General features: G+C 41.0%; 3 protein-coding genes across 6 annotated transcripts; 2 read left to right on the top strand and 1 right to left on the bottom strand.

Moving 5' to 3' along the window:
- Positions 1–19,386: 19,386 nt before the first annotated feature.
- LOC140905925 (transthyretin) lies at positions 19,387–31,200 on the top strand. Its single transcript, XM_073329420.1, has 4 exons — positions 19,387–19,499; positions 20,449–20,588; positions 29,486–29,621; positions 30,927–31,200. The coding sequence occupies exons 1-4, from the start codon at positions 19,431–19,433 to the stop codon at positions 31,032–31,034; spliced, it is 453 nt and encodes a 150-aa protein (XP_073185521.1). The 5' UTR covers positions 19,387–19,430; the 3' UTR covers positions 31,035–31,200.
- Positions 31,201–36,463: 5,263 nt separating this feature from the next.
- On the top strand, positions 36,464–46,170 carry LOC140906752 (transthyretin-like). Its single transcript, XM_073331327.1, has 4 exons — positions 36,464–36,660; positions 38,705–38,835; positions 41,362–41,497; positions 45,849–46,170. The coding sequence occupies exons 1-4, from the start codon at positions 36,592–36,594 to the stop codon at positions 45,969–45,971; spliced, it is 459 nt and encodes a 152-aa protein (XP_073187428.1). The 5' UTR covers positions 36,464–36,591; the 3' UTR covers positions 45,972–46,170.
- A 1,460-nt stretch (positions 46,171–47,630) lies between these two features.
- On the bottom strand, positions 47,631–99,130 carry B4GALT6 (beta-1,4-galactosyltransferase 6). 4 transcript variants are annotated; one of them, XM_073331323.1, is made up of 9 exons: positions 98,182–99,124; positions 67,497–67,613; positions 66,927–67,040; positions 62,386–62,510; positions 61,263–61,379; positions 59,537–59,724; positions 57,011–57,133; positions 53,161–53,262; positions 47,631–51,233 (listed from the first exon to the last, which is right to left on the bottom strand). In XM_073331323.1, exons 1-9 carry the CDS (start codon positions 98,294–98,296, stop codon positions 51,086–51,088), a joined length of 1,149 nt encoding a protein of 382 aa, XP_073187424.1. In that variant the 5' UTR covers positions 98,297–99,124; the 3' UTR covers positions 47,631–51,085. The 4 variants fall into 4 exon arrangements, with proteins under 4 accessions (XP_073187424.1, XP_073187426.1, XP_073187425.1 ...); XM_073331325.1 differs by lacking the exon at positions 98,182–99,124 and adding an exon at positions 83,387–83,439; XM_073331324.1 differs by lacking the exon at positions 53,161–53,262 and having other exon boundaries at positions 98,182–99,130.
- Between the last annotated feature and the right edge of the window lie 19,455 nt (positions 99,131–118,585).

Genomic DNA, 118,585 nt, shown 5'->3' with positions numbered 1-118,585 from the left:
TAATCAGTATTAAAAGACTGGTGGCTCACAAATTAAATCAAAGTTCTGTATAATCAAATAATTAAGATATTTGCCACTTCTATATTGCATTTCATCCAAGGATCTCTCATTCACAAATAAGTTCAAAGAGTTTTTCCAGTAATTACCTTTGGTACAGAGTATGTGATTTGCCTACCACTTCTGCTACTCTTTGAAAGAGACATTTTAACCAATGTTTTATATAATTTCTGCAAACTAAAGCAAGCAGAACATCTAGATTTGATATTTTGATTTTGATAGATCTTTGTGTATCTGATTATACTATGGGAAGAATTTACAGGTCTAGATTAATAGAAACATATGGTCAGTGTTCAGCCACTTGTTAACTCTGTATCTGGGACCACATATACACGTATCTTCATTCAAGATGCCGCATTCTGTCTTTAAAAGATAATACAAGATGTCTAGTTTCATTATCTAAAACTAACCAGATAGTATTCAGAACACATTTATGTCGATGAAATATCAGTGGCAGGAGCTATAATCCAAATTACTGTTCAATGATTTAGTTTTCTGGCCAGTATTGACCAAGCACATATTATTTCACAAATGTAACAGGAAATCTACTCTAATACTGCAAATTAGCAGTGTGTGCTTAGCAACACAAGAAGCTTGAATACACTGTGTTCAGCTGGCAGACATCTTTAAGTAAATACTTTGTGTATTTACTACCACATGTTCGAAGAGAGCTCACACTTAACATGTCAGGAACTGACATCTTTCCTCCTCAGTTGTCCTTTATTTATCAATAGGGGGATGTCTATTCTCCTCCTTGTTTTTTAGATTCACAACTTTGGTGTCATCCTCAATAGCTCTCTTATCCATGCTGCTGTCTTTTTCTTCCACAGTACTGACAGTGTCACTAAATCCTGCTGGTTATCCCTGTCCAACATCTCCACAATCTATCCCTCTTTCTGTTTCCATTGCAAAAACCCAGATCCAGGCCCTGTTTATTTCTCTTGTTGGCTACTACAACCTACTCACTCTGACCTTATTGCCTTCCTTCTTCAAGCCATTCAAAATACAGCTGCAAAAATCAACTGCTTCACCTGCTTCTATGACTGGAAGATCATCATATCCTGCGCCTCTTCAAGTACCTTCTCTGACTGTGTTACCCTCATTAAATTTGGACTCCTTCAGTGAAATCTGGGCCCCACTGAAGTCAATGGCAAAACTGCCATTGCCTTGAATACGGCTGGGATTTGATCCCTTGTCCTCACCATTAAAGTGCTACACACATCTTGACAGTAAGGTACTCTAGTGATGGCAGAGGGTGAGGGGGTGTATAAGTATACTTATTTGCTAACTGTGTTGGTGTTCAATATATGTGATGCAGGATTTTTGAACGGTTATCTCTTGATCTACAGTCCAGTTAGTGAAGCTCAGCAAGATGGCATTTTGCTTTGTGTATACATATAGTCCTAGTTGTTTTAGCATTTTTCCTTTAATTATTGGAACAAATTGATAGTATAATTTTATTACCCTTAAAATCAATGATTTCATTTTAAAATATATATGTTGCTTGAAACTTACAAGAGACAGCTTATTCATACAACTGATAGGATGACAATAGACAGTGTATGATTTGGAAAAAGTAGCTGAGAAATAGATATATTCTTGTGCAGTGTGCTCTCTTGGCCTTTTATAATCCCCATAATTTACCTGTGACATAGTATTTAATCAGTACCTCTCTTTATTTTTTATTTTTTTAAGAATCTATTATCTTGAGTAAACAAAGCCCAAAGTGAAGCTATGAAATATCCTGGTTGTGAAGCAATTGAAATAACTGATTCCTTGGTTAATTATTCATAGAAGGTGTTTGGACCACAGATGAAGTTTAAACTCTCTGGGAGTAATGGAATGTTAGAGGACAGTATCTATATCTACTTAAAGGGCCCTTATCACCTGAGCACCTCACCAACATTAAATGAATTCATCCTTACTCCCCTCGTTTGAAGTAGGAAAGTATTATTAACCCCCATTGACCAATATTTTACATTGGTACTGCTCAGCAAGTATTGCCAACTAAATTTTAATCATTTAAGCCAAAGTTTTAATGAAAAGTAAAATTAGATCTACAAACCATACAGAGCTACATTGTCAGGGCTTTATCTTTCAGACGAAGCCAAATTATGCCTCCCAGATAACACTTTATGTCAGATTGAAATTTGAAAGGAAAGTTTTCTACCTTTAAACTTGTGGATTGCAATGATTATTGGCAGGTGGGAGAGTTTTTCTCTGTGTGCCCTGGCACTCAGAAGGGGTCTGCTCAATAGTTTTCCTAGTGTTGCCATTTATCACCAGAGAAACGCTCAACGTTTTGTCCTGCAGCCAAGAAGCTTGACTTTCTACTAAAAGAAAGATGCACCGAAATATTGATGCAAAAGGTCAAAAAGTATCTCATAGAATCATAGAATACCAGGGTTGGAAGGGACCTCAGGAGGTCATCTAGTCCAGCCACCTGTGCTCAAAGCAGGGCCAACCCCCAATTTTTGCCCCAGATCCGCAAATGGCCTCTCAACCGCCTCCTTAAGACAGTATCCCTGACAGATCCTGCCAAGACCATAGAAGCGTGACATGTGCTTATCTGCTGCCTGTAGTGCCTTTTCTTGGGGTCCTGTAAGAACGCTAAGGGAGCGTTCCTAGAGCCCTCTGAAGACCGGTCGAAAAGAAGGTAAAGGAAATGTACTCTTATTGCATGCATAGCTAGAAGAGGGGCAACATACCACCCATAGTTCTATCAGTTGAGAGAACAATGTCAGGAAAATAATCCACTCAAGCTAGCCCAGGTCAGTAGAGAAGTGCATAGCTATTCAGAGATTAGGACGATCTTTCAAATGAGAGGGCTACCATACAAACATGGAAGTTCTGTGGACTGAAGCATTATGATGTGCTAAATGCCACCGATAAACCAGGTTAAGACAGGCCTTCAATGCATAAACCATCAAAAAGTTTGCCCTTTTAACACTATTTCTAGCCTGAAAATCTCACTGGCCAACTCTGCTCCATTGTGACATCCCTAGCAGAAAACTGCTGGAGCATAGGATTAGGGCCTCACGCAATTGGGATTTTTTTATTAACTAGATGGTTTCCTTTGAAAGTTTCGCTTTTAAACATTATTATTTTATATGCCTTTGAGAAAGCTCAGTGCTCTAGCAGAGTTTTCTGGCAGGCGAGATAGGGCAAAATATTATGATTTGAGATGACATGGCCAAATGAAGTGGAGTTTGCAAAAAGTTGTTTCCACTGGTGTATGTGCTGAATGTCCCTCTTTGCCTGAGTTTCTATAGTTTTATTTTGTAATTAATGTGGAAAACCCAGGTGCTGGGAAGGTTCCCAGCACTTCCAGTTCAGTTTATGAAAATGGAATTAGGCCTTATCACAAATGAAGCACTATCCAGTGCCATGATGATCCAATTCCTCTCTTTACAATACCTGCAGTATCTCAGTATTGTAACCAGTGGTAAAGGCTGACATAAGAAAAATAAAGCTTGACTGATTCTCATCTCAGTCCTGCACCATGGTAGCCAATGGAAGTTTTGCTATTGATTTCAATGGGAGCAGGCCACCTATACGCCTGCTGGTTTAAGCCAGAACATCTCAAAAGCAGAATCCTGCCGTGCTGGTTTTGTAACATGAGCAAACTGTCAACCTTTGCTTGGACTGGTTCAAGGAATGCTGCCAAATCTGCAGCCCCCTGACCACAGGGATACCTGTCTCACACAGGCAGCAGTTTGAAATGTTCACATTGTGTCCTACTCATGCTCTAGGGGTACATAGTGTGGCATTCAGACTTCTTTGCGCTGAATGAGAGCTTTGGGGTTTTAGTAATCTGAGTCATCTGTGGAAATCAGGACGTCTCATCTTCTGTCTCAACCCTGCCTAGGCCACATGGCTCTCTGCTCCCCACAGGAATACACTCCCCTCAGCAAGCATGGCAGAGCAGTTTGGGGCAGATGGCTCATCGCTGAATCTTGGGCACTGTAACTGAGTGCCCCCATTGAATGGCTTTGCAGATGGCCCTAGATCTGTTAGAACCAGCCCTGCCCACTGGAGATTCTGTATTTTCAGATTCTGATTTACATCACCCCTACTTATGGAAATCAAAATTTAAACTCAAGTCATCTCCTGAAGTGAGGAGCAAATATTTGCAATAAGTGCATAGTGACTTAACACCACTAGATGGCACCCAGTTACTGCACTGACAGAAGACAGACATCCTGTAATTGCAAATAATTGACAACAGAGGTAAATCAGGTACAGTCTTGTGCATATTACTGAAGAGAACAAGCCTGTAGCTGTTTGTATCACATGCAGCTACATGTACATAAAGTCCCTGAAAAATACCAGCAAAGGATAGTAACAGAAAGCAACTGAAAAAATCCACCCTGAACCAACACTACAGTATTAGGAGGTAAACACTAGCAAAGCCAATCTACCAATTTCCCTCCACTGTGATTACACCAGCAGAGATTTTTTTTGACCCAATTTCTTAGACTTTCCTTATTGATACTAAAACACACACTTTACATAAACGTGACAAACTCCGGCCACGCAACACCCACACCCAAAGTAAAGTCTGGGCCTGCTTTGCCACCTCCCAATGAGCTCATGTACCTCTCACCTGCAGAGCTCGTGTCATTCATGTACGTGATAAACGCCTCCCACATCACACTACATTTTCCAGTGTGGTCATTAACGCTGTAAATAAGATGCCCTCTGCAATAACTTCTGCCACTGTGAAAGGACGAGTCCCTTGGCATAACCTAGGGCATTGCTGAACCTTTCTATAGAAGACTTTGTGGCTCCCCCGCCCATATAATGAAGAAAAATCATATATAATTCCAGCTTGGCCGGTTATTGAAGAACGTGCACTTTGGTAAGGGAATGATTTTAATATTGTGCCTGCTGGCTAGTCATGCAGGTGATAATGCCACTACTAGTTACCAAAACGCTACTACGCTCATGTTTTTTTTCATCTCTCATACCTTTAGTCTTCTTTCTACTTTATGTTCTCTTATTATCTGGGTAGCACCCTCAGCACATGCTGCAATGTACAGAGGTGAAATGAGCCAAACAAACAAGTCCCAGCTGCAAAGTGCTTCCAAGCCAGCACAAAACGACACCAGAAGTTCTTTAACTCTTTTGCTTGCTCGCTCCCCTTCCCACTCTGGGAAATGCTATTTCTCCTCTCACCACTTCCATCTCCTGTTGTCTTTGCAGCCCAGCTTCCTTTGCCTTTCCATTAGCACTGGACAGGTAATGGGCCATATAGTTGTATATGTCCAGTGCAAGCAACGCTTTCCTCCATTACATGTTGTACAGGCTCAAGCAAGTGTTCACTTTCCAGACCAGCTATCTGGCACCCATTCCTGGTGTTCTGCTAACACGCCATTTTCACTCCATGAGCTGAGCATATGGGAAGCGAGCGCATGTCAGTTGTAATCAGAATTATTTACACATCTCTAAACGTGGTAAACATATGTGATTATGCAGCCAGGGTCAAATTAGTTACCCAGGTGCAACTGTGATAGTTTGGCAATAGCCATAGTGCAATAGTCCTGTCATGTGTAGGGTGACCAGATGTCCCCTTTTAAAAGGGACAGTCCTGTATTTAAGCCCTCTGCAGTTGTCCCAACTTTTTCTTAAAACCGGGCAAATTGTCCTGTATTTTCTGTGTCCCCCCACCCTGCATCATGAGTGGCAGGTCCTGACTCTGGCTGGATCCCTGCTCCCCAGCTGCCTGCCCACCAGTGGTGAGTGGGGGAGTCCAGTGACCAACAATGGGGATGGGTGTGCAAGGCTGGTGGCAGAGCGAAGTTGCAGTGTGGGGTGTCCATCAGCCCAGCCCCCACTGCGTGCCAGCTCTCGATCAGCAGGGCCCTGCCCCCGCATCCCACTTCCAGCCGGCCCTGGCTGTGCACGGCTAGTTGCGGAGGTTGGTATGTGCCGGCAGATGCCAGGCAGCGGCCAGTTACTTGTTGCCTCTGCTGCCCACCTATTGGCCCTTTACCTGTGCCCCCTCTCGTTGTCCTCTCCCTGCTCTGCCCCTTCACCCACCCACCTGCCAGCCCAGCTGCTCCTCCATATTCTCCTTGGCGGGGCGTGTCCCACTCCCAGTGCTGTGCGGAGACCCAGCCCCTGATCAGCGAGCTCAGCTCACCAGCAGCCTGGCCAGCAGGCTCCTTCCTTCCCCCACTGCCTCTGGAAAGCCCAAGACCTTCTGGAGCAAGCCCTACGTGTGCCAAAACCCCACACAGCACTGGAACGGGGAAGCCTATCTGCCCCTCAGCTAAGCTTTGGAGTGGAGGGGTTGGGGGTGGGGAGAAGCGATTTCCAACCTGTTCCCACCCTGAACCTGCAGGCCCCACAAATGCCCCTCCAGCCCCAGACAGGGGCTTAGCACCCTCTTCACCTGTTTTCCCCCTCTGTGCCCTGGGACCTTCCCCCAGGGAGCGCAGGTCTGCTAAGCCACCTCTCTGGCCAGGTTTGCTGAAGCCCCTGCAGTCAGGTTCCCTGGGCCATGATGCATAAGACATCCTTAAGACTTAACTCCTTCCTGTCTGCGCTGGAACCGGGAAACAGGAGGTGGCTGGGTTTTGTCGGTGGCCAGCAGCAGCCTGGAAGTTTTAGCTGCCTTTTGACACTGTGCAGGCAGGAAGGGACAAGCTGCTTTGAGCCACAGTGGGAGAGGGTGGGAGAGAGGGTCTAGACTGTTCACAGTGGTAGCAGATGACAGAACAAGGAGTAATGGTCTCAAGTTGCAGGGGGGAGGTTTAGGTTGGATAGTAGGAAAAACATTTTCACTGTGAGGGTGGTGAAACACTGGAATGCGTTACCTAGGGAGGTGATGGAATCTCCTTCCTTAGAAGTTTTTAAGGTCAGGCTTGACAAAGCCCTGGCTGGGATGATTTAGTTGGGGATCGGTCCTGCTTTGAGCAGGGGGTTGGACTAGATGACCTTCTGAGGTCCCTTCCAACCCTGATATTCTATGATCCTATGATTGCCATTGAACTCACTTGAATACGAGCAATTTTACCAGGTGTCCCATATTCAGCATAGGGAAATACAGTTAAGGTGACCAGACAGCAAGTGTGAAAAATCGGGATGGGGGTGAGGAGGTAATAGGCACCTATATAAGAAAAGGCCCTGAATATCAGGACGGTCCCTATAAAATTGGGACATCTAGTCACCTTAAATACGGACACCCTAGTCATGCGGTTTTAATGGGTGTCATTGCTCTTGAGTTCTGACTGGCCTTGCAGCAGATGAAGCTTAGGCCTCTAGTGACTAATCAGCAACAACAACTTCCTATCTATGACTAAGACTCCATTCCTTCTCCAGTGTCTACCACTACATCAGTGCACCAGAAATAGTTCTTTGTCTTAGGCAGGTGCCTTTCCAAAAGCAAGGTTTCCCTTGGAGGCAGCCTCTAAAGGGCAGCGGCTGTGAATATAACCAGATAGAGACACAGACTGGACCCTGCACCCCCTGCTCTTCACAGCCCTCTGTCCTCTATACAGTCTGTGGTCCCCCAGATCTTTGCAGTACATGGATTTTGTGATTTTCACACTGCCTCAGCATGCCCTGGGACATTGTCGTGCTGTCACAACCCCTGTTCAGGCTAAAGGTCCAGAAAGCTGGCTATTTTATGCAAGCCATGTAAGCCCTTCATTTGTATGTGCACTGAGGTTATACATTCTCATCATTAGCTTGTCATTAGCAAAATCAGTTGCTTTTATTTTCCACTTCTACTTTCAGTTCTCACCCCAGGAAGAGCAAACGTGATTGGCTTGCTCTTACAGCCAGTGGAAAATGTTACTGGACAGGTCCTAAAACAACTGAAGCATAAATACAAATTGACGCTAAATACCTGAGCCCAGACTCCATCGTGAAAAATGCACTGTCTTAGCCACGCCAATTCACCCATTTAATGTTACACACACCTCGCCAGCTCCAGGCAGCAGAAGCCCCGGCACTCCTGCTTCCTTTGGGACAGGATGCTGTTTCACTCCTCCTTAGAAGTAAATGCATTTATACAACACCCTCCATGCATTCCCTTTCCCCTCCCGCCCCACCCACACAACACACACACACATATTCCTGTAACTAGTGCCTCCCACAACTTAGAGCGACTGTGTTTTCTCTTTCCCCAACATTTGGGGTATTTCTACACCTTCCCTCATTTGGGGGGAAATATTCCTCTCTCCCTTCCTCCTTGAGGAAATTCCTTCCTGCCTCCCATTTTAGTGCATTTCCCTTCTGGAAGGATGCCACAGAGAAAGACACACTCCATTTAGCCCAAGGGCAGGGGAAGAGCGGGAATCAGAAGTAGAAACGGAAGACGGAAAGAGAAGGAGCCACGATCCTTATCTCAGGGTGGTTGGCAGAGGCAGGAAAGTGGCTGGAATAGTCACTTGGACACCCTCTGAGCCTGGTGCTGGGGAAGGCGTGAAAGGAACCTCCTCTTCAGGCTCCAGTGTGGGCATGGTGGAGGTGGTGGCGGAAGAAAGCGGTTACACGGTAGGAGGAGCAGAGTGCTCATTTGCCTGTGTATAATTAGGCATGTGCTACCCTCTTTAGCTCCTAGTCTCTATGGTCTCAACTAAGTGGCTGTAGTCAAGGGCTGTGGCAATTTAGCTGAAACCGCAGAGACTAGGAAGATAGATAGTCCCAATCCTACTTCTTGTTGAGTCTCCCTGGGAGATCCAGGCACCTGCTTAGGAGCCAAGAAGAAGACCCCTGAAATCATGAGTCTCCAAGCAAAACAGCAGATGAACCAAGTTCTGAGTGCTGACAGCCACAGCTCTGCTCACTGACTAGCCTGCTGTTGCCTTTTAGCCCGTTTTCATATCCTGGATGCCACATTTTCCCTGTTCCCCTTCCTGCCTCATCCTATTGCTTTGATGAACCCATGTCCTACATATTCCCTGCTGCTGCTTCTGCTGCCTTCACTCGCTTATCCCCACTTTGCCTGCAGCTCGTCTTCTCCCAGCTCCATGTCCTGGTCCATTCACACTCACACTATCTGTTCTGCTCACTTCAGCCAACTTCCTCTCCTCCCTGCTTCTCTGCCCTTAGTAAGTCAGCTGCTCACATTCGCCTCGTTCCCCTGGCTCCTAGTGACATGTCCTAAGGCAGCCCTGCCCTTTAGTCTCATTGTCTATTCTTCTAGTGATTCTCCCCAACACTGCCTTTCTGCTCTGCTCATCTCATTTCTGACTGCTGTTCTGTCCCTTCCTTCCTTCCCTTCAGCTCCCTGCGGAGCTTTAAACACCCTCTCCCACAACACTTTTCATGATCCCTTTTCATTTCGCTTCATTGACATGCTTGCCATGCCTAATCCTCTGCCCTCTCTCTCCACATTTACCTACTCTCACCCCCCTGCTCCATAGGCCACTGAGCTGCAATGCTGTTTCTCCTCTACTGTTCATGCTGCCCATCACTTCCTGCTTCCTCATCCAGCGTGATCTCCTCTCCACTCTATCCAATATTTCTTTATGAGTTTGTCTGCTCTTTGGAATAGCTGATGGTTTCCTTGAGCGGAAGAGTTGGTTTCTCCATTCATCTCCAAGTCCTTGCCCTGTTGAGTGAGTCTGTTGGCTTGCTCCTCTAGCTTATTGGGAAAACCGAGGAGGGGAATTTGCTGATGGAGAGAGCACCGCAGAAGAGCTGAACGGTCCATAACATTTTCCCAGGGGACTATCATCCTCATGAAATAAACAATTCAACAAACCTAAAGTTGATCATGTATTGAGGCCCTAAAAGCATAAACACGCTATGTACTTCTATCAGAGAAGTTTGTAATTGGAGTCTAGAGGTGACAGTGAACAGTAAAGGCAGGGTGAGTGCCAGGTGACTGGGGTAACTAATCAATCCCAATGGATAATGGCGGGATTTAGCCCAGGAGGGAAAATAACTGAAAGTATTAATCATTTTCCAAATAAAATAAACAAAATGTAAAATTATACAAAAGTTCTGAATAGAGATTGTGATCCATTAATCTTCTTTAGCTGTCACTTAGCAACAGAATCACAAATTAAGGTCAGCAAACCAGGAATTCTTTCTGGTGGGGTGGAGGGTGATTGGTCCTTCAAGTGATTGCTGAATGCCCTTTGCTGCTAAGGCTGACTTGAAAAATACTGGAGTGTATGCGCAAATTCATGATAAAATTCGCTGTACAGCTAATACAGTATTACACAGTGCAGCTCCCGATATAGAAAGCGAGTTCAAAAATTGATGCTGATTTACACAATTACAGTGCTCTTACTTATACCGTGCTGCTATAATTTCCAATTATGTGCCACACTGTGCTTTTTAGCACAGACCCAACAAGCGGCAGTGCAAAGCTGCATTACCCCAGCAGGAGCACTGGAAGGCCAAGGCCTCTCTGAGCAACTTGGTTACAGTACATCGTGGTAGCATGCCAACTCACAGCCTGTCCTTAGGAAGCTGTCCTGTACGCACCCTGCATGGTGCTGACTAGTGTGAAGGGGGTGTACACAGACCATGGCCCTGCCTCCTCACCACTACTTTTGGGGTGTCTTGTGCCTGAAAAGAAGTTAGCAAAAAGCAGACCCTGGTTTCAGGGTCTGCAATGGTGGGCAGCCCATGCATGGTGAGGAAAAAGGGGTCTAAAGCTCCTTGTGACACTGCCATTTATTCACAACAAATGCACCACCCACAACCAACCTTATATTCATAGAATCACAGGACTGGAAGGGACCTCAAGAGGTCATCTAGTCCAGTCCCCTGCACTCATGGCAGGACTAAGTATTATCTAAACCATCTCTGACAGGTGTTTGTCGAACCTCCTCTTAAAAATCTCCAATGACAAAAATTCCACACCCACCCTAGGCAATTTATTCCAGTGTTTAACTACCCTGACAGGAAGTTTTTCCTAATGTCCAGCTTAAACCACCCTTGCTGCAATTTAAACCCATTGCTTCTTGTCCTATCCTCAGATGTTAAGGAGATCAATTTTTCTCCTTCCTCCTTGTAACAACATTTTATGTACTTGAAAACTGTTATCATGTCCACTCTCCGTCTTCTCTTCTCCCTACTAAACAAACCCAATTTTTTCAATCTTCCCTCATTGGTCATGTTTTCTGGATCTTTAATAATTTTTGTTGCTCTTCTCTGGATTTTCTCCAATTTGTCCACATCTTTCCTGAAATGTGGCACCCAGAACTGGAGACAATACTCCAGTTGAGGCCTAATCAGTGCAGAGTAGACTGGAAGAATTACTTCTTGTGTCTTGCTCACAACACTCCTCCTAATACATCCCAGAATGATGTTTGCTTTTTTTGCAACATTGTTGCACTGTTGACTCATATTTAGCTTGTGATCCACTAAGATCCCCAGATCCCTTTCCACAGTACTCCTTCCTAGGCAGTCATTTCCCAAGTGGAGTACATTGCATTTGTCTAGATTGAATTTCATCCTATTTACTTCAGACCATTTCTCCAGTTTGTCCAGATCATTTTGAATTTTAACCCTATCCTCCAAAGCACTTACAACCCCTCCCAGCTTGGTATTGTCTGCAAACGTTATAAGTGTGCTCTCTATGCCATTATCTAAATCACTGATGAAGATATTGAACAGAACTGGACCCCGAAGCAATCCCTTTGGGACCCCACTCGTTATGCCCTTCTAGCTTGACAGTGAACCACTAATATCTACTGTCTGGGAACTGTTTTCAACCAGTTATACACCCACCTTATAGTAGCTCCATCTAGGTTGTATTTCCCTAGTCTGCTTATGAGAAGGTCATATGAGACAGTATAAAAAGCCTTACTAAAGTCAGGATACACCATATCAGCCGCTTCTCCCCCATCCCCCAAGGCTTGTTACTCAAAAAAGAAGGACAGAGGGGTTATGTGGCCCTGTGGCCTGCCAGAAGGCCACTATTTCAATTCCCAGCTGTGATAGCTGTGTCCCTTCAGTAGTCAGGTGGAGGTGGTAGAGACTTGGACGTCTCTGCCATTGACTGAAAATAGGGTAACCTATGAGCTCCTCCATCTTTGTTATGGTGGGAAGGGGGAATCCAATGATATAGCACAGACCGAATGTGTGGCAGTTGTTATTGATCACATCGCCTGCAATTGTGGTCTTTACTCAGGAGCAAAGTGTCATATGAGTGTGACTCTGTCCTTCAGCCCATGCTGTTGAATGCAAAGTCAGTGACCAGTGAAGTGATCACCATGATGTGAATAAGGATGAAGGTCCTCACTTTGCATGCATAACAGAGAACTGACTGGATGCTGCTGTAGGCCAATTATTTGCCCAGCTCATACCAGCTGGAGTACGCTGTTCAGCATGATCTAAGAGAGGGCCAAGGAGGTAGGGTGGCTGTGCTGTTTGCGTCTGTCTTAAAAATAACAGGAGGCCTGCTGCTTCAGTACTGAATCTGAGAATGCGTACCCACATGGCAGGAGAGTTCCAATATTTATTTTGCAAAACTACTCAGCCAACCCAATCAGGAATGGCACCTTTCTGTGCTAGGTGCTGTACAAACACACAAAGATATGGTATATTCTTCCTGAAAAACTAAAAGCAGCAGTAAGCACTCTGTACATGCAAGTGTTTTTATGTCTATATCATGTAGAACTATTATGGAAGCACACGGTTCTATAGTTAGGGCTGCGTTGAATTATGCACTTAAAGCAGGGTATATATTTTTGCTGTGGCGTCGAATGAATTTTTCCCCCCTAGAAAACACCACACTGAACTATTCAGGAAATCTCCACTCCTATAACCCTTGAGCATGTTTCTGATACATGCAGTAGAATCCAGTCTTCCAACAGTTGAGAAGCTGGGTAATGGGTTGATGAGCACAGAAGGTTTATTAAAATATAGCTCTTTCGCTGCCAATTAAAGTGGCAATTTGTGATTGCAATTATGTGCCCAGCTCCAGGCAGGCAGCCCTTTGCCCAGAATGCATGGAGGTGGAGGGTTTGTCTGTAGGTGGAAAAAATATTGTTGGCCTCATTTTCACAGTCACAACACTATCCTAAGCCACAATTACCAGTTAAGCTCCTGCTAGTTCTGTTCATTTTGCTCAGGGCTTTTCAAAAAATGATATTTGTCCCAGTTAGCACAAAACTAGCTTGCTTTCCCTCATTTGCAGGGAACAACATGAGTTGCGAAGTCTAGGAGTCCTAAGCAGGGGGCTTGGCCCCTGCATTTTCTACCTGTACGGAAAGAGTTTGGGATGTTGCTGCTGAAATGTTTCACTGCTGGGAGTCAATTATTGACCGAGTAAGCCCCTGGCTTTCGCCGCCTCTGTTTTGTCAAAGCCTGATGGCATTTCAGTGGAAGCTTTTGGTTCAGTTGCTCTAGACTAAGAATTGTGGCTGCTCAACCATATACTTTGCAACTACTCACTTTGTCATCTCCTGCTACGTGCTGTGTCTCTGCAGGGTCTGAGGTCTTGTTCCAAGCTTCTCTACCACACTGAACACTGGGCAGACACCAGAAACAGAAAGAGAAAAATCCTGAAGATTTTATTGACTTCTAAATCAAGATACATTCAAACACGTGCAGACCCCTTTGCTTTGCATGCGTGAGCAAGGTTTTTCTCAAGCTGACATTTATGTGCATGTACAAATACACGTATCTGTGTGGACCCAGCAAATTCAGTTAATGAATTTGGGGCCTGATCCAAAATCCACTGAAGTCAATGGTCAGGTCCTTGTATCTATTGGAAATGGTGTATATGAGACAGAATGCTTAGCACAGCATTTCCTAAAAATCCTTGGCCAGAAGCTGGCATTGGGGCAATTAATAAAAAGAGAAAGACAAAGATGTGTGACCACATTCTTCACAAGTGCGTATATACACATGACCCATAATTACTAAACTGTATGACAGTAACTGTATTGATTGGGGATGGGTGACAGAAAATGGAAACCAGTTAATTCAAACAATGTTCTTGATAGCTGAAATCTTACTGTATAGGAGTTGAGACACGGTACTTACAAATGCAGAGGTGAGACAGAGTTCCAGAAACCTGTGGCCAGGAGTAATGAGGCAATTATTGAAACAAGACAGACAATGGTCTGTGATGTATCATCACAGCTCAAAGTGAGCAGTGAGCAAACACAGATATAGCTTTACTAAATGACTGATATTCATTTATAAACGTCCGACATGATACTCCACTAAAACATACCCCTGGTGTGCAGCTCCTGAGCAAGATGATACCTCAGACACATGGAAGCCATCTCAATGCAGCAGCCTCTTAGGGAGGATGACCATTCAAACAGGTTCTCTACCTTGACAAGAGTGGGGATGGGCCCTACCTCATCTTGCAGGAAGTGATAATCTCCCCAAGTGTAAGGCCTCATCTTCATTTACCCAATCTGGATTCCCTCCCAGAAGACAAGATCCAAGGTAAGCTCACCTGAATGTGTTGAGCCCAAAATACCTGCAGTACATTAATTCCATGATTATGACAGGCCACACTATCCAAGAATACATGCAAGAATTGTCACGGACATGCACAAGGAAGTCACCTAGAATACTGAGGACTCCAGTGCTACTCCCAACAAAAATAAGTTGAGACAGGAATCTAGAGGAATAGCAGGTTTGGGGCAGGGGGCATCTGTAGACTAATAACTCCCAAATGTCTTTTATTGCCCGGACTCTCAGGCCAAGACGACACACTGAGATGACTCCAAATAGTAACATATAATGTACCGAACCCACTCAAATGAGAGGTATAAATTTCATTTCATAGATTCATAGATTCTAAGGCCAGGAGGGACCATTCTGATCATCGAGTCTGACGTCTTGTATAACACGGACACAGAATTTTCTCAAAATCATTCCTTTCTAACTAGGACATATAGATCATCTTTTTTTAAAATAATCCAATCTTGATTTAAAAATTACAATTTTTCGACAGCATGTTTTATGCAAGGTAGAAGAAACTTCCAGGCAAATTACAATGCTGGAACTGAGTGATAGGGAGGAAAAAGGTATTTCCACATGTCTATTTGTATTAGGTACCTGGGATCATTTGACTAAGCATTTAACAATCTTAAACAGCAAGATACTGAGCAAAGTGCACATCTGTGATAGCTGACACAGGATTCACAGCAAACATATGCACAGCCTAAAAAGGTCATAATCTGGCCCTATAGACTTGAGTTAATGATAATAGTGGCTAGGGATAGGTTATTCAGTGACAACACCACCAATAGAAGTAAAGGTCATATTAGATAATATAATTAGATCAAAATCAAACCAATTAAACATATCTCAATGAAAATATGCTACCTTTTCTGCAGTTTCTGAAACATTTTGTTCTTTTTATAAAGCAGTGTCCCACAGTGTCCCTTTCAAGTTTCTATCTTGCACCCGGTGAAATCTGTGAGTTCTGGTTTTTCTTCCCTGAAGAAAAACTTTCCATCATGTTGAAGGATTTTATATCACCCACTACTACAGCAAGTAGCACAAAATAACTTCATAACTCAAACCCTCTATTCATCATGCTAAGAAAATTTGATCTTTAAAAATACTGATCTTCTTGACAGCACCAGCTGATTCTCAGTAATATGGAGAGGTTAAGAGAGATATCATCTCTGGCTCTGTGTGATTCAATTCACATTGTGTATCAAATGATTTGGAGGTTGTTGTTTTTTTGGCAATCATTTGTCTAGGCTGATGGATTAGCCTCTTGGCTTGAATCTGTATTAAAGTAAAAGAAGAGAAGTTTTGTTCTAGTGGGATTGCAGGAACTGTGCAGGCAGCTAACGAAATAACATCTTTCAGAAACTATTGTGCTCGTTTGCCCAGTGACCTCGGAGTTTAAACTCTTCAAAGTGAGAGCTTATGCAGATGAATTGGTACCAAGTGAATTCATAAATTACAAAAGCATTACAGCAAAAATTCACTATTTGGATGTTCCTTTTATAGGGTTTGGGTTCCATCCCAGAAACTTATAGACATGAGTAAATAATTTGACTTTGACTTTGTGCTTGTTAAAGAAAATACAACTTAAATGTTTTAATTAGTTCTCAGAGTAGCAGCTGTGTTAGTCTGTATTTGCAAAAAGAAATTAATTAGTTTTCTTAATTAGTTCTAAATCCTTCTGGTAGCACTTTTAACCTTCTGTCTTTTACAAGCTCACTTAATACACAAGATAAATATGTCTTTATTAACTACATGCAAGCCACAAGTAGTATTTCCCTCCCCCTCTCTCAATCAAAATATTAACTTAAGAAAAATGTCTGAATGATAATTAAAATTGTAAGTACATTTATGCTCATTAACCCAGAGCTAAGTGTCCCATAGCCAATTAGCAGTTACATATTTAAAGCACTGTGCAAATATTAATCCTCGACACCCCTCAAAGGAAGGAAAGTAATATCCCCAGTTATACAGATGTGGTAACTGTGGCACAGATGTTAAAAGCCAATCCAACAACCACTGAAGTCAATGGAAACACTCTCATTAACTCCACTGGACACTGGATCAGGTTCTCACTGATTTGCCAAAGGCCACATAGCAAGTCAGTGTCAAAGCTGTATTGAGAACACAAGAGCTCTTGACACCCAGTGCCAATGTTCATTCTTCCAGATTTCAAGGGAACTAAAGTGTCCATCTTCCCCACCCTCCCTTAAAGGTGTAGGCATACTAGTTTGAGAACCTACGGTTTACTTATCTCCCAAATACACTTCACTGTGATGTTATTCCATGGTAACAAAATAGAATCCAGCCATGCCTTTCAGAATAGATAAATGATTAAAATTTTTATAAAGCCTACAAATTCATGACCTCTTTGGGAAACTCATTGTGGAAAGTTATTCAGATTTCCGCATCAGAAATTCTAATGTCTGTTTTCCATCAAATATTAGATAATCAAGCATACCATCAGAAGGTTACAGTTTTGTAGTTGCCAAAGTCACATGTTCAAATACAGTAATTGTAGTGGTCAGTCCTATCAATTATTCATGTAACAGTACTTGGTTTCCTAATTAAATACAAAATAGATATAAATACAACAGAAAACAAGGTTACTAGTGAAAGATAAGAGTGTGCATATGTGTGTGTGTGTGTATGTGAGAGAGTGAGAGAGAGAGGTGTATAGTATAGCGTCTGGAAAAGAGCTTTGAAGTAAACAAGAGAATTAACAGGACATGTTTATTCTTGACCTGAATTCTGTAATGCTTCCAAATAGGTAGCATGCTTTCTTTAAAAATATGTATTAATTGTAACTAGCAGCTGGTGAACTTCAAACAATCTGGCATTCAGCTAAGCCCTAAAGGGTTGGCATATTTGAGGATTATCCACGTTTCCATAACCACCTCCTTCTGTGCCCAACCTAGTCTCTTGCTGAGCCAGCCAGAACCCCCTACCTTTACCTAAGTCTCCTGATTCCAAACAGACCTCTTTTGTCCAGTGCTCCAGTTCCAACAGGCCCCTAGCCACTTATTTTCTGTTCCCTGATCCTTTCTATACCTTTTACCTTCAGTGGAGGGACAGCCCTTGTCTGGCAATGCCTGCAGTGGGCTATGGTCATTCTATTTAAATTTCATATGCTCCAAGGTTCCCCAGGAGAGAAGAGCCCCAGAGTTCATTACCTTCCTACTGATTCCCAAGATGCCCTAGGACTCACAGAATTGAAGACATAATTCAGACCATCTTAAAAAAATCGAAAGGAAAGAGGAGAGATTGGTTTGATATTTCAGCTGAGAGGCAGAGTATTTCCCTATCTCTGTATCCATCCCTACTGACAGCCCTGCCAAAAGGACAATGTTATTTTGAATGCAAATAAAGTATGTAATACTAGATGCTGAAATATGCTATTCCTATAGATAATTTTGTGAAGCTGAAATCTTGCAAAGAAGTCAAGAAAGTCTGCTTCTTCCAAATTCAGTGTCCAACCACAGAGAAATGTCACGTGAAGCTAAAAGAAATACTCCAGAGGTTGCCAATATTATGGCCACGGTGACATTTTGCTGAAAATGGGATCATTTCCTATTTTATCCATTAACATTCCTTTGGAGAGTCTTAAGAGATAATGGCAAAACGCTGCTTGCAGATCCACAGGACAGATTTCTGATTCCCTTCCATGCGCAGAAAATCCACTGCTGGATGTGAAGGAAAGATTTGCCACGTCAATCTGGCAGCAGAAGTTTTGATTGCAAGATGTGAGTAACTCCCACTGGCATGCAAGGAAACTGAGTCTGAGTCTCAACTGCTGTACACCTTGTGTGGTCATTTCTAAATGTGCAAAGTGGGTGTAGAATGCTGCCCATTGCAATTTTTATGGGTGGGGATTGTGTCTGCTTCAATGTCTGCACAGCATTCAGCACCCAGGGGCCCTTCTAGGTCTCTGTAATATGTTTTTTTAAGTCAACAATAACTTTGCACATGTGTAAATGACTACACAAGAGAGTGGAAAAATTAGACCAGTGGTATCACTTTGTCCTTTAAAACTTCTCTCTAAAGGCTTGATCATGATACAGTTCAAGTCAATGGCAAAACTCCCACCACCCTAATGATGCAGGATCAAGTCCTAAAAGCTAAATGTACTTCCTCCTCGAAATTTATGCCTCCTTTTTAGAGAGATTTTGAGAATGATGAAGAACTATACTACTTGCTTTTTCAGTTAAGATAGAAACCGCTCGGCCATGCCAAGACAAAAAGCAAACAGTGACAGGTGCACAGATAAAACGAAAATCATTTGTTATTATCATTGTTGTTTGCCATGTCTTGTATGAGTTAAGTTCACAAAGATATGCCATTAAATAACTAGGGGTGAAATCCTGGTCCCATTAAAGTCAATGGGAACTTTGCCATTGCCTTCAATGGGACCAAGATTTCACCATAGTATTTTTTGTGTATTGTGCAGCGTTTTATCATATTCCACCGATACTGTGTCATGAAAGGAAATATCACTCTGATTGGACAGCTGGTCCCCAAAAACTTTACATGAAAAAGGAAACATGCATGGGAGTAGACAAGGAATAAGACTGAACATATGAGGAATTCTCCCGCTATAAGTCAGCAAGGGAACTAGGGCCTGCTATAACCAGTTACACAGCCAGAGAAAAACAAATGACTTGCATTATTTTACATGGGGTATTCTAACAGCCTCATCTCCCCAGGCAAGGTTCATGTTTGTGTGGGTTACTTAACCTCTTAGCTCCAATGATCCTGCAGTCCTTCCACATGCAAAAATCCCATTGACTTCAGTGGCAGTTCCATGTATGGAATGACTGCAGGATTGGATTGTTTACTAAGTAAATAATCAGAATCAGCAGGTTTGAAGTCATATGGGCATCAGATAAGCAGCCTGTTCTGTGGTAGGCTTGGGTATAAAATCCCAAATCCCATCAGCTTCTAGCTGCTGGCAAAGAGGCTCACTACCAGCAAACAGAATGGCCTTTCATTCTGTGCTTCTCGTTTTCTTCGCTGGACTGGTATTTCTGTCTGAAGCTGCACCATTGGTAAGTATTTTGGTATTGAAGGGGGAATTTAAATGATTGCAAATAGTGTAACCTCTCTGAATACAGGCACACACATCTATTTTATATTGTGTGCATTACTAGCCTAAAACCAATGCCTGCAGCCATTGCCATGCTACAATGGTCTGGTACTGCCATTTTTCTCATGCATTTCCTTCAAAATTTACAGCAATTAAAATAAAGTCAATTTTTCAATTCAGCCAGCTATTATTTCAATGGTCTTGGGACTCATTTGCTTCAGTGAGGTCCTGTGGTTAAGGTAAGGAGCTGGGATCTAGAAGATTTGGGCTCTATTCCTGGTTCTGACAGTGAAGTTAGGCAAGTCCCTTTGATTCAATTTCTATATCTGTAAAATGGGGATAATTTTACTTTCCTCACAAGGATGTTGTGAGGCTTAATTGTTTACTCCTTATAAAACACTGCAAGATCCTCAGATGGGAGATTCTATTGAAGTATTACTGAGAATTAAACACAGTATAGCAAAGTTGGAGGAGCCAATTTCCTCCCAGCCTAAGGGATATTTCTAAGGCAATGATGCTGTTTATCAGAAGCAGAGGCTGAAGTGACTGGCCTGAACAGATACTCATTCATTATTTTCTTGTCCTTTTCTGACTGCATTTAAAGATACATCCTTAATTAGCATGTGGTTTTCCAGAGCTATTTATTGCCTTAAACTATATCTACATATTAATTCTGCAGGCTTTCCCTGACGTAGTACAATGTACCCAATCTAAGATTATTCTGGCAAGAGAAATACCTGTTTGTGAACTATACTGTGTTTAAAATACTACTTTGCTTGGAATGTGCCCTCATGTGGATGTTAAACGCTGCAAGTGTGGCTTTTCTGCTCTTTTGAAGAAGATTTCTAATGGGCATGTTCAAAATCACTATATAATTTGCTGCACTACAAAACCTTTTCTGCTTTCTCAAGGTTTCCCATGGGTCTGTTGATTCCAAGTGCCCTCTGATGGTGAAAGTTCTGGATGCAGTTAGAGGAAGTCCAGCTGCCAATGTAGCAGTTAAAGTGTTTAAAAAGGCTGTGGGTGGAAACTGGCAGGACTTCGCTACCGGGTAAGTTCTGTTGTGCTATGAAACTTTCAAGATGTCTTGAAGAACAAAGCGAGATATAAAGGTGATTCTGACTGGAAGATCAACTTATTTAGTAGTTTGTCCCTCTTACTTTGTAAAAAAGCATAGGGGGCCTGATCCGAAGCCCATTGAGTTCAGTGGGATTAGGCCCATGGTGAGAATATATATTAGTATGGAGAATTGCTTCAAGTTGTTCATCTTACCCTAGCAAGGGAATATTTTAAAATTTTCTCTAGTTTTCCAAAAGGTGCTGCTGTACCTATGGTTAAAAAAACCCAGCAACCTGTGCACCCAACTTTCTATATAATTCAGGGTAGCCATCTTGATATGTAGTAGGTCCAGAGCTTTATTTGTAGAGAGGAATCCAGGCTCTAAACTTTGTTAGAAAGCCCTAAACATGCGCACAAGAAATGCCCTTTCCTACTGCTTTCACTTACACCAGTGTAAGTCAGGAGAAACTCCTTGGACAACATTACACTGGAGTAACCAAGAGCAGAAGAGGGTCCACAATATTTGTTTGTGGTTCTATTTATGGCACTTACATTGCACATATTAGTGTGGAATCTGAGCAGCTCACAACTTTTAATGTATTTATCCTCAAAACACCCGTCTGAAGTTGGGAAGCATTATTATTCCAATTTTACAGATAGGGAACTGAGACACAGAGAGATTAAGTGACTAGCCCAAGGGCAGACAAGAAGCGGGGAACTGAAGCCAGGTCTCCCAAATGAGCACCCTAGCCAACAGATCTTCTTTAATATCTTTTACTAAAGATTTTGAGACACTATTTACTTCTGTCTGCAGCACTGAGACCTTTGTTTGCCTCTGTCTCTAGGTATTTCACAAACAAACCCTGTCTGTATTATACAACATAGCTGAACAGAACTGAAGAAACTTCCTAGAGCTAATCTAGGAACATTCAGAAGGACTTTATGGATTTAAAGAGCGAAATCCTGTATAAAACTTAACATTTTTGCCAAGCTTCTTATGCAGGATGATGGGATAAGTCTACAGTACACTTTTCTGCCATCATTAGGAAAACTATATTATTTTAAAAATATGTGAGAGGAGTTTTTAATGCATACATAATGTGATTATATGCAACCCACAGAGGAACAAGATAAATACTACATTCCCTTAACTGTGTGATATAACAGTTTAGACTGCAACATTGCTCTTAATTGCCATTTGGGGATATATCCTGCAGCTTTTATGAGCCAGTAGCTTCCACTGAAGTCAAGGGAAACTACAGGTGTTCAGTACCTCTGAAAATCAAGTCACTCTTTTTTAGGCATCTAAATATGAATTTAGGAGACTGACTTTAGACACACCAAATTTGGAAAATTTTGCCTGGGAGATCAAGAGGAAGAATTATACTCTAGTGTTTTTGTAGACAGTTCACTACACTGTATTCCTTCCTGAATGCCATGGTGTTAATTCTTCCCTGGATGTGTGGCTAAGGCCGTGCTACTTTCAAACACACCACTTGTTTGTTCAGCTGACAAATTTTGAGACATAGGATTTTATAACCGGTGGGCTTGCAGTACTGCTAGGTTATTTTGTACTTTAAACAAATCTATGTTTACAAGGTTTACAATACCTAACCTGAGCCACAAGACCTGGTTAATAGTGATTCTAGACCAGGGGTTGTCAGACTTACTGAGCCTCTGAGCCGCATCCGACAATCTTCAGAAGTTCAAGAGCTGGAGCACGCTTGCCAGGAGCTGGGGCTTCAGCCCCCCCAGGAGGTGCCTGGCAGGGTTCGATGCTTCAGCCCCACTCCTGCTGAAGCCCCAAGCCCCAATAGGTGCACCCCACAGGGCTGAAGCCCCAAGATGCTCCTCCGTGCTGAGCAGAAGCCCCTACCCCACCACCCCACTGAAAGGCAGAGATCCTGAGCTCCCCGCAAGTCTGGTAGGTGGAGAATGGGAGTGGGGTGGGGGTGGGGTTCCACGAGCTGCACTTAAATGGTAAAAGAGACACATGTGGCTTGCGAGTCATAGTTTGGCCACCCCGTTGTAGACCTTAAGTATAAAATCTACTTAAAAACAAGTGTGCCAAAGTTGCAAATATTTTGCGTAATTCAGAAAGTAAAAGAGTAATTTGACCAATGCCAAGAAGTGGAGAATTTGGAACTTGGTGTTGCTCAACATTGTTAGGTTGGCCCCTGCTCTGCTATTACATTGATTCAGAATGGGGTTTTTAACTGTTGTCCCAAGAATACAGGACTTTAGCAGACAGTAACAACAAAATTACTAATAGGTTGCCTGTCATATTTATTTCGATAGAGGAATTAGGAGAACCTGGAGAGCCTCTGACAGTGAGAGACTCACAGGAATGGATTTTTTCTATATTAGTGTCCCATTTACTCCGGCTTTCCCTGGGACAAACTTTCATCTTGTTTGCCTGCCGAGTAACTTAAAATCAAACTAATGCCTGTGTCCTTGTTCCTCTACTTTAGAGTAGATGAACGAAATGTAACTGTCAGTTCAATTTAGGGTACCATTACAGTGAGATGAAAAGGAAACTGGTGGCTAGAGAACTTGTTAGACAGCACCAGTCACAAGCAAACGATGCATTTCTCCTCTACTTTGTGTTAAGGATGCATAGCTGTGTGGCTGCCTCGGCTTGTGATTTAGTGAACGCACCAATAAATGTGCCTGCCCAAACCGTTGTCAGTCAAGAAACAGAAGCAGAGTCAATGTTTATATCTCCTTCAACGCAATAGAGGTACTTTTGCTATTAGTGTCACCTAATTGGCAAACCTCCCATTGAGAACTTGTTTATGACGACTGCCATGTCACTGTGGTCTGCAGGATATAGAGGTCTCCAGATCTATATCTTTCTGCTTACAGAACACCATCAGAGCTCTGCAAGACCTAACATAACCTACACAAGCTGTTTCCCTCATGCTGCTGGGAGTTTCCAGTTTGCAACACTCTAAAACCTACCCCCAAGTACCCTGGTGAATTAATTACCACAAAAACCACTAGGGGCTAAATTCACAAAAGGGACGTAGGCATTGCAATGCCGAGCATTACAGATCCTAACTTTAGGTGCACAGGCTCTCTATACAATACATGGGGAGAGTTAGGCAGCTAAGGATGGGATTCACAGAAGCCAGCACCCTGATCTGATCTGTATACTCTAGCTAACAGGTAATGCCAAGAAAAGTGGCATGGCCTAAATCCTGCCCCACCTAAGCTCAGGTCAGAGGGAGGCCCTAGCTATGCCTGGGATTCATAGCTGTGAACCCCTCTCCTGGAATTAGGAGCCTAAGCCAAGTCAATGGTTTTTAAAGAAAAAAAATGAGGATGACAAGATAGCCCCTAATAATCGTTTTGGACCAGGGACAAGAGCACTCACCTAAGATGTGGTTCCCCACTCATTGTGATACGGAGCAGGGATTTGAACTTGCCTTAACCACTGGGCTATAGAATATTCTGGCATGGAGCTCTCTCAGTCTCTCCTATTGAAGCTGTTCCACTGTGTATAACTAATTCAATAGTCATTGGAGCCAGGGCACTGGAATCTGGCTCTCCCGCATCCTGAGTGCCCTAACAAGTGGGTCTAGTCAGCCATTCTCACTCTCTCTAGCCTAACGACTATTTAATTATTCCCTATTAAGACACATTTCTTTGTTTAACATTAAGACACCTGCTGTAAAAGTAGTCTTCCTCTCCAGGGTGAAAGTTTTAATGCCGTATCTCTCAGGTCATTCTTTAAAGTCAGCATGACCCTAAATGGCCAATCATTTAGTTTATCCAAAGTTAAAATTTAGATTTTCTAACAAAGATCTTTAATAACCATAATTCATTTTATTGATCATTTTGAATTTACTGCAGCTTTTAAAACTAAAGTTAAAAAAACCTCTTTGGATTATTTGACCAATTTTGATCATCTTAATAATTGTAAAGCATTCTACAGCATCCCTGTGGAAGATCCTACCATATAAATGCATGTTGCTGCTGAAATTTGTGTGAAAATTTTTAATAAACTCTAATGATTTCCTCTCAAAAATATGAGTGAGTCAAAATCAAAAGTTTCCCCAGAAAATATTGATTAATTTTTTCAATTATCCGGTTGGAAGAATCGAGCCCAAGAGTGTCATTTTGAATCACCATTTCCAGATGAAAATGTCATTGATCAGGTCACATTGTTTCAGTCAAAAATGTCAATTTTTGTTTGTTTTGACATTTGGGGAATTTTGCAAGTCACACAAATTTTCAAGATTTTTGGCTTTACATTCCAACACTCCAATTAGGAATAGAAATTAACTTTGAAATGTCAAAATTTCCCCTGGGATGAAAATTTTGTTTTCTGAACTGCTCTAGTTGTAATGTCCTGAAAAGATTCCCTCTTGTATTCATGACCAAAACTTTGGACTATTAGAGAGAAACTCTACAAATATTCAAGACTATGTTTTAAACAAGACCCAGTGCATGATGGCAGGCAAATTTGGGAATATGTTATTACCTCACAGACCTTCTGAATATCTGGATACAATCAATAGATACCTCTATTAGGAAGTATTGTTTTTATTGGTGTATTATGCTCTGGCCATGGCACTTACAGTGTATATAGGGGGAGGTGCCCTTCTCAGGATATGTCCCTATAATACTACATTCTGTTTCTTAATACCACATCTTAGTGTATTAAAAAAAGCATCTTGAATTTGGATTAGCAGTATTTAAAAGGCAGGAGGAGAATTAGAATACAACAAGTGACTTCATTAAGAAGCTTAATTCAAACTGAGTTTAACTGAAAGTATGCAAGGAAAACTAATTCCAGCTGAGTTCTGAGGAAGAAGTATGGTCTAGTTATTCAGGGGATTAGGAGTTAGGTAACTATTTTAACCCTTCACTCGAGTGTCTTTGACTGAGTCACTTGTACTCTCTGTGCCCTCATGCTTCTGCAAATATAGCGCCTTTGCCAAAATTAGTTCTTTTGTGGGTTAGGGTTTGAATTTTGAAAATGAGCTATTGCATATGCATAGTTTATGTCACAAATTTTAGTCCAAAGCACTATTTCATTCTGTGGAATACGGTTCAAAACAATAGGATGCCTGTAAACATTTGAGGGCAAAGTTTAATTTCAGTACAGCACACATCCCATGAAGAGGATAAATTACATTGATTTCGAAGGTACTTTACACCGAGCAAATTACATAAACCCCAAGACAGCAGGAGCATAGGCAATAAAAAACTTTCAGTCACCATGCACAGCTTTATAATGAAATTAACAATGTAATTGGAACAGGATTTTGAGCTCTACTACCTACTGTTTTACCTTCATCCATAAAAGAGAGTAACGCCCTTGAAACAACTCCCTGCATTCCTTATGTGCTAAGTGCAAATGCCTCCTTTTCACTCTCCTTCCTTCCATACCTAATACACACAATTAAAACATTTTTCTAAAGAAATTCAGACACATCTGTTCTTCATTAAGGAGATTTCTGGAACAACATGGGGAACAAGAAGTTACAAAGTACCCTAAAGGAATCTTAATCTTCAGAAACTCAATGTGAATATACAATTAAGACAAAAATTGTTTAATATTCAGTTATGCTTAATCAGGTAGCCAAGCTGGAGGTCCAGCCCTTGTGTTTCTGCACTGTCAAGCATGCAAGTGAATAATATGTCCCAATGAAGATGGTGGACATATCATTTGAGATAGTCAAACTAAATGCAAAACCTGTCCATGGGTTTTTCTCTGTTAGGCAGAACCTGTTGAACTAAAAATATACGTCCGTTTCACACTCACAGAGGTTTTGTTTACAATCTGTTAATTGAGGCCTTGAGGAATTATACCACTACAATGATTATTGTTAATAAATAATAATAATAATAAATGCTGCTATGTCAGGGAACCTGGCTACAGCTCAGCAGTCTCCTAATCTGGTTTCAAAATTGCTCCGGTTTGTTGCACAGACTGGTCTAGCTCTAGTCTGGTAATGAAATATGGTTCTGGTCCAGACCACAATGAACACTGGAACCAGACTTGTAACCAGACCAGCGGACAACCAGGTTGTAACCAGACTTCCTCTTTGATTATATTTGTGTTATAAACATTGCAATCATGGGGTGTGATTGCAACTCATGTGGTCATACCCTTAGACAAAGAATTGCTGTTTTCTATTGGTGCAACAGAAACATTTTTTTTTTAATTCAATCCTTAATTTGAAAGTGTTGTCTCCTCTATCACATGGCTGAGGAAGGCCCACATGCCATGTTTTTGCCTCTTCAGCAGATGGAGAGCCAAGAGTGGAAGGAGAGGCTTATTATAAACACAATCTACACTCAGACTTATTACAACTCTCCTTTTGCAGGGCCTAATTTAGGGCAAACTTCTGCATCATTGAAATCCCCTGGGAGTTTTGCTATTGACTCTTACGAGCATAACATCAAGCCCCTAAGGATTTTTTTCTGGTACTACTAACATACACTTGGCTGTAGGACTAGGAGCAGCTTGCTTGCTGCAAAATTCCCTGAAGTTCTAGAATGGTGGAAATGCCACTAGATGTATACTCAAGGTGGGATTTTCAAAAGAAACTCAGCATTGGTCTAATTCTGCTCCCACTGAAGGTGAGGGCTTTTGAAAATCCCACCCTCAGAAAACTACATTATTTGTAAGTAAACACTATACTCAGCTGCTCTTCCCAAAGATTGTAATAATCATAATTTTAATGATTTAAGTAAGACATTAGCAACCAAACCAGTATAGCAAAAGGCACTGAACTTTGAGAGGTAAAATACCTGTGATTTCATCTAGCTTATCTCTGGTCAGCGCTGGCTTGTTCGCTATTTTCATGGATATTCTAGACAATTTATTGGCAATATGTTAATTTTGCTTTTGAGTTCATGACTGTCATGTGTCATTAACTCTTTGGTATCTGCAACACACACTTGAACCATAGTATTCAAGCTCATATAACATACTTCCGAAAGCTACTGTTGCCTTGCCTTCTCTTTCCCTTCGATTAGCTGCATTAGCCTCTTGTACTGTATCCTCCTTCTGTTGCTACTACGCCAGTGATCTTTGTATCCAACACCCCTGGAATGTTTTAGTCCCAAATCCAGCTTCTGCTGGATCGGGCCTAAACTAGAAATAGAGTCACATTGAAAAGCCTAAATGGGGATTTCATCTTCTCTCAAGTTCTGGGTTGTTTACATCTGACATATTGATTCTGTATGTTATAAAAATACGGCCTAACTGCAAAATTCAATTTGGATTGAACTTTTCAGTGGTTGTTCTGATGAGAGATTTTGGCTTATGCTCAATTGTTAGCTTAAACTGAAACATGGCTAGAATACATAGGATAGCATGATTAAATAATTTGCACGCTCAAAACTCATAGTTGCCTACAACAGACTTCTTCAGAATCTGATCCTCTCCCTTTTGCAAGTGAAAATACCAATGAGCATTCACCAATTACTCTTTGTTTTTTAGTTCACTGAATTTTAACCAACAAGGTGCAATTTATAAAAAATTAATAAATGAAATAAATTAACCTTTTCGAGTCAGTTTATTCTAGATACAGTTTATTCCCACTGGACCAAATTGTGGCCCCCCGAGGGAGGTTCTACATCAACTTCAAAGGAACTAGACTTTTCTCTTTACTTTGTAATTAGAGTAAATCCTCCTTCACTGAGACTATTTTGCATTATTGCAATTCATTTTGGTACAAAAACTTACAAGTAAAATGAAGGGTGTGTGTGGAAAGAAGAAGAAAGTGGAAACAATACAACTGATTTCTTCTCTGGTCATCATTAAGGTCCTTCTTTGTCTATCCCTCTCTTCCACCTCCCACTCTGTGTTATCAGTCTAGATATCCCTTCTCACAGGTGGCTATAAAACTGGTGAGTCCTATTAGCTTTTCAGACTTCAGGCCCATTCTTTCCTCAAACAACATCAGGCAATTATACAAGATTGTGAAGTTATTTCATTCATAAATATTTCAAGAGGAAAAGGCAAAAAAACCCCAAAAACCCTCATGTAGAAAATGGAAAGTAGTTTTGGAAATAAAAACAGGGAAGAGGAGCAGGGAGCTAGAAACCAGCTACGTTACCATTTGAACAACAATTTTAGTTCAAAAAGATCTAATTGTTTATACTGGCTAGATCCCATCACAACTACCCATTCTTTTCCACTTTTCTGTTTTAGCCACCTGTTGTATTTTATCACAAAGCTAGCTGGTGAACTCTTTGAGCCAGGGATTCTCTTCATTACTCATTTATACAGCATCTAGCATAATGGGTCTCTGATCCTCAGTTGTCCCTGTACAAACTGTAATTCAAATTAACAATACTCAAATAGAGATTTTATTATCATGCGACCATAAGAAAATACTTTCAGGGTCATGTAAAAATGCTTCAGTAGGCACATTTAAAATGTTTAGCCTCGTATGCTTACAACAATTAGTCAACAGATCTTTTCCCCCCAAAAGTCTTCCTCCTTCTATACCTTTATCGTGGCAACCAGCATGCCTCCTGTCATCATGACTGTCCTTTTTCTAGGCTTCTAATTTTCAGTTCCAGGGCACTGAATTTTCAGTTCCAGGGCATTTAATGCAAGTTAAACACCAGATTAAAATCGGCCTTAGCCATTGTCATGTTGTAACAGCAGCAGTGGCAAGCTTTCTGCAGCCCAGGCTTGATTTGTGATGTAGATGGCTGAGCTGGTAGCAAGGATAGGCTCTGTGATGCTGGGAAGTATACGCTGCACAGAAGATAGGGAATTATTTCAGATGAAGAGAACCATTCAGTGGGGTCCGAAGAACATGGCTTCACATCTGTGCTACTTAACATTCCACACTGTCTACTGCCGTTATACACCTGACTGTCAAGATAAAGTATTTATGTGGCTATTTATCATCACAGGAAAACCACAGAATTTGGGGAGATCCATGAGCTCACAACAGATGAACAATTTGTAGAAGGCGTATACAGGATTGAGTTTGACACCAGCTCTTACTGGAAGGGACTTGGCCTTTCTCCATTCCATGAATATGCTGATGTGAGTATTCATGAATATACCTTGTATCTTACATATTGAGCAGAGGAGCTACTTAACCAAAAAAAGTACATATTCCTGTAATGCACAAAGAGTAGCATTATGCATTGCAGTGTTTCACCATATCATACAGCATCACATGAACAAAAACTGCAATACATACAACTGGAACCAAAGAGTTCCTCTGTAAGTTAATGGGCCAAATTCCCTGCTAGTGTAAATGGGCAAAATTCCACTGAAGTTAATGGAGTTGTGCCCATTCAGCCTAATAGAGAATGTGACCCAAATTGGTGCTTTATTCAAAAACATTAAAGATTTTAAATGTTCTGCAATATGGAAATGCAAAATGGAAATCTTTGCTGGGATGGATGCAAGGCTTTGGAGCCCCGTAATGAATGGCATCAACAGAACATAAATTGGAAAAGGTCTCTATTTACAGCAGAGGCATTTCCTTGGTTTGAACAGCAACTCCAGTTTCAGTAATCTGGAAATCACTGAAATCTCTTCAATTTGATGCGTAGCCACAGAAAGTCAGACATATTATCCAGTATTTTTTGCCTTCACATCATTTGCTAGTAAAGTTCACAGTGCATTTTCCCCCAGATCACTTCTAAAATATGTGACAGAGAAAACTGCAGCAAACAACATCTAGGAATAAATAAGAGAAAGGAAAAAATAGACAAGGCTTTTTGATGCTATTCTATCCAACTTTCCAGAAGAATTGAGGTGTAATTGTGACTTATGTTTTCCTTTTGGTTGACTGCTCAGCACTTCTATTTATTTTTTAAATATTCTAGAATGTTTATATAATGCTTCCAGGGAATTTGTGGCTTGCCATTGAGTTCTATTCAAATTTCCTAAAAGATTGACTCAGCTATTCTGAGAACATCTACAATACATTTTAGATTGCATTTTAAATCACAAATTTGTTTTATGTTGCTAAGGTCTGAGCCTGCAAGGTACCGAGCACACTTCCATTGTCTTCTGAGAGCACCACCCAGGATTGAGGGGTAAGGGCCTAATCCAAAGCCCAGTGAAGTCAATGAGATTTTTTCCACTGACTTCAATGAGCTTTGGATTAGGCCTTGAATCCACTAGTAGAGATTTAGATTTGTCTAAAGGCATTAGTCTGTTAGAATATCTTGCATCTACTTTATTAGATTTGTATAATTAATGAAAGATAAAACCTATAACTGAAAGAAATCAGCCAAATACTACTCCAGGGAAGACTATATGCTAAATCTAACACTGAGATAGTTTTAGAGCATATCTGTTGTGCTTCAAGCTTACAAGTATTTTCTTTTCCAGGTGGTTTTTACTGCTAATGATTCCGGTCATCGTCATTACACCATTGCTGCTCTCCTCAGTCCCTTCTCTTATTCAACTACTGCTGTAGTCAGTAACCCACAGGAATAAGTATACACTGAAATCATCCCAAAATATCCTCCATTGATAGAATTATCATAGGTTTTTAGGAGGAGGTTATTTCCTATAACTAATGGCATGCCTTTTTGCTACAGTAGTCATCATTTTGTAACCTGGCTAAAAACTCAGGCAAGTCAATAAACGTTTAAAGAAGAAACCGTTGTGATTTTCTCAGTGATGTTTTACTTTGTTCAGAAGGGAGATGTCTGTGCTAAAATGCAAAAGAAACTATGTAAAAAAAAACAACCCCAACACTGGCCACTCAGAACACATCACCCTTGACTTAGTACAGTAATCAGTAACTGGGCCCTGCCCTACACTATTAGAAAATAGATCAATTCATTGTCTTATTCTGTGTTTGAAAGAAGTTAAATTTTGCATGGTATGCAGTGACTATCAAGAGCTATAGTCGCCTGTCAGCATACATGCTTAAATCCCAGAGATAGCTGAACTAATTCTAATGAAATAATAGTCATATTTATTTATTATTTGTATCATGGCAATGACATGGGACCAACTGACAATGGGGCCCCACTGTGCTAAGTGTTATACAAACACAGAAAAGACAATCACAGCATTAAAGCACTTATAATCTCAACAAAAAAGAGATGATGACACGTAAGGGGATACAGCATGCAAGCAAATTGAACAGAGTGATGGTTTTTAGAAGAACATAAGAACGGCCATACTGGGTCAGATCAAAGGTCCATCTAGCCCAGTATCCTGTTTTCTGGCAGTGGCCAATGCCAGGTGCCCCAAGGGAATGAACAGAACAGGTAATCATCAAGTGATCCATTCCCTGTCACCCATTCCCAGCTTCTGACAAACAGAGGCTAGGGACACCATCCCTGCCCATTCTGGCTAATAGCCATTGATGGAACTCTTAGGCAAAAAGATTCTTTTCTCCAAGAATCAGGCAAGCACAGACAATACTGAAGGGGGTTTATTCACGCTACCAGGAAGACTGACAAGCAGCTTCAAAAATATGGTGCCATAGTGGCCAGTTATATACATTCTCTTATCAATTCATTTACATTTATCTGTACATATAGAGACAGACATTGTTACAACCCTGAACAAAAATAAAAATAAGAACAGTATGTGCATATAGAGGTCATCCTACTTGCATCAAACATTTATGGCTACCTTGCAGGGGAAGGAGACGGGCTGCAGGTTGGGGGAGGGATGAGTGCTTACAGACATCCAGTGGGTTGTGAAGGGAGGGTTAGCATTATTCTTTCTTACTGATAAGCTGAACTAAGTTATCAGGTATTGACAGAAACTATGTCCTTGCTTTTAAGCAGTTTCTGTCTTTTCTGCTGGCTACATTTTAACTTCTTCCTGACAGACCTATCCTCCATGAATTTATCTAGTTCTTTTTTGAACCTTGTTATAGTCTTAGCCTTCACAACATCCTCTGGCAAGGAGTTCCACAGGTTGATTGTGCGTTTTGTAAGAAAAAACACTTCCTTTTGTTTGTTTTAAACCTGCTGCCTATTAATTTCATTTGGTGACCCCTAGTTCCTGTGTTATGAAGAGTAAATAACACATCCTTATTTACTTTCTCCACACAAGTCACGATTTTATAGACCTCTATCATATCCCACCTTAGTCATCTCTTTTCCAAGCTGAAAAGTCCCAGTCTTATTGATCTCTCCTCATGCGGAACCCATTGCATACCCCTAGTAATTTTTGTTGCCCTTTTCTGAACCTTTTCCAATTCCAATATATATATTTTTGAGATGGGGCGACCATATCTGCATGCAGTATTCAGGATGTGGACTTACCATGGATTTATATAGAAGCAATATGATAATATCTATCCCTTTCTTAATGATTCCCAGCATTCTGTTCACTTTTTTGACTGCCACTGCGCCTTGAGTGGATGTTTTCAGAGAACTATGCACAATGACTAATATCTCTTTCTTGAGTGGTAACGGCTAATTTAGACCCCCATCATTTTATATGTATAGTTGGGATTATGTTTTCCAATGTGCATTACTTTGCATTTATCAACATTGTACTGCATCTGCCATTTTGTTACCCAGCCACCCAGTTTTGTGAGATTCCCCTTGTAGCTCTGTGCATTCTGCTTGGGATTTTACTATCTTGAGTAGTTTTCTAACATCTGCAAATTTTGCCACTTCACTGTTTACCCCTTTTTCAAGATAATGTGTGAATATATTGAATAGGACTGGTCCCAGTTCAGACCCCTGGGGGACACCACTATTTACCGCTCTCCATTCTGAAAACTGACCATTTATTCTTACCCTTTGTTTCCTATCCTTTAACCAGTTACCAATTCATGAGAGGACCTTCCCTCTCATCCCATGACAGCTTACTTTGCTTAAGAGCCTTTGATGAGGGACCTTGTCAAAGACTTTCTGAAAAGCAAAGTACACAATATCCACTGGATCCCCCAGTCCACATGCTTGTTGAACATCTCAAAGAATTCTTGTAGATTGGTGAGGCATGATTTCCCATTACAAAAACCATGTTGACTCTACTTCAACAAATTATGTTCATCTATGTGTCTGACAATTTTGTTCTTTACTATAGTTTCAACCAGATTGCCCGGTACTGAGGTCAGGCTTACTGGCCTGTAACTGCCACGATCACCTCTGGTGCCCTTTTTAAAAATTGGCGTCACATAGCTATCCTCCAGTCATTTGGTACGGAAGCGGATTTAAATGATAGGTTACAAACTACAGTTCGTAGTTCTGCCATTTCACATTTGAGTTCCTTCAGAACTCTTGGGTGAATACCATCTGGTCCTGGTGACTTATTTCTGTTTAAGTTTATCAATTTGCTCCAAAACCTCCTCTAATGACACCTCAATTTTGGACAGTTCCTCAGATTTGTCACCTAAAAAGAATGGCTCAGGTTTGGGAATCTTCCTCACATCCTCAGCTGTGAAGACCGATGCAAAGAATTCATTTAGTTTCTCCGCAATGGCCTTATCGTCTTTGAGTGCTCCTTTAGCATCTCGATCGTCCAGTGGCCTCACTGGTTGTTTAGCAGGCTTCCTGCTTCTGATGTACATAAAAATATTTGCTATTACTTTTTGAGTCTTTGGCTAGCTGTTCTTCAAATTCTTTTTTGGCCTTATTATATTTTAACATTTCATTTGCCAGAGTTTATGCTCCTTTGTATTTTCCTCACTAGGATTTAACTTCACTTTTTAAGGGATACTTTTTGTCTCTCACTGTTTCTTTTACTTTGTTGTCAAGTTCATTATCATGAACTTTTGTTCAAAATGCTAAACGCATACAAACATTTGACAGAATTCAGTTAACGTATGCCATTTGTAAATCTTCTCAAACATCTCTGCACTTGCCAAATTCAGGTGGAAGTAGATACAGTGAAAGAAGGGTTGTCCCTATTTGAAACAAGAAAGTACTCCAGTTGGTCCCTTTTAATGGCACAGTGATCTTATGTCCAAACTTGATCTTCTGAAGATTTCTAGCTGGAGTTCTATGAAACTTCATGTTAGTTCAATCCAGACCTCATATGGAAAAAGACTGCAGAATTTCACTATCAGTCACAACACCAAATCCCTATATAGATCAAGTACTATCTGTTTTCCCCCTGAGCTTTAAGGGGAAGTGCTAAGACAGAAGCATGACCTTTTAACAAAGTTATCTGCATAACAACTCACAAGAAATCTTCTAAAGTCAGCATTGGTTAAGATGCAGACTGATTGTGTGTGATTCAGTTGAAGTCATGGAGAAATTGTGGGTTTTTTTGGGGGGGGAGGAGGAGAAAGGAGGGCAATCATTTGTCTAGACTGGTGGATTAGTCTGTTGGACTGAATATGTTTTGTTCTAGTGGGATTGCAGTGACTCTATGGGCAGCTAATACAATTGTACCTCTCAAAAATAAATCAGTGCTCATTTGTTAGTGAGCTTGTAATTTAAATTCTTTAAATTGGGAGCTTGTTCAGAAGAATGGATACCAAGTGAATTAATAAATTACATAAGTACTGCAGCAACAATTAACTGTTTGGATTTCCCTGATTTCTTGACTCTGCCCTTGTTACACAACTCTTATAAACATAAGTCAAATATTTTAATTTGGTGCGGTTTCAATGGAATATATTTCAAAGATATCACACTGGAGTTTGAAAAACAGTATGTTTCCACTTGCTATGGCTACACCCAATAACTATATATTTATTTGTAATAATAAACATAACTGCATACAGACAACAAAATATGCTTACCTAACCACATTCAGTTATCCACCCAGCTCTAGGTTTAATACAATTGACGACTGAATACATGTGTTAAAAATAAAGATCACAAAAACCAAGTCCTTATTTCAGGGCACTGTATGGAGCACAGCCTCTTAAAAAAAATTGTCCATCTAGGACTCTCAAACTCATCACATGTTCTTGTCCTGACCCCAGTCCCACAATCCTTTGTGGCCACATCCCACAATCTGTTGGCAGTCAAAGCAAGAAACCACGGCTGTTGTGATGCTGGGAACCGATGAGGTGTAGGGTGATGCTGGGGCGGGGGGGGAGCGTTAGATTCTCCTCAGGGGGAGCTGTTGGCTGTTTTCCCACCCAGTGTGGGTGCTAGATGGCTTGGGTGGTTGATGTTTACTGGTGGCATGGTTGGGAGGTTAGGTGGTGCTGGGGGAGTAGGTAGAGCTTACATAAAGCCTCCTATGAAGAGATGTCAACGGCTCTTTTAAAAAAAGAATCCAGTTGATCACAAGCGTAGAGACACACTTAAGGTTACAAGATAAAGTGCCAAATTAAAAGAAATAACTTCCAATTCTATAGTGCACCTTTCCACGTGCAATTAATTTTGCCCATAAATTTACTGCAGGAATAAATGACAGTATTTAGATCACAATTTGACTGTACCCTGAAAACAGGTAGTTAGATGGCCAAAAGCCATTTGCATGGATGAGAGACAGGCAAAGTGGAAACATCACAGGAGGTGGTCAGACACTGCTGCACAAGTCTGGAGAGGCAGTCTAAGAAGATGGAGTGGTCCACCTTGACTTCAGTACTGCTTTCAACAAAGAATGAGAAGGGTGACAGTTTTCATCAGATAAACTCAGAGGTTGCTGATTCTATGGATGAGAGTATTTTCCATGCTATGACAAGAATGAAATCCATACTGAAAATGAAAAGGATATTATTGTGCAAGAGAGAAGGAAAATCTACTTTCTCACACATTGTCAAGACCACATACAGTACAGCACATATTCAAACACAACATAAAACAGAACATGAAACATGGAGGGGAATAGGCCATTTACAATAAAGTAATTGTAATCAGTGGATCAGCGATGCAAAATGTGATCCAAAGTTATTTTACAGAAGATAATGCAGCAGACTAATCTCCACAGGCAAAGTTCATGTTTGTGTGGGTTACTTATTCTCTTACTATTTACTAAGTAAACAATCAGAATCAGCAGCTTTGAAGTCATACAGCACTTGATAAGCAGCCTAATTTGAGGGGATTGGGTATAAAAATCCCCAATCCCATCAGTTTCTAATTGCTGACACCGAGACTCTCAGACTGCCGGCAGAATGGCCTTTCGTTCTTTGCTCCTTGTTTTCTTAGCTGGACTGGTGGTTTTCTCTGAAGCCGCACCACTGGTAAGTGTTTTGGTATTGAGGTGGCCTTTCATGTGTGATCCATGTAACCTACCTCATTTTTTCTTTTTTTAAATGATGAGAATTGGAATAAGTTAAAGACAAATCAGCCTATTTTATTACATTTATTTTAATTGTATATTGTGCGTTGACCCTGCACTCTCCTACCGCTTTTCTTATTTCTACAAAAAAAGTGCTTCCCCCTTTGCGGTAGTTATTTATGTTGATGAAAGCAGTAGATAGGCTGTAATAGGAGGTAGCACCTGCTATCAGGATAATTTCAACAGCCACTAAAAAGGACCTTCTCTCCCAAATATGGTTTCAGCCTTGGGAGGCTGTGGAGAAGCAACTCCTCCCCTCACAAGACATCAAAGCCATCATCAGCTGATCATCATCTCAACGGGCAGTACTGGTTGGGTGGACATATGGCATGAGAATTCACCTCCCAGAAGGCCTGCCAACTGCTGCCTACTGACTCACCGGCAAATTCCTTCTGTAGTGGCTCTTGCTCCAACCTCAGGAGAGAAGGGAAATGAAGTGGTGCTTTGTCTCTTCTCTACCCACTCTTCCTTTATTGCTCCAGGTCTCCCCATCACCATTCTGTAGTTGGAGAGGATTGCCATATCTCCTGCTCGGAAAGAGGCCTGGGACCAAGTCTAGGGCCCCACTTCCCCTCTTCTCACTTCTGGTGGCACTCATGTGGCTCTGAAAAATGTTGGAGATCCACACACTGTGTAGCCTGTTGATCTCCCCCAGCAGCATTGCCCTTGTACTCCCACTCTGCTCCACAGGGCCACTTCTGATGTTTGGGGAAGCTAGGCCATATGTTTTTAATTATCCTGTCCTCCAAACCCTGACAAAGCTTCTGAGGTGGTGGCTAAGAAACTCCTTTATCCACAGAAGTTGACAACTCCTGCTACAATCTGCCCCACTGGTGACATCAGAAACCTCAGCAGGCAGGAGGCTCTTCATCCTAGAAATCGGTGGGGAAGAGTGGGAAAGGAGTGAGAAAGTCAATCAGGGCCACTGAGTTTATTCCGGTTTGTTAGTTTCATAGATGAGTTTTTCTCAGGCTATGTGGCAGGATCTCCAGAGGTGAGGTAGATTGTCATAGGTCCCCAGAAGGGATAACAGGTGAGGGAAGGGGTCACACAGTTTATGTTATTACAATTTTTGAATAAGAACCTTTCTTTGAATAAAAAAAAGTCAGAAACTGAAACCTCATTTTTGGAACCAATAATGGTTAAGCAGACTCGGTAGTTATCACTAACCAGCAGCTACCATAGAACTCTAAGAGTTTTTTTACACTTAAGGGGTTATGAGACGAGCACAGTCTTGTTGTATCATCATTCCCTTTGGGGTTGCTGGCTTCTCGGGGAGGAAGCAGTCACTGGTCTAATGAGCACATGGAATATAATTGTTGTAGGGTTTGTGCAGGGGAAGCTACTTATACCTTATACCTGTGCACATACCTGACCACAGTCTGGCCCATAATGGGGTTATGATAGCGAGACAGAGCACATGTGCACGGCTTGCCAAGCTGACAGTTGAACGAAGGGAGGAATGGGATAATGTGACCACCGGGAAGCCCCTCCTGACCAAGAGAGCTCTCCTCCAGCCCCCACACTAAAACAAGGAGATCATATTGCTGGATTCCAAACCATCACCACTCCCCGTTTCCAGGATTAAACTTTTATTCGGTCATCTGTGGCTTGGTTGTGCCAGTTAGCAATAACTCTGCACTGGATGCTAGTCAGAACTGCATCACCCCAGAGGGAGTGCTGAGAGGCATTCCATCTCTGAGGACAGGTTCGCAGTGCACATGAGGAGTGCACCCCTTTGTAGGGTACAGCATATGCTCTCTCCCTGCGATCCTGCAGGCAAAATTTTCGTATTATACAGTAAACTTATGTACCTGGTATATGAAAATATGTGATATCTTCTAATTCTAAAAAATGAAATTTCTAAGGGGCATGCTTTATCATGGCCCATCACTCCTATATAATCTGTCATACAAGAATTACATCTCTCTTTTCCCTATATGCAGGGCTCTCATGATTCCAAGCACCCTCTTATTGTGAAAATTCTAGATTCAGTCAGAGGAAGTCCAGCTTCCAGTGTACCTATTAAATTATATAAAAAGGCTGATGATGGGACCTGGCAGCTCTTAAGTTCAGGGTAAGTCATATAATACAATGAGAAGGGGGTGAGGGAGGCATTGAAAGAGGCTAAAGATTACAAAACCCACATTTTACATGCATTCATCTTAAAAACATATGTATAATGTCATTAGTTACAATCTGAGAAGTAATAAGATAATTTATGCCTACACCAAATATTTACTCAGTGTGGGGGTCTCTTCTAAGTAAATTATAGCTGCAAAGCTAGCAGACTGGCTCCTGAATGGTTTGAAAAAATTGTAAACACAAGGGAGGTAACTCACAGGCAGCATGAAATGTGGTATAGAAAACTATTCTTCCATCAATTGCTGTTTGACTCTTCCCTCTTCATGACACTTCACTTTATGGCTACAAGAAGCACATCAATTCTTAGCATGAAGTCCACCTCTGCTTTAGCAAAGAATGAAAGCCCACCAATTTCTACATAATATAATACAGTATAGTCAGAAGAGACTTCTAATCTGTATGAAGTTGAAAACTCTAGTTAGGAATTCTGGCTGCACTGGAGCATAAATATATTGTTTCAAGATATCGGTAGTCTAGCAACTTCCAGGAGAAAGTCTAGGGAAACCATTATCCTCTGTCAAGTAGTCTACAATAGTCTGGATCATTTCAGAAAGTGGATAGTGAAAGTCGTCACACTGCAGGAATCCACCACTAATGGGATCCCAGCTTCAGACCAGTAAAGAGCCTAGAACATAAATGTATGCAAGTTCTCCAACATTACTACACAAAGGAATTCTTATAGTGGTGGTGCCCCAAGTATTAGAACAAAGGTGCCAATACATTGTTTAAAGAGTTAGTCTCTGACAAACTTAACGGCCCAGGGCTGCATAGGATCACATCGAGTAGGGGTAAGGGAATGGAAAATCCAGCCCTATAATTTCCCATTTAAACCAAAATGTGCCATCATACCCAAAGAAGGAAGCAAGAGCACATGGTAAACAGCTGAAAGCATATGCTGCCACTTGAGGTATGTATACTTATTCCTAAAACACGTATTGACTATACTAGTAGTGTACACAACACAGTGCACTGAGATGTGTGGGCAGGTGTGTGTGCAAACATTGTGTGGGTGTATGTGCGAGGGGGGGGAGGGAGAGTTGGATGCTCTAGGATCAGTTTCTGAGGGTATTTAAAAAAACCTGAGATCTGATGCAAAGAACATGCAGTGGTATTTTTATTCCGTCTATTTGGCAGAGATGATAATGCAGAGCCCAGTAAGTAGTTGAACTTCATTAGAGACAGAGAAATTACTTCCACGCTCACTTCAGTGTGGTAGTGGAATTTTAACAGTTGGATTCTCAGAAGCCCACTTGAGCCCATCACTGTACTTTTAGCTAAAAGAGTTATCAGGGTATAGTTGAGAAAGTCTGTAAAGTAAATGGGGAGTTGCTTGAAAGTGATCAATGTAGGAGAATAAAATGTTTGTCTACTTTTTCTATCAGTCAGTAAAAATTCTAAGAACGGGCTTGAAAGCATATGGCATCTGTGATTTAACAGGTTCCTAGATGGTTTATCATTAAGTGCTGAATTTCCTTGTCTTATACTAAAACAAATAAATGTGTCAGTTGATGTACTGATTAGCATTTACCTTTTATTGAAATGAAGAAATGCAACAGAGACATTTACAGACTGAGTCTCAGCATTCAGAACTTTAAACAATGGATGGAGATTAGTGAAACACGAATATAAAATACGAGTGTCATACTATCCACCGACATCGGATCACTAATTCCCACACTACAGGACTGATTAAGTGGAAATAGAGTGTTTTTAAGAGGAGCTACATTAAGCCAGGAGACAAAATTCAATACAGACTCCACATCAGCTAGCACTTAAAGCTCTGCAGTTTCTAGACATTACTAATGTCCTGATAGGTTTGTTTAAATTAGTCTATCTGCTTGTGAAGGTCAGACAACTCAATGGACTAAAAAGATTTCACAAGACTATACTCTTGGTCAAACCTATGGCAACCTCAGTGTAATTCAAATAATTCTTGTAAATAAACCAGAACAAAGTACTCTCCTAAAAAGACAAAATTAGGAACAACCTTATGTGAAGTATTAATAAATAATAGGGTAAATAACCACTAGTTTAAGTTTATTAAAACATCATGGGAGTTATGCACTCTTCGGCCACCGGTGAGTTTTTCTTGTGTGCCCCCTGCTGGCTCTGAAGTAACATTTAAACAACTCTGGACTCAGCCTGACAGCCTTATCAGAAGACAGCAAACACCCATGCCAGGTTTCTTTTGGCTTACCTCCAATCTTTGCGGCAGTAACAATAAAGAAGCTTCTACAGCCCAGACATACTTTGTGGTATGCATGGGAGATCTAGATGCAAGGACAGACTTTGTGAGGCCTCCACAGTACAGAAAGGAACAAGTTATTTCAGATGACCAGTCAGCATTTTCCCAGATGTCTGGCTACAGAATGTCATTGTAGTTCAGTGCTACATATTGCTTCTTTCTTTCAGACATCTGAACACAAAAATAAATATATACTATCTTGCTCTCATGCAGAAAAACCAATGAATATGGCGAGATCCATGAGCTTACAACCGAGAAACAATTTGTAACAGGGTTGTACAAGATTGAGTTTGACACAGTCACTTACTGGAAGGGACTTGGCCTTAACCCATTCCATGAACATGCTGATGTGAGTATTCATTATACTTCTATTTCACATTTAAAAGAGAACCTATAATTGCAAAGAACAAGGCTGTGTTAACTGTAGAGGGTTTAATTAATAACTGTGTCCATTTACTGCTCTCCAGTTTCAAAGACTTTGCCATGAACTAACACCTTCCAGTTCACTGAGCAGTTCAAATTTGCAAACTCAGAGCTCCACAGGAATTTCCACACACCAGATACCCCAGAACTAGCCTCCCATTTGCTCTCAGCAGGCTCCTAGACTTGTTTCTCATCTAGGAACTTCCCCCCACCCCTCACTTCTGCAGCTACCCAGTGGTCTTCCTGGGTTTTTGGGGCATTTGTGGGGGAAGAACAACATGGCTATTTCTCCCTCAGTCTAGTAAGGAAGAGGAGGGTTCCATATTTTCCTTGGCCCATCACTAATGCTTTTGTTAGTGATGTTTGCCACACAGTGGTACTAGTACAGCAGCTTCATATGCAATTGATTTTATTTAGATTTTTAAAGAAAAGTTGATTCAATGCTCTACCTGCATGCAACACAGTTATTTAAAGTCTATAGACATTATAAAATGGTTTAATAGCAACAATATTCCAAGCTAAGTCCTTTTTCAGTTCATTCTCCCCCACCCCACTCACAACCAAGAAATCTTGAAGAAATTCATCAGTTTTGGAAACTGCTCTGAAAATCTCCAGCCTCAAGCTCTGTTGCTTCAAGGTTTGGAGGAGAGGATGTTAAGTTCCAGAATGGAGGCACCTCCACTGAAAACACTTTGCCAACAGACAAATAGCTTGGAGCTATCAGTTTGACCATCCCAAATTATTTCTACTGCTGGGTACAATATGAAGAGGGAAACAATCCCTTAGCTCAGGAGTAGCCAACCTGAACCTGAGAAGGAGGCAGAATTTACCAGTGTACATTGCCAAAGAGCCACAGTAATAGGTCAGCAGCCCCCCACCCCATATCAGCTCCCTTAATTGTTCATTTTCCCACTCCTAAATGCTCAGGTGGTTTACATACTGCACATAGCAGAAAGATGACAAACTTTTTTTTAAATAAAGAACAGGAGTACTTGTGGCACCTTAGAGACTAACAAATTTATTAGAGCATAAGCTTTCATGGGCTACAGCCCACTTCATCGATGCATAGAATGGAACATATGGTAAGAAGATATATATATATATATACACACACACACACACAGAAGGTGGAATTTGCCATACAAACTGTAAGAGGCTAATTCATTAAGATGAGCTATCAGCAGCAGAAGAAAAAAACTTTTGTAGTGATAATCAAGATGGCCCATTTAGACACTACTGACCACAATACTTACCTACATGCCTCCAGCTTCCATCCAGGATACACCACACGATCCATTGTCTACAGACAAGCTCTAAGATACAACCGCATTTGCTCCAATCCCTCAGACAGAGACAAACACCTACAAGATCTCTATCAAGCATTCTTAAAAATACAATACCCACCTGCTGAAGTGAAAAAACAGATTGACAGAGCCAGAAGAGTACCCAGAAGTCACCTACTACAGGACAGGCCCAACAAAGAAAATAACAGAACGCCACTAGCTGTCACTTTCAGCCCCCAACTAAAACCTCTCCAGTGCATCAACAAAGATTTACAACCTATCCTGAAAAATGATCCCTCACTCTCACAGATCTTAGGAGACAGACCAGTCCTCGCTTAGACAGCCCCCCCAACCTGAAGAAAATACTCACCAGCAACCACAACACCACACAACAAAAACATTAACCCAGGAACCTATCCTTGCAAAGCCCAATGCCAACTCTGTCCACATATTTATTCAAGTGACACCATCATAGGACCTAATCACATTAGCCACGCCATCAGGGGCTAGTTCACCTGCACATCTACCAATGTGATATATGCCATCATGTGCCAGCAATGCCCCTCTGCCATGTACATTGGCCAAACCGGACAGTCTCTATGCAAAAGAATAAATGGACACAAATCTGACATCAGGAATCATAACGTTCAAAAACCGGTAGAACACTTCAACTTCTCTGGCCACTCAGTAAAAGATTTAAAGGTGGCAATTTTGCAACAGAAAAGCTTCAAAAACAGACTCCAACAAGAAACTGCTGAGCTTGAATTAATATGCAAACTAGATACCATTAACCTGGGTTTGAATAGAGACTGGGAGTGGCTGGGTCATTACACAGATTGAATCTATTTCCCTACGTTAAGTATCCTCACCGGGCCATCTTATCACTACAAAAGTTTTTTTCCTCCTGCTGATAATAGCTCATCTTAATTAATTAGCCTCTTACAGTTTCTATGGCAACTTCCAGTGTGTGTGTGTGTGTGTGTGTTCGTTCCATTCTATGCATCCGATGAAGTGAGCTGTAGCTCACGAAAGCTTATGCTCAAATAAATTTGTTCGTCTCTAAGGTGCCACAAGTCCTCCTTTTCTTTTTCCCCTAACAGTTATACATTGAATTGAACACAATACAAAAGAACCATCAACACAGACATGTAATGGTCATCTATTACCCTGTAATGGGTTTATCTTTCCGCTGTTGGTGCTTCATTTTCCCCTCTTCAACTAGTGGTCTGCAGTCTCCCTGGTGGATGGAGTAATCTGAGGTTTAACCATCCTGCCAAATCTCAGTAAAAATTCTCTCATTTTCAAGTAACAAAGCAGTCTCCCAGCTCTCTCCAGGCTTGGTAATCTTCAACTGTCCTCCATTGTCTCAATAACCCTTTTTTCTTAACAACACAAGGATACACACTTACAGTAGTGGTGTGGACAATTCCTGTGCCCTAACCCTTACCCTTACCCAGGACATGAGGCTGTGTGAGGGGAAAGAGGTTGCTTCCATTTTCTGTTGAACCTCCTTCTGAAGCGTCCCTAAATAAATACAAGTGTCAACTCCGGCCACACTCCCACACCTCCACTGCATTGCTCCAGGCCTCCTCTTTTGCCAGTTTACCCCTCTCCAGGGTTTCTTTCTTTCCACAAATCTTTACTCACTAGCATAGTTTCTCTGACTAATCCTTCTCCAGGATTCCTCTCCCTCCTAAAGACATGCATCCCTACACCCTTCCCCACCATGTCTCACTGAGCCCAGATTTCATATGATATAGTTCTATAATCACCTTTTTTCAATTACACGGTTAGCCCCAATAACAGAAGGGCCAGCATGCTGTGTTACAAAACCTTAGAGTCTGCTGAGAGCAAAGAGCACAAACATCAATCCCTCGTCGGGTTCACAAATGGTCAACAATACCTCATGATCAAAAAGCACATCAAACGTTGTCTCTGTACTGTAACACTGATTTATAAGGTCTTGCACATATTTTACTAGCTTTATGTAATTCACAAAATGTAAAAACAGTGACAGAAAATTGTCATCAAAACATTAGACACAATATGTATGCTTCCAAAATTTAAACTTGAGGTTAAATCTACACAATAGTTTTGAGGCACAGCTTGTTATTTGGGAACTGGGAAGTAATGAAGAGGACTGGTCACAGACAGAGCCATCTGGATCACTTGGTAAGTTGGATGCAAACACACTATGTTTTAATTCAGCCAGATTTAACAAACAAAGAATACAAGCCATAATTACAGGATGGGGCACTCTGCCTTGGGAAACTGATCTAAAAAGGGCTGGAGGGGCATGATGGAGAATTAGCTGAACATAAGCTCCCAGTGCAATACTGAGGCCAAAAGGGCTAATGAGATCCTTAGATGCATAAACAAGGGAATCTTGAGGAGCAGAGAGGGTATATTACCTCTATACTTGGCACTGGTGCAATGCTACAGAAATATTGTGCCACACTTCAAGAAGGATATTGGTAAGTTAAAAAGGATTCACAGAAGAGCCATGATTAAAGGATTGTAAAATGTATCTTATAGTGATAGACGTATGAATCTCAATCTATTTAGCCTATCAAAGACAAGATTAAGGGGTGAGTCGATCACAGTCCACAAATACCTACGGGGCGGGGGGAGGGGAAATAGAGGGCTCTTCAAATTCAGCAGATAAAGTTATAACAAGATCCAATGACTGGAAGTTGAAGCTACACAAATTTAGACAAGAAATAAGAAGCAAGTTTTTAAACAGTGAGGGTAAGTTGTTCCAAGGGTTAGTTACGAAGGGTTGTGGTGGATTCTCCATCACTGGAGAGATTTAAATTAAGATTGGACTTTTTTCTAACAAATTTGCCCTAGTTCAAGCTGGAATTAATGTGGGTAAATTCTACAGCTTGTGATATGCAAGTGGTCAGATAAGATTATCACAATGGTCCCTTCTGGCTTTAAAAATGTAAAACTATGTTTCAAGCTCTCAAGTGTTTTTTTCTCTCTCTTCTCCAGGTGGTATTCACTGCTAATGATTCTGGTTATCGTCATTATACTATTGCTGCTCTCCTCAGTCCCTTTTCTTACTCAACTACAGCTGTAGTTAGCGAACCAAAGGAATTCGGAACTACACATTAGCCATGCAAATTGTCCTACACTGGTCAATTTAACATTTGTAGATTGATTCTGCTTTTTGGCTGCAATAATCAATACTTATTACTCACATAACATTTTTCATCTTCAAACACTAACTCAAAAGCAAACTGCTATGCAATGGATTTTTATTTTGTGAATGTATTACCTCTGGTAAAGTCAATAAATGTTTCTTAAAAAGGTTTTCAATTACTCTTTCAAAAAAAAAAAAATTCCGGTTCAGAAGAAACACTGTCTCAGGGTTGTAAAAAATTATACTGAAACTCCATTTGCTGAAAGTAAACTGAAATCTTCCATATGGCCGATAACCCATAGTCCTTATCACAAAGAACTGTGAGCAAAATAGATCTGTAATGCAAGAAATTCTCAAACACAAAATTATGGAGCAAGACACATTTATTGAATTATCTTCATTAGTACATTGTTTACTTTGGTCCAGACCCTACCAAAAGAGGCAATAACATGGAGCCCCTGCACAGTGTCCCACTGATTTCCCTGATGTCCCAGTTCTGCAGCTATGCCTACAAAAGACAAAATCAGCCTACAAATGATGACAAGGTTGTATGGCATTCAGGGATAGCTAATATTTATATAATTAAACAGCAAATGCATATTGTAAATAAGAAAAACAGTATACAGGTATAAACAACGAGGAGTACTTGTGGCACCTTAGAGACTAAAATTTATTTGAGCATAAGCTTTTGTGGGCTCAAACCCACTTCATCAGATATCGTCCTTCTCCTCCTTTTGCATGTCATTTGTCATTTAGAACCCAAGTGCTAATGCAGAGATCATTACCTATGTTTGTATAGTACATATAAACTTGGCCACAGTTGTGATGGGGCGCTAGCTACTACTGTAATATTAATAATTAAAAAATGAAAGACAGATGAGCAGGGGGGAAACCACTGACACATGAGGACCTCTGTCTGCTCCCAGGTTTAATAATTCCAAGCTTGGATGAACTCTCTTGATACTGGGATATTTTCCTGCTACTTACAGCTGTTTAGAATATTTCTAGGACAGATGTGCTGTTTTATGCTAAGAAGAAGAAACTTGTTAGTTAGAATCCAATCAATATAGTATCTTTAGAGAACCACAATTCATTTTTTTCCAAGTACTTTCAGATCTAAACACATGAAAAGTGTTATAAGAGCTAAAGTATTACTAAATTGTTGTATTTCACTCCAAACATTTCAGTGGGAGATCAAATCTGTTAATTAGCTGAGGTACAACATTTTTAGATTTTTGTAACAGTTTTAACAATGTATTGTAATACAATAGCACCTAGACACATCAGAAGTCAGGCTCAGGGCTGCATTATGCTGGGCAAAATTTAAAGAGTAGGTCCTGCCACAAATAATTCTCATCCTATGCTGTCAATTTTAAAAAGTTACATTATTTTTTAAAAATTTAACATGCTATGAAAACATGTTTCAATTTTATCTGTAAAAGGTTTCTACAGGATCAGTTCTTATCAAATAAGAAATTTCCTATCCCGTCAAGCTGTGAGGTCAATGTGGGAGTAATACTGTACCAGACACTTCAACTAATGCTTATTTTTTCTAAATAAAATACACTGAAGGAGCAAACTTCCACAGAATACAGTGCCTAAAAGGAAAAAAATTAGACAACCACACAGTCTTTAGAACATTATATTTCAAAAAAGACAATGATAAAAAAGTACAAACATTTTCATGAACAAAACAAAAATAAAAATATGATAGTACATAGGAAATTGCCAGCAATTGTTTCAGTGCAGTTTTCAATAAGCTTGCCTCAGATATCTCTAAAAATAAAATCTTAAGTACATTTCCTCTTGCTGATATGCAATGTGTCCTTTTAAATTTTTATAATTGGCTTGTTTGTAATCCACTATAAGACTAATATATTATTTTAAACAGAAGAGTACAAAAATAGACCTGAAAGATCTAAGAATAAACATTTTGCATTCGTTTGTCAATATATTCTTGGTTTCAAGGAGAATATTAAATTTTATATTTTTCTCAATTTAAAATATGGCAGATGGGAAGGAAATTTAGATGAAAAATATCCGTTAGTGTACTGACTGGACTTGAGACACTGTTAGTATTTTTATAGCATTTCTACTTCTTAATTTGTAAAACCCCTTCAGAATCTTCAAAATATTTTTTTCTATGTCGTGTCCTCTGTTGAGGAACAGTCAAATTTGCTGTCTGTCAGAACCAAAAAGCCAGCATGATATTCTTTTCTGTTTTACTACAATTAAGCATATGTTACCAAAAGGAATGTGCATAGCTCTCAGCTCTGCACTTCACTTCTTTTGTTTGAAGGCACTGGTATGTTAAAGTCTGCTACAGAACAGTACTGGGTTCAGACAGAGTGTACACACATTATTTTGGTGTAATATCAATAAGAAAATGGTAGCCTTTAAAACTAAAAGGTACCTACCTGGCAAAAGTGGTTGGTAAACATCTTTCTTAATGTAAGCTGTATCAATTTGGAACATAAGAAGTTCGGGGCATGTTAAATTATATACAACTGTGACTATGTATTAAATCACAACATTTTCTCTCTCAGACAGTACATGATTAATCAACACTTTGCAAAGTTCCAGGACTTTGGCTGAAGCATATTCATGTGTATTTTTTTAAATGCACCAGGAGATATTAAAAAACCCAAATCAAACATTAATTTCACTGAATGTCTTCCACATGCATAACTGAGAAATGGACACATCAATAAAAGCATACTGGGGAAACAAGGCACAAACCTAAACTACCAAAAGATGCATCATAAGCAAAGGTGCTAAAACTGATGGCACTGAATACCAGAAAACACTTCAAAATAAAGTCAGACATTTAAAAGTTATTCCTTTTAGCAATCCTGAAGAAATGTGTTCAGCTAATGTGACATATGGATATAACACCAAATTTACTTTGAGAATATAGCTGCTTATTTAGTATACTAGTTATTGAGTTCATATCTACCCATCTGCCTCTCAAAATATTCAATATGCGGAATTACAGAAATATATCAAGTAGTAATACAAAAACTCAAGCATGCTTGTTTTAAGGGTTTGTTCAGTTGATGTTACTCTTTTGTTATTTTTTCCTGTACATTAAATAATTTCTATAGCATACTATATTGACTAGATTTAAAGATCATTCCAATACAATATGAAATATCTCGTACAGCCTGCTTTCAACTATGTCAATCAAATCAGTAATTACCACCTTTCTGCAAATTATTGGAATATCTACAAGTGTACTCACAACTTTCATTAAAGAATGGCCAGGGGCACAACTTGTTCCTGGAATGGGCATAAAAGAAAAGGTGCGAACAGCAAACAAACTGAAACACCTGCATCCCACCATCTGCTGTGGTAAATCCAGGAGGCACACAAGTGGGCAGTGAGTTTAGATTGGTGTTTCTTGTCAGCACTCTTGCAGGAACACTATATAATAAATAATTTATCAAGAGACTGTTTTTTATTCTTCAGGGGAGCAGAAGAAAGTCTTCGGTTACTAAATCACTGAATGATTGTGACAGTCAACAAAATAATCTCTTAGATCATCTTGGTCAACATTTAACTGATTTGTGTTACATTAACAGAGAAAATAAGTGGTTCAGACTACTTCCTTACATCATATTACCTATGGATGTATAAAAATATTAGGCAAAGATAGTGTTTCTGAATGGGATGCTATTAGATAGCATAACAATATAGGCAAAGCAAAAGGAAATTAAGATTTATGATGAATAAAAACAGAGAGGCTAGATATTCATGCATTTAATACCACAAAAATAGACAATTATCTGGGATCTATCCTGGTCAGTCCTGAGTACCCTCAATTTCACTGCAAGTCATAGAGTTGAGGGTGCTTAGCACTTTACAGGAAGTGCTCAGCACGTCACAGGATTAGACCCTTAATATCTATGCTGATTAATATATTATGGGGGAGATTTTCAAAAGCACTCAGCACTGGCTTAATTCTGGTCCCATTGATCCTACCATAATCAATAGAGCAGTTAGGCCAACACTGTGCTTTTAAAAATCCCACCCTATAAGGGTTAGGAATATATTTTGTTATCAATTCTTTAAAAAATTAACTTTTACATTTGTCTTCCAATGAAGACACATTTTTGGCTATTCTGATTCTTGAGGAATAAAAGTGCTGTTTACTAGGAATAAAAAAGAAGATCATACCAAACTACAATACACAGACTTGAACACACTGTTTTAGGCATAAAATCCCTGACATTGACACTAGTGGCACATGTGGAGACAAATAAAGTAAGAGTTCCTGTATATCATGATATCCAACAACCTTAAGATTTTTCTAAAATGTACATGCAATATGCATAAACTATGATTTAGATGGCAAGCAGGGAATCATAGGATTTTACTAGTAATAAGTAAAATTAAAAGCTTTCTTCCTAGCAAGCTTACATGTTAAATTAATTCTTCTATACAGATATGCAGCAGGCCTAAAGCTCAAAACTCGTATAACAGTTTACAGTCATAGCTGGCCATCCATTATTGATAGTTCCATCATTTCATACAAGGTATAAACTTTGTTTAAACACAAATATTTACATTTGTTCTTTCATGCTACTGAACACAGAATGAAAACAGTAATATAACTAAATACATACTGAAGCATAATTTACCATATTTAAAAAGCTATTTGAGCACATTAATTTACATCACATATTTACAAAATGCATTTTAAAAAGGAAACAAAAAGCATTCATTTAAGTTATGGTTTTTAACTATAAAAATTGCCTGGGAGAAAAGGCCTCTCTCTTGGCTTCCAAACAAGCTACAGATCTGTTTTCTGCAGTATATATAGTGGAGTTGCTTAAGATAGAGAATATGGTGAAACAAGGCTTGAATATTTAGTAGTCCCATGCTGTAAACATTGAGTAGTAGCTGCTGGCATTTCTTTTCAGAATAGAATGCATGGTAACATATGCAGTCATTTTTCTTCTCTTCCCAAATATCCTTCATCTAATAGTCAAAAAGACCCAATTTAAGGTCTTTTAACGTCTTTAATTTGTATTTTCCAGTGTTACAAGTTTGAAATCCAGGACTGTAGCTTGCCACTCCACTTCCATCAATAGTCTCTAACAGGAGCTAGCTCTGGTATGAGGTTTACAGTTATATTTTTATAAAATCTACTGATGAGTATTTTAGGAGCATATATTAAATTGTTCAACCCATCAACGTACTGACGCTCTCTGGAATACCTCAGGAGTTTATACCTGTAGGGTAAGGAGAGAAGGAACAAGGAAAAAGGTTTGTAAAGAAACATGTTAAATTGGTATCAACTGTGTTATTGTAATTAACGACGGGTCATCATTTATTTTGAAACCCCTATTTTACAAAAAACACTCTGGGAGCACTTTGTTTATACTAATTACAAACATCAGCTTTAAATGCATGATTTTTTGCAGTTTTATAAATTAGATGGACATTCAAGTACTGTTCATATTCCTGGACAAACTACACTGAGATTAACTGAACAGCCAACATAGGATTGTGATTAATGCATATTAGCGTTTGTGGTCCCAAATTAGGAATGTCTACATTGCAACTAGACACCCACAGCTGGCCCATGCAGCCAACTTTGGTGGGGCTCAGGCTCTGGAGCTGTTTAATAGTGGTGTAGACTTTCCAGCCTGGGCTGCAGCCTGAGCTTTGGGACTCTCTCATCTTGCAGAGTTCTAGAGCCAAATCGTAGACGTCTAAACTGCGATTTAACAGCCTAGCAGCCTGAGCCCCGTAAGCCTGAATCAGCTGGCTTGACTCAGCCACAGGTTTTTAATTGCAGTGTAGACATACCCTCAGCTCCCCAGGCAGTGCTGCCTCACTATGAAGCCTGGCCAAGTCAGTAGTGCCACAGGGAGCCTTTTAAACACCGATGCTCTAACTAGCATACAGCCACCACATAACTTCAAAGGAGCAGTGACAAGAAGTGCCAACTAACCGACCAAAGACAACTCTTGATACATGAGTTCAGTTTCTCTCATGACATTGACTCAATAAAACGAACACAATCATAACATGAAATTAGTTTTAGAGAGAGTGATTGCTTGGATTATTTAATGCCACAAGAGCCCCAACTAATAGTGACATGGGCTGTTTACTTAGATTTATGTACGGTCTGTAATCAATCATTATTCTAATTTAATTACAACCTAGTATCTTGAAGTGTTTCTTATGCACAAAATGTCAATGATTTTTAATAATATGAAATACTTGGAGAGTGTTATTTCATTGTTCAGATTATTAGGGATGATAAGAGTTGACATAGTGCGCTTAATTTCTTAAATAACCCATTTTAAATTAATTTTAACTCACTATTCAGCACATGTATTTGTACATTCTCCTAAAAATAATTCAGTACTGAAAGTATAGAAATGTTGGTAAGGATACACAGTATTTTTCATACATAAGAGGCGGGAAATCAATCACTGTTTTATGTGCAAAAACCTCAGCTCAACCTTAACTATGGAGCCATAATTAGTGTTTCCATAATAAATCATGGAAAGCTCTTTATGTATATACTCTCCAGAAGTTCAAAAACCACATCTCTTGTACTTCCACCGATACAAATATGTTCATGTTACTGATCACTGAGAGACACTGTCAATTTAATCAGGCTTTTGCCAGCAATTTTTTAAGCTATTATAAGAAAGATATCAGACTGCGATAGCAAAAAGGTTAGGGGAGAATATTTTCTTTTCAGTTTACTTTCTTTGTTCACTGTACTTTGTGAAGTTAGCTTTGTTGTTTTCCTTACGTGGTCAATATCCCCTGTTGTGTGAGTACCACACATTAACAGTGGGTTGGTGGGGAGAAGGGGGGACAAAAACTAAAAACTAAAAACAAAAAACAAATAAAAGCAGGAAAATGTTATTGTAAAACCACAGAAATCAGCAAGAGCTCACACAGTAGCTATCTCACCTGAGTTTAGCCATTTTAAATAAACTAGATTTGAAGTTTATATGTCCCTTGAAAAATGGAATGTATCAAAATAAGTCCGGATAGCATCTTACAAAAGGCTCACAGATGTTTATTAATAGTTCTGTGTGTGAGTGTGTGTGTGTGAGTGAGAGAATACGCTCCAGATAAAATCTTCTGTATTCCTTAGGTTTTAATGTTTGAACACACTGCCCTTTTTCTTACCGTCCTAAAAATTGGACTTCACCTCTGTGATGATGAGGAATGGACTTGTACTTCCCTAGGTCTCCCTCCGGTCTTGTTACATTGTATCCAGCATAATGAACCCTACAGTACAATAGTTAAAGATAAGTGTATGAACAAAAATGAATTTATAAAAAAAATTTAGTGACTTGAGCAAAAGTGAAAAAAATTGCATTAGTGTTCAGATTTTAAGCCAACTCTTCCATTTGCTAACAACTTTTCCACTAAAAGATATGACCTTTGCTTTACTGTTTTTAATTTTTAATTTAAACAAACAGTGCAATATATACAGCGACAAATAGCAACCAGGCCCCCGTCCCAAGCAAAGTAAGAGATGACAGAGTGGGAGCATATGGAAGTGATGAGGGCTATAAGAGTAGAAACATGGGATATACTTTTGTTACATAAGACTGATCCTTTTAGAACTACATACAGGTGAGTCGCATCATACGCACATTTAACTTATGCAAATTCAACTATACACGCTCAGCAAAAAAAATAAAATAAAAACAACAAGATACCTGTAAACAGTCCGGGCGATCCCGCCCACCATTCCACTCAATGAGTGTATGCCCTGGAGTGAGCGTGAGATGGGAGACGTGAATCTGCTATTCCCTGAGTCAGTCTCAGTTCCCATGTGCCTCTCATAGTGTGAGCATCTTGCCGCGCTGAGTGTGATTCTAGTGTTTAAAGATACTGTACGTATTTTTCGTACAACATGGCCCCTAAACACAAGCCAACTACTTCATCTGGTGCTCAACCAAAGAAACAGCGATCTGTTCCAACGCTGAGGAAAAACTGGCTGTGTTGGACTTATTGAGAGACGGTATGTCGGTCTCCAATGTGGCGCATAAATATGGCCGCAACGAATCTAGTATCCGTGCCATCAAGATTCGAGAGAGAGAAATTCGTCAAGCCGTGGCATCAAGTGCTCCAATAACTGTTAAGGTGACAAGCCAGGTGCATGATAAGACTTTAGTGAAGACTGAAAAGGCATTAAACTTATGGCTGGAAGACATGAACCATAAACGTGTGCCTATCGATGGCAACAGGTTGCAAGAAAAGGCTCTTAGCCTCTATGCACTGTTCAAACCTCCCACCGAAGAGGGACAGCCTTCTGATGAGAAGGAATTCAAAGCCAGCCAAAGGTTGGCTTAACAGTTTTAGGAACCGCTTCAACCTCAAAAATGTGCAGCCTACTGATGAAGCTGAATCTGCCAATGAAGAGGCAGCAAAAGCCTACCCCAAACAATAAAAGAAAATAGAAGAAAAGGGCTATCTTCCAGAACAAGTTTTTAATGCTGACGAGACTGGGCTCTTCTGGAAAAAAATGCCCAACCGTACTTACACTTCAAAATCAAAAAGACAAGCCCAATTTGCTGAAGTGTTCCAAGCAGCGAAACACCTGAATGATTTAATTTCTGAATACGATCCCTCTATGGAACGAAGCCTCAAAATCACACGTAGTATTACGGACGATCTGAGACTGTATCAAGAAATGTTTGAGCAGCTCAAGAGACAACAGCCACAGTTGCCGATCACCATGTTTTTCAAGGAAAAACCACCAGTAGCAGATGAGCCTACGCAATCAACTTCTCAAGCTGAACCAGAGCCAACCACTTTGTCTACGACTCGCTCTCCGTCACCCAAGCTCTCCATCACCTCTGTCTCCTGGATCGACATCAAGCCCTGACAACCCCCTGTAATCACCCCCTGTAATTAAAAATACAACACTGTAAAATTATATTTTGCATATGTACTCATTATATACTGTACATTACTGTATACATTATAAATATTACTGTACAGGTTGTATACACAACCATGTACAGTATACTGTACTTTATGGGCGATTTAATGGATTTTCAAGGGTAATTTTGACTATATGTGATTTTAGCCTTACGTGCTGACTTTAGAACCTAACCCCCACGTAAGATGCGACTCCACCGTACCTGTTAGTTTACATATAATTTAATCATAAAAATTAACAAATTAACAAAAGTAACTTTTTACAAGTTTGTTTACTGTGAGCATTTAATGGAGTTTTTATATTGTCAATTTCACTGTTCTTCTGATGGTCAACTACAACTCTGTGTCATAGGATAGCATGATGCCACTCATACACTGCTCTTGGACATGGAAGCAACTTATGTGCAAGCTTTTCCCCAGACACTGCAAGAAGGTTTTTAGTAACAGCAGCAGCAGCAAAGTGGGGGGGGGGGGGGGGGGAAAGCACATGCACAGAAAAAAAGGGGAGAGAAGCACAAATATGCTTGGTGTTATTCCTATTGTAACATTCATGCCTAATAGGGAGACATCACTTTAAGAGACCTGGGAGGCAGGGATGGAAGGAAGGAAGGGTGTCTGGGTCATTGTTGCTACGCAGATGTACAATCAGCATTCATGTCCAGAACTTTCTGGAACTTGGTGTGATAGTTTTGGGCATACCTAATAGGCTTCCTGTAGGTGGACTAAAACTCCACTGAGTCAGGGCAAGTAGTCAAGGCAGCTATGTGGTGGCTGGAAGAAGCTCAGCCACAGGAACAGAAAGCAAGCTGTTTTCCCCTAACTCTGAAGCATTTTGCAGCAGGTTGGTGATATAGTTAACTTTCCAACAGGGAAGCACCAGCAGTGTTAGTTATAGGAGAAATTTGGAAGGAAAACTATTTTTTTAATTGTAAACCTTGAATGTTATTTTAGTCAAATTGTCTTAACTCGCATGGTTCACAAACTCTTTCCTCATTTAAATGTGTTGACAGGGAAAGAGTCATATATATTTTCCTATTGCAGTGCTTTTGACTCATGAGACTATATGGCGCGTATAGTTGATGAACAAGGACTGTAAATGAGACTCAAGTGAACTCAACCTAAGCTTTTGGACCTCTCAGGTACATCTCACTGTCTTTCTGTGGGGCTAACCTTTCAGATTTAAATTTTTGTATATATATATTTATGTATAACTATGAAGATAATGCATGTGGATTATGAAGTAATCGTGTCATTTAGTAGAAATTAAGAAATTTCTTTATCATTATATTTTTTTATAAAGTTGATACTAAAGAATTAAGCTAATTTCTCCTCTTCTTTTTGGACTTGATTGTGTGGGGGAGAGGTTGACCCTGTGCAAATCCTGCCGAAAATCCTCAAGGATTGAATGAATTCTGGGTCTCCATATGCTTTTCTATAGAAGTTGTGCTGAAGCACTAGGAAAGGGGCAATACATTCTAGCCCACCCAAAGGTTACACTACTAGACCCACCCAAAAGAGTCTTTTAAACATCAACAAACCAAGCAGAAAACCCTTCATATATATTTCTTTAAAATTTCAGAACATATTATTTAAGGGGAGCTATATCAGAAACATGATTTTGAAATTTGAACACTTCAAAAAAAAATCTAATTAGCATTGTTCCATTTAATTACAGTTCTTTTTTAAAATAGCTAATGTCGTAATCTGGCTCCCCCCAGCACACATTGTACATCCACCTCGGGGGAGATATTCAAAGGTAGAAAGTGCAAGTCGGTACACAAATTCCATTGAAAGTCAATGGGAGTTGGGCACTTTAGGCACTTCTGAAAGTCTGCCCCCTGGCGTTTAAGCTTTTCAGGGCAGAGACTATGTCTTTCTTTATAACGCACACGGTCAGTGCAATAATAATGAATACACACCTTTTAATTTAATACAACAAAAAACACATTATAAAGAGTCAAACACCTGCTAACTCAAATAAGCCTCTGCAAACTTTTCTTAACTTAGATATTTTAACAGTGAAAAAATTTGAACATCACTGTTCAGAAGCTCATGTCTTATACAATGTACTATGAACACTCACCTATTCCAAAGGTCGTCATCTTCTCCTCCCCATCCCCAGAAAGCATTTGGAAATCCATTGATCTTTTTGAATTGTTCCACTGTCAGTCCACTTACACCACCAAAGAACTCATTGTATGGAAGACTGAAAATGAAAGCAAGTAAATTTTATTCTACTGATTGAATTTAAGGAAGTAAAAATCCTGTTTGAACAACTGCTTCCATATCTTGCAGGAAAAAAAAAATCTAGTGTATGCGTAGATGTTCAATATACCTATCAGGAAAAATGCTTTACAAATCTTTTTTAATGAAAGTTGGTATTAGCAAAGAATGTGGAAACTAAATATTTGTAATAAGGGCTTTCATTTGTGGAACAGACAACAGCAGGAAAGTATCCCATGAAACAGCAGCTTAACCCAGGCTTCAGGTAGCTGGTTTTAGGAAAAAAGACCAACTTACAGCTGAAGGGACTGTAAAACACAGCTTTCAAAATATGATATTTTGATACTATTGAGTTGAAAAAGTTCTCTTCACCTGAGTCAGCAGTAAAAGCTGATAGGTCAGTAATATTTCCAGTCCATTAATGTATTCTACAAAACATGTAAAACTGAAAAAAAAAAAATCAAGCAGTTTAACACCTTATATTAGCCCAGAGGTGGGAAAACTACGGCCTGCGAGACCCTCCTGCCCTGCCCCTGAGCTCCTGGACCAGGAGGCTCACCCCTGACCCCGCCCACGCTGTTCCCTCTCCCGCGCAGCCTCAGCACGCCGCACCGCCGGCACAGCGCTCTGGGCGGCCGGACAGTGCAGTTGCAGAGCCACGGCCTGACCCGGTGCTCTGGGCAGCACAGCTGTAGCGCCACCAGCCACCGGTGCTCCAGGCAGCGTGGTAAGGGCGCAGAGGGGGTTGGATAGAGGGCAGGGGGCGAGGGTGTGTATAAGGGGAGGGACATCAGAGGGCGGGGAAAGGGGGGTTGCATGGGACAGGGGTCCCGGGGGAGCAGTCAGGAAGGAGAGGGGGAGTTGGATGGGGCGGTGGGGGGGAGTCAAGGGACAGGGAGAAGGGGTGGTTGGATGGGGCAGAGGTCCCGGGGGGGCAAGTCAGGAATGAGTGCGGGGGGTTGGATGGGGCAGCAGGGGGCAGTCAGGGGTGGGGAGTCCGGGGGTGGTCAGGGGACATGGAGCAGGGGGTGGCAGTCAGAGGACAGGGGGGGTCGGATGGGGCAGGAGTCCAGGGGGAGCCAGCAGGGGGTGAGAAGCGGGGTGGGGGCATCGGATAGGAGGTGGGGGCCAGGCCATGCTTGGCTGTTTGGGGAGACACAGCCTCCCCTAACTGGCCCTCCATATAATTTTGGAAAACCGATGTGGCCGGCAGGCCAAAAAGTTTTCCTGACCCTGTATTAGCCTATTCTGGAGTATTTTTAAAAGTAATGGAAATTCCTCCCTTGTTTCAGTTTTTGGAGAGCACAGCTAATCATGTTCAAGATTATTTTATTCCTTTTTGCACCAAGAGACTATTTTTCTTGACAATAAATGCATGCTGACTACCATTACACAAGTGTTAAGTAATAAGCAGCTGCCCAACCTAGGGCTACATAGCTAAAATTACTACTGTCAGTCACTCTTTAAATTTTAGGAATTGTAATTTCCTGATTCCAAATACTGTATGTACAGTGAAAGATCATTAGCATGGATGTTCCCTTTAGCCGCTGCCTCCTACAGTTACTGGACCAGACAGATCATCCCACCTCCCACAAGCTATCACAGAGGGAGGAAACTTCTGAGGATCCTTTCAGAAATGTCTGACAATTTCATCCCAACCAGAATAGCTGGGTTTGCTCCCCAAGTGGCTTCTCCAAACATGGATCCCTAAGGAGATGAGGATCATCTGCAAGGAGGCCTGGCACCTCTGCACAGGACTCCACTGGTATTGTGCTAACAAGGCTTCCTTCTACCCATAGCTGCCTCTGGATGCTGTGGGAGAGGGAGCTGCTTGATGGAGAAGATAATACAGCCCTACTTTTATTATAGATAATGTGGAGCAAAGAATGGACAATAAGTGGAAAATTATTATCCCCACTTACCAATGAGCAAACAGACAAAAAAGTAAAATGGACTCAAACTCCTGACTCTCAATCTCTACAGTACTAATTTTGGATTGTTCTACCTCTCACGTACTAAATTAATTGTTCTCAGTGGATCACTGATGTTCTGAAAAGCCATAACACAGTGACATTTTCTGTAGCACAGGTCCAGGATTTTCAAGGTTTTCAATGGCTTTTTGACAAACTGAACTCCAAACACAGCAAGTACACACACACACACAGGTATGGAGAAACAAATTACAAAAGTTATCTGGAGCAACTGGATCAGTGAGAGCTGCAGACAAGTGGAAATTTAGAATTAATAATGTAAAGGAAAAACATTACCAATATAAAATTGCAGGTTGAATGTTCACTATGGCTAAGGTTTTTCACAAACTTTATGTGCACATTCACAAGACATTTCTGCATCTTTTAAGACAGGAAAGGTGAACTGCATTACTTACATATACATGTATTTGTCCAGCTTTGCTGCAAAATGACGTGGCATCTCTCCACATCCATAATAATTTCGGTCATTTTCAGGTAAATGATCAACATCATGAAAAATTACACAGTCCCAGGCAACATCCTTCATAGCCTCTTTGAAGCCAACATTAAAGAGCATTGCACGGTTAAAAGGTTGTGTACCACTCTTTATGTGGAAACAAAGGAGAAACTGAATGAGGCAAGAGCAAGTAGACACTACTTTCATATTCAGGAAATGTACCAACCCCCCTCGTATTAGAAAGAAAAACGTGTGTTGATACCAAGGCTTGTTGTTCTTCCATTTAATCACAGCAGCTGCAAGAGTAGCAGTATTTCACCAACTCCATTTTTGTGCAATTAAAGAAAAATCTTCCCTCTAGAATTCCTGCCCTTGAAGAGCAAGAACTTAAAACTTCTATTTAGTTTATGTTTAGTAACATTGCACCATATTAATCATAAGCACCAATACTATAAGGAGCACTGATACTTGTCTTCAAGTACAAGTTGCAGTTAAGTTTTATGCCAAAGCATAAATGCAATACCGAATCACTAATGCAATACCAAAGTTGCAAACAGTGTTTAACTACTCAAAAATGTATCTTGTTAAAACAAAGCACATGGTATTTATGAATTTCAACTAGTATGAAAAAGTTACTATTTTGCTATATTTACAGTAAGTTAACCTTGTGATAGGACATATGTCCACAGCCTGATAAAATTTTATTAAAAACCTTTTTAAAATTTTCAACATTTAATCCCATTAAATCAAAAATGGAATTTGAAGAGCAGCTCCCTGAAGACGGAACAAAATTAGTTTACAAGACTTTTTAGTATCAGAAAATCATCATGTAATTAGATCTTTTTAAGAGGACCCATTTCCTCACTCTCCCTTATTCTTTTTCCATTAAAGACTGAATGTAAGTTTGTGAAAGATGCAGAATTCACTGTCCTGGAAACCTAAATCATGTAATTAATGTATAGATCAGCTATGAATATAATACTGCCAACAGCAGAGCAAATGCCTCACAAAATGTGACATAACCCTGTTCCTTCACCAATGTGACATAACCCTGTTTTGAAGGGATAGCATCTTCAGGGGGTCAGTCATTCTTCAAATCAATTGAGGTCTATGCATTTCTGATTAGACTACCTGTCAGGGTACTAGCTGGTACCATTTGTAATGTGATCACCTATTCAGTAAGAACTACATAGAGTTCACCAACTCATTTAATGACAGCCAAATGGACAGCCTTCATATGATAACCACTTTTGGTAACTATAGATTTGGGTTAGATAAGAATATGCAATCTAGAGGTGTAAATCTGTGTAGCCCTTTATTAGTCCCTGCCCTCAAATCCCTTTGAAAATATCAATTTTTAATTTTTATAGCCACAAAGATAATGATTTTGCACTACAAGCCTTAACTTTGTATACAATAGATTCAATGAGGTTGATGTTAACAGCTATAAAAATATTGCTCTACATATTAAGAGACATAAGATATCACTGATCACCAATAAATCTGAGAAAAGAGTTGAGGGTTTTTTGTTTGTTTTTTACTTAATGGATTAGAATGTAACTGCTTAACTGTTTAGTTTCAGAAGTTGAGATTTCCTGATTCACAGAATATTCAATAGCAGACCCCAATCAATGAGGAAGTTCCAAGGAGTTAATTTTGATATACTATTCTAATTAAAGACTCACCTGTTCAACAACATAAAAGGCAAATTCCAACCGTTGCTTCTGTAACATAGGTATGAGGTGCCGGAAAAAAATTGGAAGATGTTCATGGCGATTGCGAAAAGGAATGAGGATTGCCACCTGCAAAATAAATCAGATTATAGAGTAAAATGTTGAGATGATATGAATATTTTAAAATCATAATGGGTTAAATTAAAACTGTTGTTATGGATTTTTCAGTGTTTTAGCCTTAATGTTGAATTGGTGAACTTTTCTACAACTTTTCATGCTCCCCTGGAAAGCAGCTAAGCAAGACAGTACTTTTTACATACAAAACTACGATGTATTTTTCTAGTGAATGAGTCTACAAGTGAATTTAAGGGGTAAGGCTGATGTCCAATCACAGTTTATTGTAAGCAATTTATTGAACCAAAGGACTGAACATACTTAGAAGAATAACCACTGACAAAGGCAATACCTTTTTGACTACATCTTTTGTTCTCATGAGAAATGTTCCCATCATGTGAATACACACAGATTAGAACACTGAAATAATGAATTCATGTTTACATATTGGGGTGGCCAAACTGGATCACGAGCCACATGTGGCTCTTTTACCATCAAAGTGCACCTCGCAGAGCCCCCCATGCACCCTCCCATTCTCCACTATCAGACATGGGGGGGCTCGGGACCTCTGCCTTGCAGCGGGGTGGTGTGGTAGGGGCTTCTGTTCAGTGGGGAGAGGGGTCTTGGGGCTTCAGCCCTGCGGGGCACCCCGAGAGGTGTGCCCCTGCTCTTGGGGCTTCAGCAGGAGCAGGGCTGAAGCCCCGAGCCCCAGCAGGTGTGCCCTGGCTCTCGAACTTCTGAAGATTCGTATGCAGCTCAGAAGGCCAGTAAGTTTGGCCACCCCATATATATTAAAATGCCTAAACAAATACCAAAAGTGTCCTTAACTTCTACATAGATGTGTTTTCAAGTACTGAAATTTTGTGAAGGTTCATGACAATATTTAAACTACCCTTCTTGGATCAAATGACCAGCACAAAGATTTAAATTTCTAAGAGAATAGATACTTGTAGTTTTCAAATATTCTTATAAGCAGGAAAACAATTAGTGGAAAGGAAGTCAGTAAGGAACTTTGTCTCACCTTCCATCGTGGTTTACAGTCTTTTGGTTTCCAATGACCACCTGGCTCAATGTCTAAATCCTTTGAAAATACTTCCTGAATTTCATCAAAACTAATTTCACTCATGTTGACACTGATAAGGCCTCCTAATGTAGTGAGAAATATGAAAAATGTTTATTCATTTTAATTCGGATGTATAGGTCTAACAGTGCTTTTAATTTGCTCCACCAGAGACACTGTACAGAAGTAATCCAAGAAATGGTTATTTTGATTACCTATTGGTAAAAAAAAGTCCTAGTTCTGACTCATTTCTTCCAGAATATTTAGTGTATATAGGAATGGATTTTAGTTTTTTTCCAAAGAAATTACAGTAAAAACATATTCTTCTTTAAAAGCCTGTAAAAAAATTCTGTAATTTTGTTTTTATAGAACATTCTACAATAGATAAAGTACAGCTAAAACTTCTAATCAGTATTGATACATTTTACCCAAATTTTGCAACAAGACATTTAGTAGACAAAGTAAACTTACCATAAGTGTGTCTTCTCCTAATAAAGAATCACCTTCTCTAGAAGTCACAGTAGTTAGTTAACTGTGCCCACACTACCAGAGACAAAGGCACTAATCTGATCCTGAAATTCCAGGTACCTTCACAGCTCCTCTTACATAGAAATGGAGAAGTACACAACATCTCCATTCTCTAAACTTCTGAAGTTTTAAACCTAAATAATTACAAACATATAAAAGTAAATACTACCTTGGGGGAAAATATATAGACTCTTCCCGGTTACAAGAAGACATTTACAGTAAACTGATTTGGTCTAATCCCCCCATACATTCATAAACCTCTAGTCTGGATCACCATAACTGATGAAAAGTAATAAGAAGCCCACCCAGAAAAGAGGGAGAAAGATTAGAATGAAGTGAGACAAATTAAGGAACAGTAGCAGACTAAGAAACAAAATGTAAAACAATCTGACGAAGCTGTGTTGTTTCACAACATCTAAGTTGTGTCACTTCTCTGTCAGATGTTGCCGCTTCAGACAGAATGAAGGATGACTTTTCCCAGGAAGAAAAGACTTTAGAGTTCTCAGCACCACCCTGTCATTATGAAACACACAACAAGACTCTTGCATTGATAACACTGCCAGCTCTGATACCTGTCTAGTTGGTGTGATAATGACCAGAAAAACAGATTTTTATGGACAGGAAGAAAGCAGTCACTGAAGTAAGGTGCTCAAAGGAATGATCTGTTAAGCCTTCAAAACCAGTGGTAGATCCCATTTTGGGAAAATTGGCCTGATTGTTGGCCTGGCCAGCCTGACAACCCTGAGGAATCTGAAGATCGAGGTGTTCTCTGCTAAGGATCCCACAGACCCCATGAAAAGGACACAGGTAAGAACAGAAACCTAAACTTGACATGCTGTGGTGCTGGACTAAAGGCCCCTATCTACACCTTTCTGGAATAAGACCAAAATGACTGGAATCCCCAGATTCCTGGAATCCATACTGTTGTCTTGGCATCAGACACTGAACCTGGACAAGATGGAAGTGTATGTGTTTAGAGTTAAGGCTCTCCTGAATGCTATCAAGGTCTTGAGAACTTTGGAAGATACATCTAAGATTGTTAAGGCTTCCCTTTCATTAGCCAGGCTGTCAGCTGAAGCCAGACTGGATCTGAATTAAGAAATGGGCCTTGGGATATGATAACCAGACTCCCTTGGGAGAAGATAACTATAGTGGAGATTCAACTATCAGGTCTTATCAGGTTGGTCAATAGCGAGTTATCAAAATGACTTTCACCTGCTCCCTTTTTATTTTCTGACTCACTTTCCCCAGGAGGGGAAAAGGTGGTCGTGCATAAAGTAGGCCCTCTGGCTATCTGTGCAAAACGGCTTCCATTCTCAGGGATTCGGGACCTGTCTCCCTGGTGTAGTACCTCAGCCTCTTTGTGTTTCTGCAGCTCACAAACAAAGCGGCTGAAGGAAGACTGAACATCCTCAAGATCAGTCCAAAGAGCTCTTCATACAGGCATCACTTAGAATCATAGAATATCAGGGTTGGAAGGGACCTCAGGAGGTCATCTAGTCCAACCCCCTGCTCAAAGCAAGACCAATCCCCAACTAAATCATCCCAGCCAGGGCTTTGTCAAGCCTGACCTTAAAAACTTCTAAGGAAGGAGATTCCACCACCTCCCTAGGTAACGCATTCCAGTGTTTCAGATTGTTGAACTTATGCCTGCTGAGACAATCTGCCTTCTGGGTCAGTTCTTCTTTTATGTGGATTGCTCTGCCCATTTCATTATTTCCATTGCTTTTGTGTGTAGCTTTGGGTTTCTTGCCCCTTCTTTGTTGTTTATGCAGGTGACTGTAGTTGTGTTTTCTGACTGAACCGTAGGTGATTTCTCTCCAGGGAGATCTAAAACTCACATTTCTAGCTTGACTGCTCTGAGTTCTAGAAGGTTCATGCTGTATCTTTTTTCTCCAGGTTTGAGGTTCCCTGGGTGGTTTGAAAACCCAGATGAACACTCCAGCCCTCCAGTATAGCATTGGTAATAAGGACAAGAGGCTCTTGAAGACACATGGGCAGGCCTTTGCAGACATTAACATGGAAAGTCCACCACTCTAGGGAGCTGAGTATCTGGATTTAGACTTGCACTTGGACTTTCATGTGTTCCAGCAAGTGGTTGCATGTTCTTAGGAGGAAGATTTAAGGCACCAGATGTGTGATCTTGCCCAAAGAGTGATTCCTATTCACGATACCAGAAGGCCCAGAAGCTGAAGACGCCATGCTATAGCAGGACATCTACAGGTTTGTAAAAAACTGTTAAGATCCCAGATCTTCTGGAATCTTTCAGGTGACAAATTTTTGCTATCATGGTTTCTGTATCCACTCTCCGGTGAGAGATGCTGGTTGAAGGAATCAGGGAGCTCTTTTTGATGTTGATGATAAAGCCATTCACTTTCAGAAAGTCCAGACTGAGAGCTATGGCTTTCTGCACTTTGGCTTGGGAAGGGACGTAGGTGGTCGAGGAAGGGACGTAGGTGGATACCCTCTGCCCTAAACCTGACTATGATCATTACCAGCACCTCTGTAAAGATGCTGGGGACCGAAGACAGTTCGAAGGGGAGCATTTCATTCTGGTAATAGTTTCTCCATAAGTGAATCTCAGGAGTCTGTGGTTACATGACCTTATGACGATAAGGAGATAGGCATATATTGACATCAAGGAGTCTCCTTGAAATAAGGAGGACAGTGCTGAGGCCAAGGTCTCCATTCAGAACTCTGTCTCTCTCATTCATATGTCGAGCCTCTTGCGGCAGAAGATGGCCTCCACCTTGATACTCTTTTGAGTATACAGAAGATGGAGTAAAACCCTAAAAATCTCTCTTCTGAGAGCACACTTTCTAATATTCTTACTTCAAGATAAGAAATCTCATTCTGGATCAGCTTGTGTTTTATGGGTACTGGATGAAGAAGAGTTGAGGGCTCCATCTCATCCTAAGGGAGTACCTCAGCTCACTATATCCCTCACCCACTTGTCCGCTGTGGATACATATCACTGCTCTGTGAAGTGAGAAATTCTGCCTCCTAGCTTCAGCCATAGGTGTGGACACATCCAGTCACTGTCACTTACTGAGGCTGGGAGGGACTGCTCAGATTTCGCCATATTTTCCACCACCAGTTGCTCCAGCTTTTCCTCAAACAGGATGGAGCCTATAAACTTTCCTAAGCATAGAACCTGTTTAGAATGGGAATTCATTTTTCAAGGCAGAGCCACACCTAGCACCTGTCTGCTAAGCTATCTTGCCATGGCGCTGGCTGACAAGCTTGATACATTCACTGAAAGGTGAAGAGATACAAAAGAGTAGGGCTTGAATCAGGGTAATCTCTGTCCCTTAGAGCCATGAGATCCTCCAGCCAGAAGAGAGATGCCCTAGCAAAGCATGTTGCTGTCAGAGATGCTCTTTCAGGTAGCCAAAGAGGCCTCAAAGTCTTTTCTGAGTGTGTCCTCCACTTTCTTATCTGTATGATCCTTAGGGTAGGATTTTCCTTGAGGGGATAACCATGTCCCTTACTAGGGTTTCAATAATAGCACTGACCTTTGAGACCTCAGCAATGGAGTTTTGTGGCTCCTGCAACCTGCAGAACTGGAGGTCATTTTTACTGATCTGTTTGCCTTTGTCGGGCTTGTTCCCACTCCTCTCTGATCACATCCTCAAAGGAGGAGTGCAGAGGAATAGCTGCCTCCAAAAATTCTAGGTAACAATTCCCCCAAACCTCTAATTCAAGAAAGCAGTACATAACAAAAGATGCACTCTAATTGTAGGTGTTGAATACTGTCTTAATTGTGGCACAAATGCCAGAACACATTACACAGAAGAAAATGTATATTAAAACATTAGGTATTAGTCAGAATACTGGGCCAAATTCTGCTAAGCATTATTACATATGTTCAAGTAAGTTTTATTCAAGAATTCTGTTTAACAGTTTGTATTCTGGTTTAACAGAACCAGATGTAATAGATAAGGATATAAATTAAGGTGAAATTATAAACTTACTCATGTAAGGCAGCTTTTCTGGACAAGCCTGGTAAGGAGAATATGTGAAGTTTTCTGGAAGATACATTGTTGTTTGAGCAAGGTAGTCACTGGAATTGTTGCCTTCAGGATAATCTTAAAGAAAAAAAAAACAGTTTATTCTTGAAAAAATGAAAGTTTCCCAACGGCTTCTCATCAATATATCACTATGCCAGGGAGATTGTTTTGCATCTTATCCTGTCATCACTGCATAAACTTTATGTTTGCTGCAAGTTCTGACAGTGAAGATAAAAACAGTCTCTGAACCATTATCAAGTTGATCCTCATGAATTCCAATCTATTTACACCAGCTCTTGATAAATCTATTTCTTACAGAAGACTAAATTTCAGTTTCACAAGTGACTTTGTAAAGAGTAACCACTCTTCTCTTCCCTATTACTTGACCAAGTTAGGAGAGTATAGAGGGCGGAGAGAAAATGAAAGGTGCTTAGATCTAGGTTTTTGTAAACCTATGTATAAACAAGCTATATCACTGTCATGAAGAAACAGACTTTACTTTTTTAAAAATAATTAAATAGGAAACATTCTTACCTGTGCCATTCAGAGTAGCATTTTTATTAGTGTACAATCTGATCAGATGTCCTATTGTTTTCACATTTTCTCTCAACATTATGCCTCGAGCTTGCACCATAAAGAGATAGGTGTTTGCTGTAAAACACAAAAGTGACTATTCCATATCAAACTTAATTCAATAGTATTTCATTTATAATGTCATCAAATCAATACTGAACAATGTTGGAGTTCAAGGTTAGCCCTCAAAAACCTATTAGATCCAGAGGAGGATCCACAGAGTAAAACCTAAAAATATTTAGGGTAAAAAAATCAAGATTCAGACAAGAGGAAAAACATTAATTCATATTCCTAGACCTAACTGAAAGGGTAAAAATATAAAATTAAGGTTTCAATTATTATTTATTATTAACACAATTTTATTATCCTCCACCCTGCAAAAAACCTATTAAGATACAGCATTGAAAAAATCAACTTACCCATAATAAGTTTTATGTATTAGAGGAGAAAGAGAGAAAGAGATAAATATTTTTAGAAGAGAAATAAACTTAACCCACAAATGCGTCTATTTCCTACTTCTTGACTGTTTGTAAGGGTATGCTAAAATCTACCTCTGTTCATTCACCACAAGGTGGAAGTACTAAACAGCAGCTATGCCATTTTACAATTATATAACACCAATCATTGAAAAATCTCAAAAATACAACAGAACCCGGTTTACTGGATCCTCCATTATCTGGCTCGCCATATTAATCAAGGAACCAGCACACACAGGTTCAGAAGTGGGTGATCTCCTGTGGCCGCTAGATGGTGCTGCAGCCTCTCACTTTGCCATTCTTCAGATTACCTGAATTTTTGATTATCTGATCTGGCTCCGGCCCCAATTAGATCAGCTAAACAGGGTTCTGCTGTACTAAAAGTCAGTTTCCCTGTGAAGTAGTTATTAGAGACATTACAGGTTAGCAAACTCAGGTACACAGAGTCTAAATGATTCACACAAAATGACAGCATATCAGTAACAGAACCAAGAATCCTATCTCTCATATTAGTGAATTAAAGCCATAGATAGAGCTCATATAATACTATCTTTGTCCTGAATAGAAAAGTGAGAAAGACATACAAATCTGAAAGATAAAATGTTCTGTTGCCTTCTAAATAGGCACAAGCATAAATGGGGTCCATACGACTTCAGTAATCTACAAGTGGATGGACAAATTCCTTCTGAAAATCAGTTTTCATACAGGGTAGCAAAGTGGATCATCTCTGTCCTTTCACATATGCCAAGCATGCAAAGACTCATGCTTTTGAAAAATTTCTCTACTGACTACCTTACAGCATAGCAACATAGCATCATTAATAAGGACACCCAATAAAAGCTTTTGAACAGTGGTTCCCGACCTGTGGTCCACAGAACACTTGCTGGTGGTCCACAGAAAGCTGGCTGGTCATGTGGCACTGACTCATATTTCTATTTGTTAAACTGCATTAAAAAACAGCTAAAAATCCATTTTCAAAGCAAACCAATTGATAATTCTGTCCACCATATTATTCAACATCTGCATGAATTTGTTGGCAGAGTACACTAACACCAAAACCATCATCTCCTTTATGTCAAACAGAAGAGGGGAGCACTTTGAAACATCTTGCCTTTATAATATTCACCACTCTCAATGGCCTCTCCCCTCCGATTAGGAAGCATTACAGAGCATCTTGACTAGAGAGAGATAGAGAGGATTTACTTTTCCATGACTGAAAACTAAATTTCATATTTCCTTCTTTCCTGGTTGGACATTTCAATGTAATTTTACTATATAACTGTTCAGTCCTCTGACATCTGTATGTACTAAGTATAACAAAAACTTTAAGACAATGTGTGTGTATTGACTGATCAATACAGGAGTCAGGCGGCTAAAGGCATGAGGCCACAAGCACATTATAATTGATTAAAAACATACATCTTCATGTGTCTTAATGCAGTGGGTATTTAAAATTATTAATTGCTATTTTGACCATATGATTCCACCAAAACAAGCATCACAACATGTAAAATTTTCTCTTCTTCCTTTTTGCTGTCAGCCAGATTTCTTTTCTCTGTTGCTCTGTACTCCCTACTCAAAAATTAAACCTCCAGACCCTGAGAGGAAGTAAGAAAATTCTGTGTCATATACCTTCAAATATACAGAACAAGGTGACTAGTTTTCCCTTAAAAGATTGAATATGCTGTGATGATGGTAAGCAATTCAAGGAACATGTCCATTTAATAAAATGATCAGTCATACATACTGCATTAGAAAGCAAGGAAGATAGAGGTCAATGCTATCTAATCAGTGTTTTTTGTTACTGTTATTTTGTTTTGCGTTTTGTTTGTTTCATTTTGTAATTTAATAAAAAGGGGATCAGGTGCCTACAAGCCACATGAAATGCAAACCCAAAATTTAATGCTGCATCTGCATAAAAAGAATTAAAAAAAAATAAAATAAAAGTTTGGCTAGTTGAGAAAAAGAACATCCTAACAAAACCAGGTGGGATTTTGAATCCCTCTTCATTAGAGGACAAGTTATGAAGGCCTGCAAAGCAGAGCTAGCATGATATATTTTTTGACAATTTTTTTTTTTCCAAATCAGAAAGTGTTAGGTCATCAAAACCAAAACTGTTCATGGAAAAGAATTAGTTTCTACGAATTTCCCATTTTGGCTTTGAAAAAAACAACATCCTTCTAAACAAGAGGTCATTTTGAGAAATCAAAATTACTTTGTTTCAAAATGTTGAGTTAATTTACATTAGAAAAATGTTTAAAAGAGTTAAAATCCAAATGAACTGTTTTGATTAACCCATTTAAAAAAAAAAAATCATGAAAAATTTTGAGATTGACCTTTCCTCCAAATTCGGGATAAGAATATTTTTTTTTAACTCTATACATCCCATGGGATAAGAAAACCATTTGCCATCTGGTTCTCTCTGAAAGAATAAAGAAATGTTCAACACTACAGAGTATAAATTTGATCTAGTTGGTATTTCTGAAACCTGGTGGGATGATTCATACAATTGGATGTTACAATCAGTGGTTATAACCTATTTAGGAAGGATCAAGTAGGCAAAAGTGTAAGGCCAGTGGCACTTTATGTCAAAAACTGCTTTACTTGTTTCCGAGTCATTGATAACTCAAAAGAAAATTATCCTGAATGCTTATGAACATAAGAATGACCATGTCTTCTGACAGTGGCTTCAAAGGCAATGAGCAGAACAGGGTAATTATCAAGTGGCTCCATCCCCTCTCATCCAGTCCCAGCTTCTGGTAGTCAGAAGCTTAGGGACACCCAGAGGATGGGATTGCATCCCTGACCATCTTAGCTAATAGCCATTGATGGACCTATCTTCCATGAAGTTATCTAATTCTTTTTTGAATCCAGTTATACTTCTGGCCTTCACTACATCCCCTGGGAATGAATTCCACAGGTATACTGTGTGTTGTATGAAGTACTTCCTTTTGTTTATTTTAAAACTGCTGCCTATGAATTACATTGGGTGATCCTTGGTTCTTGTCTTAAGAGCAACTGTAAACAACACTTCCTTATTCACTTTCTCCACATCTGGCATGGACCACTGTCAGAACACAGGCTACTGAGCTAGATGGGCCATTGGTCTGACCTGGTATGGTTGAATAGCCCAAAAGATATAAAGCACAAAATGGGGTATTAGTTGGGGTCTACTACAGACCACCAAATCACACTAGGGAACAGGACTGACCACCTCCTTACGCACCTATCTATAATATTTAAGACAAAAAACAGTGTAATCATGGGGGACTTCAATTTGAGTGACATATGCTAAAGGTCTCATGCTGCCCGAACTAAAACATCCTGGGAATTTCTAAACATTACAGATGATACTATCCTAACACAAAGAGTGTTGCAACAAGATGGAATTCCTTACTGGACCTTGTTCCTAACAGCTAAAGAGGAACTGATCACAGAACTAAAAATAAATGGTAGCTTAAGTACAAGTAATCAAGTTTTGATCATATTTATAATGTGCAAGCCCAATAATAGCCCAGACACTTAGTGTTTTAATAGGGCCATTTCATAAACCTGAAAACAATTTCGAGCCAAATCTGCTAGGAGGAAGAATTTAATCAGAAAAATGTAAATGATAATTGGAAGTCATTTAAGAACACCTTACGGGATGCCCCAAAAGCCACAACCCCATAACTGAGGAAGAAGGCCTTGCTGGTTAAAAAACTGACCTGGTATAGAGGGAAAGTGAAGGCAGCTATAATTTTTTTAAAATATATAACAAATGGTAGAAAGTACAACTTGATAGTAATGAATATAAATCAGAAACTAGGAATTGTAAGAGAAAAAAATGATAAGGGAATCAAAGGGACACAAAGAGGAATCCATGGCCAGCAGAGTTAAGGACAATAAGTATATAAGAAGGATTTTTAAAATATATGAAGAGCAAAAAGAATCTTGACAATGGTACTGGTTCATTATTAGATGGAAATGGTAGAATTATCAATAATAATGAAGAAGAGGTAGAACTATTAAATAAACATTTCTGTTCTGTATTGGGGGGTGGGGGAAGGGAACAGAGGATTCAACCTCAATATATGAGGTTCCATTCCACTAATATCTCTAAAAGATGTTAAACAGAAGATACTAAAGTAAGATATTTTCAAATCAGCAGATACAAATAACTTGCATCACAGAGTTTTACGTTGATTTGGAGCACTGGGGAAGTTCCAAAAGACTGGAACAAAGGTAGTGTTGTGCCAATATTTAAAAGAGGTAAATGGGATGACTCAGGTAATTATAAGCCTGATGTTGACCTCTGGCAAGATAATGGAAAAGCTGATACAAGACTCGATTAAAAAAAAAATTAAAGGAAGGTAATGCAAATCAACATGAGTTTATGGAAAATAAACCTTGTCAAATTAACTTGATATATTTTTTGATGAGATTTCAAGTTTGGCTGATAAAAGTTCTGTAAGGTATTTGACATTGTGCCACAGGACATTTTGATTAAAAAACAGTAGCATATATCCCCATAAAAACTTAAAAAACAAAAAACAAAACAGAAGTAGATTGTTATCCTGCTCTCAACTCCCAAAAAGGAGGGCTGGTGGACTGCCTTTAGGCTGGCTCTTGTCTGGCATGGGTCACCATACGAGGAGTCATGCTGCCACCAGCACAGCTCTCAGGGTCATGGGGGCATACAAGCCTTCCCACTACATTGAGATTTAGTCCATGGGGAAGGATTCAGAATCACTAGTCACATTGAGAAGTTCTAGCTTTAAGTTTTGGGAGTTCCCAGCCATTCTCACACTGAAGGTCTGAGACCCAAGAGTGAGAATAAGATTCTCATCAGGAGCATGTTTGAAGTTATGGTTAATCTGCCTCTACTATTCTTAAAGTAATGTTCCTTGTTATTTTAAAGTGGTCAGCTTTAAAAGAGCACTTTTGTATTCCAACTGTTCAAACTGGTGCTTTTCTCTGCTTTGTTTGAAGCTTTTGTATCTAGCCTTTCAGGAAATCTCCAGAGACTATTAATTCCCCAAGCTTGTATTTAAAAGATTTTCCAACTGATGAAAGCTTTTCCCTTAGAAACCAATGTAAAAATCAGTTAGATGAATTAATACTTCAACGACAACTCTTTACCCTTAAGCAAGTAACTTGTTTTTAAAACATTCATTTTAACCTTGAGGGACTGACCCCTGAGAGAAATCGGATTTAAAAACATGACTCCTATAAGAAGTTTATTTTTCTGGTAAACATGGGATGAGATTCCACTGGAAGAATCTCGGAGCAGTTCTTTCAAAGGCCTACCATATTCCCAATCTGCCCCTCCTCTTCCTCATGATCATATGGCTCCTTCCTTGGATGCCTTCATATATTCCAAGACTATAAGCTAAAAATAATGTAATGTACTTTGGTTTTTGAACTCCTCGCTTTGGATATACACACACTAAAATATTTGCTGCTTCCAAATTCTGAATGCAATTCTAAAATGTTGTAAATGAAGTTACTTTCACAATAAAAATGCCAAGCATTCTGGAATAGCAGGTTACAGAACACAAGGTTCATTTAAAAAAACAGGCAAGAATAACCACAGTCCTCACCACATTCGTAAATAAATGCAAATATCATTTCTTTGAGATCACTTTCCCTCAACCAGGTCCCCAAAGAGAGAAAAAATCCTCTATAAGTTAAGTTCTTTCTTCTGCAGCATGCAAAAAGATACTATTATTTCTAATTGTAGTTACTTTGCTGCATTATGGGCATCCATACAGTCAAAAAAAAAAAAAAAAAAAAGAGACTGTGGCCATAAACGTATTTGGATTACAGACTTAAAAGGGTCCATCTTTTGTGACATTATTTAGAACTAGACTAGATAAAACACCTGAGAATGTTATAGGGAATCATTCTACATTAGCAGAGAGGATGGAAAAATTAACTAATGGGTCTTCTTCATCTCCAGCTTCTGTAGTTCACTGGGCTGTGTAGTTTGCTGAGGTGGGCTGATCAGGAGACAGTTAAAAGCAACTGCCTCTGGGCCTCAGTTCCTCAGCTATACAATGGGAAAATTCAATCTCACCTCACAGGGCAGGGTGGATAAATCTTTTTTTAAAAAAATAAATAAATAAAATAAAAATAAAATAAAAATTGAATTTTTTTGAAAAAAGGCTTTTTGAGGAAAATACTAAGATACATTACAGCTCAAAGATATCTCATCATGAAATAGGGATTGAAATGCTAATTATGTAGTATGAGACAATATATTAATTAAGAAAAGTTTTGTTAACAAGTTCCAATAATTCATGGATTAAGGACCCAATTTTATGGAGATCCAGGGGCTTCTGTATAGATTATTTAGGTTAATCTTTCTATCTACTCAATTGGACTCAGTGCTCAGTCTAGAAGATACCATCAGAGATGCTTAGTTTTGCAGTTCTCAAACTGTGGATTTGTGTCTCCAGAGATAACATGCTCGTTAACAGCAAAAAATGTAAATAAAATAAATAAATGAAGAATGTATAGAGGTGAGAAATAACAGATCTCAATCCTACTGTCCCTCTGCAAATTTGTACACACCGAGTCAATCCTTTTCCTCTCTCTAAAACTGAAAAGTGTCAAAAAGTTAAACGAATAGCAGATTGTTGGGGGTGGAATAGATCTGAACAAGGAGAAGTCTGGAGATAAATGCAAGAAGGGAGGGACAGGCAGTAGAAACAAAAGTGAAAGTGTTTGAGCAGCACATTCCAGAACTCTTGAGGTCTTTCTGAGTGTAGCCTTCACTGATCTAGTGAGAGAATGGTATGGTAGATCACAGAAGGGAAAACCTATAATGGCAGCAGACCATAAAAGAGACCCAGTGTGGGAATATTTTACTGAAGTTCCTCTACCAGTGGGTAAGACAGGCATGCGTGCAAAATGCAAACAGTGCAACAAAAAAATCCAAGGCCTGCTTGCCTGAATGAAACAACATCATGAGAAATGTTCCTTCTCAGGAGGAAGCTGCGTTTAAGATGATGAAAGGAACATGTCTGAACATGCAGGATCTTCAGGATGGTAAACTTTTTTATTTCTTATTTCATTCTTAAGGACTGCCTGTCTTCCCTCTGGACTATTCTTGAATTCTCATGTTTGAGCAAAAAATATAGTTGTTACTCTATGGTACTATCATTTTAGATGCAGTTGTGATAAAAAATAAATAGTTGAAATAGGCAGATCTTCCTTTTACAATTTCATCGTTAAAGCAGTACTGAGTGTCAGTGAATGCAATGAGTCATAGAATATCAGGGTTGGAAGGGACCTCAGAAGGTCATTGAATCCAACCCCTGCTCAAAGCAGGGCAATCCCCAACTAAATCATCCCAGCCAGGGCTTTGTTAAGCCTGACCTTGAAAACCTCTAAGAAAGGAGATTCCACCACCTCCCTAAAGTAACCCATTCCAGTGTTTCACCACCCTCCTAGTGAAGAAGTTTTTCCTAACATCCAACCTAAACCTCCCACACTGCAACTTGAGACCATTACTCCTTGTTCTGTCATCTGCTACCACTGAGAACAGTCTAGAGCCATCCTCTCTGGAACCCCCTTCCAGGTAGTTGAAAGCAGCTATCAAATCCCCGTCTCATTCTTCTCTTCCACAGATGAAACAATCCCAGTTCCCTCAGCCTCCCCTCATAAGTCATGTGCTCCAACCCCCTAATCATTTTTGTTGCCCTCCGCTGGACTCTTTCCAGTTATTCCACATCCTTCTTGTAGTGTGGGGCCCAAAACTGGACACAGTACTCCAGATGAGGCCTCACCAATGTCGAATAGAGGGGAATGATCACGTCCCTCGATCTGCTGGCAATGCCCCTATTTATAAAGCCCAAAATGCCATTAGCCTTCTTGGCAACAAGGGCACACTGTTGACTCATATCTAGCTTCTCGTCCACTGTAACCCCTAGGTCCTTTTCTGCAGAACTGCTGCCTAGCCAGTCGGTCCCTAGTCTGTAGCAGTGCATGGGATTATTCTGTCCTAAGTACAGGACTCTGCACTTGTCCCTGTTGAACCTCATCAGATTTCTTTTGGCCCAATCCTCTAATTTGTCTAGGTCCCTCTGTATCCTATCCCTACCCTCCAGTGTATCTTCCACTCCTCTCAGTTTAATATCATCTGCAAACTTGCTGAGGGTGCAGTCCATGCCATCCTCAAGATCATTAATGAAGATATTGAATAAAACCGGCCCCAGGACTGACCCTTGGGGCACTTCGCTTGATACCGGCTGCCAACTAGACATGGAGCCATTGATCACTACCCATTGAGCCCAACGATCTAGCCAGCTTTCTATCCACCTTATTATAGTCCATTCATCCAGCACATACTTCTTTAACTTGCTGGCAAGCATACTGTGGGAGACCGTATCAAAAGCTTTGCTAAAGTCAAGGAATAACACGTCCACTGCTTTCCCCTCATCCACAGAGCCAGTTATGTCGTCATAGAAGGCAATTAAGTTAGTCAGCATAACGTGCCCTTGGTGAATCCATGCTGACTGTTCCCGATCAGTTTCCTCTCCTCTAAGTGCTTCAGAATTGATTCCTTGAGGACTTGCTCCATGATTTTCCCAGGGACTGAGGTGAGGCTGACTGGCCTGTAGTTCCCCGGATTCTCCTTCTTCCCTTTTTTAAAGATGGGCACTACATTAGCCTTTTTCCAGTCGTACGGGACCTCCCGCAATCACCATGAGTTTTCAAAGATAACGGCCAATGGCTCTGCAATCACATCCGCCAACTGCTTTAGCACCCTTGGATGCTGTGCATCCGGTCCCATGGACTTGTGCTCGTTCAACTTTTCTAAATAGTCCTGAACCACTTCTTTCTCTACAGAGGGCTGGTCACCTCCTCCCCATGCCTTGCTGCCCAGTGCAGCAGTCTGGGAGCTGACCTTGTTCGTGAAGACAGAGGCAAAAAAAAGCATTGGAGTACATTAGCTTTTTTCACATCCTCTGTCACTAGGTTGCCTCCCTTATTCAGTGAGGGGCCCACACTTTCTTTGACTTTCTTCTTGTTGCTAACATACCTGAAGGAACCCTTCTTGTTACTCTTAACATCTGCTAGCTGCAACTCCAAGTGTGATTTGGCCTTCCTGATTTCACTCCTGCACGCCTGAGTAATATTTTTATACTCCTCCCTGGTCATTTGTCCAATCCTCCACTTCTTGTAAGCTTCTTTTTTGTGTTTAAGATCAGCAAGGATTTCACTGTTAAGCCAAGCTGGTCGCCTGCCATATTTACTATTCTTTCTACACATCAGGATGGTTTGTCCCTGTAACCTCAATAAGGATTCTTTAAATACAACCAGCTCTTCTTTCTCCCTCGGTGAGTAATACTAAATAAGTAGAATGACGGTAATAATTAAATAACTGCATTGACTTATTTTGTTTAGGAGAATCCATCCTCAACATACAGAATTCTGAAGACTATCCACCTTCAAGATCACCATCATTTTCTATAGTTTCAGAGTAACAGCCGTGCATCTGATGAAGTGAGCTGTAGCTCACGAAAGCTTATGCTCAAATAAATTGGTTAGTCTTTAAGGTGCCACAAGTACTCCTTTTCTTTCTGCTAATGATAGTGTTTCAGTCACACCATGTATGTCACATAGCCACGGTATATCACCTGTAGAAAAAAGGAAAAAAAATCCCTATCATCCAGAAACAACCATAGATAAATTTGTGTTAAGAACCAGCAGATTACAAAAAGATGTAATTGATGAAAAAGACTCTCCTTTCTGTATGATTGAGAACCCACACTTCATTAACATGTTTCAGTCATTAAGACCAGGATACAGTCCACCCAAGAGAGCAGATGTCACAAGCCAAATTGCTGGATAAAGTGTATGAAAGAGAAATTGAGCAGTGTGCAAAAGGTCTAGAGGATGAAATTGTTAACCTAAGCATTGATGGGTGGAGCAATGTCCATAATGATCCTGTTGTATATGTTTGTGTGACAATAGAAGGGAATGTCTTCCTACAGAAAAAAATGATACACCAGGAAATGCACGCATAGCAGAATACTTAAAAGAAGTTGCAGTAAAAGCTGTAACAAACTGTGAAAAAAAATTCAATTGTCTAGTATGCATCTTGGTCACAGACAATGCTCCAAATGTATCTAAGATGAGAAGAAATGATTTAGAAAAGAGTCCCAAGCTAATAACATATGGTTGCAGTGCTCATTTGATGCACCTCCTAGCCAATGACTTCAGTGTTCCAGAAATAAAGGCTAATGTTAAAACTGCAAAATACTTCCGTAACAACCACTTTGCAGCAGCTATTCTGAAAAAAGTGGGAGGAACCAAGCTAACTCTCCCACAAGATGTGCAATGGAACTCAGTAGTGGAATGTTTTGAGCACTATATCAAGAACTGGCCTAATCTGATGACAGTTTGTGAACCAAATGGTGAAAAAATAGATGGCACTGTCACAGCCAAAGTTCTCAACATTGGGTTTAAGAGAAATGTTGAACATATGCTGAGTACCCTGAAGCCTATTTCTGTAGCCTTGAACAAAATGCATGGAAATAGCTGTTTTATTGCTGAAAGGAGAGGAGTTGGCTATGACATGGACATCCAGCAATCATTCCTCCATAATGTCAACGCTAATAAACTTCAGAGCTAAGGGTGTTCGCTGATGTTTAAAGAAAGTCACACCAGTGGAAGTCACTTAAGCACTTGGATTCAGAGTCTGTTGAAGTGATAATCTCACTTTTAACAGCAGTAGCTTCTTCTGCTGGTGTAGAAAGAATATTTTCTTCCTTTGGACTAATCCATTCCAAATCGAGAAATGGTTTGGGACCTGAAAAAGCAGGAAAGCTTGTTTTTCCTTTTCCAGATTACGAACAAAAAGGAAAATGAAGGTGAAGACAACTGAGTTAGCCGCAGAAGCCAATATTTTAAGTTTCTCATGTCGACCTGGCTGACATAGTCTATTTAATTTTTGTTAAAAGAATGAGGACTACTTGTGGCACCTTAGAGACTAACAAATTTATTTGGGCATAAGATTTCATGGCCTAAAACCCACTTCTTGGGATTTTTTTTTAAATATATCACATAACTATTTTAGTTAAAAACAATGTTAACGAAAACAAACCTGATTTTAAAAAAACTTGAACGTTTAACTAAATGCAAAAATTCATATGCTTGTTTTGTTAAAATATTATATGTTTGCTGTTGAAGAAAAAAAATCCAGAATATACAACGTTGTTGTTTTAGTTAAATAAAACAATGTAAATGTCTGTCTGGTGATGTTCTCCTCCTAATACAGCCTGGCAAGAAAATCCTCCAAATATTAATGATTAACCTGTTGAATTGGAAAGAGTTCACCTCCCAATGACTTCATAAATATCTGCTTCAATTAACTTTGGTATATGAAATAACCAATCATTCATTTTCTGATATAGCTGTAAAACTAAATCTGAAAAGTTTTCAAAATAAATCACTTTAAAATGTAGAGAGTGTACCTTCTAAAAATGAAACCTAATCTATCTCTGAGTTGTGAAGAATATGTATTAAGGTTATAACAACCAACAAGAATGCACTTTTATGTAGAAATCCATGATTAAATCGAGTCTTCCTGACTAGTGATTTAAATCATGATTTAAATCAATTTGATTAAAATCAAATCCACCCTGTCACAGGGTATTTTAAAAATAAATTTATTAGGCTTTGTGAAGCACTCAGAACTATAGTGATGAGAACCATAGAAAAGCTCATAAAGGAAATTCTATAATCAAAGCAGTAAATAAGGCATGAAGCCACATGATGAATAATGAGGATAAAACAGAGATATTGCATATCCGCTCAGTGAGTGCTGTCCCTTTTGAGCACTAAATGAGGCAGTGATCCTGTGGAAAAAACATAAAATCCATAGAATAACCCATTTGCAGAAGAGGGCAAATTAGGATGGCAAAGGTAACCTTCATTTTGGCATTTCCTAACTTTTGAGTGCTTGACTTACAACCTTAATGTTCTTTTAATGTTGTTTCTTGTGGATAATATAAATAAAATACTACTGAAGTATTATGTACTTAGCAGAGAAATGGTATATCAATATGGCTCCCTTATTAGGATGTCTCCTTGAACTTGATTTATCTTAATGAAAATAAATGGTAATGATTTCTGTCTATTGGGAATAGTAGCATTAGCACAAAACATCTATTAAGAAGAGCACAATTGTTTAACCAGTTTTTAACTAACAAAGAAATTCTTAGTGCTGGTCTTTTGGTAAACCAGTTGCCTAGCAAAGATTAAGAGACATGTTTTTAGGGTATTCTGGGAGGAATGAGGAAGGAAGAGAGAAGACTGTTTCCAAAGAAAAGCGTAGTGCCAAATTTGGGGTGAATTATATTCCCAAATTGGTTTTGCCAATGTAAAAATGTCACTTTTTCCCTCTGTAAGTGGAAAATTGATGATGCTTTGTCAGTGTTGCCAACTCTTACAATTTTATCATAAGTTAAGAAAAACATCAAATTTTGCCTAAACACTAGCTTTTGGAAGCAAGAGACTGTCCAGAAATCGCAGCTTTCATCTAAAGCAGAGTTTTTAGTCTTCAAGGTAATTGAGAAAAGCTTGAAAATATAACCAATTGCTCTCTACAGGCTCAGAAATCAGAAGACAAATTAAAAGAACCCAAAATTTATTTTTAAATAAATATCATGAGTGTTTAGGGCCTTCCTTATTTTTGCATGCTTGGGTTTGGCAATACTGCTGTTTGCCTATGTAACTGCTCAACAGTGTGGCCCAGTAACTTCAAAGTGTTTTTATAAGTAGATCGTTGCAACCATGATGACTATTGGAATTTTAAAGAAACATATTGGAAACAATTCACACTGCTGAAATAAGATTATCATAGCACTCCACTGACGTGGTGCAGACATTTCAGAGCTACTATTATCGCCACTGTAGCAAGCAAGATTTGATTTCAGAACTCAAACACTTTTTTAAAGGTTCAAAAGACATACTTTTTCATCTCCATCTATGGCTAACTTAAAAATCTGCTGAATCTACATCAATCCACCTGAGATTTGATACATGGTCCTCAATTAAGAAAGAATATTTTTGCCAATTCTGGAGTGGTAGGAAAGTAAGAAATTTCATTTGTGGAAGTCTTCAGTGACTTTTTGGAAAAGGAGATAAAAATATCTGATTTCTTTATCGTTCCTGAATTTGAAGTAGTGCTTTTGAATATTTTTAGAAAAGCTGGATGCTGTAAGTTTTCAAGCTGTGCACCATGGACACTTGGACTTCTGCATTTGGATGCATTCTTTGTAAGCTTTATAGGCACGTCTACATGCTATTTTGCAGGTTCTAAACCCAGTGGAGGCTCCTAGGGAACTAGTAAGTAGAAATGACAAGTTTATCAGAAGTTAAGAAATCTGCAAATACAGTTTTGAAAACAATTTTGGTACAACAGCAAAGTAAAAATCAGAAGCAGGAAGCCTGACAAACACTTAGTGGGGCCACTGGACAATTGAGGTTCTAATGTAGCACTCCAGGAAGATAAGGCAATTGAGGAGAACCTAAATTAATTCTTTGCATTAATCTTCACTCCAGAAGATGTGAGGGAGACTTCCACCCCTGAGACATTCTTTTTGGGTGCAAATCTGAGGAACTGCACAAGATTGAAGTGTCAATAGGAAAGGTTCTGGAATGAATTGATAAATTAAACAGTAATAAGCCATCAGGACAAGATGGTATCCACCCAAGAGTTCTGAAGGAACTCAAACATGAAATTGTAGAACTACCAACTGTGGTATGAAACCTATCATTTAAATCAGCTTCTGTACCAGATGACTGGAGAGTAGCCAATGTGACACAAATTTTTTAAAAAGGCTCCAGAGGTGATCCCTGACCAGTACGCCTAACCAGTACCAGGCAAATTGGTTGAAACTATAGTAAAGAACAAGAATTACCAAGTACACAGTTTATTGGGGAAGAGACAACATGGCTTTTGTAAAGGGAAATCATTCCTCAACCATCTATTAGAATTGTTTGGGCGGGGGGGTCAACAAATGTGGACAAGAGTGATCCAGTAGATATAGTATACTTGGACTTTTGATGAGGTCCTTCACCAAAGGCTCTTTATGCAGAGTAAGCAGTCATGGGATAAGAGGGAAGGTCCTCTCATAAATCAGGAACTGGTTAAAAGATAGGAAACAAAGTGCAGGAATGGACAGTTTTCAGAATGAAGAGAGGTAAGCGGCAATGTCCCCTAGGGATCTGTGTTGAGAGCAATGCTGTTCAACATATTAAAAAATTATCTGGAAAAAGGGGTAAACACTGAGGTGGCAAAATTTGCAGAGGATACAAAATTACTCAAGATCATAGTCTGCTTTGAACCTAAGAATTACAAAGGGATCTCACAAAACTGGGTGACTGGCCAATGAAATGGCAGATGACATTCAATGTTGATAAATGCAAACTAATGCACACTGGAAAACATCATTCCAACTATACATACAAAATGATGGGGTCTAAATTAGTCACCACCACTCAAGAAAGAAATTATGTATTCATTGTTCGCAGTTCTCTGAAAACATCTATTCAATGTGCAACAACAGTAAAAAAAGCTAATAATGTTAAGAACCATTAGGAAAGGGATAGATAATAAGACATTAACAAAATAAGACAAAGTATCATAATGCTACCATATAAATCCATAGTATGGCCACACCTTGAATTCTGTGTGTAGTTCTGGTCACCCATATCAAAAGATATATACTAGAATTGGAAAAGGTACAGAGAAGGGAACAAAAATGATTAAGGGTATGGAACAACTTCCATATGAAGAAAGATTACAAAGATTGTCATTTTTCAGCTTGGAAAAGATGACTAAAGGGGGATATGATGCAGATCTATAAAATTGTGACTGTTGTGGAAGACAATAGGAAAGTGTTATGTGAAGGAGTAAACAACACAAGAACCAGGGCTTGCCCAGTGAAATTAATAGGCAGCATGTTTAAAACAAGCAAAAGGAAGTACTTTTTCACACAATGCATAATGAATCTGTGGGACTCATTAGCAAGGGATGCTGTGAAGGTCAAAACTATAGCATAGTTCAAAAAAGAACTGGATAAGTTCAGGGAGGATAGGTCTATCAATGGCTCTGATTGCCCCTAGCCTCTGATTGCCAGAAGCTGGGAGGGAATGAATCACTTGATGATTGTCTGTTCTATTCATTCTCTCTGAAGCACCTGGCATAGTATACAGTCTTCTGACAGTGGTCAAAGCTAGATGGACAATTAGTCTGACCCAATATGGTCATTCTTATGTTCAATTCTAGCAAGCAGATCACCATTAATTAGCACAGATGACATCAAGATTTACAAACTATTTCAAAAATGAAAATAATTCTGGATGATTGTTACCTACCTTACTTTTTCTATGAAGAATTTTGAGTAATTTCCTTACTGTAGGTGGTATCCCTGTGAATGTATTTTCATGACAATTGATTAACAGCATCATTATTGTGGGGAAATTTAGAAATTTTCTTTCCCCTCTGGTTTCCACCTCCCATTTCATCTATAAAGAACACAGCCAAAGTGTATAAGAATATGTTGTTGCTGGGTTTTTTTTTTGTCAGTTCAACTAGATTCTACTTGCTTGACATTTATTGTCCACCTAAAAGGCACTTGAAATATTAGACAAACAAGGTGGGTGAGATAATATCTTTTATTGGGCCAACTTCTGCTGGTCAGAGAGACAAGCTTTTGAGCTTACACAGAGCTCTTCTTCAGATCTGGGAAATGTACTCAGTGTCACAGCTAAATACAAGGTGGAACGGATTGTTTAGTATAAGTAGTTAACACACGTTTCAAGAGACCATTCAAGGTGAAGTGGCCTATTAACACTCTCCAGTCATAGGTGGGAAAGGAGAAAAAAAGGTAAAGGGGGGAAATTTAGTAGGTTATAGATTGTTGTAATAAGCCATAAATCCAGTGTCTCTATTCAGTCCATGATTTTTAGTGTTTAGCAAAGTCATGAACTTAAGCTCCCGGGCTCGTCTTTTGAAGGTGTTGTGCATGTTTTCTTCGAGGATGAGGACTAAGCCCTGGTCTACACTAGGACTTTAGGTGGAATTTAGCAGCGTTAAATCGATGTAAACCTGCACCTGTCCACATGATGAAGCCCTTTATTTCGACTTAAAGGGCTCTTAAAATCGATTTCCTTACTCCACTCCTGACAAGTGGATTAGCGCTTAAAATCGGCCTTGCCGGGTCGAATTTGGGGTACTGTGGACACAATTCGACGGTACTGGCCTCCGGGAGCTATCCCAGAGTGATCCATTGTGACTGCTCTGGACAGCACTCTCAACTCAGATGCACGATTGTTTGCCGTTGCTCTGATACAGGCAGGGACGACTGACGACACGGCTTACAGGGTTGGCTTACAGGGAGCTAAAATCAACAAAGGGGGTGGCTTTACATCAAGGAGTATTTCAGGCAGGACTTCACGGAGGGTTCCAATAAGAAATGGTGCACCTAAGTTATTGTTCTTATTGGAACAAGGAGGTTAGTCTGGCCTCTGATTGATGCATGGCTAGATTTACCTCGCTGCACCTTCTCTGTGAGTGACTGCAGTGTGACCTAGAGGAATGAGTCCCCTAGATGGGGGTGGGGGGGTTTGCAAATGAGTACAAAACAAATCTGGTCTATTTCTTGTTTTGATCCACTCCATCTATCTTTTACATCTTTGGCTGGCAGCAGACGGTGCAGAAGGACTGCATGCCATCCACATCTCATGGCTGCTCGGCAGAAGATGGTACAATAGGACTGCTAGCCATCCTCATCTCTTGCCTGCCTGGCAGAAAATGATGCAATAGGACTGCTAGCAATCTGTATCACCTGCCTGCTCACCATAAGATGGTTCAACAGGACTGACTGCAGGACTAAAGAGAATGACTTGATCAAGTCACTCCAAATTTAGTCCCTGAGCCCATGTCTGTCTAGGCGCTCCTGATCGACCTCACACAGGCGACCAGGAGCACCTCGGACATGACGATGACAGCTACCAGTCCTATTGCACCATCTGCTGCCACAAGGCAATGGGTTGCTGCTGCTGTGTAGCAATGCAGTACCGCGTCTGCCAGCACCCAGGAGACATACGGTGACAGTGAGCTGAGCGGGCTCCATGCTTGCCGTGATATGGTGTCTGCACAGGTAACTCAGGAAAAAAGGCGTGAAACGATTGTCTGCCCTTGCTTTCACGGAGGGAGTGAGGGAACGGGGGTCTGACGATATGTACTAAGAACCACCCGCGACAATGTTTTAGCCCCATCAGGCATTGGGATCTCAACCCAGAATTCCAATGGGCAGCGGAGACTGTGGGAACTGTGGGATAGCTACCCACGATGCAACGCTCCGGAAGTCGACTCTAGCCTCGGTACTGTGGAAGCACTCCACCGAGTTAATGCACTTAGAGCATTTTCTGTGGGGACACATACACTCGAATATATAAAACCGATTTCTAAAAAACCGACTTCTATAAATTCAACCTAATTTCGTAGTGTAGACATACCCTAAGAGTCAAATATAGAATGATTGTTTTGTGAAGCATATAAATAAGCACAGATTGTGAAAAGTAAATTGGATTACTTTCAGTTTTAATAAACCAAGATTTTTTTCAAAAACAGGTGAAGATTTTTTTAAACATGATTTTTAATATTACAGGTTCCCTTGTAACAGCCAATTAGTTATTCTTCTTCACTGAATGTTTAAATGGAAATACCTCATTCAAAAATAATCCATTATGATACATGGATTATGAATACAATACAGTTGTAATAAATCAATATTTGAATTCTGCAAGTGGTAATTAATCATTATCCTGGTTTAAAGTATTTTTAAAAAGCTAAATTCACTAAGTACAAGCTATTGATATCTACCATTTGCAAAATACAGACAGTGTCCTTAACAATATTTTAGAAGACCAAGACCAATAAGAGAAATGGCTCAACAGATACTTGTATGATACAAAACTAATTGGAAATGACAATTATTCATTTTCCATTTTCCACATATTTGTTTTACTAAATGCAATACATACAGAAGGAAGAGTTCCCTAAAGCACGCAATATACTAAAATATAATCAGAGATTTAAAACAAGTAAAAAAAAATTCAACGCCACAATAATTATGGAGACATGAGGAGTGATTTCATACTTAAACTTGCACTTTAAATCGGAACAAAGTAAAAATAAAAAATCCTTGTTTCACACTTCAATTGAATGTAGTCTCCAAATTTGTCACGATTACTCTTCAGGAGTAATTGACTGTGTCTTACTTTTTAGAAAAATATTTCTTCTGCAGTTAGTAAATGTTTTTAAATGCTTTCTTTTTATAAACTTTGTCCTGTTTCTCACTTTTCTTTGGTTTCCTACATCTAATCAATCACACCTCCCTTGCCCCAAATTCCACAGATAAAATCTTTAAAATAGGCCTCTTTGATTTTAAAATTAAACAGTTATTCCCTTTATTCTGGATAACTCAAATGAACTACACCAAGAAAAGCCAACTGAGCTGCTCAGATAAGTCAGCTACCTCCAAACCCCTGAAATGGATCTGCAAGTTCCCAAACTGGCAACTCAGGGTATGTCTTCACTACCCGCCGGATCGGTGGGCAGCAATCGATCCAGTGGGGATCAATGTATCTCGTCTAATCTAGATGCGATAAATCGACCCCCAAACGCTCTCTCATCAACTCCTGTACTCCAGCGCCGTGAGAGGCACAGGCAGAGTCGACAGGGGAACAGCAGCAGTCGACTCACCGTGGTGAAGACACCACAGTAAGTCAATCTAAGTATGTCGACTTCAGCTACGTTATTCACATAGCTGAAGTTGAATAACTTAGATCGATCCCACCCCAATGTAGACCAGGGCTCAGACTTCAACTCTACCTCTCTCATTGCTTCCTTCTTCCCATTACCTATTTAAAAAGGGAGTCTTGGAGGAGACCAGAAGAGAGGTAGAGAAGAGATGGGAAGATGAAGTCCAAATTGTCAGATACTCAGCTTGCAAAGGCAGCTGCTGCATCTAAAAAAATTCCTGTGCTTCATCAAAAGTTCCAGTTTGATGTATCAGAGAAGTACCTCAGACTAGGGGCTTTTTTACGCAGTGCTTTAACACTAGCATACTGCACACTAACTAGCCTGTGTGGACCCTGCTGGAACACACTGAAAGTTTCCAGTACATGTTAACATAGTACTGTTTGAAAAGGGACTGTGTTAACATGCATGAGGGAACTTCAGGATCCACACAGGCCAGTCAGTGCTTGAAATGCTAGTGCAGACTAAAATTTACACCCCTGTGGTGCAGACTAAAACATTATGTAGACAAGCCTGAGGACTCAGTTGCTGGGCTAAACAACTGGAAGAAGGGGTTAAATGTTGAGCAGAAACGTGCTTAATGGGGAAAATATACAGTGACATGGATAATGCGTGTATCTGTGGTGAAGGCACAGAGATTAGCAGTGGGGTGCATGACCATGCCAACAGAGCACAGGTGAGAAGTTTAACTCCCAGCTGACTTCTTGGTTCCTAGAGAGACAAAATGGGTGAAGTAATATCTTTTATTGGACTAACTTCTGCTAATGAGAAATACAAGCTTTCCAGCTACACAGAACTCTTCTCCCTGGTTTCTGTTACTCACCTGGCATTGCCACTCAACTGGCATCCACTCCATTGCTTAGCTCCTCAGCCCCAATGGGCAGCCTGCTGCCCTTCTTCCATGCTCCAACTCTCATAAGCCACATTTCAAGTACAGTAGAACACCTCAGAAATGGAGGTTGTTCGTAACTCTGAAATGTCTGTAACTCTGAACAAAATGTTATGGTTGTTCTTTCAAAAGTTTACAACTGAACATTGACTTAATACAGCTTTGAAGCTTTACTATGCAGAAGAAAAATGCTGCTTTAAACCATCTTAATGTAAATGCAACAAGCACAGAAACAGTTTGATTACTTAAAAAAAAGGAAAAGTTAAAGAAAAAGATTTGACAAGGTAGTTTATGTTTAACACAGTACTGTATTTGCTTTGTTTTCTTTTGCCTCTGCTGCTGCCTGACTGCATACTTATGGTTCCAACGGAGGTGTGTGTTTGACCAGTCAGTTCATAACTCTGGTGTTCCCAACTCTGAGGTTCTACTGTAGAAAGATTTATCCCACCTTTATGTATGCAATAAGAACTAATGAAAAAAAAACTGTATTTGGAATTGTAACTATTTGAGGGAAGGCGGTGGAGTCTGCCCGCTAGAGACAGAAAAGTGGATTCTAGAAGGGAGCTTGTGACCAATGGACAACTCTGATACCAATCTCTGTGCCTGTGTAACATTATCCATAGCCCTCTACAAATCAGAACTCATCTTTTATCCACACACTCCTGCATTTACACATATGGAAGTTTTCCCAGGTTTTTTTCAGTTCAGGACTCCCCTCTTGCAAACCACAGGAGGGTCTCCAGAATAGATAGCTGTACTCCTGAAGCATCTTCAGATAAAATCTTTCCCATCTCCTAACCCCCCTCAATCACCCTCATGTCCTAGATCTTATCATTACTAAGTAGAGCTGGTCAGAAGGAAAAAAAATTTCTGTTCCATGAGAAATTCTGACATTGATTGTTTTTGTTCCAAATTTTAATTTAAGACTATTTAAACTCTTCACTTCAAGAAGGCAAACACATTATAAGACTTATATATTACATATAAATATTAATTTTAATATAAGACAAAACAAAATGTATCAAAACGACAAAGTCTAAACAAATTGTTTCAACTCTCTCCTGTTGATTTTGATTAAATTTTTGACACATTTCCACAAACCCTTTGATTTTGACAGAACTGCATTTTTCAACGGAAAACTGTTCCACTGGAAATTTTTAGTACCACTACTAACAGGAGCAGGAAGAAGGGGGAAGTTACAGCTTTGTATAACTCAAACTACTAGGAATTTTGTGGTGGAGGCATCTTCCCCCTCTCCTAGTGAACCATAAAAGGTTTGCTAGAGAGGAATTCCATTCTGATGACCTGAACAGGTCTGTCAAACTTGAAGTCCTTCTAGAGAAGGCTAGGTCTTCCCAGGGAACTTGTGGAACTCCTTGCCAGAGGATGTTGTGAAGGCCAAGACTATAATAGGGTTAAAAAAAGATCTAGATAAATTCATGAAAGATAGGTCCATCAATGATTATTAAGTCAGGATGGACAGGGATGGTGTCCGTAGGCCTCTGCTTGCCAGAAGCTGGGAAAGGGAAACGGGATGGATCACTTGATGATTACCTGTTCTGTTCATTCCCTCTGGGGCATCTGGCATTGGCCACTGTTGGAAGACAGAATACTGGGCTACATGGACCTTTGGTCTGACCCAGTATGGCCATTCTTATGTTTTTATTATGTTCTTATGTAACATGGGAAGGCAAAAATGCCCTCTTCTTCCACTACTTTCCTCCATTATTCTTCCCTCTCATTACATCACCCATAAACAACCCAATCTTTTCCTCTTCATCCAACCCTCCTTCTCTCCTGCCATTAACCCCCTCATATCTTTCTGGTCTCAAAAAGAAGGAAACATGTCAGAAAGGAGCTCCACTACAACAACTTTTTGTGATAAGTCAGAGTTGAACTGCCCTCTGATGAATCTCTTGTGGCTTGCTGGAGAAGAGCTCCATTCTGGTGAACCAGAGGAAGTTCACCACAGCAAAACTCCATTGTGATTAATGTATTTATTATTCTAACATACAGATATTACACAATTTCCATCTGCATTTCCACATTTAATATACCAACTGTACAATAATTACTAACATAGATCACCCTTTCACACAAGTTTTCCTAAACATTACAGGAAAACATTTTGCAGACATCATTTGCAATCAGACATTTCTCACTTTCACACACTAATAAAAACCTGTGTATTCACAAACATGATAATAACCAATAAACACGATTGGAGTTGAATTTCAAAAGTTCTCATTGGTTATCTACAATTTAGGTAGAGATGTGCTTGGTGTGATTAGAGGAAGGTAGCTGGTGAAGAAGGGGAATTGGTTTGAGTGCAGCACTGATGGGGTATTGAATGACTACTATACATAGCCTTTGTCAAGGTTCCTCCCCCACTCTGAACTCTAGGGTACAGATGTGGGGACCTGCATGAAAAACCTCCTAAGCTTATCTTTACCAGCTTAGGTCAAAACTTCCCCAAGGTACAAAATATTACCCCCGTTATCCTTGGAATGGCCGCTACCACCACCAAACTAATACTGGTTACTGGGGAAGAGCTGTTTGGACGCGTCCTTCCCCCCAAAATACTTCCCAAAACCTTGCACCCTACTTCCTGGACAAGGTTTGGTAAAAAGCCTCACCAATTCGCCTAGGTGACTACAGACCCAGACCCTTGGATCTTAAGAACAATGAACAATCCTCCCAACACTTGCACTCCCCCTTTCCTGGGAAATGTTGGATAAAAAGCCTCACCAATTTGCATAGGTGACCACAGACCCAAACCCTTGGATCTGAGAACAATGAAAAAGCATTCAGTGTTTTACAAGAAGACTTTTAATAAAAAATAGAAGTAAATAGAAATAAAGAAATCCCCCCTGTAAAATCAGGATGGTAGATATCTTACAGGGTAATTAGATTCAAAAACATAGAGAACCCCTCTAGGCAAAACCTTAAGTTACAAAAAAGATACACAGACAGAAATAGTTATTCTATTCAGCACAATTCTTTTCTCAGCCATTTAAAGAAATCATAATCTAACACATACCTAGCTAGATTACTTACTAAAAGTTCTAAGGCTCCATTCCTGTTCTGTCCCTGGCCAAGACGACTACAGACAGACCCACAAACCCTTTGTTTCTCTCCCTCCTCCCAGCTTTTGAAAGTATCTTGTCTCCTCATTGGTCATTTTGGTCAGGTGCCAGCGAGGTTACCTTTAGCTTCTTAACCCTTTACAGGTGAGAGGAGCTTTCCCCTGGCCAGGAGGGATTTCAAAGGGGTTTACCCTTCCCTTTATATTTATGACACGCCCCCCAAATCTCAGCTAGGGTGAAACACTGGCTGGGATTTCTTCCTGGAGCTCTAGGAAAACAGAGTTAATAAGACACATGCATCTCTAAATATACTACCAAGTACATAAAGACTAACAATATTTTCCACATCTCAAGGACGATTTTAACCAGTTGATTCTGGGAAACTTTCACGGGAGAGTGCATCAGTCACTTTGTTAGAAGCTCCTGAGATGTGTTGGATGTCGAAATCAAAATCTTGGAGAGCTAAACTCCACCGAAGAAGTTTTCTGTTAGTTTCTTTGACGGTGTGAAGCCACTTTAGTGCAGCATGGTCGGTTTGCAGGTGGAAACGCCGTCCCCAAACATATGGGCGTAGCTTTTCCAGAGCGTAGACAATGGCATAACATTCTTTTTCAGTGACTGACCAGTTGCTTTCCCTCTCAGACAGTTTTTTGCTGAGAAACACTACAGGGTGGAATTCTTGATCAGGTCCTTTCTGCATTAAAACTGCTCCCACACCACGCTCGGATGCATCTGTGGTTACTAGGAACGGTTTGTCAAAGTCTGGGGCCCTTAGTACAGGGTCAGACATGAGTGTCGCTTTAAGCTTGTTAAAGGCCTTCTGACACCTTCCGGTCCACTGAACAGCATTTGGCTGTTTCTTTTTGGTTAGGTCTGTCAGTGGGGCAGCGATTTGGCTGTAGTGCGGTACAAATCGTCTGTAATAACCGGCCAAGCCTAAGAAGGATTGAACCTGTTTCTTTGACTTTGGGACAGGCCACTTTTGGATAGCATCCACTTTGGCCTGTAGGGGGCTGATAGTTCCTTGACCCACCTGGTGTCCAAGGTAAGTCACTCTGTTTAGGCCTATTTGACACTTCTTAGCCTTAACAGTTAGTCCTGCCTCCCTTATGCGCTCAAGGACTTTTTGTAGATGTTCCAGGTGGTCTGCCCAGGAATCCGAAAATATGGCCACATCGTCAAGGTAGGCGACTGCATATTCTCCTAATCCCACTAGGAGACCATCTACAAGTCTTTGGAAAGTGGCGGGTGCATTTCGCAGCCCGAAAGGGAGTACATTAAATTCATACAGCCCGAGATGTGTGATGAAGGCTGACCTTTCCTTGGCAGATTCATCTAGCGGTACCTGCCAGTACCCCTTGGTTAAGTCCAAGGTAGAGATGAACTGGGCCCTTCCCAGTTTCTCTAATAGTTCATCTGTGCGTGGCATGGGATAGTTGTCTGGGCGAGTTACAGCATTTAGCTTACGGTAGTCCACGCAAAAACGTATTTCCCCATCTGGTTTGGGAACTAGAACCACTGGAGATGCCCATGCACTTTCAGAGGGGCGGATTACACCCATATGTAACATATCCTGGATCTCCCGTTCTATAGCAGTTTTAGCTTGAGGAGACACCCGGTAAGGGTGGACCCTAATTGGGTGAGCATTACCTGTGTCAATGGAGTGGTATGCCCGTTCAGTCAGTCCTGGGGTGGCTGAGAACGTTGGCGCGTAGCTAGTGCACAGCTCCTGGATCTGCTGTCGCTGCATACGCCCAAGGGTCATGGAGAGGTTCACCTCTTCCACACCACCAGCACATTTCCCTTCGTAGTAAACACCTTCAGGCCACTCAGCGTCGTCTCCTCCCTGGGCTGTAAACTGACAAACCTTTAATTCTCTGGATCGATTAGAAGATCTGAGAGGCGGTGGGTTGCTCCGTGCCGCCGTCCAAGCTCTCTGGAGGCTTTCATCTGCTTCCTGTTCGGTCTGGAACTGTTCCCTTGATCCTGGAGACATCAGTTCCTCATGGGATTGTGGACCTAGGCTTGGTCCCTCTGGAAGCGATATAGGGGATGGAGCTGTTTCTGTTGACTGTGAACCGCTCTCCGCTGGTGCACTATGTTGGGATTCAGGCTCCGGCTGAGCCTCTTGTGTAGGGTTATCGGCTGCTGCCAGTTCAGGTTCGGTGGGGCCCTCTGGTGTTGAGGTTGCAAGTACTGGATTCAGTGCTGACACGGGGTCTGGTGTTGGTTGTTCGGCTGGTTCCGGTTCTGGGACTGGTTCCGTCTGGGTCTCTGGGACTGGATCCACTACTGCTGTTGCAGACATTGGCCTGGGGTCCAGGTCCATCACCTCTGACTGGGTCCTGATAGAAGTTTCCGGAACAGAGCTAGGCCTCACGGCTTGTTTAGCCTGGTTGCGGGTGACCATTCCCACCCTCTTGGCCTGCTTCACATGATTGGCCAAGTCTTCCCCCAACAGCATGGGGATGGGATAATCATCATAGACTGCAAAAGTCCACATTCCTGACCAGCCCTTGTACTGGACAGGCAACTTGGCTGTAGGCAAATTGAAAGAGTTGGACTTGAAGGGTTGAATCGTCACTTGGATCTCTGGGTTGATTAAATTGGGGTCCACTAAGGAAGCATGGATAGCTGACACTTGTGCTCCGGTGTCCCTCCACGCGGTGACCTTCTTCCCGCCCACACTCACAGTTTCCCTCCGCTCCAAGGGTATCTGGGAGGTATCTGGGCCTGTGGACCTCTGGTGTGATTCCGGTGCAATGAACTGTAATCTGTTGGGGTTCTTGGGGCAGTTGGCCTTTACATGCCCCAGCTCGTTACACTTAAAACATCGTCCAGCTGACGGGTCACTGGGACGAGGAGGGTTGCTGGAGAACGGGGTGGTGGGACGATAAGGGGTCTGGAGGGTTCTTTGGGAGGTAGGTGGGGCTTTGGGCGGCCCCCGGTAATAGGGTGTGGTCTGGGGTGGTCCCTTCTGGTCTCCGCTCCAACTGCGACCAGTTTTCTTCTTCTCTGCCACCTCCACCCATCTGGCTCCAATCTCTCCTGCCTCGATTACAGTTTTGGGTTTCCCATCTAGGATGTATCTTTCTATTTCCTCAGGAACACCCTCTAAGAATTGTTCCATTTGCATTAGGAAGGGCAAATTTACTGGAGATTCAACACTTGCTCCTGATATCCAGGCATCCCAATGTTTCACAATGTGGTAGGCATGTCGGGTAAATGACATGTCTGGTTTCCACCTTAGGGCTCGGAACCTCCGACGAGACTGCTCGGGTGTTATCCCCATTCTGACTCTCGCCTTGGATTTAAACAGTTCATACTTGTTCATGTGTTCTCTAGGCATTTCAGCTGCCACCTCAGCTAAGGGTCCACTGAGCTGCGGCCTCAGCTCTACCATGTATTGGTCAGTAGAGATGTTGTACCCAAGGCAGGCCCTTTCGAAGTTTTCTAAGAAGGCCTCGGTATCATCACCTGCCTTGTAGGTGGGGAACTTTCTGGGATGGGAAGTGGTACCTGGAGAAGGATTGTTAGGGTTTGTTGGTATGTTCTGCTGGGCCTTTATTCTCTCCATCTCCTCCACATGCTTCCTCGCCTCCATTTCCCTCTTGTGGGCAGCCTCCTGTACCTCCTTCTCCAGCCGCATGAGTTCTATCTGTCTTTCATGTTCCCTTTGTTTTTCCTCAGCCTGAAATTTGGCTAATTCCAGCTGTAGTCGAGCCGAGGATTTGGCCATTCTAACCTCTCTGTTTTTAACTAACTTTACACCCGAGGTTTAGAAATAAACAAACAAAACTTGGCTGTAATTTTTTGCTGTGCTGGAATAGAATACCTATTCTCTGATAGTGATTGTCAGCCTACAGAAAAAGACAATTCCCTTGTCTCTGCTCTGGGCCCAAATTAAAGCAAAAAACCTCGAACTACTTGGGAACCTGCTTACCCAGCCCAAAGAAAAAAAAATTTCTTTTCAAACCTGTGCTCCTTGTAAAACAAAAAAAAAAAAAATCAAAATCCTAAAAAAAACCCTGCCACTTTTGTCTCCAGGCAAATGGGTAGAGCACACACCCCCTATTTACTTTTAGGAAGAAAAGAAAAAAAAAAACAAACCTCTGGGTTGGAAGACTGTGAATTTCCCTGCAGGAGTTAAGTACCCTGCCTCCAGGCAAATGAAACCTGCAATTCACAAGATAATCCCCTTTTGTCTCTGCTTGGCCACAAAGCAGAGAGAAACCAAGCTGCTTTCAGTTTCAAAGCTGCCTTCTGGACTTCCTAAAAATTCCTTTTTAAAATCTGTATTTCTAGTTCAAAAAATCTCAACTGGATCTCAAAATGATTTCAGGTTAATCCCACCGCTGCGCCACCATGTCAAGGTTCCTCCCCCACTCTGAACTCTAGGGTACAGATGTGGGGACCTGCATGAAAAACCTCCTAAGCTTATCTTTACCAGCTTAGGTCAAAACTTCCCCAAGGTACAAAATATTACCCCCGTTATCCTTGGAATGGCCGCTACCACCACCAAACTAATACTGGTTACTGGGGAAGAGCTGTTTGGACGCGTCCTTCCCCCCAAAATACTTCCCAAAACCTTGCACCCTACTTCCTGGACAAGGTTTGGTAAAAAGCCTCACCAATTCGCCTAGGTGACTACAGACCCAGACCCTTGGATCTTAAGAACAATGAACAATCCTCCCAACACTTGCACTCCCCCTTTCCTGGGAAATGTTGGATAAAAAGCCTCACCAATTTGCATAGGTGACCACAGACCCAAACCCTTGGATCTGAGAACAATGAAAAAGCATTCAGTGTTTTACAAGAAGACTTTTAATAAAAAATAGAAGTAAATAGAAATAAAGAAATCCCCCCTGTAAAATCAGGATGGTAGATATCTTACAGGGTAATTAGATTCAAAAACATAGAGAACCCCTCTAGGCAAAACCTTAAGTTACAAAAAAGATACACAGACAGAAATAGTTATTCTATTCAGCACAATTCTTTTCTCAGCCATTTAAAGAAATCATAATCTAACACATACCTAGCTAGATTACTTACTAAAAGTTCTAAGGCTCCATTCCTGTTCTGTCCCTGGCCAAGACGACTACAGACAGACCCACAAACCCTTTGTTTCTCTCCCTCCTCCCAGCTTTTGAAAGTATCTTGTCTCCTCATTGGTCATTTTGGTCAGGTGCCAGCGAGGTTACCTTTAGCTTCTTAACCCTTTACAGGTGAGAGGAGCTTTCCCCTGGCCAGGAGGGATTTCAAAGGGGTTTACCCTTCCCTTTATATTTATGACAGCCTTGCTTTTTAAAATTCGCTGGTGGGAAATTCAACCTCGTGTCTTTAATATTGTTAGAATGAATGTGATCTTGAAGCCAGGAATTGGGGATAAGAGTCACACCAAAAAAAAAACATATTTTAGATGGAAACTGAACTGAAAATTGTTGTGGCTTTTGCATGCTGGCTGGCTCAGAGGACTAATGATAATAGGTCAGATGGGAGAAGGGGGAAACAAAGTGACAGAACCATATAAAGTTTTTCCACACATTCAAATTCAGCCTATGTCAGTAGTGACTGAATGTTTTCTTAAGACTAATTGGATGTGTGACCTAGGGCTAGACCAACAAAGAAAACTCAGGTTCAGCATTGCAACTCCTAACATTTAGACACATTTCCACCTAATGGAATCCACATTCCCAAGTTAGATGCCTAGGCTTCCTATACAATGCATGGGGAAAGTTACGTGCCTAAGACTATGTCTATACTTAAAATGCTACACAAGCAAAGCTGCAATGCTCCAAGTGCGCCACTGAAGTGCTTCAGTGTATACACTTACTACAGCAACAGGAGGGATTCTTTTGTCATCGTAGGTAAACCTGAGAGACGGTAGGTAGGTGGACAGAAGAATTCTTCCATCCAGCTAATACTGTCTACACAGGGGATTAGGTTGGCTTAACTATGTTTCTCAGGGGTGTCGATTTTTCACACTCTTATGAGCTAAAGAAACATCATCCCAATTTTGTAGATGAGGAAACTGAGGCACAAAACCTGAAGATTCTTTAGTCACATAGCACACTGATGGCAGAACCAGGAATAGACCCACAGAATTTTGGCTCCCTGTCCCCTGCCTGAGCCACTTAAATTAAATACACCTCTTAAATTGTAAAGATGCTCCCCTGTACTTGATAACTGGTATAAATCAAGAACCAGGCTGATTTTTTTGCTAGGGGCTGTTCTCTTCTGGCATTGAGCAGTCTCTTAACATGTTTGTACTATTTTTTGAAGTCCCATTTAAATGAAAAACAGTATCAGTACAAGAAACGCTAATCTTAAGTAACTATGGAAGTCCGGGTAAAACTGATAAGAAAACCGCTGATTACTGTGCTGCTTTTCTAGTCTGCATTGCTATTGTCTTCAGTGTTCTACCAGAGGGCTTTTAGCTTATTAGATGATACTTTATAGTACTGGCTGTTTCAACTCTGTGAGGTAAGGAGGAAAGGATTCTTTCATATGATACTGATATGTCAGCCAAATGATGCCAATTGTGATTGACTAACAAACATTTTTCCAACAAGCACCTGTGGGCTTTTTCCTGTTATTTTGGGATGGTTCTACCATCCATATCTGCAAAGCCATTTCATTGCATTCCTTGAAATTCCATCTTAAAACTTTTCCCTCCTGAGATGTCAAAAAAAAAAAAATCCACAATGGTTAGGCAGTTACCTTGCTGTGGCCACTGTGTACAGGTTGACACTAAAAAGTTAGGTCAACTCAGCTACATCATTCAAGGATGTGAAAAATTCACACCTCTGAGCTACATAATTAAGCCAACCAACCGCCAGTGCAGCCAGTACTAGGTTGATGTAAAAGTTCTTCCATCAACCTAGCTACTTCCTCTTGGGAAGGTGGATTAACTAGTGATGGGAGAATGCCTCCCATCGCTGCAGAGCGTGTCTACATTGAAGCATTACAGCAGCTGCGGCGTTTAAAGCATTTACATATCTTTACAAAGCATTTGAAAACCTTGATTGAACGGTGCAACAGAAGTATACTGTACCACCCTAACTATCCTTCAATCTCTCTCTCTCTCATCATCCCTTGAGGGGAATGTCCTTTAGTTTTAGACCTAAATTTACTTCCATCCAATACCATTTCTGCGGCATCTCTCTTACTCTGAAAGATCTCCCCAGTGTTGTATTATGCAAAGCCCATTATTATTTAAAGCCTCCCCCAAAACAGACTCACAGACAGACACTCTTACCTTGGGCCTCTGTCCCAATTATATTCCTCACACTTGGGGATTCTGGCAAATTAAGAGATTTATAACCCTCCACCTCGCCGGCCCGCCCGCCCGAAGATATTCCCTACTTACCTATCCCAGGGGCCACGTAGATGAAGTAGAGGCACGACGAGGAGAAGGAAAAGAAGAAGATAAAGGCGAGAATGGAGCGATTGGAGACCCGCAGCACCTTCCCGAGCAGTGACATCCTCCTCCTGGACAGGGGCTGCTGCCTCCTACTCCCAGCAGTAGCCGGCGGCGGCGGCACGGCCCAGCGGGAGGCGGCAGACTCCCATGGAGCGCACGGCGGCGCGGCCAGCCAAGGGAGGGGGCCTCAGGCGAGCGACCGGCGGCAGGGAAGAGGCCAGGGCTGGAGCGGAGGGATGTGGGGAGTGTCTGACGGCAGGAGATGAACGGCGGGGGCCTCGGTGTGTGAGGGACGCTGGAGCGAGGGGCTAGTATACAAGGGTGCTAGCGGAAGGGCGGGGGCTCCGGGTGGGCGCTAGGTATGGGGCTGAAGGAGCGGCAAACACAGCAGCGCGCAGGGGAGGGGAGCGGCTCACTGGGCCTGGGGGTCCGGTGCTCCCTTCCCCGCTGCGCAGGTGAAACGGGGCCGCGGAGACAGCGCGGGGGGAGGAGGGAGGGGTGGCTGCTTCAGCGCTGCGAGCCGCGGGCCCGGTTGTTCCTGCCCCTCACACAGCGGGGGGTGGGGTTAATCCGCCCCGCTCCCTCCGCCGGCAGTGGCAGACCCCGGTGCTGGGCCGGGGGGAGGGGAGGGGAGGGGGAGTCCTAGTGCTGCTGGGTGGCTCGGTGGTTGCTCATGCCGCCGGGAGTCGCGGCCGCCTGCTCCCTTCTCACGGGCGGCGGCGGCGGCAGCAGCAACAGCAGCAGCATCGCCGCCGCCACTGGACAAAGTCACCTCCACGCCCCGCCGCTCCTTCCTCCCGGGCCGGCGGCGGGGAGCGCGCTGCAGCCGCCCCGCCCCGCAGCGACCCGGCTACTGCGGCGGTTGGGAACGTGCACGAGCCTCTACGGGGCTAGCGACCAACTGCAGAACTTCGGCGGGCGCGCGCCTGCCCGCCCACTCAGGCCGCGCGAGCTGTCTAGTCTGACACTGTCAGAGGCTCGCGGCCGCGCCGGACAGCTCGCGCGGCCTGAGTGAACGCGGGCCGCGCCGCTCCAATAGGGGACAAGGGAGAAAAGAATCCGCTTTCCTGATTGGCTGATAAATAAACTACTTTATCGGGGGAAGAGCGTTTTACCAGACGCTCTGGCTGCTATTGTTCTCCTCCGGAAGCGGGGCGATCCAGGGTCCTGGGGAGAGAATATTAGTGGTAGGACAAGAGAATGGGTGGGTTAAGAATGGGTGCCTGGGGAAGGGGCATGGGGGGAGGCAGAGCTGGCCGTGGACACTGTGGGAAGACGCCTGGCTGCAGCCTTTAGGCTGGGCTCTGTCTCCCCCTAGGTGGGCCCCAGGGCCGTATGACGAGAGCAACGGCAGCTGGTGCCCTCTGGCAGCCATAGTGCCAGGCCTGGCAATGGCACGAATGGACTGTTTTTTAACAGGAAGATGTGTGAGTGGTAGGAGCCGCTCAGAGAGAGGATAGGAGGGGCAGCAGCCGTCTATTGCGGCAGAAGGGAGATGAAAAGAAAGAAAGAAAGAGTGTAATGGGTTTGGGGAACTAAATTATGTATAACTTTAAATCTCCTTTTGCCTGCAGCTGAGCCTGCTTCACTGCTGCAGTACAGGTCAGGGCCCAGGTTTTTCAGGACTTTGGGGAAGGGGGCAGGGGAGGGAAAGAAATTTGCACAGTTAAATGTTATTCAAAAATAACTGTACGGCATTCTCACCAGTTTAAGAGCTGTAAACTTAGTACAAAGTATATCTTCGTATGCATATATCTGCATACTGCCCTCCCCTCTTGTAATGGAAATAAGTTCTCACTCTGTAGTGTATGTGTTTGTCACCTATTCTCCTCAGAACCAGAGGACAGTAGCAGCTTCACAGTTCAGGCTGAACTCCTCAAAATTGCCTTGGCAGTCCAAAAATCCTCACAACCAGCAGCAGTTCCTGTCCTAGAGTCAATATTAAGCCAGTTCTTCAGTTTTCCGCTACATCGGGAGTGTGGATGCTAACTACCACAGGCTCTGGAATGCTATTCCGATAGCAGGCACACCTTAACCCTGGAATGTCCAACCAATTAGTATATAAGGCTGTCTCCAAACTCCAACTCCATTTATAACTTTTTCCTCACTGACCTCAGATGGTGGATGTTTGCAAACGGTTTGACCTTAACAGAAACCCTCTACCCAGTTTTAGAGACACCTACTGGGCATGCCCAGTAACTACCACACACCTCTCCTCTAGAAGTCTCCAGGCCCTTGTAACTAAGGCACACCTTGTTCTTTACACCTATGCAGAAACAAGCCTGAGCATGAATCCATGTCTCGTCCCCATTGCTTTGTTCCCTGTTTTAGGCTTTAAACAAATAAATCAAATGCTGCACTATACTCATGTAGATTATAAGGGTACCCCTAGGGCAAGTTTTCGGTCACTTTTCCAGTGTGTGGACCATAATTTAATTAGGCCATGTCCACACTATAGCCTATGCCAGCATAATTTATGCCGCTCAGGGGTGTGAATAAACCACCCCCCAAGTGACATGTTACACGGACAGAAGCGCTCATGCGCATAGCATTGTGTCAGCGGGAGAGCTTCTCTTGCCGACATAGCTTCTGCCACTTGTGGAGGTGGGTTTTTTATGCCGAGGGCAGAGCTCACTTCTATCAGCATAGACCGGCTTCACCAGATGCGCTGCAGCAGTACAGCTTCACCACTGCAGCACTGTACATATAGACATGGCCTATAAATTGTGTCATGGACACCACCACTCTTGTTTACAATTGTGTGTTCTGCTCTTCTTTCCATGAACAATCAGTATCCCTGTGGCGAGTGTAGCAAGTGCTTAGATAGAAAAAATATTTTTAGCAGCTTTTAGTGCAATACACATATATTTGTAGAAACAGTTGGAAATGAGAATAGTTTGATTCATTAGACCTATTAGTTCTCCCCAGAGAACCACTAAATATTTTGTGGATGACAGTTTGAAAATCATTATATTAAGCAATCTTGTAACTTTCTCTAAGTGCATGTCTATGTTAGAGTTTAGTTAATTGTTTGCCAATTCCCTCAAGTTATCTAAAATATTTGTACATGGTAATCTGGACACACCACAAATGTTTGTGGTTTACCCTTTAAATAAACCCTACTGAAGAAATACCCTAAAAGTGTGCAAGGCCAGCACTAGGTTGGGCACCTGTTCTCCCCGTTTGCTTGAGCAACCTGCTGCTAGCTACCAGCAAGCCATTAGGTGACTAGGTCAAATCAACACTGCATTCCTCTGAAAAGAGCTATAGATGAAATGCTGTGTGCTAGAGGACTGGCTGCTGGCCAAGGCATGGCTGGGTGCACTGGAGACAGCTATCCCTACAGCCCTCTCAGTTTTCACAGGAGGTCAGTTCCCTTTTGTATGGGCTGCATTTAATCTGAAATCCTGGAATGCTTGAAGGAATGAGAAAAAACCTGCATTTTTTCGAATGTTTTCTCTACTCAAAAGGCCAGCACTGTTTTAATGCTGCTTGAAAATAGTTCTTGAATCTTGGTAAGTTTTGCAGTCAGCACAGTTAGTGTCAGGGATTTCCCTACACCCCCTCTCCCCAAGTTTTATGAACTAGTTACAGGCAGTGTTGCTAATTTAGTGATTTGGAATTTTGAATTGAAACATTAATACACACTTTAAAAGCATATAAAGTGTATGATAAAATATGTGTATCTGAAAAAGTATACTAGATTTAAAAAGTATGAACATAGACTAGCTTTCTTATACAGCTGTTGTTTTTTATGACAATGTCAGTGCATTCATTTCGGTGATGTTGGCCAACCTAATAATTTCAAATTATGATTTGTAAGCAAAATCTAAATGAGCCGTCCCTGACAGCTAGTGATGAGCTGGGGCGGGGGAAGGCTTCAGGACCAGATTGTATTTACATTTATACCTAATCTACCTAGGTATCCAGCAAACAGAGCTGGGTTGCCCAAGTGATAGATTTTGGCTGGGGTTGGATTACAAATCACTTGAATGCAGAGGGGTGAAGGGGAGTAATTAAATGTTGTTATTCTTATTGTATGAGTAAAGGGCAGTAGAACTGTAATTAGCCTGTGCTGATTGAGGGCATCAAGAGAGAGGGTGGAGACAGGTGTTTTGCATGGTAGTCTGCCTGAGTCACAAGTACTATTAGACCTGCCCCTCTCCTCTGTTTAAAGACAGAGCTGATTAGGCTCCATAGATAGTCTTTTATTTTGTTAAGTGACCACTACAGCTGAAATCACTGATAATCAGGTCTAAGTGCTTAGTCTTGCTGTGGGACAGTGTTTCTGTGGAAGAGATGGCCCAGTCTGCACGAGCAGCGAGGTTCCCCCACTGAGAGCTGGGTGGAACCTCAAGAGACCAACTCGCAGAGGTCACAGTGGCAGATGACAGCAGAAGGTGATGGCACAGGGCCATTGGCAACAGAGCGATGGAGTGAATGGTGGCACAACAAACAACAGTGGCCAGAGCGAACAGTGAGCAGCGGAACGAGCAAGGTGCCTTCTTGCCCCCCACCTGGGAGATGAACTGATGTGAAAGCATCTCTGAACTCTGAGTCTCCACTGACCAAGGACAACACCCATGAGTGTTAATGAGGCTGTTAAGAATGCTGGAGACAACACAGTTCATGTGAACAAACATGGCTATGACATCATACTTTCTATTTAAAGAAGAGATACCAGTGGCCTCCAGTTTGTAGTGTGTGGTAAGTGCATTGTCACTTGTTCATTTGAAGTTGAACACTGGTTCTAAACAAGACCAGCAAATGCTCACTATCTTTCTGCAAGAAACTCAACTGACTGCTCCAGCAGCTCCCATTTGCCTGGAGCAGCGAACTGCGGCCACTTGGAGCCACGATCGGCCGAACCTGCGGACGTGGCAGGTAAACAAACTGACCCGGCCCTCCAGGGGCTTTACCTGCACAAGCAGCGGAACAAATTTGGGAACCACTGGTCTAGAAGCATGTGGTGCAACAGTGAGACTTACCAGTTGAAAAAGTGAAGAACTCTCTCACCACATTCAAAAAGTTTGCATACATGGCTGCTGAATGCACCGATGCAAATGGGCATCAAGAATTGTCATTGTGTATGTTATCTTGATGTCAGTGGTAGGCCAGTAGATGCATTTCTAGATGTTCAAGTTATAGAAGACACATCGGCTGCATCTGTGACAACCCACATCTTAGAAGAGTTAAATGCTTGTCAATTGGACCCCAAACAGATGGCTGCTTGTGCATTGGATGAAGCTGCAAACTTCTCTGGAAGACATGGTGGAGTACAAGCTTTGCTCAGGGAAAAGTGTAACCCTAATCTCTCCTATATACACTGCAGAGGCCATCTACTCCAACTAGTGCTAGTAAGAGCTGCAGACTCTTTAAGTTTAGATTTTTTTAAATGTCTTGATGTCTTCATTATCTTCTTTTTTCAGCAAGAGTCCAAAAAGACTGAAATAGCTTGGAAAATATAGAAGATACAATGGAACTGAAGTTCAAATTAGTCCAACCTAGGAAAACCCTCTGGCTTTCTCATGAGTGATCCTTGGCTGTTGTCTTAAAATTACTCCAGCCATTATTACTGGCTTTGGAAAGTATCTACTAAGATGGGATGGATTTAAGTAGTGAGGCTGGTGGACTATTTTTGCTACTACATTCAGAGAAGACTATTGCCATTCTCTTTCTTATAAGTCTACTGTTGAAACCACTTGTGTCATTAAACAATGCCACCCAGGCATCTTCTACAACAGTAGTAGATCTTTGTACAGCAATAGAACCTACATTTGGCTCAACCAGAGAGCTATCCATTGAAAAAGTACTGGAAGAAGCAAAGACTTCGGTCCAGAAGTTGACTAATGAAGGCATTTATATTGAATCCTTAAGTGAAGAGGACAAGAAGTGTTTGTTAAGACAACCAAAAAAAGTACACAGACTTGATTCTTAAAAATAGACAACAGCGACTTCTTGATTTTACTCAACCTCTATGTAGCTTTTACAGATCCCTGTCCTATAAAACACTGACAGTTGAGAGGAGTGAGGCACTACCAGCAATAGGGCTGCCATGTGCTCAGGACAGAATAGAGAATTTGAACACAGAGTGGAATACCATATGGCGAATGAATGAAGATTTGACTTCAGCTTCTTTTTTATCACCACTAGTGACTCGAACGGATCTTTGTTTCCTGGGATGAAAGAAGTAGGAATTCATCTCTTGCTACTCCCAGTCACAACAGTTGAGTGTTCTTTTTCATCATTGAATAGAATTGTGTGTTCTGAAAGAAGTCGCCTTCTGCCTGATCATGTGAATGAACTAATGAGCATATCAATTGAAGGAATGGAAGTACCGAACACACGAGAAGCCACCAGGGAGCCACCACATTGCATTCAAGAAGTTCATTAACAGAGTTGTGCAAAATTATAACAAGAAACCAAGAAGGATGTAGATGTAGTGCTTCATAGAAGGCTTGAGTAGGAAACTTTAATTGTGTGATGATTTTAAAGTTAAATCTAATAAAATAGTCCATGAAACATTTCAGTTTTTACTATGGTGCCATACAGCCCACCTTCACCCTCACAGTCTCAACCCTCATCAGCCCTGCCCCCCTTCCCCCCTGTAAATTTGGAAACCCCCCCTCCCCAATTTCAATTCCTGGGAAAACACTGGTTAGTGTTCAGAAGCATTGCTCAAACCTTACTAACAAACTCATTTTAACCTAATACAATTGTTTGGGGCCAAAGCTATTCTCATATGGAGTAGCCAGCAGTGAGAGCTACAGCAAGGACAGAAGTTTTCCCTCAGAACAGAAGATTGTACAATTTGTTTTTTTCTGCAAGGACTAAAATGTCATTTTCCTGCAATCAATGGCAACCCATCTGGTCTGTTTTCTTGCATTTCAGTATTTTTATTTTAAAAACAAAAAAATGCATATGACACTCAAAAATTAAACATGGAATTGAACACAGTAATAACCCAATGAGACGTGTTAGAAACATCACACTTATTTGGTTAATCAGTGGATAATTAGGTAAATAATTCCCACTAATGACAACCACAATTTAGCTGAAAGGGAATTTGGGTAAAATAGAAGTAAAATAAAGGTAGTTACACTATAACTAGTATCCCATAATATTGCTACATGTTGAGAGGAACATTCCTATATATTATATTGGTCGTAATTCTATAGCCATCCAAGAACTTCAGTTATTACGCTTTAGGATTTGGCAGAATCAGATTTGTATGTTTTATTATTTCAATGGATAATGTCAATAAGTTTTTCTTCAATTTATAAATCAATTTAAATTTTCAGTTACAGCAAATTTTAGGGGGCAGGCAATAATTACTTAATGACAGTAAATATTGAGATTCAAAAAGTTAAGGTTTTTTAACTGTTAAAACACAAAATGTCTGTCAAATTTAATATGTTCTCAAACATTTCTTACTTTGCCTGTCTGCAAATCTTAATTAGCAATAGAAATATTTTTCCATCAGTTCATGTACAGTGAAATGGAAGTCTACTGACATTTACCAATAAAAACCTAATCCTTCCAAGCCTAATTGTGCTGCACACCATGGCTACTGGAATCTCCTGGCAACAGCAAGGAGAGAACATAGCTCTCTCTGCTCCAAAAACATAGACCCCCTCCCCCACTTCTTGAGCCATTCAGTATTATTCTAACTAATAATGTATTTATTATTATTGGGTAGCGTGGGGTGTTTGAGAATATTTGTTTTGTCGCAAAAACATCTGAGCGCTGTAGATACTGTATCATTTTCTAACTATGTGAGTTTTATTAAGCAGAATATAAAGTTACAGAAGGAATAATACAATGGAAAGCAGTAAGAGACAAAAATATACAATTGTTTACATTGACTTTTCTTGCAGGTGGGCATAACACAAGGTCACACTAACTTAGCAGCAAATGTTTGAATCATTAAGTGAAAATATATCTTGCTGGTGTGATGTCTAACTGCCTATTAATATTACAAAATGTGGACTATTTGAGCTGTGAATAAAGTTCCATTTGTATAGGATACAATGTTTATACTATCATTTTATTCTGTATTAGGGGGTCTATGTGCATTAGATTTAGGATTTACTTCTCTTTATGGTTTTGCTTTTATTTTAAAAATAGTCAATATTTTGGTAGATCTTTAACATTTTATTCTCCTTCTATATACACCAAATATTAGTGTACCAATACAAACACATCTTGCACTATCCATCAATGACAAGAGCAGAACTTGTGGGACCAGGAGAAAGTCTTCCCCAGCCTGACCCATGATTGTCAAAGTCCCTCCCACAAGAGTTAAGAATTACTACAATCCTTACTACCTTCAGGACCTAACACAAAGCCCATGTCTTGTGCATAGCTTTCCCCCAATGTTAATATTAGATTAATTAAATGTAAAGCTTCAAGTGCAAGGTAGGAGGAAGTATACTAAACAGAGAGCTGTTAGACTGTCTATTGAAATAATATAGTTATGCAGGTACTCAGATAGTACCATGATCATCATGGAAGAACATGCTGGACTAACAGCCACCAACAATATGGATAGACATCCTAACTTGCAAATTTGTATAACATCCAAAGAAACCATCCCAAAAGATAACAGAAAAGTTTCAAATAGAGGAACTTTCATCTTAGCCTTACTAGGTTAAAGAACACATAATAGAGAGAAGACGACCAGTTGTTTTATAATTTTCTATACTCACCTATCACCACCAGCTGTTTTTATTCTTTTAATATGAGTGAGGTTTGACACCCAGTTTTGCCATATAGAACTGAACCAACACTAATGTAGATTAGATAGACTAAAAGTCTATTTAGGATTGAAAATGTAAAGTCTCAACATCAGCAAGTGTCACTAAAATTAGGAAGGTTTCAGAGTAACAGCCGTGTTAGTCTGTAACCCAGGAACCTATCCTTGCAACAAAGCCCGTTGCCAACTGTGCCCACAGATCTATTCAGGGGACACCATCACAGGGCCTAATAACATCAGCCACACCACTATCAGAGGCTCGTTCACCTGCACATCCACCAATGTGATATATGCCATCATGTGCCAGCAATGCCCCTCTGCCATGTACATTGGTCAGACTGGACAGTCTCTACGTAAAAGAATAAATGGACACAAATCAGATGTCAAGAATTATAACATTCATAAACCAGTCGGAGAACACTTCAATCTCTCTGGTCACGCGATTACAGACATGAAAGTTGCTATATTACAACAAAAAAACTTCAAATCCAGACTCCAGCGAGAAACTGTTGAATTAGAATTCATTTGCAAATTGGATACAATTAACTTAGGCTTGAATAGAGACTGGGAGTGGTTAAGTCATTATGCAAGGTAACATATTTCCCCTTGTTTTTTCCTACACCCCCCCCCCAGACATTCTTGTTAAACCCTGGATTTGTGCTGGAAATGGCCCACCTTGATTATCATACACATTGTAAGGAGAGTGATCACTTTTTAGATAAGCTATTACCAGCAGGAGAGTGGGGTGGGAGGAGGTATTTTTTCATGCTTTGTGTGTATATAAAAAGATCTTCTACACTTTCCACAGTATGCATCCGATGAAGCTGTAGCTCACGAAAGCTTATGCTCAAATAAATTGGTTAGTCTCTAAGGTGCCACAAGTACTCCTTTTCTTTTTTTAAAATTAGGAAGGTTTGTTTATTTGTATAGGACTGGATTACATAGCAGTAAAAAAATTCAGCATTTAGTCAAATGTATTTTCAATAGCACCAGTGAAATAATCATTTGTGTTGCAATTCATCTCCATGAGAGGGCAATATTTACAAAAGTTATTTAAATTAGATAGTTGGCTAGCCTTTTCAAAAGTGCCTTGTGATGGTGGATTGAGTGACAGCTCCCTCCAGCCTTATCATTGCTGGTTAGATGAAGAACAAACAAACAAGTTTCCTGTAGATGTAGAGTAGAACTCTCTTACTAGCAAAGTGGTGTGTCCAATAGTACAGCCAAGTTTTCAGAAATCCTGGGAGTCCAGAGGCATTTGATACTTTTCTGAAGCAAACTCCAGAAAAATTGCAGAGCGAGGGGAGGATTTGTAATTCCCAGATATTAGGCTCAAGTTAGATTTTACAGGCCTAGTTTAAAAGGGAGGAGGGAAAAGAGAAACCTAGTGGGCCTGTAAGCCTTTCTGTAGATGGTTTAGTATTTATAGAGACAAGCCTGTTTTCAGGGCAGAAAAAGAAAAATGAAGCCTACCCAACACCTGTATAGAAGAAGTTCTTTCTGGAATCTATAAATCCGCTGTATTGTTGATTTAGCAGTCTTAGAGTTCTTCTGGCTCCTCTCTCTACCTCAGACAACATAAAATTTGAAGGGCCCATTTAGAGTTTTACTCCCCCGTCACCCAATGGTAATTGCAATCCTGAAAATGCTGGTGATCTCTGATTAATATTCATTTAACACTATAATGGGGACTGTGCTGCACAGTATAGGTCAGTGCCAAATGGATATGTCTTGACCTAAAGAACTTACAATACGAAGGCATAGAATATTCCATTAGGTTCATCACGCTTTGCTGCCTTTGATCCATGACCTTTTTATTCGGCAAGTGACACATGATTCTTCCAAGAAAAGTAAGTTGAAGGTTTTTTAACTGTAATTATTTAGCTCTTTTGAAGAATATGAAGGCAAAAGTAGGACAACACCTTGGCATTGTTTGGTCACTCATGGCAGCAATATAGAACCAGGAAGTAGCCAATATAAAATATAACTTTGTAAACTGTAAAAAGAAAAGGAGGACTTGTGGCACCTTAGAGACGAACGAATTTGTTAGTCTGTATCCGCAAAAAGAAAAGGAGGACTTGTGGCACCTTAGAGACAAACGAATTTGTTCGTCTCTAAGGTGCCACAAGTCCTCCTTTTCTTTTTGCGGATACAGACTAACACGGCTGCTACTCTGAAATTTGTAAACTGTGTATTTGGTAAACTTGGTTACATCCCCACATGCAAACAAGCTAATTCAAATTTTTCAATTGTGGAGAAGAAAGAAAAATGTTTGAACGAGGCACTTTCTATAAAGGCATGAGAAAGAATAGTTTTTATCTTCAGCCCTGATCTTGCAAACACTCTGGCATGTGCTTAACTTCATTCATGTTAATGGAATGACATGCTTAAAATTAAGTACACATTAAGTGTTTGCCTGATAAGGGCCTCGGACATTAACTGCTATAAATGATAAAGGAGCTTTTTTTCTTTCTGGCTTGGTTTCATTAAGTTGGTTCACTTTCAAAGAAAGAAAACAAAAGGATAGTGATGAAGCACACTTTTTGCCTATGTCCTTCATAACATTTGGGCTTTCAAGGACTGCTCCTTTTAAGTTTGGGGCGGGTGGTGGAGGGGCGGGAAGGTGGGCGGAATTTGCCACTGATTTTAAAGGAAGCAGATCAGGCCCTACATTTTCAGAGTAGTTTTATTTTAAGAAAAAATAAGTCTGCATTATTTTGTTCTAACTTAAATAAAATCTCAAAAACAGAAAGTGACATTAATCAACATTTGTATAAACAAAGAAAAAGGCCTATTAAAAGAATATTTTGAAAAAACAAGCTTTTTTATTTTTTGTTAAATGCTAATGAGTGTTTGTCCCTTTCCAAGATAAAAAAAAAATAAAAATAAAGGAGGTCCCAGAGCAGAGGTGGGCAAACCATGGCCCGGAGGCCTCATCTGGCCCTCCAGACTATTTAAGCCAGCCCTCGAGCTCCCACTGGGTAGTGGGGTCAGAGACCGCTCCACGTGCGCATGCCAAGGCTCCTGGAAGCAGCCGCATGTCCCCCCTCCAGTTCCTACATTTAGGGGTGGCCAGGGGGCTCCACATGCTGCCCCCACCCCCACAGCTCCCCTTGGCCGGGAACTGCGGCTAATGGGAACTGCAGGGACAGTGCCTGGGGATGGGGCGGCGCGTAGAGCCACCTGGCCACACCTCCACACAGGGTCATCCCTAGTTATTCTGGGGCCCTACACAGCCCCCCTACGGGGGGTGAAGACAGAGGCCTAGGCCTCCATGGGACAGGGGCAGGGCTGACTTAGGGGGAACCAGCCCCCCAGCACTCACCGGCGGCGTGGCTGGGGACAGGTTGCTGCACTTCCTGCTGCCGATGAGTGCAAGTCCAGCCCTGGTGCAGTCTTCAGGGGAGTGGGGGCAGGACTGGGGTGGAGCAGGGGCAGGAAGAAGTGGGGCTGGGGCAGAGAAGTGCAGTGGCAGAGCAGGGTGGGGGCTCTGGGGAAGGTGTGAAGTGGGGGTGGGGCTGGGTCAGCACACAGTTGTGCAGGGCACCAGGAGTGGGGACATGCCCTTGCTTCCAAGAGCTGCTTGAGGCAAGCGCCATCCGGATCCTGCACCCCTGACCCCCTCCCGTGCCCCAACCTCCTGCCCCAGCCCTGATCCCTCTCCTGCACCCTGAACTTCTCATTTCTGGCCCAACCTCAGAGCCTGCACACCCAGCCAGTGCCCTCACCCCCTCCTGCACCGCAACCCCGATTTCGTGAGCATTCATGGCCCACCGTACAATTTCCATACCCAGATGTGGCCCTCAGGCCAAAAAGTTTGCCAACACCTGTCCCAGAGTCCTTAACTTCATGTATTCTAACAAACAATTTGAATCTATTTTTTCCCCTAAAATAACTCTCAAGCCCCTTCATCATTCCGGTTTTTCTCTGTCTTCCTTTTACATTTTCCCATATTTTTAACAAAAAAGTCTGACAAGTAAGCCTTTTATTTATCACTGTTAGTCCCATATGTAGCACTGGAATAATTTTCTTCTACTTTTGGATATCCATATTCGTTTGTGACTTTGGTTGACTTGGTTTTGGAGCTGTTTGCAACAACTTGAATTGTTATAACACCGTATTATGTAGTATCACAGTATTTCAAGACCTTGTACAGTAACTAACATCAGAAAATAACCCTCCTGACAGCTAAAGTAAACAGATATCTTACACAAGTATTTAAATGGTATAAAACATTCTGTTTTTAATTCTCAATGTCAGTAGATAATAAGCTCTAAGACAAAGCATGGTATATTCGGTATTTGTTAGTACTTAAGGTGCCTGGAGACAAAGCAGTTGATTTAAGCTGGTGATCTAGAGGTTAGAGAATAATTTAGAAAGGTAACTTGACTCTGTTTGTAGAAGAGATCTAATAATAGTCAGTGTATGAACCTTGCAACGAATCAGAAACCTAACCAACCACCAGTAGAATTTGGGCAAGATTGGGGTCATGTGGTACCAATCATAATCCTACTATTCAATTTAAAGATAAAGTACCATAATTATAGGACTTAATGAAATCTTTTTGTGCAGTTATACTGTTGGCTCTAGAATATATGTTTTCTGTAGTCTTCACCTACCTATCAAGTTATCCATATTTTTTAAAAAGATAAGTCAATAGTACAGTAAGCTATTTTTTAATTCCCTAGGAAAAATATCATTTGGACAGGTTGATTAGGTGGTTATGTTTTCATACAGTGATAGATTTTTTTTTAATTTCCTCCATTCAGACATAACTCACTATTTTTTAATTCCACAAATTTTGTTTCTCAGTTCTAGTACCTTTGTACTGGTATATTCTGCTAAACCATTACTCACTATACTCAGTTCAAGTACCTCATGCTCATTGGATCCAATTTTTCTATTCTTCTGATTTTTTCCTGAGTCAAATCTCTTGGTGCGCAGAAGATCCAGCATGGATTGTCCTATAGTTCAAGTCTCCCTTGTTGGCTTCATAAAGTTTTTTTCCCCACATAGCAGTAGAAATAAATTTCTGCAAATTCTAATGGACTCTGCAATGGCATATGCTCGGTGGAAGCATTTTCCACAAAGGAACGTTGGTGAGTGTGATGGGGTGCATTCACCTCTCTCAAGCACCTCCTTGGCCAAGTGCATGTGCCTGCACTTTCTCTCTGCTTTGCAGTGAGTCTTCCTGGGGGATATGACCCAGCCTTCTGGCCAAGTCACCTCACACACAGGCTGTATGTGAGATAAATCAAACCCCTTCAGGGATGCAAGTCCAACAGGAGGCCTCTCTCTGTGCCCTCTGTCAGGTCCCTTCATCTGCAGCCCTATCCCTGGGCTCACTCCTCAATCCATCCAGCAGGGCTTATCACAGTACCCTTCTGTGCTCCCTCAAATTTTTCCTGCTCTTCAACCAGTCCTGACCCTGGTGTTGGGCTGCATCTCCCAGGAAGAGCCCTGCATGGATACAAATGTATATCTGCAGATATAAATCTGTATCCGCAGAACCGCAGGGCTCTCCCAGGAACTGCAATGGCAAAAAGAGCAGAACATGGGGCTGCCACTCCCAGGAGCCAGCGCCCCATGCCAGCAGTTCCTCTGCCACGGCTGTACCACCCCCAGCCTTGCCCCCATCCCTTCCATGCAGCTGTCTGCGTCTCCTGTCTGGGGTAAGTATAGCCACACCAGAGGAGCTGCCATCACAGGGTGCTGGCTCCTGGGACAGGGAGTCCCACATTCTGCTTCTTTTGCTGCTGCAGTTCCACGGATTCCAATTTATATCCGCAGATATAAATTTGTATTTGCACAGGGCTCTACTCCCAGGGATCTCTCCCTGGAGACTCTTTGCCTTTCTGGCCCCAACTCTTCAGCTGAGCCACTAGAAGAGTTCAATTCCTCTTCTGGGGTGTATCAAAATCCAGGTCACTTTCCCAGTGTCTGGTAGGGGGGACCTAGGCCCACCCTCTACTTCGGGGCCGAGCCCAAGCCCAAGGACCCAATAGATAGCAGCCATCTGCCATATCCCTTTAAATAAACTGCAGTGCTGCTATAATTCCATGGGCCACTTCCCCATGGCCACAGCACATTCTTCACCCTTACCTCAAGGCCTTGTCCTGGTGGAGTCCCAGCAGCCAGCGCAGGGCTCCTTCACATTCCCCCTAGCCTCTGCCAGCACTGCTTTGTCCAAGGTCCTGTAGCTCCCTCAGCCACCATCTGCTCTCTTCTAGCTCTAGCAAGGGACTGAACTCTGCTCTACACTGCAGCTCCTTTTATATGGGCTTGCTGGGCCCAGATTGGCTGCATCCCATGATGCCGCTCTAGGCTTGGATGACTCTTTTCACTGTCCTTTTCTGGGGTGGGGTGTGTGGCAGCTCTATGAGGCCTCCAGCAGGGGGCCTCAGGGCCTTATCCACCCCATCACAGTGAGACAAATATCCCAAGCTGCTTCTGGTAAAAGTAGTAGGTCACGTTAGTAAATGTCAGTTACCTGTGATTGTGCATGCTACGGTTATAAACAAAATCTGACCTCACCTACTACTATCCTCTCAGGGTGTCTCCATTTTGTAGAAGGCAAACAGAGGGAGCCCTAGCAGGTTGGGCAGGATTACAAGACATTTATTGTCTTCCTCATCTCCATCTTAAGTGAAACAAATTCGCTCATAATCAGAGCATTAAGCAGAGGAACCTCTTTAGGATTTGGGAGAAGGTTAGTGGGATTATTCTTTGGCATACATCCTGTCATAAATATAAAGGGAAGGGTAAACCCCTTTGAAATCCCTCCTGGCCAGGGGAAAGCTCCTCTCACCTGTAAAGGGTTAAGAAGCTAAAGGTAACCTCGCTGGCACCTGACCAAAATGACCAATGAGGAGACAAGATACTTTCAAAAGCTGGGAGGAGGGAGAGAAACAAAGGGTCTTCGTCTGGCTATATGCTGTTCCTGCAGGGGATAGACCAGGAATGGAGTCTTAGACCTTTTAGTAAGTAATCTAGCTAGGTATGTGTTAGATTATGATTTCTTTAAATGGCTGAGAAAAGAATTGTGCTGAATAGAATAACTATTTCTGTCTGTGTATCTGTTTTGTAACTTAAGGTTTTGCCTAGAGGGATTCTCTATGTTTTGAATCTAATTACCCTGTAAGGTATCTACCATCCTGATTTTACAGAGGTGATTTCTTTACTTCTATTTACTTCTATTTCTATTAAAAGTCTTCTTGTAAGAAAACTGAATGCTTTTTCATTGTTCTCAGATCCAAGGGTTTGGGTCTGTGGTCACCTATGCAAATTGGTGAGGCTTTTTATCCAACATTTCCCAGGAAAGGGGGGGTGCAAGTGTTGGGAGGATTGTTCATTGTTCTTAAGATCCAAGGGTCTGGGTCTGTAGTCACCTAGGCAAATTGGTGAGGCTTTTTACCAAACCTTGTCCAGGAAGTGGGGTGCAAGGTTTTGGGAAGTATTTTGGGCGGAAAGATGTTTCCAAACAGCTCTTCCCCAGTAACCAGTATTTGTTTGTTGGTGGTAGCGGCCAATCCAAGGACAAAGGGTGGAATATTTTGTACCTTGGGGAAGTTTTGACCTAAGCTGGTAAAGATAAGCTTAGGAGGTTTTTCATGCAGGTCCCCACATCTGTACCCTAGCATTCAGAGTGGGGAAGGAACCTTGACACACCCCAAACTGAATAGGCTCACTTTGTAATATATGGGTATATCACCATCTTTGTAAAGCTCCCCCTGCTGGATACTCAACCAGGTTGCTTTATGTGGATCCTACCAAGCTGGCCTCATGTGCTCTTAAGCTTCCCTTGGTCTAGGTAGGCTCCTGCATGGTCTCTCTCTTTGGCCTTGTCAAGGTTCCTTCCCCACTCTGAACTCTAGGGTACAGATGTGGGGACCTGCATGAAAACCCCCTACGCTTATTTTTACCAGCATAGGTTAAAACTTCCCCAAGGTACAAATTATTTTACCTTTTGCCCTTGGACTTTCGCTGCCACCACCAAACGTCTAACAGGGATATAGAATCATAGAATCCTAGAATATCAGGGTTGGAAGGGACCCCAGAAGGTCATCTAATCCAACCCCCTGCTCGAAGCAGGACCAATTCCCAGTTAAATCATCCCAGCCAGGGCTTTGTCAAGCCTGACCTTAAAAACCTCTAAGGAAGGAGATTCTACCACCTCCCTAGGTAACGCATTCCAGTGTTTCACCACCCTCACAGTGAAAAAGTTTTTCCTAATATCCAATCTAAACCTCCCCCACTGCAACTTGAGACTATTACTCCTCGTTCTGTCATCTGCTATCATTGAGAACAGTCTAGAGCCATCCTCTTTGGAACCCCCTTTCAGGTAGTTGAAAGCAGCTATCAAATCCCCCCTCATTCTTCTCTTCTGCAGACTAAACAATCCCAGCTCCCTCAGCCTCTCCTCATAAGTCATGTGTTCTAGACCCCTAATCATTTTTGTTGCCCTTCGCTGGACTCTCTCCAATTTATCCACATCCTTCTTGTAGTGTGGGGCCCAAAACTGGACACAGTACTCCAGATGAGGCCTCACCAATGTCGAATAGAGGGGAACGATCACGTCCCTCGATCTGCTCGCTATGCCCCTACTTATACATCCCAAAATGCCATTGGCCTTCTTGGCAACAAGGGCACACTGCTGACTCATATCCAGCTTCTCATCCACTGTCACCCCTAGGTCCTTTTCCGCAGAACTGCTGCCTATATATAATTGGGAAAGTGACCATTTGAAAATGTCTTTCCCCCCAAAATCCTCCCAAATCTTACACCCCCTTCCCTGGGGAAGTTTTGATAAAAATCCTCACCAATTTGCATAGGTGAACACAGACCTACGAAGCATTCAGATTCGTAAAAAGAATTTTAATAGAAGTAAAAAGAATCACCTCTGTAAAATCAGGATGGTAAATACCTTACAGGGTAATCAGATTCAAAACATAGAGAATCCCTCTAGGCAAAACCTTACGTTACAAAAAGACACAAACAGGAATCTACCTTCCATTCAGCACAGCTTATTTTCTCGGCCATTTAAAGGAATCAGAATCTAACACATATCTAGCTAGATTACTTACTAAGTTCTAAGACTCCATTCCTGTTCTGTCCCCGGCAAAAGCATCACACAGACTGACAGAGAGAGGCTTTGTTTCTCCCTCCCCCCAGCTTTTGAAAGTATCTTGTCTCCTCATCGGTCATTTTGGTCAGGTGCCAGAGAGGTTATCCTAGCTTCTTAACCCTTTACAGGTGAAAGGTTTTTCCTCTGGCCAGGAGGGATTCCAAAGCTGTTTACCTTTCCCTTTATATTTATGACAGGTCTCTCTAACAGTTTTCCACACAGAGACTGTGTTACTCCTTCAGAGAAGTAGGACCTCATGATCCAGCTGCCCCAGGCCCAGGGCCGACCCCCACATCACCCAACTATCTTAAGCACATCCTTTCCCAGAGCTCCAACCTGTGAGCACTCTAGTTGACCTCTCTAGAGAGGCATGATAACTGAATCACATAACACACAGTCTTTGTAAAAGTTTCTAACACAGTTGCTCCTTACTTTGGATAGTGCTAGTGATACTTAGATCTAGACATGACAAACACACATAATATTTATAATTTGTATTACTACACTGCCTAGAAACCTTAATCATGGACCAGGTTTACCCTTCCCTTCTCAGTTTCCTCATCACCCTTGAGCTTTCTTTAGGATTTGGTCAGAGTTCTCTAGGGTGTCCTGGCTCCCTCCTCCAACACATGGTTTCTCCAAATTATGCAGTCTGAGTATGTGAGTGACTATATTTCCTTCTCCCCACTATTCTTCTCCCACAAAATAGAGTGAGAAACCCACGCTTTCTTTTATAACTTCCAGTTCCCTTTGTCAAATAGCCTCTTCCAGTGATCAAAGTCTCCCACCAGGTGATCCTTGTTTTAGTTGCCAGCACACCTGGGCTGATTGGTTCTTCTGGGCAGTAGCTAAGTGTTCGTCCAATGGTTGTTCTATTTGAATAGAGGATCATCAGGCTTTAACAACCTTCCCTTGTGAGCCCTTTGTTGTTACCTCTTGGAATTTTGGTCCACGATACAAGTAAAAATACAGCAGAGAAGGCAGACCAACCTTGAAGCAAAATGGAATTTGTAGTCTGATACAGATACATAAAGAGTCCATAGCATAAAACAAAATTGATATGTTGTACATAGATTCCCCAAACCATCACAGGGAGCTTCATGCTGAAAACTGTAACCTATTACTGCTTTCCCCCCCCACCCCCCCCTTTCAGCTTAGTGATTGCTTTACATTTCAAAAAGAAAAGGAGTACTTGTGGCACCTTAGACTTTTCTTTTTGCGAATACAGACTAACACAGCTACTACTCTGAAAACTTTACATTTCAAGGCTCTTTGCAAGGAAGTGAGCTCGAAACATACCTTTTTTAAAACAACAAAAGCTGTTTTACATGTCTGTTTCCACCAAATCAGCAAAGTGGGACACAAAGGCTAATTCTGGATGTACATAATAATAAAGGACAAAAAGGTTTTAATAAAAAAACTGGTGGTTGTGTAATTTTCTGATATTAAATGAATGCTTATTATATTCTCATTTATTAAACTTTGGAAATACATTGATTTTTTTAAAAATTACGGAATTCTACATATATTTATGAACAGCACGTATAGAAGTGTGCTATTATCTACATGCATTGCAGCCTTCTAAAACATACAAATGAAATTATATGCTATCTCAGAATTTTTAATAAATAGGACTGTCATTTGTTTGTTTTTAAACTTATCACAATCCCTCTGAAATGACTCCTGTTTAATGGACCTTATGAAGTATTTAAGCAGGAACATTTGCATCATCCTGGAACAGGGGAAATAAATATCTTTTCAGTGGCATTCATCATAAAGACTTCATGCTGACAGCTCAGCAACCTGGCTAAGAGAAGGAGAACGTCACCTGCTATGCCTGCACAGCTGTCATTAATCTGGATAGCTATTGAATAAATCTCTTCCGCTACTTGATGCTTGTGTTTTGTACCTATGTTCTCTCCCCTCCTCTTGCTTCTGGATCATGACCTTAGTCCTGGTGGGAGCGCCTCTGCTAGGAAATGCTGTGGTTGAGCTCAGTCCTCTGTAATCTTTCTCTTCTGTCATTTTTAACAATTATATTTAAACACTGTAAAATATGTGTCCCCATATATTCAGTTTATTTTAAAAAAAACTCAAAGAATGTGACAATTTATATTCAACTATTAAACTGTAAAATAGAGTTCTCTTTTAAGGCAGTATGTTATTTTAAAATCTCAAGGTTTTAAAATTATTATGATGGCACTTATTACTATTACAGTATTTATATTACAGTAACATCCATCCAAAGGCCCCAGTCAGAAACTAGGGCCCCATTGTGCTACTGCAGTTTGTCCACATACACAGGAAGACGATAGTCCTATGAAGCAGAGCTTACAATTCATTCAATCCTTATTAAGGATAGGTTCTTATTAAAGGAGGGCTAGTATTGCAAATGGATCTGCCTGGACACACCCATGCAGAACCCCAGCTGGATTTCTGGGTGTGCCCACATGGATCCATTTGCAGATTCC

This window comes from Lepidochelys kempii, chromosome 2 (assembly GCF_965140265.1).
Source record: "Lepidochelys kempii isolate rLepKem1 chromosome 2, rLepKem1.hap2, whole genome shotgun sequence".
Classification (NCBI taxonomy): domain Eukaryota; kingdom Metazoa; phylum Chordata; order Testudines; family Cheloniidae; genus Lepidochelys; species Lepidochelys kempii.
This window is presented reverse-complemented; position numbering and strand designations above follow the sequence as displayed.

What these genes read in the sequence shown, in the direction of transcription:
- LOC140905925 (XM_073329420.1), top strand. Translation starts at nt 19,431, where the DNA reads ATGGCCTTTCATTCTGTGCTTCTCGTTTTCTTCGCTGGACTGGTATTT. An exon ending in TGTCTGAAGCTGCACCATTG is followed by an intron (nt 19,500 to 20,448) that starts GTAAGTATTTTG and finishes TGCTTTCTCAAG; the next exon opens with GTTTCCCATGGGTCTGTTGA. An exon ending in TGGCAGGACTTCGCTACCGG is followed by an intron (nt 20,589 to 29,485) that starts GTAAGTTCTGTT and finishes TTATCATCACAG; the next exon opens with GAAAACCACAGAATTTGGGG.
- LOC140906752 (XM_073331327.1), top strand. Translation starts at nt 36,592, where the DNA reads ATGGCCTTTCGTTCTTTGCTCCTTGTTTTCTTAGCTGGACTGGTGGTT. An exon ending in TCTCTGAAGCCGCACCACTG is followed by an intron (nt 36,661 to 38,704) that starts GTAAGTGTTTTG and finishes CCCTATATGCAG; the next exon opens with GGCTCTCATGATTCCAAGCA. An exon ending in TGGCAGCTCTTAAGTTCAGG is followed by an intron (nt 38,836 to 41,361) that starts GTAAGTCATATA and finishes GCTCTCATGCAG; the next exon opens with AAAAACCAATGAATATGGCG.
- B4GALT6 (XM_073331323.1), bottom strand. Translation starts at nt 98,296, where the DNA reads ATGTCACTGCTCGGGAAGGTGCTGCGGGTCTCCAATCGCTCCATTCTC. An exon ending in ACTGTAAACCACGATGGAAG is followed by an intron (nt 61,380 to 62,385) that starts GTGAGACAAAGT and finishes TTTATTTTGCAG; the next exon opens with GTGGCAATCCTCATTCCTTT. An exon ending in GAAGTCCAATTTTTAGGACG is followed by an intron (nt 51,234 to 53,160) that starts GTAAGAAAAAGG and finishes CTTACCCTACAG; the next exon opens with GTATAAACTCCTGAGGTATT.